This window comes from Mustela nivalis, assembly GCF_964662115.1.
Source record: "Mustela nivalis genome assembly, chromosome: 10".
NCBI lineage: Eukaryota > Metazoa > Chordata > Mammalia > Carnivora > Mustelidae > Mustela > Mustela nivalis.
The window spans coordinates 105,956,558-106,060,538 of record NC_139029.1 but is presented as its reverse complement, the minus strand read 5'-3'; the positions used below and the strand labels follow the sequence as shown (position 1 = coordinate 106,060,538).

Sequence of the window (103,981 nt, the reverse complement as noted above, 5' to 3'; positions counted from 1 at the left end):
CCTGGGATCATGACCTGAGCCGAAGGCAGAGGATTTAACCCACTGAGCCACCCAGGCGCCCCTAAAAATTTTTTAAATAAAATTTAAATCAGACACTTCTGTGGGGAGGAGCTAAGAATTTCTGCGCCCCACTCAGCTCTACTCTCCTTCCCCATACCCCCACCGAGAAGGATTCAGAGAATGTAGATACTTCAGTTCTCTTACTTTCTTTCACATGAGCCTCCAAGAATCTGTTCACCTCCATGGAGAAGACAGTATGGAGGCATGGGGAAAAGGATATATGTAATTGGATATTTATTAAAATAAGTATATAATTTCTAGTGCTTATTATCTAATGCACTGCAAAATGAATTCCATACCCCATGTATAGGAGGATCTTAAAGTTCTCTCCTTGAAGGTGGAATAATTTTATGAACTTTTTTTTAACCATAAAGTTGAGCTGGTCTATATCAAGAAATGCCTTTTTTTCCTAGTTTTTTTTTTTTTTTAAGATTTTATTTATTTATTTGACAGAGATCACAAGGAGGCAGACAGACAGGCAGAGGGAGAGGAAGGGAAGCAGGCTCACTGCCGAGCAGGGAGCCCGATGTGGGGCTCGATCCCAGGACCCTGGGATCATGACCTAAGCCAAAGGCAGAGGCCTTAACCCACTGAGCCACCCAGACGCCCCTTTTTTTCCTAGTTTTAAACTTAATACTAATGACCTACTGTTAATATCTAGAATGTATGAAATTAAGCATGATAAGTAAACTGAAGAGGAGACGGTGGCATAATTTTAGAATTCCCCTCTGCAAATGTAGGAAAACTGTGTATCTGCTGAATGTACACAACTAATTAGATTTCGTTTCTTTCTAAAGCACTCAGTTCAACATATTTTTTGTCTAACTTGCAATTTACATATTTTGCGGGGCTTTTATTAATCAACTTTCACAATATATCCAGGATGGAAAGTTCCCTAGATCTTGATTAAGAGAGACAGGAAACACATAAAAGTTAGGCAGTTGCCCAAGGGTTAAGAAGTAAGTTAGTAGAGGTGCCTAGGTAGCTTGGGTTAAGCCTCTGCCTTCAGCTCAGGTCATGATCTCAGGGTCCTGGTATCGAGCCCTGAATCAGGCTCTCTGCTCAGCAGGGAGCCTGCTCCCCCCCCCCCCCCCGCCATCTCTCTCTGTCTGCCTCTCTGCCTACTTGTGATCTCTGTCAAATAAAAAGAGAGAGAGAGAGAGAGGTCAGTAGAACTTTATTTTATTTAAGTAATCTCTACATCCAATGTGGGGCTTGAACCCACAACCCTGAGATCAAGAGTCACACACTCCACTAACTGAGCTAGCCAGGCATCCAGTAGAACTTTAGAAAGAAATTCAAGGGGCACCTGGGTGGCTCAGTGGGTTAAAGCCTCTGCCTTCAGCTCAGGTCATGATCTCAGGTCATGATCTCAGGGTCCTGGGATCAAGCCCTGTATTGGGCTCTCTGCTCAGCAGGGAACCTGCTTCCTCTTCTCTCTGCCTGCCTCTCTGACTCCTTGTGATTTCTCTGTCTCTGTCAAGTTAATAAATAAAATCTTTTAAAAAAAATTCAAGAAATCGATTGGGCGGGGGTTGGTGGGGATGCCTGTGTGGCTCACTTGGTTAAGCATCTGTTTTTGGTTCAGGTGATGATCTCAGGGTTCCAGGATCGTCTGCCACATTGGGTTCCTTGCTTGGCAGGACCTCTGCTTCTCCTTTGCCTGCTGCTTCCCCTGCTTGTTATCTCTCTCTCTGACAGATAAATAAAATCTTAAAAAAAAAAAAAAGGAATTGATTGTGGGGTTCACCCACTGGACCACACCACCTCCAAGTAAACTGGAGAAAATAACACTCTAAATTGAAAGTCACAGACACTAAGGAAAAGGATATTTTTAGGTGTCAAGAGGTCTTTATTGAAATAATAGCACGGTTACACTTCTAATATCCTTTCCACTTGTATACAATAGATTAAAAATGCTTGCTACATACAGTGCACAGACAGTTCAATAATTAGAACCAACTCAACAGCATTTGAAATAAATAAAATAGCCTATTTAATAATTTAAAGTAAAATTACTGTACAATATGAAAATAAAGATACATAAATGTTAGGATCTACAATGCCATAGGAATAAAATCATTATTCTGCATTACACAAAACAGTGCAAGAAACAAATCCAAATAAGCTTTTGGAGTGCAAAGTTTAAATTTTTCCATTTTAAATTATCATGCAGACATAGCATTTCAAACCATGCTATAGTCTATGGCAAAGTTTTTAATTTTTAAGAGGAAAAACACTAGCCAGTAAATTTACTGTACCATCAAGTGTTGCATCACATAACGCCGCTGCTCTGCTTCTACAGTACAGTTTAGAAGGGAGGTATCTTGTTGCATTCAAAAAATTGAAATTAACAAGTTTCTGAAGCAAACATATTTACCTTTAAATCCTGAAACAAAATAATGTGACAAGATAGTAATTATATCCCTGGGTTTAAGAAAAAAGAAAAGGCCAATACCACATCATGAACTAAGAAGCAGTTTTCCATCCATCTTTAAACTCTATAATGATCCTAAGCGAAAATAACCATGTAACTTCTGAGAGACATGTAAAATTCTGACCTCTAGCTGACAAGTGAGATAATATCATGGGAGTGTGAGAAAAGTAATTTCTGAACACCTATGTTTAATCTGTGTAGAACTTGGTTGCATTACATGTAATAATATGCTTAAAGTATAGTTCAATTTCAATGTGCATATAAAACTGTTATGTAGGCAAAGACCAAGGAATGCATTTAATACTAAACCGTAAACACATCTTCCACCTTGATGTGGAGCGCACACTGACAACGTAAGAGCTCTTCCGCAGGCTTTGGCAACAAGACTACATATAGCAGGTCACAGCAGCACGAGCTCACATGGAAGACTGAAAGCACTGCAGAATAACACCACCCGACGCTTCCTATCAAAGGGATACATGGTAATAAGGGGCCTCCTCGTGCTAAGCCACTTTCCGATCAGTCTACGTTCTTCAGTTTTATAATTTTCACAACTCAGTAGTCTGAAGTCTCTGTGCTTTCACTGCATAGATTGACACTGGGTGTACTCTATCCATTGTAAGTCCAGAGGGTTACAGTTCTGTCTGCAGAGGATGACAGGAAGGAAAGATCCTGGGTGTGCCATCGGCACTGAATCACTTTGTCTTTGTGCTCCCCCACCACCATGATAGGAAGCTGTTTAGTGAGATCCCCTAAATGGAAAAGAGAGAGACACTGATTTACAATCCAAAATAAGTATATGTCTGGATTTCACAGACTTCCCGCTACTTGAAGGCATTACAGTATACAAAGTCCTAAACTACATTAATACAGTTAAAGGTTTAAATAGGGATAAATTCTTTTAATACCTATGTTAAGCAGTATTTGGAAAAATATACACAGCAACATTTGACATAGCTGCCACTCTCTCCTTGATTTCTCTCTGACTTTGGTGCCACCATACCTTTGTTTCTTCTGCTGGTTTGCTGCTCCTGTCCCAGGAGGCAGCCTTTGGGTTTCCTGTTCCCTTTACACCCGCTTCCTATTGAGTTTCATCTAATACCTTGGTACCATGGCCATTTGTGTACTTATGACTCACACATTTCACTTCCATCCTTGACTTCTCATCTGAACTCCCGAATAGTATCCAAATAGCCATTCCATATCTCACTGGATTGCCTGATGGTCATCTTCATTTGTTTAAACCAAACTTGATTTTCTTGCCCAAACCTGTTCCTCCTCCTACCAGTTAATGGCACAATCTGGTTGCTCATGCCAAAAGCCTAGGAATCAGCATGCCTCTCACTCTCCTTTTTTAATCTAAACAAATTAAAATATGTCCCAAATTCAGTCACTACTTACCACCTCCACCTCTACCACCCTAGTCTAAGCTACCATCAGTCCTCACCTGAACTGTTCCAACAGCCTGATATTCACACGTATATTCCATTCTCCCTACCTAACTCAAAATTACCTTTTAAACAGATATCAATAGATACCAGATCACTCCATTTATTCTCCTACCTCTGATTTATTCTTGTCTCTCCCTCCCTTAGTTCTCTAAGTCCCAGACACATTGGGTTCTTGCAGTGTCATGAACATGCTGAACTCACTCATGCCTCAGCACATCCTGGCCTGGCTCGTGCCTTCTTATCATTCAAGTCTCTACACAAATGGCACTTCCCTAAAGAGACCTACTCGAGTCTACCTAAAATAGCCTTCTCGATCCACACAGTCACTCTCTCCCACCCTTGCTAATTTTTTTTAAAGATTTTATTTATTCGACAGAGATCACAAGTAGGCAGAGAGGCAGGCAGAGAAAGAGGAAGGGAAGCAGGCTCCCTGCTGAGCAGAGAGCCTGATGTGGGGCTCCATCCCCAGACCCTGAGATCCTGATCTGAGCCAAAGGCAGCGGCTGAACCCACTGAGCCACCCAGGCGCTCTCTCACAGCAGGAAAAACCTGCTTTGGCCACTGTCAAAGAAGTTACTGCCTGTGTTCTCTTCTAGTATTTTTATGGTTTGTGGTCTCCCATTTAGGTCTTTAGTCCATTTTGAATTTATTTTTGTGTGTGGTCTAAGAAACTGATTCAGTTTCTTGCTGTCCAATTTACAGAACACCATTTGTTGAGGAGACTCTCTTTTTCCCATTGGATAGTCTTTCCTGCTATGTCAAAGATTAACTAACCATATAGTTGTGGGTTCGTTTCTGGGTTTTCTTTTCTCTTGAACTATGTGCCTGTTTTTTTGTTTGTTTGTTTGTTTTAAAGATTTTACTTATTTACTTGACAGAGATCACAAGCATGCAGAGAGGCAGGCAGAGAGAGAGAAGCAGGCTCCCTGCTGAGCAGAGAACCCGATACAGGGCTCCATCCCGGGACCCTGGGATCGTGACCTGAGCCAAAGGCAGAGGCTTTAACCCACTGAGTCACCCAGGCGCCCCCCCTCGCTAATTTTTTAATAGCACTTAACCAATACCTGAAATTACATCATTTATTACTTATTTTTTATTTACCCCCAAAATGTAAGCTCCATCAAGGAGGAAGTTACCTTATTCATCTTTCTGTCCCTAGTCGATAGAAAATAAATATTTGCTTACTAAATAATTAAAAATAAAACTAGAGGCTGAAGACATAATTACACCAATTATACACTAAGTTTTTTTTTAATCTTTTATTTCTGAATAATGTGTTTATGGTGCCCTACTGATTTTTCAATTTTAGACATTGAATAATGTTGATAATCATCAAGCATTGAAATTGATAATCATTGAAAATTCTATTTTTCTTGAATTACTTCCATCCTCCCCTACTCTAAACTTCCTCTATCTAGCAAATATAGTTACATCATAATTTTTGTCTAGTTATTGTATATATACATTATTATGAAAATGTATATACACACTGTCCACAGCTGAACCACATAATGCATTATGGTTACATTTCCATTAAATTTTTTAATTGCAGTTAAAAAACACCTAACATAAAACTTGTCATCTTAATTCCCTCAAGTATATAGTTCAGCAGTGTTATGTATATTTACATTGTTGTGCGACCAACCTCCAGACCTTTTTCATACCTGAAATCTTCCCAATTTCCACTCTCCCCAGCCCCAAACAATCATCATGCTACTTTCTGTTTCTGTGTTTGACTATTATAGATACCTCATGTAAGTGAAATTGTATAGTATTTGTCTCAGCATACTGACCTCAGGGTTCATCTATGTTGTAGCATGTATGAGAATTTCCTTCCTTTTGTAAGGTTAAAAAATATTCCACTGTCTGCATATACCACATTTTGGTTATTCACCTGTCAATGTTTATTTGGGTTGCTTCCATCTTTTGGCTATTATAAATAATGCCACTATGAACAAGGATATACAAATATCTCTTTGAGACCTTGCTTTCAATTCTTTTGGATATATATCTAGAAATGGAATTGCTGGCTTGTATGGTATTTCTACTGTTAGTTTTTTGGAGGAACCACATACTGTTTTTCATAGTAGCTGCATCACTTTACATTCTCACCAACCACGCACACAGGACTTAATTTCTCCATATCCTTACTACACTTACTACTTTATATTGTTACTATTGTTTTTTATAGTAACCATTTCCCCAATGATTAATGATATTGATCATCTTTTTGTATGTTTTTTGTCCATTTTACACTAAGTTTTTTAAAGTAGAAACAAATAAGAGAACATAAAGCGTATTTTAACATCTGTCATCACTGAACTCAAAATGATTTAGTGTAGTAAATGTTTATTCTTTCAAATATTTTATTTTATTTAAAGATTATTTATTTATTTATTTGACAGAGATCACAAGTAGGCAGAGAGAGGAGGAAGCAGGCTCCCCCTGAGCAGAGAGTCCAATGCGGGGCTCCATCCCAGGCCCCGGGATCATGACCTGAGCCAAAGGCAGAGGTTTTAACCCACTGAGCCACCCAGGCACCCCTCAAATATTTTAAAATTACTTAATAAAATAAGACTATTTACTTGATTTAATAATTTGCTACAATTCACTATAAGTACTATAAAACTAAAATTTGAAAATGTTACAAAGTTGATTATACCAGATTAACAACAATAACAAAAAGATCTAAATATTCATAAAAATCCAAGAAGACAGCACAGGCAGTAATTTTTTCCTCACACTGGTAGTAGCAATATTTTTTTAGATATGTCTTCTAAGGCAAAGGAAACAAACTACTGGACTACGTCAAAATAAAAAGCTTTGCACAGGAAAGGAAACAATCAACAAAACAAAAAGACGACCTACAATGGGAGAAGATATTTACAAATGACATATCTGGTAAAGCATTACTATCCAAAATACATAAAAAATAAAAACAACTGAACACCAAAAAGCCAAATAAGCCAATTAAAAATGGGCAGATGACATGAACAGACATCCAGACAGTCAACAGACACATGAAAAGACGCTCAACATCACTAACCATCAGGGAAATGCAAATCAAAACCACAATGAGATATCACCTCACACCTGTCAGAATGGTAAATAAAAAACACAAGATAAAAAAGGTGTTGGTGAAGATCTGTAGAAAAAGGAAAGGAACCCTTGTGCACTGTTGCTGGAAATGCAAACTGGTATAGCCACTGTGGAAAACAGAATGGAGGTTCATCAAAAAATTAAAATTAGGATTACCATATGATCTAGTAATTCCATTACTGGGTATTTATCCAAAGAATTAAAAAACACTAATCAAAAAGAACCCTTATGTTTATTGTAGCATTATTTACAATAGCCATGATGTGAAAGCAATCCAAATATCCATCAGTAGATGAACAGATAGATAAGATGTGGTATACACACACATACACACAAATAATGAAATATTAACAAATATACATGATGAACTATTAGCCATAAAAAAATGAAATCTTGCCATTTGCATCTGTCCAAGATGGATGGAGGGTATAATGCTAAGTGAAATAAATCAGTCAGAGAAAGACATATACCATATGCTTTCACTCATAAGTGAAATTTAAGAAACTAAACAAAGAAAAAAAAGAGACAAACCAAAAAACCAGACTCTTAACTATAGAGAACAAACAGGTTACCAGAGGTGAAGTAGGTGGGGGGGATGGGTGAAACAGGTGAAGGGGATTAAGAATACAATTATACTTTTTTTATTTTTTTGAAGATCTTATTTATTTATTTGACAGACAGAGATCACAAGTAGGCAGAAAGGCAGGCAGAGAGAGAGAGAGGAAAGCAGGCTCCCTGCTGAGCAGAAAGCCTAATGCCGGACTCGATAGGGGCTCAATCCCAGGACCCTGGGATCATGACCTGAGCCGAAGGCAGAGGCTTTAACCACTGAGCCATCCAGGCGCCCCAAGAATACAATTATCTTGATGACCACTAGGTGATGTACAGAATTGTTGAATCACTATGTTGTATACCTGAAACCAATATAATATGTACACTAATTATACTGGAATTTAGTAAATAAATTTAAAAAGTTATATGTTGGGACGCCTGGGTGGCTCAGTTGGTTAAGCCGCTGTCTTCGGCTCAGATCATGATCCCAGGGTCCTGGGATTGAGTCCTGCATCGTGCTCCTTGCTGGGCAGGGAGCCTGCTTCTCTCTCTGCCTCTACCTGTTTGTGCTTGCTCTCTCTCTCTCTCTCTCTGACAAATAAATAAATAATAAAAAAGTATATGTGAATTAAATTAAAAAAAAAAGGCGAGATCCCAAATAGAATAAGAGAGACTACAAACAAGAAAAGAGGTCAATCTCCCTCACCTTGTAGGTCTGTCACCTTTATTTTCATATCATAGGATCCTGTTAGCAAGTAGTGAGCTCCAGGAGAGAATCGAACAGAGCGAACATCACTGGAATGAGGGTGATAACTTTGTACCATTCTTCCTCCTCTTATGTCATACAACATGCAGCTAGAATCTTCTTGTCCTGTGGCTAAGAGACGACCACTGGGATCTACAGCTACAGATGCCACTGCACTGCCTGTATAAAAGAAAGAATAAAAGTTTCATATGGAAAAGTCAATACAGCTCAACTACAACAGCTAATTATGTTCACTGAACCGTACACTAAAAATTTAATGTAGCTTATCAAAACTGAAAGAAAAATCCAAATTAACATTCAACCAATAAACACTTACATCCTTTTTAGAGACAAAGTATGAAGCAAGATCCTATGAGAATGAGAAAGTTTAATTTTTTGGTCACTTGGGAGAACCCCTTGGGATGCCGTTACTTATAGTGCAATAGTGCAATAGGTGAGCCACTTTTTAAGTGTCAGAAAACTCCCACAAGCTTACAGTCTAGTTAGGAGAACAAGAAATTAAACAACAAAATGTGTTTTTGGACACAGTGTAGGAAATGTGTCTAAGCAACACACCAGTGGAAACTAAATGACCATAAGTGCTGAGTCCACTTGCTGCAGCCCTAAATCTAGACGGTGCATTTTTAATGAGCGCAATAATGTCCGCCCAGGGGGTTGCAAAATGGTTCTCAGGGGATGAAAAAATCTTAAACATTAACAATAATTTGTAACCCTCCAAAGCTTAACCCCACCCAATAAAATCTTATTCCTATTATTTAATTTATCTGGTTAGGAAAAAATTTAATTTCATTTCTCTCCTTGCATGGAGAGGAACAATAATGAAGTTAAAATTGAAGAACACTGCTCTGGACATGGTAAAGAGTCTGCACTTTAAGCTAGGAGCAATCAAAAGGCACTGAAGTACTGTGAGCAAGGTATGGTGGGTTCTGGCTGTTGTGCAGACCGTGGACTGAAGGGGGAAAAGTAGGAATGCAGAGACAGTAAGGACGCTCTGCAGTGGTTTAACTGAGAGGTGGTGGTGGTTTATCCATTCTGGAGGCTAAAACAATACATTTTGCTTATTAATTGGTTATTGGAGGAAAGGAGAGAACGACAGAACCAGGGAGACTCTTTCCGGTACGAACAATGGGTGGTAGTAGCACTTAGGTAACGAGGTCTGAGGCAGTTTGTTTGAGAAGTCATGACTCAGTAGTTTAAGACATGTTAAGTTTGACATATCCTTTAAGATATCCAAAAGGACATGTCAAGTAGGTGGATCAGAAATATGCGCCTGGCATGTAGAATAGGTTTGGGCTAGAGATAAAGAGTTAAGGTCAGTATAGGAATTATACTTAAAGCTGGAGGAATAGAAATACTCACGGAGGGAAAGGGAGAAGACAGAAGTCCTGAGTCCTAGGGAATACCAAAATTTAAAGACTGAGCAGAGGACGAAGAACCAACAAAGCAGTTATATAGGAAGGTAAAAGGAGAGTGAAAAGCCCAAAAGAAAAGAGGAGGGAATCAACTTACATGTCCCTGAGAGCTGAAGTAAAATAAGGATTTAAAAGTTATTTTGACAGCAGGAAATTATTGGTGACTTTGGAAAAATGTAGCTTTTTAAAAAAGATTTTATTTATTTATTTGACAGAGAGACAGAGAACATAAGTAAGCAGAGCAGCAGGCAGAGGGACAGGGAGAAGCAGATTCCCTGCCGAGCAGGGAGCCTGATGTGGGGCTTGATCCCACGACCCTGAAACCATGACCCGAGCCAAAGGCAGACACCAGGTGCCCCCCAAAAGGTAGCTTTTGTTGGAGTAGATGTAGCAGGAGATAGATTGGAATAGGTTGAAGACTAAGGATGAGAAAATGGAAACAGCACATGTAATAGGACTTCTGAGACCTCTGGGTAAGAAAGAGCAAGAAATTAAGGTAAAAGATGTGAAGGGGATAAGGAGGTCAAAAGAGGAACTTTGGGGCATTTCCAATTCTAGGACATTTTTGTGTATCTATGGTAGAGAAGAAAAGAAGGGCAGATACAGTAGAGAGTGAGACAATGCTGCAAGAGAAAGGAGATGTCCAAAAAGTTTAAGTCTCTGAAAAGGAGAGAAAAGGGGCTGAAAATAATTTAGACAACTGGGGAGAGTTTGGAGGTAAGTCAGTGATAAGGGTATAGAAACTAAGCAAGCAAACAAACAAAAACCAACTCCAATTATTAACACCAAGAAAAACAAGAAGATATGAAAGAAAAGGGAAAAAAAGATATGAATAGCACTATAAGTGCTAAAACAATATAAGGAATGAATACTGATGTAACCAAAAATGGTACAACTATATTGAAAGAATGGGAGATAGAAGCATGTGAGGGGATGAGGAAAAGTGTGAATTGGAAAGGGATATAAAAAATCTTCATCTTTTACAGTGGTAAGAGAATAAATAACCCTAAAAAAAAAAACTATAATTGGAGACATGTTCTTTAGAAATATGAAAATAAGGGGCACCTGGCTGGCTCAGTTGGTGGAGCATGTTATTCTTAATCTCAGGGTCTCTACACCCCATATTGGGTGTAGAGATTACTTAACAAATAAAAGTTTTTTTAAAAAGGAGTATGAAGGGTGCCAGGTGGCTCAGTCATTAAGGATCTGCATTTGGCTCAGGTCATGATCTCAGGGTCCTGGAATTGAGCCCCACATCGGGCTCTCTGCTCAGCGGGGAGCCTGCTTCCTCCTCTCTCTCTCTGCCTACTTGTGATCTCTGTCTTTCAATAAATAAATAAAATCTTTTTAAAAAATGAAATATGAAAACACAACTCTTACAAAAGTTAAAAATGGATGTCTTGGAGAAATGGGAAATGAGGCAGTGGCTAGAGGACAGGGGACAATTCTCAGGGCAATGTTTTTTTTAATCAGCCTTACTGAACTATTTGGTTCTTTAAACCATGTTATGCATTAACTTTGGTGACAATGCAAACTAAGCTTTAACAAATCAGTGATAACATATTCATATATAAAAATATAATTGTACATGTGTGTATATTCCAGAATCAAGTTTGCTAGAACAAATTATATCTGGTTTGAATCAAAGTACAGAAAAAGGTCCATGTAGAAACTTACAAAACAATATAACAGATCAATGAAACTAGGAGCTGGTTCTTTGGGGGGGAAAAAAAAATAGATAACATCTAGCCAGACTTCTCAAGAAAAAAATCAAGTGGGATTTATTCCTGGGTTGCAAGGGTGGTTCAGTATTCTCACATCATTCAACATGATACAGCACATCAATAAGAAAAGGGATAAGAACCATATGATCATTTCAATGGATACAGAAAAAGCATTTGACTAAGTACAACATCCATTCATGATAAAAACCGTCAACAAAGTAGGTTTTGAAGGAACATACCTCAACATAACAAGGGCCATTTATGAAAAATCTAGAGCTAACATCATCCTTAATGATGAAAAACTGAGAGCATTTTCCCTAAAGTCAGGAACAAGACAAGGATGTCCACTCTTACCACTTTTATTCAACATAGTACTAGAAGTCCTAGCTACAGCAATCAGACAACAAAAAGAAATAAGCCATTCAAATTGTTAATGAAGATGTAAAACTTTCACTATCTGCATATACACACATAATATATATATATATATATATATAGAGAGAGAGAGAGAGAGAGAGAGAAGACTGAAAAACTGCTAGAATAAATAAAGTCATAGGATACAAAATATACAGAAATCTTTTGCATTTGTATACACCAATAATGAAGCAGCAGAAACAGAAATTAAGAAAACAATCCCACTTACAACTGCCCCCAAAATGGTTAAGATACCTAGGAATAAGCCTAACCAAAGAGGTGAAAGATATGTGCTCTGAAAACTATGAAAGACTGAAAATGATACAAAGAAATGGAAAGACTTTCCACGTCCATGTATTGAAAGAATCTTGTTAAAATGTCTCCACTACCCAGAGCAATCTACACATTTAATGCAATCACCATCAAAATACCCAAAGCATTTTTCACAGAACTAAAACAATTCTCTTTTTTTTAATATTTTATTTATTTATTTGACAGAGAGATCACAAGTAGGCTGTTGGGGGGTGGGGGGGAGGCTCCCCACGGAACTGAGAGCCAGATGTGGGGCTTGATCCCAGGACCCTGAGGTCATGACCTGAGCCAAAGGCAGAGGCTTAACCCACTGAGCCACCTCTTTTTTTTTAAGATTTAAAACAAACAATTCTAAAATTTCTATGGAACCACAAAAGACCTCAAATAACCAAAGCAATCTTGAAAAAGACAAGCAAAGCTGGAGCATCACGTTTCTGGGCTTTAAATTATATTACAAAGCTGGGGCCACTGGGTGGCTCAGGTCATGATCTCAGGGTCCTAGGATTGAGCCCCACATCAGGCTCTCTGCTCGGCGGGGAGCCTGCTTCCCCCTCTCTCTCTGTCTGCCTCTCTGCCTACTTGTGATCTCTCTGTCAAATAAATAAATAAAATCTTTTTTATTTTTTTAAGATTTTATTTATTTATTTGACAGAGAGAAATCACAAGTAGATGGAGAGGCAGGCAGAGAGAGAGAGAAAGGAAAGCAGGCTCCCTGCCGAGCAGAGAGCCCGATGCGGGACTCGATCCCAGGACCCTGAGATCATGACCTGAGCCGAAGGCAGCGGCTTAACCCACTGAGCCACCCAGGAGCCCCAATAAATAAAATCTTTAAAAAAAAAAAACAGATTATATTACAAAGCTGTCATCATCAAAACAATATGGTATTGGCATTTTAAAAAAAGGCACAGGGGCGCCTGGGTGGCTCAGTGGGTTAAAGCCTCTCTGCCTTTGGCTCAGGTGATGATCCCTGGGTCCTGGGATTGAGCCCCGCATTGGGATCTCTGCTCAGCAGGGAGCCTGCTTCCTCTCTCTCTGCTTGCCTCTCTGCGTGCTTGTGATCTCTGTCAAGTAAATAAATAAAATCTTTAAAAAAAAAATTAAAAAAACAGGCACATAGTTCAAGAGAAAAGAAAACCCAGAAACGAACCCACAACTATACGGTCAATTAATCTTTGACATAGCAGGAAAGACTATCCAATGGGAAAAAGAGAGTCTCCTCAACAAATGGTGTTGTGTAAATTGGACAGCAACATACAAAAGCAAGAAACTGAATCAGTTTCTTAGACCACACACAAAAGTAAATTCAAAATGGACTAAAGACCTAAATGGGAGACCACAAACCATAAAAATACTAGAAGAGAACACAGGCAGTAACTTGACAGTGGCCAAAGCAGGTTTTTCCAGTCTTCTGAAGCGAGGGAAACAAAGCAAAAATAAACTACTGGGACTACATCAAAATAAAAAAACATCTGCACAGCAAAGAAAACAATCAACAGAACTAAAAGGCAACCCACGGGATGGGAGAAGACATTTACAAATGATGTATCTGATAAAGGGTTAGTATCCAAAATCTATAAAGCACTTATACTACTCAACACCAAATAATCCAATTAAAAATAGGCAAAGACATGAACAGTTTCTCCAATTAAGTCATACACATGGCCAACAGACACACAAAAAGGTATCCATCATCAATTATCATCAGGGAAATGTAAATAATGAAATATCACCTTGTAGCTGTCAGAATGGCTAAAAGCAACAACATAAGAAACAACAGTATGAAGGTTCCTCAAAAAGTTAAAGATAGAACTACCCTACAACACAGCAATTGCACTACTAGGTATTTACCTAAAGAATACAAAAACAATCAAAGGAATACATTCATATAAAATGATATATTCATAGCAGCATTATTTACAGTAGACAAATTATAGAAGTAGTCCTTTGGACTTCCAGTTATGTAAGGTGTAATCAATCCATCGATTGATGAATGGATACACACACACACACACACAATGGAATATTACTCAGCCATAAAATGAATGAAATCTTACCATTTACAATGACATGGATGGAGCTAGAAGGTATAATGCTAAGTGAAAAAAGTAAAAAAGAAAAATACCACATGATTTCCATTCATATGTGGAATTTAAGAAACAAAATGAGCATAGGAGAACAAAAGAAAAAGAGACAAATCAAGAAGCAGACTCTTAATTACAGAGAACAGTGATGGTTACCAGAGGGGAGGTGGGTAGGGGCATGAGTGAGATGGGTGATGGGGACTGGGAGTGCACTTGTGATGAACACTGGGTGATGTATGTTAAGTGTTGAATCACTAAATTGTACACCTGAAACTGATATAACACTGCATGTTACCTAACTGGAATTACAATAAAAACTTAAAAAACCAAAAAGGAAACCCAGAGCACAGAATGAGCCTCAAGTGAAACACACTCAGCAATATTCACTGCATTGACACCAGACCCCAGTGAGTTGCATATTAACATGTGGCTGGTAATTTAACGGCACCTCTAGTCATAAATAAAGCATTCTTAAAATAGTAAGTAAAATATTCCTGATTTTAAAAAAAGGTCTATGGAGGTCAAGAGAATAGGCAAAGCATTAAAATAAAACAAAAACATCACCAAAAAAAGTAAGAATAAAAGGCAGGCAAAGCATTAAAATAAAACAAAAACATCACCAAAAAAAGTAAGAATAAAAGGCAGGCATTTTCACCTGGAATAGTGCCATAGAATTGCTATTAAAAACTACAATAAAAAAAAAAAAAACTACAACAAAAGAAAAAGGATTCTAAAATAAAGACAATGGCAGGATGCTGCATCACTCTTAGATACCAGTGTCTTAAAAAATGATAAAAGACAAAGAGCAGTACTATCACTTCACATGGAACAATCCAAAGTATATTGTTAAGTTTAAAATGTGAGGCATGTATTGTTATATGCTACCATTTCTGTGTGCATGTATACACATGTTCAAAGAAGACAGAAGATTATGATATATACAAACTTCTTGGTTATATACTTACGGATTATGTATAGAAAAATAAGTAAGAAACTGGTCTCTTAGGGAAAGACACCAAGGAACAGGACTGGAAGAAAACGATTTTGTTTAATTTCAATTTCTCCACTGTGTATGTATTAAAAAAATTTCCTTAAAGATCTGAATCCTAAAATAGCCCTTCTAAAATGCTGTGATGAGCACTAGGTGTTATATGCAACTAATGAATCATTGAACACTACATCAGAAACGAATGATGTACTATGTGTTGACTAACTGAACATAATAATAAAAAAAAGGGAAAAAAAGAATAAAATAAAATAGCCCTGCTAACATAATAAGTGGGGAATAATACTTAATCTCCTGGGCTTCAAGTTTCCTAAACTGAATTTTATTTTTACAAAGAAATAAGAGATGAATATATTTTGAAAGAATTTAAGGTAATCAATAAAATATCAAGTATCTCTTTGTTTCTGTTCTTTTTTAACATATGTTTAACAGGGGAGAGAAAGTAGGTAAGTGCAATTTACAAAGTTTCTTTCTCATATAAACTCATTTAAATTCCAGAAAAACCTACCAGTTCCATGGAATGTTGTGCCAACAACACGAACACAGCTTGGTACCCGAAGATCCCAAAACCTAACAGTCTTATCTTGGGAACCAGATGCAATCATCCAGCCACTCCAGGTATAAAGTGCTAAAATATGGCCTATAAAAGATCATATACTCAGTTATTACTGTGGAACAAACAGTACTTTTCCTTAATACATTCAAAGGTAGGTGCTCATTATTGGACATGGGATGATCTGGTTAATCAAATATACTGGCAGGTAGAGATTTTCCACATGTATCAAATATATTGGCAATTTTCTTTTCTTTTTTTTTATTTATTTGTGAGAAAGAGAGTGAGATAGAGAAGCAGATTCTCTGCTGTGCAGAGAGCCCAATGTGGGGCTAGATTTCAGGACCCTGAGATCATGACCTGAGCTGAAGGCAGACAGTTAATCGACTAGGCCACCTAGGTGACCCTATTTTGGCAATTTTCATAAAACCAAAATCCAATAAAATGTACAACATGAAAACCATACTAAGCAATCTGTTTTGTCTTTCACTATTTCAGGATATCATAATTAGTACTGAAAAAAATTATCATCTGAAATTACAGCAAATTATGGCAAAGCAAAGGATTGTGGGGTTAGAATACTGGCTTTGCAAGAGACAGACTTGAGGTCATATCTCAGTCCCGCTATGTTTAGTTGTAAGATACTGGTCAAGTCTTGTCTTTCCAAGTTTTATTTATTTCATATATAAGATTGAGATAAAACTTCGTGACTTATAAGGGTGTTGTGAGAATTAAGTTAAGAAATTATCTGTATAGCAAAGGATTTAGCACACCAGGGGAAATGTTATTTATCATTACTGTGTTGTTATCCAAAGTTCCCAATATAAATTTTTAAAATAAAAATTTCCTGTCTTGAAGAAGTCCCTTTTGATAAAATATACCCCATTAATGAAAATGCAGAGGGGGAAAAAGCACAGGTTGAACAAAAAGAAAAGTAGCATCGAAGATATCACATACCAGTATGTCCACTCAGAGCATGCAGGCCCTGTCCTCTTTGACAATCAGTTGTATAAATGTTACAATCCCCTGCTCCAGCACTTATCAAAATAGCTCCACCACTTTCTGGGCCTTCCATAAATGCCAAGTCTCTAATTGTCCCATCATGCATACTAAATTCCAGATCCGGTCCTGAAACAACAATAAGAATTAAAAAAAAAGATGCTGCTCAACTTACTATGATAATTTGAGATTGTTAAACTGTCTCAAAACTAAGCAAGAATAATTGTAGAGAGGTGTGGCTTATATTTTCATTTAGGGATTAATACTATAATCAATTTCACTTTACTGAGAAAAGAATTTGAAGTGTTTTTCTGATTGTTTTTTTTTTTAAGATTTTATTTATTTATTTATTTTGTCAGAGAGAGAGAGAGAAAGAGCGAGAGCAAGCAAGCATAAGCAGGCAGAGTGGCAGAGGCATAGAGAGAACCAGGCTCCCCGCTGATCAAGGAGTCCTATGTGGGACTCCATCCCAGGACCCTGGGATCATGACCCAAGCCGAAGGCAGTGGCCCAACCAACTGAGCCACCCAGGCATCCCTGGGTTTTTTTATTTTTTAAGATTTTTTAATTTATTCACTTGACAGAGAAAGCAAGCGAGAGCATGAGCTGGGGAAAGAAGCAGGCTCCCCAGCTGAGCAGGGAGTCCTACTCGGGGCTTGATCCCAGGACCCCAGGATCATGACCTAAGCCAAAGATAGACACTTCACCAGCTGAATTACCCATGAACCCCAGCAAAGAAATACTGGGGCACCTGGGTGGCTCAGTGGGTTAAAGCCTCTGCCTTTGGCTCAGGTCATGATCCCATGGTCCTGGGATGGAGCCCTGCATTAGGCTCTCTGCTCTACGGGGAGCCTGCTTCTCTCTCTCTCTCTCTCTCTCTCTCTCTCTCTCTCTCTCTCTCTCTCTGCCTGCCTCTCTGCCTACTTGTAGTCTGTCAAATAAATAAGTAAAATCTTTAAAAAAAAAAATCAAAATACTGATTCAGTTATCATCATTCCTTTTTTAAAAAAAGATTTTGTTTATTTGACGGACAGAAATCACAAGTAGAAATGAAAGAGAAGACAGGTACTCTAACATATTCATTAATGCACTGTTAGTAGTTATTTAAAAATTACCTTTCGGGGCACCTGAGTGGCTCAGTGGATTAAAGCCTCTGCCTTCAGCTCAGGTCATGATCTCAGGGTCCTGGGATCAAGCTCCACATCGGGCTCTCTGCTCAGCAGGGAGCCTGCTTTCCTTCCTCTCTCTCTGCCTGCCTCTCTGCCTACTTGTGATCTTTCTGTCAAATAAATAAATAAAATCTTAAAAAAATAAAGTTACCTTTCTAATAATAATTTTTAAAAGATTTTATTTTATTTGAAAGAGAGAGCATATGCAGGGGGAGTGGCAGAGGGAGAGAAGAAGTAGACTCTACAGTGAGCAGGGAACCTGATACAGGGCTGGATTCCAGGACCCCGAGATCATGACCTGAGCTGAAGGCAGATGCTTAACGGAGTGAAACACCCAGGCATCCCTGATAACAACAATTTTCTAATTATTAGACAACTGTAAGAACTTACCAAAAAAAATCAATCATGCCTTATGAAGGCAACTAAGCAACTATAATATAAAAAAACTCTCCTTAAGGCTATATTCTTAGATTATACTGAAAATAATACAAAGATACATAAAGCTACAACATTGGGAAAACATTAAGAATACACTGGTAAGCTACTGCTTACATACTTGGGACCTACCTGTTGCATTACAAGTCTCTGCATTGAAGGGCAGAACTTTGACATATTTGTCATTGGATCCTGTTGCTAATAACTGTCCACAAGGACTCCAGGCCACACAGTAAATGGATCCTTTATGATGTTTATTCCTTTTAAAACGTACCACTGGCTGCTTAGGGATGTCATGTGCACTAAAAAGAAAAATTATAGAAAGACTTCAATTTCTTGCTTGCTGAAAGAAATAAAGTTCTATATTATTGTTGTTCTTGAGGGAGGGAGCAAAAAAGTAGCAGACAACATGTCAATAACAATTTTCAAAATCTTGGAAGAAATAAATTTAAAGCAGATTTAAAATCCAAAAGTAAAATTATGAACTATTCTTAGACTAACCTCTTATTTCAGACCACACAGGAAACAAGATTATTTTTTTAAAAGTCTCCATTTCACATATTTTTCATGGATTTTAACTCAAACACAGAAGAATTGAAAAAAAAAATACTAATGCTTCCAAATTCAGAAAGTTCAAAAAACATTAAACATATATGGAGCATCTGATAGAGGCTGAGGGAAGGTAAGGGATGAATAAAAAATAAAGGAAGCAGAATTCTTTCTGGAGTTTCAAATCTGGCAAGGGTTGATGTCATGACTATCCACATACAGTAAGGTAGATTTAAGTGTTCTAGTCCAGTTAAAAGTACTAGGCCTTAAAGGACAGAAGAATAGCTCCAGTGAAGATAATATATAGTAAGGAAAGTGCCAGCCCAGTGTGCAGTATGGGAAACAGCCTATGGGGCTAGCAGAGAGAAGCCCAGGGCATTCTGAAGACTGAGTGGGATGGATACTGTAGCAGGTGAGGAGCTACAGGCATGGCTGTGGAAGGTCCTGAATAGCCAGGCTCCTCAAGAGTATGGCTTTTAATGGGAGTCAAACATTGGTTTAATGGAATAATAGCATCTTTTTTTTTTTAAACTAACATATAATGTATTATTAGCCCCAGGGGTACAGGTCTGTGAATTGTCAGGCTTACACACTTCCCAGCACTCACCATAGCACATACCCTCCCCAATGTCCACAACCCAACCAACCGGAGTAATAGCATCTTATCCACACTTTAAAACACAGCCTAATATTAGGATACTAAAGATTTTATTAGATATGATAACATCAAATCTATATAAGAAAATGTACATGTTTTTGGAGATTCATCATAAAGGATGAAATGACATCAAATTTACCTTAAAATACTTTAGCAAACAAACAGAACTGATGAAGCAAATGTGACAAAAATCTTGACAATTACTTTATTTCACTGTACTATTCTCTACTTTTGCATATGTTTGAAAAGTTCCATAATTAAAAACAGAAAAAGAAGACTGATAAATTGCCAATACCTAGAAGGTGCTTAATACTGATCTAGAAAATAGATCATATCAAGATTCTTTTTAGTTGCATATATAATTCATGGCCTAATCAAAATGGACAAAAATTTACAAAATTAGTCAATAATTCTTATGTATATTTCTTAAGCATTGAAAATAAAATTTAAAGACTTAATAAAAGAAAAAGAAATAAAAACTGAATGCTACCAAATGGCAATTCTGAAAAAGGAACCGATATATCTAAATTAAAAACTGAAGCAAGAATGATAGTACAAACCAACTATCCTTACCTTGGATCAATTACTTCTGGATAGGCACATACTCTCAGAGTTTTTGAATTTGAGCCTACAGCATATAAACCACCACCTGGATGAAAAGCCACTGCTCTAACAGCTTGTGTGTCTTCTAGAGTATTAATACAAACAAACTGCTTTTTTGATTTATCATCCTGTGGAAAGAATAAATATGAAAGTCATCTTAGGAAAAAATGAATTTGAAAGAATTCATCTTTAGCCTATTTTACATTCATTTTATTACTTCACATTAACTACCTATAATCACATATTCTTTTAAATGGCAAATTCAAATTAACCCAAATTTTTCTGCTTTTTGCTGCCCATTGCTGAACTAAGTTCAGAAAGCTCAGAAACATTCAAAGCTTTCTTTGCTTACTATGACAAAACATAAGACTATGCATTCTCATATAAAGTTATCTTTAATTATTAAGGAAAAAATAGCTCAGGGGTGCCTGGGTGGCTCAGTGGGTTAAGCCTCTGCCTTCTCCTCAGGTCATGATCCCAGGGTCCTGGGATCGAGCCCCACATCGGGCTCTCTGCTTGGCAGGAAGCCTGCTTCCCCCCTCTCTCTGTCTGCCTCTCTGCCTACTTGTGATCTGTCAAATAAATAAATAAAATCTTTAAAAAAAGAAAAAGAAAAAGAAAAAATAGCCCACACATATAACTTTTATAAAATTAACAGAATATCATTTTTGTTTCTAAAAGTAGGAAGTATAAGACTATTATTAATCAATCCACTTCCTCTTGGGTGGGGTAGGGGGGATAGTTTACCATTATCTCCAGCAATGAATAGTTCAATATTTCAAACTGAAATTGTAAAATACTCTTTTAAAATTATAAAAATGATTTTAATCAGAACACTAAATTTGAATCTCATTTTAATTTAAATTGTCAACCTATCTGGTCTCTGCTGAGGAAGGCAAGTTGAAGCAGTTCTATATAAGTTTTGATGGCTCTTGCTATTAGTATCATTTGTAACTAGCTTGCTACCCTGACCACAAGGGACTGAACCTGGAACAGGGACCTCTAGACTGGGTGTAGTCAATAGACCTAACCAAATCCTGCCTTCAGGAAGTATGAATGTCAAGTATACAAACAAAGGCAAGTCACTTCAGCTCTATATCAACAAAGAGTTTATTATGCCTCTCCCTACACAAAATTTTATCTATTCATGGAATAAATACATCCTCATGGAGTATAAGGGGAAAACCTGGTGGGTCATACTATGTCTCTCTTAGATAATTGAATTCTCTTATTACTCATTTGAATTTATTTGGTTAGAAATGCTATATCTTCCATTAATCCACATGTAAGAAATTTGCCAAATGAACACCAGTGATAGATAAGAGAAAAAGAGAGGTAAATAACTGATTAAATGGCCACTAGCACACTAATAATCATAAAGGGTTGCTTTAGAACAGATGTGGCAGACCCATCAGTTAACTTTATTTGCTCTTCTTCCGTGTGTTTAAATATTTTAAGAAACTTGTAGATATTTTTAAAATAGATTTCACATAAAAAATCTACATTCTTATAATTTCTTGAAAATCAAAAGAACTGGAAACACTAGATAAGCATATTTCTTTGCACAAGGGACAAATACTCTTATGTGCTTATCACAATAGTCAACTTTATTCATTTATGTTACCTGTCTGGTTCCATCAGCATCTGAAATAGTGTCTTTGTGTATGGGATTAAAGTTTGAACTAAAGAAAATAAGGTAGCTGTATAGTAGTTTAGGGAAGAATGTCTTGTTCCAAAGCAAAAAACAGCTGCACTGATGAGAAGCCCAAAAGAAATACCAATAATATCTAAACAAATTAACCATAGGGTTTTCAGAGAGTAGTGCACAGCCCCAACTCATGAGTCAAGATTGCAATTATAAGTATTATAAGCTTTCATTTATCCTTGCAACAAATAACATTAATAATAATGATTATTTCTAAAAATGGTTTTCTATGAATTGAGAATTCCTTAGCAATATCTGCAGGTATATATAAAAATAATAATGAAACCTCCTTCCCCAAAGCATTAAAAGCATTACCTCTTCCCCTCTTGACCTTGATAGATTCCCTGAAGAATCTCCAAGAGGTGGCTTAATGACTGAATGTTCTGATGAGCTGTGTGAATAGAAATTCAAAGTTTACTCTGAATAAAACAAAAATATTTATCTTTCAACCTCAGATATATATATAGATAGATAGATAGATAGATAGATAGATAGATAGATTTTTTTGGGGGGAGGGGGCAAATGACCCGCACTAACCCCAGTCAAAGTAATTCTCTGAAGCCATTTATTAAGAGACTCTGGGATTGGGGCGCCTGGGTGGCTCAGTGGATTAAGCCGCTGCCTTCGGCTCAGGTCATGTTCCCAGGGTCCTGGGATCGAGTCCCGCATCGGGCTCTCTGCTCAGCAGGGAGCCTGCTTCCTCCTCTCTCTCTCTGCCTGTCTCTCTGCCTACTTGTAATCTCTTTCTGTCAAATAATTAAAATCTTTAAAAAAAAAAAAAAGAGAGACTCTGGGATTCAGTGACACCATACACAGTTGTAAGGAGCAAGTGAGAAGCCATTCTGGAAAGGAGATTAAGTTAAAGTCTACAAAGTCTATAAATTTACGAAGCTTTCCCCTGCTGAGTTCTAGAATCCTGGATGCTATATTTAAATGTCACCCCAGGCAGGAACTTGGATTGTTCTTTAGGAAAATTATCTGGTCTAAGATAAAAGATTAACAGGAAGTGACATCTGAAAGTCTTCAATAAAACAATGTTTCCCCTATCACTTTTTGTCATGGAGACCGATCCATCTATATACATAGCCTTCCTTCCAATCAGCTTTTTTTTTATGCCTCACTCTTTACAGATAGTCAAAGATTTCCAGATACTTGAAGAAAGCCTCCTAGATAAAAGCCAGAGACTAAAACAGAAAAAGTGGAGTGCCTGGGTGGCTCAGTTGGTTAAGTGTCTGACTTTGGATCAGGTCATGATCTCAAGGTCCTGGGATCAAGCTTCAAGTCAGGCTCTGTGCTTAGTGAGGAGTCTGTTTCTTCCTCTGTTCCTCTCCCTGCTTATACACCTGCGTGAGCACGCTCTCTCAAATAAATAAAAAATATTTTTTAAAGCTTTTATCTATTTATTTGAGAGAGAGACAGAGAGAGTACAAACAGGGGGCGGAGGAGGGAGCAGGCATCCCACTGAGCAGTGAGCCAGATGCAGGGCTCCATCCCAGGACCCAGAGATCATGACCTGAGCCAAAGGCAGATGCCCAATGATCTGAACCATCCAGGTGCCCCTCAAATGAATAAAATCTTAAAAAGAATGTATATATGGAAAAAGGCATTTGGTTTGTATTTCCCTGATGATAAGTGATGTCAAGCATTTCTTCCTGTCTGTTGGCCATCTGTATGTCCTTGGGAAAATGTGTATGTCTTAAGCTCATTTTTATTTATTTGTTTTTGGGTGTTGAATTTTATAAGTCCTTTACCTATTTTGGATACTAACCCCTTATCAGATATATCATTTGCAAATATCTTCTCCAATTCCAAAGGTAACTTTTTAGTTTCATTGTTTCCTTCCCTGTACAAAAGCTTTTCATTTTGATGAAATCCCAATGGTTTATTTTTGCTTTTGTTTCCCTTGCCTCAGGAGACTTATCTAGTAAGAGGTTGCTATAGCAGATATCAAAGAAGTTGCTGCCTGTGTTCTCCTATAAGATTTTAGTGGTTTCTTATCTCACATTTAGGTCTTTAATCCACTCTGAATTTATTTTTGTGTATAGTACAAGAAACAGGTCCAGTTCTATTCTTTTGCATGTTGCTGTCCAATGTTCCCAACACCATTTGTTAAGAGACTAACCTTTTCCCCTTGGTTATTCTCTTTTGCTTTGTCAAAGATTGACTATACACTAGATTTATTTCTCAGTTTTCTATTCTGTTCTATTGATCTATGTATCTATTTTTATATCAGTACCATCTTGTTATAATTGCTATGGCTTTGTGATATAACAAAACTACAATGAGATATCACCTCACATTTGTCAATGGCTAAAAGCAACAACACAAGAAATAGCAGGTGTTTCCAAGGATGTGGAGAAAGGGGCACCTTCTTGCACTATTGGTGGGAATGTAAACTGGCACAGACACTCTGGAAAACAGTATGAAGATCCCTCAAGAAGTTAAAAATAGAACTACCGTACAATGCAGCAATTGCACTACTAGATATTTAACCAAAGGTGGCAAAAACACTAATTCAAAGGGATACATGCATATAAAATAATATGTTTACAGAAGCATTACTTACAATAGCCAAATTACAGAAGTAGCCCAGGCGTCCACTGATTGGTGAATGGATAAAGAAAATGTGGTATATATACACAATGGAGTATTATTTAGCCATTTAAAAAATAATGAAATCTTGCCATTTTACAACAACTGGATGGAGCCAGAGATTATTACGCTATGTGAAATAAATCAGTCAGAGAAAGACAAATACCATATGATTTCATTCATATGTGGAATTTAAGAAACGAAACAAATGAGCAAAGGGGAAGAAAAGAGAGAGGCAAATCAAGAAACAAACTCTAATTACAGAGAACAGACTGATGGTTACCAGATGGGAAGTAGGTAGGGGAAGGGTTAAATAGGCGAAGGGGACTGAGAAATGCACTCACTATGATGAGCCCTGGATGCTGCATGTAAGTGTTGAATCACTAAATTGTACAACTGAAACCTGAGTGGCTCAGTTGGCTAAGCGTCTGCCGTCAGCTCAAGTCAATCCCAGGATCCTGGGATCAGAGTCCCAAATCGGGCTCCTTGCTAAGCGGCGAGCCTGTATCTCCCTCTGCCTGAGACTCCCCTGCATGTGCTCTCTCTGATAAATGAATAAATAAAATCTTTTTTAAAAGAAAAGAATAGATGAAGCAACTTATATGTGGAATTTAAGAAACAAAACAAATGAGCAAAGGGGGGAAAAAAGAGACAAACCAAGAAACAGACTCTTACCTATAGGGAACAAACTGATGGTTACCAGAGAGGAGGTGGGTAGGACGGGGAAGGTTGAAATAGGTGAGGTGGATTAAAGAGTGCACTTGTAAGGATTTTTAATTAAAAATTTAAAAAAAAAAAAAGAAGAAGAATAGAAGAAGAAAATACTCCTTAACTATTCCTATTGCATAAATTAACACTGTTTACAAATGATAGCCAGATAAAAAATCTTCCCCAATTAGTGAAAACACAAATATGCATGATGTCTTCAGTTGCTGTAACTGTCAGAGCTCCCAAGAGGGTCTTGCTGCAATCATCCCAACATGCTATAAAACACCATGTGCCCTCAAAGTCCATGAATTAAAGTATTATTTGTTGAAAGGTACCAATGGCAAGAAAAAGGAAAATCAGGGAGAAGATAAAACTAAGATCTCTGAGTAAAATGACTTATAAAAAAGAGAATCATCTTAGAGGTAGTGAGAAAGCAAAAATAAAAATAGGAGAACAAAAGCTACTAAGAAATTCAGAAGTCAATAGAAGAGAATACAGATAAATAGACAGATCAGAAAAATATTTGATATGTAAGGGTCTCCAAAAACTTTTATTTGTAAGACTCCAAAGAGAAGTTCAACTTCCTAGGTTTCCAAACATTAATAGGATGTTAATATTTCCAGGTGTTACAAAATAAAGTACTTACATTTGGTTTCCACAAGGTGATTCCTCAAGAAAAGGTATGTGATTCGTTGATCCAGGATTACGTGGGGTGCTTGTGTGAATATTTGAAGCATCATGTGTTAATCTCTGACTGGAGTCTTGGGGTGGTGTGGCAAAACTAGTTACAGAGGAATTATTAGATCCATTGCTTTTGCTCCCATTACATTGCTGGTTGAGCACTGACATCTCACTACCAAGGCTATCCATTCCAATATTTAATTCACCAAGCTTTTGAATGGACCTAAAAAATAAAACAATGTAATTACATTAAAATGAAAAACTTAATCACATTATTAACATGTAGAAGGGAGAAACCTAGGTGGCTTGGTCAGTTGAGTGTCTGTCTTGGGTTCAGGTCATGATCTCGGGGTCCTGGAATCAAGCCCCCACTTTACGCTCCCTGCTCAGGGGGGAGTCTGCTTCCTCCTCTCCCTCTGCACCCCCCCCACTTGCACTCTCTCACACATGCTCTTTCTCTCACAAATAAATAAATAAAATCTTTAAATATATATATATATATATATATATATATATGTAAGATTATAATTTTGAGAAGGTAAATACAGGAACATATAATAAATAAATGGTAAGTTCAGTAATAAAGTTACCATCATTGCCTTAAGACATAACTAAGATACTGAAAGATCCAAATTTTCCTACAGTATCCCCAGTGCAGGATACAGGTATTTTACCATAAAAATTTTTAAAAAAATTTTCTTCTCCAATATAGCTTTGGTTTAATTTTCAATTTGAAACTTAAGTTCCCAAAAAGTCAATAAAAATATCACCACTATCAAAATTTCTCACCAACAAAACAAAACAAGCCATTTTCATCTCGCTAGTAATATCATACCAACTAGGAAATGTATGATTAGAGCCTAGCATGGGACAAATTCTAGTGGCAATCTATTAGTCACACATTTATTCATTCTACACAGACAATGTGCCAGGCTCTGATTTAGGAACTAGGGAGCTAGAGCAGGAAGCAAAACAGCCTCAAGGTCTTTCCCTCATCACAAGTCTTCCTATATCTTCCTAAGACTTCTTTTTTTTGGACTCAGGACTCCAAACAGCACAAAGAGGAAGCTAGCAGGCTCTGTTAACATTTAGACCCAGAACTGGCCCAGCAACACTTTCTACAACCTAGATTCAATATGAGAGAGGAGTACACAAGGGATACGATTACCAAGAGGTGTTGGGGCTTATTGCATTTTCTCGTTTTCCTACATTAAACATGAGAGAGAGAGAGAGAGAGAGAGAGAATGTATTTAGGGCTTGGAAAGACTTTAAAAGAGCAGTTCAATATTATTAAAGGAATTGGCAGCCATTACTAAATATATAAGTTAATTTTAACTAGGTTACATTTCCCAAATGTTATCCTATAAAACACTAATCCTGTGACGTGCTCCCCATAAAGGAGTCAGAGGTCAAGTCAACTTCGGAAATGCTAAGTATAAAGTCTAAAATGTTAATATCATTTTGACTCTGTAATAGTGGGGAGGATGAGGCAGAATATGCTTTAAGTGCCAAATCAGGGTGCTATTTATTAGTATTAATAGAAACAAAGTATCAAGAAGTATAAAGTAGTAAGAGAGTACTGTTAATAAAAATTCTATTGTGCTTTAGTTGATTTTTTTCCAATAAGATCTATTATGTAACATGACTTTTACTACTTTTCCTTTTTCATGACTCTTGGAAAAAAGATGCAAAATTTAAATCTGGAAACTAGCCACTGCTAGAATGATTCGAAAAAATAAAACATTATGGGGAAAGTGTATTTCATTTTATAGATTCTAACTCTATTCCAATAATCCATAGTATTGGGTACTTTCAAGTCCTGGTACTGGCTCAGATATATAAAACTAAGGGCCTAGAAAAAAAGGTCAAATAAAAGTATTATATTAAAGGTTTAGAAAATAATAGATAAGAGAGTTATGAGAACAACAGAGAATTTATATGAAACTAATGTACAAAAGCCAAATACCAACTAGTAACTTGAATTCCGTTTACAATTGTCTTTAAAGGAAAGATAAACCATCTTGAACAGTTTAACTTTCTTTTCTGAGGAAGTACATCCCTTACAACTATTAGGATCACAGAACCTTGCCACTTTATCTTCCGATTTAATGCTAGCCATCTGCTTCCACTAAAAAATAAACGGTCAGGAAATCCAACTGCAGCCATGGTCTTTATGGATATAAAGAAGACATCTAAGAACCAGAAATGGCAGTTCATCAAAATAGGTTAATTCTGATAAGACACTGACTTATCAGAGGTGATAAGAAAATGATCCTCAAATGCAATGTTCAAAAGTCTATTTAGATTCTTTAGGTTACCTCTATAAACATTCCTTGCATGAAAGTTTGAAGACAGAATCGATTTCAAGCTCACTGACTTGCACAACCCTCAGAGTAACAAGAAGATTACTCCCAATATTATTGAATCAAGTAAAGAACTGACAGTCACCACTGCATTGCCTAATCATAATCACAACAATATCCTACATTTATGGTAGGTTATTTCCCAAATTCCAGGAATTATTCTAAGTAATTATATATATATATATTTTTTTTAAAGATTTTATTTATTTATTTGACAGAGATCACAAGTAGGCAGAGTCAGGCAGAGAGAGAGGAGAAAGCAGGCTCCCCGCTGAGCTGAGAGCCCGATGTGGGACTCGATCCCAGGATCCCGGGATCATGACCTGAGCCGAAGGCAGAGGCCTTAACCCACTGAGCCACCCAGGTGCCCCCAGTAATTTTTTATATATTAACACATTTAATCTTCTAACAACCTTTGCTCATTTAAATATATGTATTCTAGATTATTGATTTTTTTTAAAGATTTATTTATTTGACAGAGAGAAATCACAAGTAGACAGAGAGGCAGCCAGAGAGAGAGAGAGAGAGAAGCAAGCTCCCTGCCGAGCAGAGAGCTCGATGCAGGACCCGATCCCAGGACCCTGAGATCATGACCTGAGCCGAAGGCAGCGGCTTAATCCACTGAGCCACCCAGGCGCCCCTAGATTATTGATTTTTAAAAAGACACATTATCATCTTTCTAGATACATACACACACATCTCCTATAATTAAAAACAATGTAAGTGCATATCATCTTGGCAAAAATTGTAAGAAAGAATAATTTTAATATATTGAATTCTAAAGAAACTGAAAGTTAAGGACCCAAAATAACAAAAAAACAGTGAACACTTAGTATAGTGCTTACTATATGCCAGGTACTATTCTTAGCACTTTGTGTAGATTAACTCATTTAATCTTCAGGTCTATTCTGTGGAGTAGATGAGGAGACAAGCAAAAAGAAGCCAAGTGACTAGGAACCCTAGGATCTCAGCAACCCTGGGACAGCTGGATCCACCTGGCTATTTGCTTCTGGCTGAGTTCACCACCACACTTCTGCTCTCGTTGTTTAGAAGTGAAAGAAGGTTTAACGGGAAGAAGACCAAAATTAGATGAACACTCAGAATGCTGTGAAAGGAAGATATTCCATAACTCCCCATTATTTGAAACACGTAAAATGCTTTAAAATTTCAAACTATATGTGGAAAGTAGCAGTTGCCGCGTGCTTTCAATAGCTTTGAAACAATTCCTTATGTTTTAAAAAGTGACTGAAAGACATACCTATTAAGGAATTGTTCGGTAAGATTCTGCTGCTGATCAGGTCCATCCTCCTGATTTACACCTCCCTCGAGCAGCATTTGTTGGTATATTTGTCGCTGTTGCTCCTTCTGTTCTAAATGCTGTTGATAGCGTAATCTTTGCCTATAATATTCTTGAAATTGTTCTGTTGAATCTCGAAGCTTAAAAATATTAGAAAAAATAATGTATTTGAGCAGACTATGATTAAATATATGTCCCTACCCAACAGGAACTTCTATAAACACTGGATGAAATATACAAGTAACTATTTAACAATTGGAAAACTTAATACATTGCTCTTTGAAAAATAATACAGTATCCATGAGTTTATATGGTCTTGCTTTTATTCTAAAGCAAGAGACTGACCAAAATGAAAGGTCATCCTGGATCTTTGACTAACCCAAAATAAAAATGCAAATTATAGTAGTCACAAAGGGTCATGGAATTAGAGCTGTATTGCTTGGAAAAAAATACTGAAAGACCACTTTAGTATTTAATAAACACAATATTAACTTTTTCCAACACTGTTTAAAAAATTATTTATTTGACAGACAGAGAGCACCAGCATGGGGAGTGGTAGGTAGAGGGAGAAGCAGGATCCCCTCTAAGCTGGGAACCCAATGAGAAACTTGATCTCAGGACCCTGGCATCATAACCTGAGCTGAAGGCAAATGCTCAATCAACTGAGTCACCCAGTGTCCCACACTAACTTTGTCCCACACTTAATTTAAGCATGTAAATGGTTTAATAGGTTACTCTACAGAGAAACTTTTAAAATTTCTCTCAAAAACAATACTTTGTTTCAAGTGGCCTTTCACAAGAAAGTGGAATAAATGGGTAGTAAACTTAATCAACATTTCTACATCTTTATTCTAAAAGAACTATATAGCACCCAAACCTACCAGACTTACATATTTAGTAAATTCCAATACTGACAAAGAAAGATGGAGTCTGGTCATATTGCATCAATCATGTGACCTGGGGTCACTCTGGAACAAGTCAATCATCTCTAAAATTGGCCCACACTAACAATAAGCTTAACAAATAGTCTTATACAGCTAACTAAAGCTAAAACTCTCTCCCCTTTTCCAAGAAGTATTTAAGAATCCTCCTCTACTTCATAACTTACAGCAATAACTGAGACAAAATTATCTAGGTGTCCTTTTAAATTTTTTATTGTTGGTAAAATAGAAACTTTGTCATTTTAACCACTTTTATGTGTCAGTTCAGTGGCATTAATTATACTCAACATTGTGCAATAATTACCACTATTTTCAAAATTCTTCATCAATTACAGAGAAAGTCTATAACCATTAAGCAATAACCTCCCATTTCTTCCTCCACCAAGCTCCTGATAACCTCTATTCTACTTTCCTTATGATTTTGCCAATTTTAGATATTTGATATAAGTGGAATACATGATATTTCGTCCTTTACTGTCTGGCTTATTTCACTCAGCATGATGTTTTCAAAGGTCACCCATGTTGTAGAATATGTCAGAATTTCATTCCTTTTTGTAGTTGAATAATATTCCATTGAATGGATATATCATTTTTGTTCATTCATTAATCTGTGGATGGACACTTGGGTTTTATCTACTTTTTGACTACTGTGAATAATGCTGCTATAAACATGGATGTAGAGATATCTGTTTGAGTCCTTGCTTTCAATGCTTTAGAGTGGAATTGCTGGGTTATATGGTAATTCAATATTTAGCTATACTTAAGCTATGTTTTAGCTATATTTAATTCTATATCAAAAATACCACCAATCCATAGTGCACCATTTTACATTCAAATCAACAACGAATGAGGGTTCAAATTTCTCCATTTCCCCACCAACACTTATTTCTTGTCCACGGCTTTGAGTTTAACTATCCTAGCCGTTGTGAAGCTATATTTCATTGTGGTTTTGGTTTAAATTTCCCTAATGACTAGTGGCACTAAGCATCTTTTCACATGCTTATTAGCCATTTGAATATATTCCTTGGAGAAATGTCTATTCAGCTCCTTTCTTCTAAGTTGAATTGTCTTTTTTGTTGTTGAATTGTAGTTCTTTACATATTCTAGATATTAAACCCTTATCAGATATATAATTTATAAATGTTTTTCCCCATTCTACTGGCCATCTCTTTACTGTCTTGATTAAGTCCTTTGAGGCACAAAAGTTTTTAATTTTGATGAAGTTCAATTTATCAGTTTTTATGTTTGTTGCTCAAGCTTTAGGAATCATATAACACAATAAAATCCAAGATTATGAATATTTGCTCTTGTGTTTTCTTCTAAGAATTTTATACTTTCAGCTCTGATATCTGATAATTAAGTTGTTCATCTGTTTTTAGTTAATTTTTGTACATTATATGAGGTAAGAGGTCTGACTTCATTCTTTTTCATGTGGACATCTAGTTGATCCATCATCATCTTTCCCCATTGAATAGACCTGACACCTGTACCAAAAGTCAATAAGCCACAGATATATGGAATTACTTCTGGTCTCTCAATGTTGAGAGACCATACTGCTCTATACTTCTATCCTTATACAAGTACCAAACAGTTTTGATTACTGTAGCTTTTGTAGCTATTGTAGCTTTGAAATCATGAACTGTGCGTGAGTTCTCCAACTTTGTTCTTTTTCAAGATTGTTTTGGCTATTCAGGACAAATTACAATTTCAAGTGAATTTGAGTATTGGCTTTCCACTGCTGCAAAAAAGGCTGCGAAATTTTTTATAGGAATTACATGGAATCTGTAGATCAAATAAGTACTGACATTTTAACAATATTAAGTTTATCTGTGAACACATGGTATCTTTCCATTTATTTAAATCTTTTTTTTTTTTAAAGATTTTATTTATTTATTTGAAAGACGGAGATCACAAGTAGGCAGAGAGGCAGGCAGAGAGAGAGAGAGAGGGAAGCAGGCTTCCCGCGGAGCAGGGAGCCCGATGCGGGGCTCGATCCCAGGACCCTGAGATCATGACCCGAGCCAAAGGCAGCAGCCCAAACCACTGAGCCACCCAGGCGCCCCTATTTAAATCTTTTAAAATTTCTTTCAGCAATATTTTATAGATTTCAGAGTCTAAGTTTTTCACCTTGTTGGTTTAATTTATTCCTGGGTATTTTCTAGTCTGGATGGTTTTTCTTTCTTTTTCTTGTCTAATCATTCTAGCTAAAACTTCCAGTAAATGTTGAAGAGCAGAGGTAAAAATAGGCATCCTTGTCTTTGTTCCTCATTTGAGGTGGAAAGCTTTTAGTTTTTCACCTTGAGTAGGACATTAGCTTGGGGTTTTCATAAATAAAGTTTACTGTGCTGAGGAAATTCCATTTTTTTCTTAGTTTTCTGAGAGCTTTAATCATGAAAGAGTGTTTGATTTTGTCAAATGCCTTTTCTGCATCAACTAAGATGACCAAATGTTTTTCTGTTCTTCATTCTATTAATGTGATATATTACATTGATGGATTTTTTTTAAGGTTTTATTTATTCATCTGACAGAGATCACAGAGCAGCAGGCAGAGAGAGGAGGAAGCAGGCTCCCCGCTGAGCAGAGAGCCCAACGCAGGGCTCGATCCCAGGCCCCTAAGATTATCACCTGAGCCGAAGGCAGAGGCTTTAACCCACTGAGCCACCCAGGCACCGCGGTTTTTTGTTTTTGTTTTTTTTTTTTTATTTATTTTGAGAGAGAGTGAGAGTGCACATGGAGGGGAATGAGCAGAAAAGGAGAGAGAATCTCAAGCAGACTCCATGCAGAGTGCAGAGCCCAACATGGGGCTTAATCCCACAATCCTAAGATCATGACCTGAGCTGAAATCAAGAGGTGGAGGCTCAACTGGATGACCCACCCAGGTGCCCTGGTCTGTAGTTTTCTTTTCATGTAAGGTTTTCATCTGAACTGGGTATTAGAGTAATGCTGGCCTCATAGGATGAGTTAGGAAGCATTATTCCTTCCACTTACATACTTTTGGAAGATTTTTGAGAAGGACTGATGTTAACCCTTCTTCAAATGTTTGGTAGAACTCACCCCCAAAGCTATCTGATCCTAGATTTTTCTTTGTTGAAAGCCTTTTTTCTTAAATTTTATTTATTTATTTGACAGAGAGAGAGAAATCACAAGTAGGCAAAGAGGCAGGGGGAGAGAGGGGGGGGAAGCAGGCTCCCTGCTGTACAGAATGCCCGATGTGGGGCTCGATCCCAGGACCCTGAGATCATGACCTGAGCCGAAGGCAGAGGCTTAACACACTGAGCCACCCAGCGCCGTTGGAAGCTTTTTGATTATTGATTCAATCTCTTTACTCATTATAGGTCTGTTGAAATTTTCTATTTCTTCTTGAATCATTTAGGTAATTTGGGTTTCATTTCAACTTGGTTATCTAATTTGTTGGCTTATAATTGGTCATAGTATTCTCTTATAATTCATTTTATTATTATAAATATGTATTATACATATTACAATACAATACCAAAAAAAGTATTAGCCATTTCTGATTTTACTTACTCATGTGTCCCCCCCCCCCCACTTTGGTCTAAGTGCTTGTCAATTTTGTTGATCTTTTCAAAGAACCAACTTTTGGTTTTACTGATTTCCTCTACTGTTTTCCTATTCTCTATTTTATTTTTCTTCCCTCTAATCTTTATTACTTTCTTCCTTCTGATAAAATTTATTCTTCTTTTTCTAGTTCCTTAAGGCATAAGGTTAGGTTATTGATTTGAGATCTTTCTTCCTTTTTATTTTTTATCTTTTTAAAGATTTATTTATCTGACAGGTCACAAGCAGTCAGAGAGGCAGGCAAAGAGAGAGAGGAGGAAGCAGGCAGGCTCCCTGTGGAGCAGAGAACCGGATGTGGGGGTCAGTCCCAGGACCCTGGAATCATGTCCTGAGCCAAAGGCAGAGGCTTAACCCACTGAGCCACCCAGGCGCCCCATCTTTCTTTCTTTTTTTTTTTTTAAAGATTATTTATTTATTGGGCGCCTGGGTGGCTCAGTGGGTTAAGCCACTGCCTTCAGCTCAGGTCATGATCTCAGGGTCCTGGGATCGAGTCCCGCATCGGGCTCTCTGCTCAGCAGGGGGCCTGCTTCCCTTCCTCTCTATCTGCCTGCCTCTGTCTACTTGTGTTCTCTGTCTGCCAAATAAATAAATAAAATCTTAAAAAAAAAAAAAAAGATTATTTATTTATTTGTCAGAGAGAGAGAGAGAGGTGCGAGAGTGAGCACAGGCAGACAGAGTGGCAGGCAGAGGCAGAGCGAGAAGCAGGCCAAGCAAGGAGCCCGATGTGGGACTCGATCCCAGGACGCTGGGATCATAACCTGAGCTGAAGGCAGCTGCCCAACCAACTGAGCCACCCAGGCGTCCCTCTTTCTTCTTTTTTAATGTATTCATTTTTAGCTATAAATTTCCAGAGCACTGTTTTTGCTGTATCTCATAAGTTTGGAATGTTGTATGCTTTGGGAAGTTGTATTCATTTTTGTTAGTCTCTAGGTATTTTCTAATTTCCCTTGCAATTTCTTTGACCCATCAGAGTGCGTTAATTTTTAGAAACTTGTGAATTTTCTGTTATTAATTTCTGGCTTCATTCCATTGTAGTCAGAGAAGATATTTCATATGATTTCAATCTTTGCTTTTTTTTTTTTTTTTAAGATTTTATTTATCTATTTGACAAAGAGAGAGAGAGAGACCAGGGGGAGCAGCAAGCAGAGGGAAAAAGAAAAGCAGCTGAGCAGGGAACCCTGTGCAGAGCTCAATCTCAGGATCTTGGAATCATGACCTGAGCTGAAGGCAGATGCTTAACTGACTGAGCCACCCAAGCGTCCCTGATTTCAATCTTTTAAAATTTACTGAGATTTGTTTGGGGTCCTAACATATGCTCTATCCTGAAGAATGTTACATGTGCACTTCAAAAGAATGTGTGTTCTGGGGGCACCTGAGTGGCTCAGTGTGTTAAAGCCTCTGCCTTCGGCTCAGGTCATGATCCCGGAGTCCTAGGCCTAGTTCCACATTGGGCTCTCTGCTCAGCAGGGAGCCTGCTTCCTCCTCTATCTCTGCCTGCCTCTCTACCTACTTGTGCTGTCAAATAAAAAAATAAAATCTTAAAAAAAAAAAAAAAAGAATGTGTGTTCTGCTAGTGTTGGAGTGTTCTTTTTTTGTTAGTATCACTTTATGTATTTGCATTCATGTATTGTTAATATTCACATATTCATAAACTTACCAATACTTAGAATACAAGCACTGATCTGAGGAGTGTAAAAAAACAACTTCCTCTAAAAAGACTGATATAGACACCTCTGGGTGAAAAAAAGGTGCATCCTCCAAAGCAACAATATAGTTGTTTTATAGATGTCTGTTAGGTCTAGTTGGTTTAAGTATTGTTCCAGTACCCTCTATCCTTATTGATCTTCTGTTTAGATGTTCTACCCATTATTTTAAGTGGGGTATTGAAGTCTTCAACTATTATTTCCCCCTTCAACTCTGCCACTGTTTGCTTCACAGATTTTGCGGTTCTGTTTTTTGGTGCATATTCATATATGTATTTTTAATAGTAATTTTTCTACTTTATTCATAATATTTAGTTGAAGACAAAAAAATTTATTGAACTTATTAAAACTACCTCTTCACCTCTTCTAAGTGGCATACCATATAAGATAAAATTTATAGGGGCGCCTGGGTGGCTCAGTCGGTTAAAGCCTCTGCCTTCGGCTCAGGTCATGATCCCAGGGTCCTGGGATCGAGCCCCGCATCGGGCTCTCTGCTCAGCCGGGAGCCTGCTTCCTCCTCTCTCTTTGTCTGCCTCTCTGCCTACTTGTGATCTCTCTCTGTCAAATAAATAAATAAAATCTTAAAAAAAAAAAAAAGATAAAATTTATACTTTATTATACAATTTCTTTTCCAAATCACCACAGAAAAATAATTTGGAACTCGAAAGACTTGGATAAAAGTACTTGATATTATAAATGTCATAATTTTTGTTCACTAAATCTAATTAGTAAAATATAGAGGATAGTCTTACAAATACAAGCTATCCACATTCAATGTGAGTTCAATTACTTGAGTTCTGAAATATGTAAGATTAATATAAACTATGGCATTTTAGATTGTTAATAAATTCATCTGTTAAAAATGCTCCAAAATACATGACAACTAAAAATACCATGCATCCTTAAGGGAAAAGGGATAAAATTACTTAATTAATAAGAAAGTCTAGATAGTCTACTATCTAGACCTACTTCCAAATATTGGAAAATTCCTTTTACATTCTATCTAGGCAAATACTATTACTTTAGAGAATAATTCTAAAAGTCACTAGGTCTATTAAATATTACCTCATTTTTTTCTTGCTTAGCTGGTCCTGGGTTCTGTGCTCCATTTGCAGGCTCTTTTTCTGAAACTGAACTCTGGCCTGGGATTTCACTGCTTATAGGCCGCTGTGCCTCAATGGGTGTATCACTTCTTTCAGAAAGATGCAAAAAACAAACAAAAAAACAAACAGGAAGAGGTAGGGGTGAAGGAAAATATATTTTAATTAACATAATGAAAACAATCTAAATGTCATCAAATGTGCAAAAAATCGATTTTTAAATATTCCTTTCTTCTACTAAGGGTATTATCTAAGAGTTTCTAAAAAAAATAGAATGTGCTTATAACAGAATGTGCACTGGATTATTAAGCAAGGAGGGTAGTGGCTCCAGTCTGGTGAAATCACTTACATTCTCTGTGGCTCAGCTTCATTTATAAATTGAATTGAATAATAAGCTGGATGACCTAATGCCTAAATTCTCTTCATATCTTAATCTGTGATTTTCTTAACCAAACATTAATTTTTTCCCTCCAATATGTTTCAACAAAATTTTTTAAATTTATTTTTTCAGTGTTCCAAGATGCATTGTTTATGCATCACACCCAGTGTTCCATGTAATACATGCCCTCCTTAATAGCCTGGTGGTGGGTATTAAAGAGGGTACATTTCAACAAAATTTTAAGAACTGTTTAGATTTTATTAAAAGACTGTCTTTGGTTCATTTGCACTTAACATAAAAGCTGAATATACATCTTTTCAATATTTTAATGCATACTAATTAGTAAGCTTAATATCTTACATCAGGTTGTTTCTAATATTCTTCTAAACAATAGCAATTTCTACTTTTCATAGTTAACTGTGTTCAAAATTTTTAATAACTAACATCATCCAAAGATGATGAATACCACAGACATTTATACAGACTATCCATTGGCACAAGGTACCATGTACATGTACAAAAGTAAAATGACCTTTCCCTTAAAAGAATCTGATTATGGGATGGCTTCATAATGGCCTCTCCAGGCAGATGTATGTAAGACATAACAAATTACAGGTCTAGGGTTCAGGAAGCAGAGCTAGTCATCCTCAGAAAGGCACCATTAGTTAGAAGCTTTTGGATAAGTATCTCAACATACGGAATCACACATGTAACCCAGAGGAGGAAGTAGAAAGACAGGAAAAGTATTCAGCTACCAGTCAGTGCTCTAACCTGCTAATGACCACAAGAGGTCCCCCTTTATGTCCAAAAGACAGATTTTCTAAGAATTATTAACTGTATAGAGATAGAATAAAATGACCTTCATAAGGTAACATTTAATTTTACAATTTATATAGCATTTCCACATGCACTATCTCATTTAACTTGGACAGTAACTGATGAAATAAATTGTAACTCCCGTTTCACAGATAAGGAACAAAGTGATTTTCCTAAAATTGCAGAGTGGGTAAATAAAACTAGGATTTGAATCCAGATCTTCAGGATCCAAATACAATGCTGACCCATTCCTGAGAATTTGTATATTTTTGCTGTTTAATTTTGAGACCATTACACTGAGTAGCCAAAGCTTATGTTTCAACTGCTTTTTCTTCCTTTGAGTTTATGAGTAAAAAGCTGTCTTTACAAAACACTACATACTCTCTTATAAAGCTTTCTTTCATGTTTTATCTTCTTGTTCACTGTAATAACTCAATCACTATACCCAGGATGCAGCACGGTGCTAGCACAGAGCAGACATGCAAATATTTTTAAACAAATACTGCTTAAACACGAATTTACCACAAATAAGAGGTCTCCTCATGTGGCATCTTCAACATAATTGATCAAATTAAGCCTCCCAATATTTTCAAATTGCACCTCAAATATTTTTAAAAACAAGGTTCACTTTCTCCAAAGTAAATTTTTATACTTTATCCACAGAACAGTAGTCCTCCGCAGACCTTTTGATATACTGTCCTTACCTGGAGTATGACACTCAGATGGGGAGCACCATTCACATACTTGCCTCTCCACTAGGAGCTTTATCTCACTTTGCAAGTCAACACCCTATTTTATAGAGGAGGTCTTTGAGGCTCAGAGAGATTAAGGAACTATCTCAAGGTCACACAACTACTAAATGGCAAAGATATTGTTCAAACCCAAGCCTGACTCCAAAGATCATGCTCTATTCATTATTCCACAGTGCTTTGGCTTGTAAGTCTTCCAATTTCACAAGCATGACAGATGTTTTCTGGGTTACTGCTACTGCTCAGCTAATAACACATGTATTACTCACTTCTGATATATCATTTTTTACCTCTCTGTTTATTCTGTAATCTAGTAACTTATACTCCACTTCTTTATGTCTTTATCCAGTCATTCCTCAATTTTTACTACTCTCTTTACATAAGCAACAGCACGTGTAGAGTCAGGTGTGGCTGGATTTTTATGTCTTCTTTCCATACAATCCCACTGGTGTACATGTCCAAACATGCCATTCATTATACCGACCAGGAAGTTCTTCTTATGCACTCAGAAGAGCATCAGCAGCTCCCCAGAACTGAAGTTCAACATCCCAAACAATGAAAATTTTCTTTAAAGATACCGAAAGTCCAGGATAAGTTTAAGATAATCTCTACCAATGCTCAAGACTCTATTCCTTTGGGATTTAGATAACAGGAAGCTCCTATAATAAGTTATACTCATCCATTTTCATGACTAGGTATCATCTCTATCTTTCAAGTAGAGCAATAAGATGCCTTGGGCTTTAGCAAGTCACTTAACATCCTAAAATCCCCCCTTCCCTTTAAAAAACATTAAACAAGATATCACAACTCCCTACTTTGCAACCTCATAGCAACTTAATAGAAAATAATCTCGGGATTGTGAGATCAAACCCCACATCAGCCTCTGCACTCCTCAACCTTCCCTCTCTAAAAAAAATAATAATTTAAAAAAAGCGACTTGAACATTAAACATACACACAAAAAATCTCACACTTGCGAATATTTTCTAATTTTTACAAGCAAATACTTACCGTTCAGGAGATTCCTCATAAATACTGTGACATTCTGTATTCTCAAGCATGAGACTCCTACTGAGGTTTTGTACACCTGGATAATGGAAGTTAGCAAAGGAGTGTGACATTGGAGAAGTTTTGTTTCCAAGGTCTGAGATTCTCTTATCATGACTGGTTAGTCCACAAGTGAGGCCATCTAAAGCAGGATTCAGAGAGCGGGTCATATAGGCATCAGCTGATTGAGGCCTTCTCATTGGAGATGATGGATAGGGAGAAAGTTTGCTGATAAGAGGAGTCAAAAGATCAGCATATGCAGCTTTTGTAGGTTTCAGAAGTTTGTCAACATGAATATTAAGCATTTTCTGTTCAAAAGCACAAGAGAAGACAGAAGATGGGAGATTCTGAAGCCATGACAATAAACTCAGATCCAAGTCATCACAACCATTACCACACAAAAGATCAATGCCAAGAAGTACTTCACTTTCTGTAATTTCTTCTCCAGTTGCTTTACTTTGACAAAATTCTACACAGCATTCATAAAGTAGACCCTTCATTACAAGCTGAAATAAACGATTGTTACTTGCTTTAAAACCAGCCTCACTTAGCTTCCTATCAGCAGGGATGAATTCTGCAACCATGACACAAGCCTCTTCAAAACAGTGAACTCGTGCAGTGCTGGGATTCCAGTCCTTAAATTCAGCATGATTGGTCAGACGAGGCAAAGTCAAAAGCAAACAGAGCTTGCTATAATCATCTTTAGAGGGACAGTATTCTTCTAGGGCATGCAAACATTGCACAGCTTCTTGCATGGTAAATTCCAGCTGTAAGAAAAATTTAAGTGATAACTATTAAGAGAGATGTTAAGAGATATGAAACCAAGAGTATTTTATTCAGATACAAAGATACCTTATAAATTCTCATAAACTATTCAACTGCAAAAGGATAAACTCTACTGTCCCAGAATACTCATATTGCAAGATATTTAACAACTTTCAAGTCAGGAATCCAGGAATCAAAATGCTTTTCACTACTAAAATAAAAATTAAATAATTTGGCTAATTAGTAAATTAAACTCTTACTATAAACATATTGTTCTAGTTCAGGCTTCACTCTCAAATGTACAATTTTTAAAGGTCAAGAATAATTGAGTTCTCTAGAAATGAAAACTGAAGCATTCAATTGTTTATATAGCTTGCTGTCACTCCAGCTTACCCCAAAAGTAAAAGAGCCATTCTCAAACTTGCCATAAGAGAAATTTGTGTGGAGAAAGAAAGCAAATTAAAAAGAAAGAAAAAAGAACATTTACAGTTCATTTAGTACAAAAACAGAATGAAAGAGAATAAAGGAAGCTTAGCTGAGAGACAGATTATAATAATTTGGGTACTGAATATTACCTTAGACTCATAAATTTTTTATGATGTAAAGGAATCTTAGAGCTTATATATCCACCTTTCCTCATCTTATATATGAAAAAAGTTGGGGAGCAGGATTTAACGGAAGTAATACAGTTGGTTAGTGACAAAGACAAAATAAAAATTAGGTCCTTTGATTTATATTCCAGAGTTCTTTCCACATTTAAACATCATTATCTCTTTTTAAAAAAAAAAGGCGCCTGGGTGGCTCAGTTAGTTGGGCCACTGCCTTTGGCTCAGGTCATGATCCTGGAGCCCAGGATGTAGTCCCACATGGGGCTCCCTGTTGGATAGGGAGTCTGCTTCTCCCTCTGACCCTCCACCTCTCATGTTCTCTCTCATTCTCTCTCAAGTAAATAAATAAAATCTTTTTTAAAAAATCATTATCTGACAAACATTTCTCTATTACACATGAAAGTCCTCATTGTAATATTTTTTTATTTTATTTCAGTGAACACCTCCTGGCACATAGTAAGTTTCCTTGGTTTGGAAACAATGTAACAATACTATTACTAAAACTTTAAAAGTAAAACCATTCCTGGGGCATCTGGGTGGCTTAGTCAGTTAAGCGTCTGAGCTTAGGGTCATGGAATTGAGCTGTGCACAGCAGGCTTCCCGCTCAGCTGGGAGTCTGCTTCTCCCTCTCACTCTCCCCCTACCCCTCCCTGGGCTCGGGCTCACTTTCTAACAAATAAATAAATAAAATCTCAAGAGAAAAATAAATGTTTAATAAATCCTTTGAATCATTAAATTTAAATGGTCATAAAGGCATAAAGATTTTATCAAAAACCACCTCTGTTGTTGTGCTAAGCACTGGGTATTTTATGTAAGTGACCAATCACTCGATTCTCTACCTGAAACTAATACTACACTGTATGTTAACTAACTGGAATTTATTTTTTTTTTTAATTTATTTTTAAAGATTTTATTTTTATTTATTTATTTGACAGAGAGAAATCACAAGTAGGCAGAGAGGCAGGCAGAGAGAGAGAGGAGGAAGCAGGCTCCCTGCTGAACAGAGAGCCCGATGCGGGACTCGATCCCAGGACCCTGAGATCATGACCTGAGCCGAAGGCAGCGGCTTAACCACTGAGCCACCCAGGCGCCCACTAACTGGAATTTAAATAAAAAGTTGGAGGAAAAAAAACCACCTCTGCTACAATGTAAATACTGAAAAAACAAAAAGAAGTTAATCATAATTCACTTCTAGGATAAATAAAAAAGCAAAAATGTAGCATTTTTAAGTCAAACATCTATTGTAATCTAAATCACCTTAAACATGAGAAGAGCACACATTACTCACCTACCTACCAGCCAGCCACTCGTTCATCATCTTTGTCTAAATCTTGCAACAAGTTTAGAAGCATTACAGAGTGAAAGCACTACAGCTACAAAAGAGTAAAATCTTACCCCATCCTACTTCATAAAAATTTTGAAAATGCAGGATACTAATCTTTTGTTTTAGTGAATAAAATACTTATGACTGAAACAAGACTATGGCGCAAACCTTCAGGAATAAAAATCTTACATGCTGGGGCTCATCTTCTGCTGACATTGCATTGTTAACACATAAAGCTTCTAAAAACTTCTGTTTCAGAATAATATAACGAAACCTGTAAAAATATGAAATATTAAAATTAAAAAGCTGAGTTACAGAAAAAATAAATAAATAAATAAATAAAATAAAAAGCTGAATTACAGAAATGTCAAAGATTGGAAATGAAACCCAAGTCCCCAGAGCAACAGAGGCCATATTTGTTCCAAAGGACTAATTAATCCTTTAATAGTTTTTGAAAAATTAATTTTCTAATGTCTCATAAATCAAATACACTTAAAAGTTACTATACCTGCCTTTGCTTACAAAAAAATTCTCAAAATTCTTAAAAGCTTATCACATTGAGGCTACAATAATTTCAGAATTAAGTAAATACAATTGAACACTCAGAGGAAGGATTTCCAATATTAATTCTGAACAAAAATCAAGTTTTATTGAAGATGTTAAATATTATCTAATATGAAATCAAAGTCCTTTACATTTAAAATGCTTTATGTTTTATTGTATTTTGTTTTATTATTTTGTATTTTATTCAAAATATCTTTTTTTCTCTTCAACATGACAACTGTCTAATAAAAACAGGCTGAACTATCGTAAAAAAAATGAACATTTCTGGGGCACCTGGTGGCTCAGTGGGTTAAAGCCTCTGCCTTCGGCTCAGGTCATGATTGCGGGGACCTGGGATAGAGCCCCACACTGGACTCTCTGCTGAGCGGAGAGTCCACGTCCCTCTCTCTCTCTCTGCCTGCCTCTCTGCCTACTTGTGATGTCTGCCTGTCAAATAAGTAAATAAATAAATAATATTTAAAGTCATAAAATAGCCATAAACTTTAAAACTTTTTTTTTTGTAAGGAGGCTCCAGCATGAAGCCCAACACAAGGCTTGAACTCAATAACTCTGAGATGAAGAGCTGAGCTGATATCAAGAGTTGGATGCTTAACTGACTGAGCCACGCAGGTGTCCCTAAACCTTAAAACTTTTTAACAGAGGGGCACCTGGGTGGCTCAGTGGGTTAAGCCTCTGCCTTCGGCTTGGGTCATGATCTCAGGGTCCTGGGATGGAGCCCCCCATCGGGCTCTCTGCTCAGCGGGGAGCCTGCTTCTCCTCTCTCTCTGCCTGCCTCTCTGCCTACCTGCAATCTCTGTCTGTAAAATAAATAAATAAAATCTTTGGAACAACAAAAAAAAACTTTTTAACAGAGATGTTTCAGGGAGAGAGGTCTGCTTGACTTGCCTAAGAATTTAAAAATGTTGGATGCCTTAAGCACCTTAAAGAAAAAGTATTTCTATGGACTATAAATAATAATGAAACTTCAGTCATTCTTTCAACATTGTTATGGTAGCAAATATGTGTAAAATAAAACAAAATCCTTGCCTTCAAAAAGAGGGTCATCTAAAAAATTGTATGAAATATGTATACTGTACAGCAAGGTCTCAAAGGAATGTGAAACCAATTCTATCAGAAGGGGTGGGAAGTATAAGGAAAGTCTTATAAGAGCTGACTCTTGGAAGATGATCAGGTGTGTGCTATGTAAAGGCAGGAGACGGTCAAAATACTATTCCAGATGAATGAAGAATGGACAAAAGAGGGAAGTCAATCCTTGAAAAAAGGAACTTTTGGGTAAGAGTCAAGGGTACAGGGCACCTGGGTGGTTCAGTACACTGAGGTAAAAAGGCAGAGGCAGGGGTAAAAGCCTCTGCCTTCGGCTCAAATCACAACCCGAGGGTCCTGAGATCAGGTCCCATATTGGGCTCTCTGCTCAGTGGGGAGCCTGCCCCCCACCCTGCCTGCCTCTCTGCCTACTTGTGATCTCTGCTAAAAAATAAACAAATAAAATCTTTAGGGGGGGAAAAAAGATTCAAAGGTATAAGGTCTTCCGGTGGGGACCACTCTCTGGTCAACACAGTGTAACCTAAAACTCAAGCAGAAAGCTGAATTTCCACATTATTGAAAAGTCAGCAAAAATGGTTGGTACTGCAAGAATGGCTGAAAAGCAGGGAGACATCAAAAAAAAAGAAAGAAGCTATAACGAAAAATACACCAACATCTATTATATTAACTCAGCCCAAATCTTTGGCTATCTCTGAAACTGTGAAGATGCAAAGGGGACTCCAAGGAGCCCAGAGAAAGCAAGAGATGAAAGCCTAATTAACTGAACCAAGATCTCAGCTGGCATCCATTAAGTGAGAGTGGACCAAGTTAACTATCTGCAGGAATAAAAGTCAACACTTTTTTTTTTTTTTTAAGATTTTATTTATTTAGGGCTAAATAAAAAAAATCTAAAAAAAAAAAAAAAAAGATTTTATTTATTTACTTGACAGAGAGAGATCACAAGCAGGCAGAGAGGCAGGCAGAGAGAGGAAGGAAAGCAGGCTCCCCGCCAAGCAGAGAGCCTGATGCGGGGCTCGATCCCAGGACCCTGAGATCATGACCTGAGCTGAAGGCAGAGGCTTTAGCCCACTGAGCCACCAAGGTGCCGCAAAAATCAACACTTTTCAAAGGAAGATAAAAGAATCGAGTCTCAGCAATGAACCCACAATATGCAGAAGACATTTTAAAAATGACTAGATTTATTAAAATAAATAAAAGTCACTCGTAGTTAAGAAAAAGGCAATCAACAGAAGTTGAGCCTAAAATGATCTAAAAGTTGGGATTAGCAAACAAAGACTATTAGCAAGCAATAGCGACTATAAATATGTTCAAGGACTTAAAGGGAAATATAGTCACAATGAGTAAACAGATGGAAATATCTCAGCAGAAAAATGATAAAGGAAATTCTGAAATGGAAAGGTACAATTATCTGAAATGAAAAATGCATTATTTATGAGCAGACTGCTAATAGCAGAAAAAGGCATCGGTGGGCGCCTGGGTGGCTCAGTGGGTTAAGCCTCGGCCTTCAGCTCAGGTCATGATCTCAGGGTCCTGGGATTGAGTCCCACATCAGGCTCTATGCTTGGCAGGGAGCCTGCTTCCCTTCCTCTCTCTGCCTGCCTCTCTGCCTGCTTGTGATCTCTCTCTGTCAAATAAATAAATAAAATCTTAAAAAAAAAAAAAAAAAGAAAAGGCATCGGTGAACTCTAAAAGTAAATCAGTAGAAATAATCCAGACTGAAGAAAAAACACAGGAGGGACACCTGGGTGGCTCAGTTGGTTAAGCGGCTGCCTTTGGCTCGGGTCATGATCCCAGCTTCCTGGGATCGAGTCCCATATCGGGCTCCTTGCTTGGCAGGGAGCCTGCTTCTCCCTCTGCCTGCCTCTCAGCCTACTTGTGATCTGACAAATAAATAAATAAAATCTTTAAAAAAAAAAAAACACACAGGAAAAAAAATGTTTTAAAAAAAGGAACAGAACCTCAGTCCTGTGGGACAATATCTGTCATCTGATACCGCATAGAGTCCCAGGAGGAAAAGAGAAAAGGGCAGAAAAAAGTATTTACAAGTAATGGCCAAAAGGTTGCCAAATTTGATGAAAATATATATATACTTAAAAATTCAAAAAACTTAGCGAACCCTAAGCAGGAAAAATACAAAGAAACCACACTTGAGCACATCATAATCAAACTGCTGAAGGCCAATGATAAAATATTGTTGCCAGAGTCAGGAGTTAGAAGGATGGGCAGAACAGGTGAAGTGGATCCAAAGATACAAACTTCCAGTTATAAAATCATAGGGATATAATGTAGAGGATGATGACAATGGTTTAAAATGCTGTACTATACATTTTAAAGTCACTAAGAGGGGCGCCTGGGTGGCTCAGTGGGTTAAGCCGCTGCCTTCGGCTCAGGTCATGATCTCAGGGTCCTGGGATCGAGTCCCGCATCGGGCTCTCTGCTCAGAGGGAGCCTGCTTCCCTCTCTCTCTCTCTGCCTGCCTCTCTGTCTACTTGTGATTTCTCTCTGTCAAATGGATAAATAAAATCTTTTAAAAAATTTAAAAAAAAATAAAAATAAAGTCACTAAGAGAGACATTAAAAATCTTCCTCACAGTTGAAAATAGAACTGCCCTATGACCCAGCAATTGCACTATTGGGTATTTACCCTAAAAATACTAACGTAGTGATCCAAAGGGGCACGTGCACCCGAATGTTTATAGCAGCAATGTCCACAATAGCCAAACTATGGAAAGAACCTAGATGTCCATCAACAGATGAATGGATCAAGAAGATGTGGTATATATACACAATGGAATACTATGCAGCCATCAAAAGAAATGAAATCTTGCCATTTGCGACAACATGGATGGAACTAGAGCATATCATGCTTAGCGAAATAAGTCAAGCAGAGAAAGACAACTATCATATGATCTCCCTGATATGAGGAAGTGGTGATGCAACATGGGGGCTTAAGTGGGTAGGAGAAGAATAAATGAAACAAGATGGGATTGGGAGGGAGACAAACCATAAGTGACTCTTAATCTCACAAAACAAACTGAGGGTTGCTGGGGGGAGGGTGTTTGGGAGAAGGGGGTGGGATTATGGACATTGGCGAGGTATGTGCTTTGGTGAGTGCTGTGAAGTGTGTAAACCTGGTGATTCACAGATCTGTACCCCTGGGGATAAAAATATATGTTTATAAAAAATAAAAAATTTAAAAAAAAAAAAATCTTCCTCACAACAAAGAAAAGTTTTTGTAACTATGTACAGGGATGAATGTTAATCAGACTTACCGTGATGATTTCCCAATATATACAAATATCCAATCACTGTATTGTAGACCTGAAACTAATATGTTATTTATATGTTACCGCAAAAAAAAAAAAAAAAAAAAAAAAAAAAAAAAAAATCTTGAAGGCAGCCAAAAAAAAAAGACAAAAAGAAAAGAAAAAGAAAAAAGAAAAAAAGAGAATCAGGATACAAACACAGCTAAGTGTTCATCAGAAATAATGGAGGCCAGGAGACAACTGAATGACAACTTTAAAATCTTCATATTATTATGAAGAAACAACTGTTTCAAATATGGCCCTTGTGACTTTTTGTACAGACACTGTCAAAAAAGGTAAGTTTATATATAAGATTTTCAATCAATTGCAACTTGTCCTCGATACAACTCAACTGGATTGAGCATACTATTTTCTAGGAAAGCTAACAGTTTTGTTTTTAAATTTTTGTTTATTGTTTTGTTTTGCTAAGCCTCTACCAGTGATAAGACATTAAAAGCTTCAGAAGAAATCTTACCTTTTTTTATCAAATTTTTCCATACATTCTAGAGGCTGAATGAACTGAAGAACTTCATCCCATTGACCATCAAGGATTAGCTGCCTATATAAAGGAAAAAAACCCAGCATTTTATCCAATTTGCCTCATACTAATTAAAAGCAGAATAAATATGACAACATTAAAACCAGTCTGAAGTCTGTAATGAGGTTAACATTTTACATGGTTCTTTAACTCCTCTAAGTAAATTTTTCACAACTTACTTGTAACAACATAACCTATATGAGAAGAATTTTTGATCTGCAACCATTTCTCATTCTAACATATGTGTTTTTCTCATGTATATAAAAACATTGGGCTAAGTCTAAAAGTTCCTTTATTTTCCTATTCATCTTTCAGTATTAAAGCTCTTCTGTCTTACTTAGGGGCCAGTGTGCAGGTATGCTCCAGACTTACTAAATCAGTGGTTCTTCACTGGGGCAATTTTGTCCCCAAGATATCTGGTAATGTTTGGCGACATTGTGGATTGTTGCAATTGGTGGGGGGGTGCTACTGGCAATCAACTGGGTATAGTCAGAGATGCTACTAAACATCCTACAATTCACATGACAACCTGCACCCCCCCCCCGGGACCAAGAATTATCCGGCCCAAAATGTTACTAGTGCTGAGGTTGAGAGATCCTGCTCTAAACTGTGATTTCTATATCTCTGAGGCATTTGACACTAAAATTTATACTCTACAAATAAAAACAGCAAGGAATACGAACATATTTCATCCTACTTTAGTGGTCTATGGGAACTTCCAAAAGTTTTAAGGCATTCTTATGGCTGCTCTTTTATAATAGCAATTTCCCTATTTTTGGCTTTTAGAACAGTAAAATTTTAAAAGGGATAGGCAGGAGGATCTATATCGGATTGCCAACTTTGAGTCTGCAAATAAGGAACATTAATAAAAAGCAATCATAATGCATATCATAATCATTTTATAAATAGGCATTTTAATATTTAAAAAGTAGGAAGGAGGGCGCCTGGGTGGCTCAGTCGTTATGCGTCTGCCTTTGGCTTAGGTCATGATCCCAGGGTCCTGGGATCATGGCCCACATTGGGCTCCATGCTCAGCAGGAAGCCCGCTTCTCCCTCTCCCACTCCCCCTGCTTGTGTTCCCTCTCTCTGTCTTTCTGTGTCAAATAAATAAATTAAATCTTAAAAAAAAAAAAAAAAGGTAGGAAGGACCATAATTTCAAAGGTGAGTCCTTTATGATGAATACATTTAATTTAAAAATTTACCCTTCTACAATTCTTTGCATTTCACCTCAGACCAGCAAAACTTCATCCCAATACCCAGCAGGTTCTTCGAGGGGCCATATTTGAGAGCCACTGCTAAATTACCAGGAGTACCAATGCTTGAAAGAGAGCCAAAAGAATATGGCCTCCATACTGGTTCCTGGTGATTACCATTGACTAAGCTCCTCGGGGTTAAATGACATTCATAATACAGAATACAGAAAAGTTCAAGCAATTTAAATAAATTCTCTTAATATAGTAAAGATTTTTTTCTTAAGTTCCTTTTTCAAGACTTAGGGATACTTCATCTTTTAAGGCTTTCCAACTCACAAAATGCTATCTCCAAGAATCTGTACTCTTTGTCAAAGGATATTCAGCATCACATAAGCAAAGAATACATTTCTGTATGGAAATTTGGGTTTTCCTTTTTCCATCCAATTCAAGTTAGGATATATTTAGCTTTTTGCATTTTGGCAAATATGTTAATTCCCTTTTGCTCTGCAATTCCAAGAATCTTGTTCTAAGGAAATAATCCAATATATAGAAAAAGCCCTATGTATAAAAGATGCTCAACAGAACACTTATTTAAGATAAACTGGAAATAATTTGTCTAAAAATAGGGGAACCATAGGAAATTAAATTGAGAATTTTTATAGTATAAATTTGTAATGACACAGGGAATGCTTATGATGTTAATGGATAAAGGATACTAAATTATAAATGCAACAGAATTGCATTTTTTTAAAAATATGTATAGAAAATTATTAGTATGAAGTCTGTCTGGGTGGTGGGTGATTTTTCTTCTTTATTTTTTTATATTTTCTATAATGAATAGGTTTATATTCACTTCTATGGCAAAAAAAAAAAAAAAATGGCACTGCAGAAATATTTTATCTGCCTGGAGTCCCCGATTTCTTACTCAAGTATTTTCTGTGATGACACCACAACCATAAGGGAGTTGTGACTCTAGTTTTTTTAATGGACCTCTGGATCTTACTACTGAAAACATTCTTTAGAGAACATTGTTTTGTAAATGTTCCATTACAAAAACAAGCATTATATTTAAAAATTATACTTATAGGGATGCCTGGGTGGCTAAGTTGGTTGGGCCCCTGCCTTCAGTTCAGGTTGTGATCGCTGGGTCCAGGGATCGAGCCCCACATTGGGCTCCCTCATTAGCAGGGAGCCACTTTTCCCTCTCTTCCCCACTTGTGCTCTCTCGCTATCTCTGTCACTATCTCTTAAGTAAATAAATAAAATCTTTTAAAAAAACAAATTTTAAAAATTATACTTATATAGCCTTCTCATGATTATATCTACCCATGATACACATATTACCTTATTAATACTTAACACTTCTTTGAAAGAGCTACAAAACTCATAATATTAATGAAATCATACCTCAGAAAAAGCATATCATCTGAAAACAGGCCATTTATGACTCCACTTTCCTTCTCAAGGGCCAACATACTAATGTGAAGCTTCTTTGAATTCAGGAAGTCTAAAATTAGCTTAATGATTTCAACCTCTTTTACATTCACTGTTTCTTCAGCCGTCATGTTGATAGCCTAAATATTAAACAGAACAAAAATAAAAATTATTCCTACTGTTTTATTTCTAAGTGCTATTAACTGTCTGGAAACTACACATTAGAGATTCCTTGGAAATATTTAGTACAGGTATTTTAAGTGAAATTAATTTATTATTTATAAAAATCAGTAATTCTTTAAGGTGTAATAAAGGTTATGGCTGTAATTTTTTTAAGTCCTTGTCTTTGAGAGATACACAATGGGATAATACAGATTAAATGATATAAAGTCTGTGATTTGCTTCCAAACAATACAAGAGGGGACTGGGAGGAGATAAAGAGGAAATAAGAATAATCATGACTACTGAAGTGGGATAATGGATAAATGAAAGTTCATTTATATTTGCTATGGTTTGGACATTGTGTCCTCCCAAATTAATCTGGTGAAATCCAAATCTCCAAATTGATGGTATTAGGATATGAAATCTTCGGGAAGTGATTAGTGGGATTAGGTGTCCTTCAAGAGGCCCCAGAAACCTAGCTCAACCCTTCCACCTTGAAAATATGCAATAAGACAGTTGTCTGCAACCAGAAAGAGAGACCACATCAGAACTGACCATGCTAACACTCTGGTCTTAGATTTCTACCTTCCAAAGCTGTGAGCAATAAATTTCTGCTATTTATACACCACCCAGTCTATGGTATTCTGTTACAGCAACCCAAATGGACTGAGATAGTATTATTGTCTATTCTTACACATTTCTAAAATTTGCCAAAGTAAAGAATATTGTAAAAAGTCACTAATAACCATGTTTAGCTATGTTCTAAATAACTTGCTCTAGGTATATACTCATTCCATAAGCAGTTATTGCTTTTTCTCTGTGATAGGCACTGTTCTATACTTGGGAGACACTGGCCTTGTCCTTAAGAAGCTTATAGTCTAGCAGCAATATGTAAAATGTTATACCTTGTCCTTTGAAGCCAAACAAAGTAAGGCTGGTTAAAAAAGTGCTACTTTAAGTCAAGTTGATACTATGAACCTAAACATGAAACAAAGATATTTCAACTCTCTACAATCTCGTATGTTACCTATTAGTGTTCAGTGCAATAACTAAGCACATAGGTTATGAATTCATAAAGATTTAGAACTAGGAGGAATTCTGAAGATCATTTCATAGATGAGGCCATACAAGTTAAACGGCCTAACTTGTTGCAATTTTCAAAGGTCAAAGCTCAGAGCAGTACAAAAGACTACGATGCTAACAGTAAGATTAGCTGCAAAGACACATCATCAGATCAAAAAGACTGTAAGCACATCTTTCTCACAGGATGAACTAACTTTAACAGAGCTCACAGAAACAAACATACATGTACGCAAACATGTTAATTTTCTTCCAACTTATCAACTTCTTCATAATGAGAAGTATAAATGTCTAGCATACAAGAATGAGTACGTTTTCTCTCTTAGAGAACAAGGTAGGGTAAACAAAGGACAGAACATGGGTAGATAATTGTATGATTCAAATAGTTAATGACATCAGACTAGTCTACGGCCAAACCACTCTGAACGCGCCCGATCTCGTCTGATCTCGGAAGCTAAGCAGCGTCGGGCCTGGTTAGTACTTGGATGGGAGACATCAGACTAAGTTAATCTCCTACATCCATCTCCAACAATAAGGACATGCTTGCCTCAAGAAACAAACAAATAACCAAAAAAAAAAAAATCTCAACAGGGCAGCCACCCCAGTTCCACATGCTTTGGGTTTCCCTTTGCTTTCTTCTGAGCTGCCCGTCCTCCTGTTAAGAGACTTTATTCAAAAGAGGATACACTAAAATTAATGATATTTCTACTCACTAAATTCTAATTACATTTCAGAACTGCCTCCCTGAGATTACTCCTAAAGCACCATGATTAGTGATTTTAGCATTTCCCAAATCTTCATGTAATTCTTACTAGCAAAAGAATGGCTTGGGGCGCCTGGGTGGCTCAGGGGGTTAAAGCCTCTGCTTTTTTTTTTTTTTTTTTTTTTAATTTATTTGACAGACAGAGATCACAAGTAGGCAGAGAGGCAGGCAGAGAGAGAGAGGAGGAAGCAGGCTCCCCGCCAAGCAGAGAGCCCGATGCGGGGCTCGATCCCAGGACCGCGGGATCATGACCCGAGCTGAAGGCAGAGGCTCTAACCCACTGAGCCACCCAGGCGCCCCAAGCCTCTGCTTTTGACTCAGGTCATGATCTCAGGGTCCTGGGTTGAGCCCTGCATCAGGCTCTCTGCTCAACAGGGAGCCTGCTTCTCCCTCTCCCTGCTTCTCTGCCTACTTGTGATCTCTCTCTGTCAAATAAATAAATGAAATCTTTAAAAACAAACAAACAAACAAAAAAGAATGGCTTTAAGTGGGGCACCTGGGTGGCTCAGTTGGTTAAGCAACTGCCTTCAGCTCAGGTCATGATCCTGGAGTCCTGGGATTGAGTCTTTCATCTGGCTCCCTGCTCAACGGGGAGTCTGCTTCTCCCTCTGACCCTCTCATGCTCCCTCTCTCTCTCACTCGCATTCTCTCTCAAATAAATAAGTAAAATCTTAAAAAAAAAAAAAAATAGGTGGCCTTAACTAATTTAGTCATCAGAAAAATAATTGCCCCCTCTATCTATCTCTAAGATCTTAGAGGGGACTTCACTTATATCACTATGTACCAACCATACAACTCAGTGCAGAACTGAGATGTAATTTTCTAAAGTTGTTCAATATACCCAATGATGCTGAACATTTTGTAGGCCTCCATTTATTAAATATTCAGTCTAAATATGGAGTAACTCTGGAGTTACTATAAATCTATGGCAATAGTCCCACTTTAAATCATAACTACAAGTTTAATGTTGCCATCATTTCTGATTATTAAATAATTCTTACAAATACGTATTTTACATTGACTTTACATTTAAATTTCGGATAGAGAAAATGTTTCCTAATTAACATAGAATTGGTCAGGATTTTTTAAAACACAAGCTTTAGTTCTAGACTGTGAAATTCTTAGTAGAATAGTATAGTATTTTAACCACCTAACCCAGAATTTTAATTCTTATAAAATTCACTGTTGTTGGATATAATATAAAACACAGGTAAAGGGGCGCCTGGGTGGCTCAGTGGATTAAAGCCTCTGCCTTCAGCTCGGGTCACAATCTCAGGGTCCTGGGATCAAGCCCCAGATTAGGCTCTCTGCTCAGCACGCAGCCTGTTTCCTCCTCTCTCTCTGCCCGCCTCTCTGCCTACTTGTGATCTCTGTCTGTCAAATAAATAAATAAAATCTTTAAAAAAAAAAAAAGTTATTTGTTAAAAATAAATAATAAATAATTTTTAAAAAATAAAACATAGGTAAAGAAGGATCAGGGTGGCTAATTCAGGGAAGCCGCTGCCTTCAGCTCAGGTCTGATCTCAGAGTCCTGGGATCCTGGGATACATACCCATGTCAGCATCTCCCCGCTTGTCTACCTCTCCCTGTCCCTCTGCCCTTCCCAGGCTTGTGCTCTCTCTCAAATAAAATCTTTAACTAAAACAAACATAGATATATGCTTGATGATTATATCTTATTCTGTTACTGAAACATTTGTAGAGGCTCCCCAAATCCTAGCTATGTAATTTAGAAATTAAGTACATTATAAGTTTTAAAGATGATATAAAAACAGAATTCAAATATATTTTTAATTTCAAACTATTAATCCCCATAAAGCTAGAATTCTTCTCTAATTCAGAAGAGTAGAATTCCATAATAAATGCTTCTTGGGATGCCTGGGTGGCTCAGTTGGTTAAGAATCTGCCTTCAGCTCAGGTCATGATCCCAGAATCCCGGGATTAAGTACCACATTGGGCTCCCTGTTCAGCAGGGAGCCTGCTTCTCCCTCTGCCTGCAGCTTCCCCTGCTCATGCTCCCTCTCTCCCTTTCTGACAAGTAAATAAAAATCTAAAAAATAATAATAAGTGTTTCATCCCCCATCCTCAGGGGAGATATAAAACAGAGTTAACTGGCTAAGAAACAACTAAAATTATCTTTTAAAATGAGATGCACAGGGGCACCTGGCCTAGTGGGTTAAGCCTCTGCCTTTGGCTCAGGTCATGATCTCAGGGTACTGGGATAGAGCCCTGCATCGGGCTCTCTGCTCAGCAGGGAGCCTGTTTCCCCCTCTCTCTCTGCCTGCCTCTCTGCCTACTTGTAATCTCTGTCAAATAAATAAATAAAATCTTGGAAAAAAATTAAATGCACAGTATGTTAAGTGTTCAACAAATGTTAGTTGAATAACTTAAGATGCAATTAATGAAGAAATGTCTCTAAAAAGGTATAGAGTAAATTATTTTCTTTACTACTATTCTAAAAGCCATTCAAAAGGATGGAGGGGTGCCTGGGTGGCTCAGTGGATTGAGGGTCCAATTCTTGGTTTTGGCTCAGGTCCCTGCTCAGTGAGGCGTCTGCTTCTCCCTCTTCCTCTGCCCCTCTCCTCTGATTGTGCTTGTGAGCCCTCTCTCTCAAATAAATCCATAAAATCTTAAAAAACAACAACAAAGAAAAAATAAAAGGATAAAGCTCTGGCCCTTTATTTAACTAAAGTCAGCTCTGACAGTATCTTATGTAGACACATCAGCCCATGGTACATGTGAACAATTACTCACCAGGCAGAATTTATGCAGGGCCAACAATAAAGGGTGTTCTACTGAAAACAGAAAACAAAACAAAACAAAATCAGAATGTTTCAGTATTTCTATAATAAATGATAAATTTACATATAAAGAAATCACAAAAAAATCTTTATGGATTTTCCTTTAAGAAATTAGTTTTTGCTTATATCCACCTCTGGACTAAGTGAATAAGGAAATAAGTTTTCTTTAATAATGAGTACATATGGATACCAGTTGGTAGGTCGTTAGTATTTCAGTACTTAAATATAATTAATATCTATAGAAACTAAATTCCAAATAAGGTCTTTATACTCATACTGATTCCTATCTTACTCAAATGACATTGAAGAATATATTAAGGGGCAAGAAATAAAATTATTTTTAGAAATCAAAGATTAAAGATAAAATGTTAAGAAAAAAAGAAATAATGTTAACATAAATTCACTTCTATATATATTTCTGTATATGGATATGGAAATAGTTTCATGAAAAAATATCAGTGGTAGCTTTCTAATCAAATATAAATAGATATGATTTAAATGTTCCTTCACAAAGAGGAACATTTGAAGTGTTCCTTCACTAACTTATAATATAGATTAGGAAGGAAGAAAAATGCACAAAGCTAAGAATGATTTACAAGTATGAGATTAAAGGAATCAAGGTACAGCCATTATAAATTTTATGGTCAAGAAAAGAGTACTTAAGAAAGGCTCCATTAATCTCCAACTCCATCCCACCCAATAAAAACCATTCTCTTTAATCTTCTGAGTATTACAGAGTGCCTAACAATGAATAACACTGCCTTACCATTGCAGATAAGGAAATGAAGTACTAGGAAGACTTTTAATATAATACCAAACTAGGACATAATAAAAACTAAGACTGTACCTTTTCCTTTAAAAAATGGAGAAAAGGGGGCACCTGCATGGCTCAGTGGGTTGAGCATCTGCCTTCCGCTCAGGTCATGATCTCAAGGTCCTGGGACTGAGCCCAGGGAGGTTGGGCTCCACTTCTCTGAACTCTGCTCCTCCCCCCTACTAGTGCTCTCTTTCTCTCAAATAAATTTTAAAAAATCTTTTAAAAAATGGAGAAACAAATTTGTAACCTATCTTTTTAATAAAATAGCATTCTAAAAATTTGAAACTGTAAATGTCTGGCCTTTGTGATGTTGCAAGTCAATCTCTACGGGCTTCAATTTCTTCATACATGAAACAATAGGGTTAGTTTGGGTAATTTCTATGATTTTCTTTCAAGTTTTATAATTTGCTTTAAGTCACATTTCAATAAAAAGAAAGTATACATAAATTCTTAGTGGGAAAAAGTCTGGAATAATTAGAAGTCTCTAATCTATAAGGTCAGTTTAATAAGAGGAAAGAAAATAGATTTGTTTTAAATCATTTAAGCAAACAAAAGTCCTTCTAATTGCAAAACTCTGTCATGTCTGCTAATCAGCTAACGTTTGTGACATGGATGTATAATGTGTTGTTGACAGCTTATTGTTGACAGCTGTGCTCTATTCATCAATTATTCTAATTTACCTTCTGGAACTGTGAATAATTTTGGCCTACAGACCAAATTATCTTTAAAGCAGGTGCAGCTTAACATAGCTATAAAAAGAAAAAAACTCAATTAACATAAACTAAATGTTGTGCATATGCATAAAATATCTTTGGGGAAAAGAAAAAATAGATAAAAATGACTGTCTTAAAAGAAAACTGGATAATTAAAGAATAGGAATGGAAAGAAGACTTCCCACTATATACTCTTTTGTACCTTTTGAATTTTGTATCATGTACAAATATTACTTATTCAAAATATGTAAAAATAATAATTAGTATGAAACATAAGTAATGAATTTCCCATTGCAAATTACTTGAAAATTCTAATTGCAAGTAACTGGAAGGAATTAGTAATATAATGAATATAATGTGTTCATTTCATATTTAAAGAAGTAACATTTGAGAATGATTTGTAACTTTTTAAATATCTCAGATCTGATTCAAATATTATTTCAATCTTTATGAGATAAAAATAGTTGTGTTCTTTCCATATTCAAACCCACAAAAATTAAAAAGCATATTTAATTGCTGAAGAACTAAAAATTTACAAAATAAGCAAAACTATTTTGACTTGGGGTGGCAGGGTGGCTCAGTCAGTTAAGCATCTGCCTTCACCTCTGGTCATAATACCAGGGTCCTGGGATGGAGCCCTGCATCAGGCTCTCTGCTCCGTGAAGAGCCTGCTTCTCCCTCTCCCTCTGCCTGCTGCTCTGCCTGCTTGTATTCTCTCGCTTTCTAATAAATAAATAAATAATAAATAAATAAAATCTTAAATAATAAATAAAATCTTAAAAATCAAAAAACAAAACTATTTTTGACTCAGACTATGTAATTAAGTCCCACAACCCAGGGGTGCCTAGGTGGCTCAGTCAGTTAAGTGTATGACTTTGGCTCAGGTCATGAATGATCTCAGGATCCTGGAACTAAGCCCCACATTAGGGGCGCCTGGGTGGCTCAGTGGGTTAAAGCCTCTGCCTTCGGCTCAGGTCATGATCTCAGGGTCCTGGGATCGAGCCCCGCATCGGGCTCTCTGCTCCGCAGGAAGCCTGCTTCCTCCTCTCTCTGCCTGCCTCTCTGCTTACCTGTGATTTCTCTCTGTCAAATGAATAAATAAAATCTTTAAAAAAAAAAAAAAAAGCCCCACATTAGGCTCTGTGCTCAGCAGGGAGTCGGCTTCTCCCTCTTCCTCTGCTCTTCCCCTTGTTCATGCTCTTTCATATGAATAAATAAAATCTTAAAAAAAAAAAAAAGTCCCATAACCCTGAAAATGTAAAGAAAATAAACTGTCAAATTTGGCACTAAAAATGTATTCCACTTGTAACAGAAGTTGCCATAAACAAGTTAAAAGACAAAGGACTGGGGCACCTTGGTAAGTTAAGGGTCGGTTAAGGGTCTGACTCTTAGTTTCAGCTTTAAAAAAAAAAAAAGACAAAGGACAAACTAGGGGGGCACCTGGGTGGCTCAGTGGGTTAAAGCTTCTGACTTCAGCTCAGGTCATGGTCCCAGGGTCCTGGGATCAAGCCCCGCATCGGGCTCTCTGCTCAGCAGGGAGCCTGCTTCCTCCTCTCTCTCTCTGCCTGCCTCTCTGCCTACTTGTGATCTCTCTCTGTCAAATAAATAAATAAAATCTTTAAAAAAAAAAAAAGGACAATGTAGGAATAAACTTAATACACATAAACAGTTAAATGATTACCACTAAGAACATATAAATAGCATATTCAAATCAATACCTCTCAAAATTCCAATTGAATGAGCAAAGACTACAGACAATACACAGAACTATAAAAGACCAATAAATTTATGAAAAGAAGTTCAACGTCACAAGTGATATTAAAATAAGATACCATTTATGGCCTACTGGTTTTGCAAAAAAGACCTGATACCTAGTGTTGGCAAGAGCATGAGTAAATGTCCTTTCACATATTGTGTTAAGAACATAAATTGGCGGGGGTGGGGGGGTATGGAGAGGGTGGTTGGTTATGGACACTGAGAAGGGTATGTGTTATGGTGAGTGCTGTGAAGTGTGTAAGCCTGACAATTCACAGACCCCTGGGGCAAATAATACATTATATGTTAATAAAAGCAATTAATTAAAAAAAAAAAGAATGTAAATTGGGGGCACCTGGGTGGCTCAGTTGCAGCTGGTGGTCATGAGGTCATGATTCTGGAGTCTTGAGATCAAGCCCCATGTTAGGCACCCAAGTTGAGCACCCTGCTCAGCGAGGAGTCTGCTTCTTCCTCTGCCCCTCACCCCACTCATGTTCATTCTCCCTCTCTCATATAAATAAATAAAATCTTTTTAAAAAAGGATTTAAATTGGGACAAACTTTTTGAAAGAGAGTATGACAGCATGAAATTTCTACCTATGAAAATTTTACTGTTTTTCTACCTATGAAAATTTTAAATGTTTATACTGACTTACCAATTCCAATTCTACTTCTAGACACCTATCCTAAAAAAGTACTTGCAAATATACACAAAGGTACATAGACAATGATGCTCCTTGAATATCTGCTTGTAATAGAGAAAATTTAGAAATAAACTGAGCTCTCATCAATAGAATTGTTAAATTATGGTAAATTCATTAATATAGAATACAAATGCATCCTCACAATGCAAAAGCACATCACAGAACAATATAACTATCAATAAATATTTGCTAAATGGATCAATATAAATATGTTCACTTAATTTTTTAAAGGGAAGATATGATATCCATGTCTAAATAAGTAACAAAGAAAGGTCTAGTGGAACACATATGACTGTTAAGAAAGGTTACCTCTGAGGACAGGAATGGTACTGGATGCAAGGCATAAAATTGGGAAGAGAAAGGGGCTGAAGGGAGACTGTTTTACTCTTTATCATTTGTATTACCAGAATGCTTCACAAACATTCATGTATCACTTGTATGTTTACACACATATTTCTTGTATGAATACAATTTAATTTTAAAAAGAGAAAACTGAAAAATTACAAAATTAGATCTGAAAGGTTCTCTTCCACATCAACCTGCCAACTGGAATACAATACAACTGCTATGTTTACAGTGCAAAAACTACTGGGTACTATTCTAAGATCTTTACTCATATTGTTTAAGTGATCCTTATAACAATCTTATGAAATAGGCAGTTTCATTCCCACTTGACAGACAAAGACCCCTGGCTTTGTAAGTTTAAGAAATTAACCCAGTGGGGCGCCTGGGTGGCTCAGTGGGTTAAGCCTCTGCCTTCAGCTCGGGTCATAATCCCAGGATCCTGGGATTGAGCCCCACATCGGGCTCTCTGCTCAGCAGGGAGCCTGCTTCGCCCTCTCTCTGCCTCTCTGCCTACTTGTGATCTCTGTCAAATAAATAAATAAAATCTTTAAAAAAAAAAAAAAAGAAATTAACCCAGTATCTAGGCGACCTGGCTGGCTGAGTCAGAAAAAGCATGCAACCCTTGATCTCAGGGTTGTGAGTTCAAGCCCTACATCTATATTGAGTGCAGAGATTAAATAAACTAAAAAAAAAACCTAACCCAGTATTTACATTAAGACTCAACATGTATTTCACAAGTTACTAAGTACTTCTTTCAAAAGTGCATCAGGACATATATCCTGGTATCCATGTTGACACCGTAAAAAGTACCAGAAGATGGGATGCATGGGAGGTTCTGCCTGCCTCTCCCTCTGGCTTGTGCGGTCTCTGACAAATAAATAAATGAAATCTGTAATAAATAAATAAAAAATACCAGAGGGCACCTATTTAACCTATTTAACAGGATAGCAAAACAAGAGGAGGCAGTATTTATTTAATAATCTATACATGGTTAATCTAGCATGCATATATATATATATATATATATATATGTAACTATGTATATAGATAGATATATAATCTTGGTAGCCAGACAAGAAATTGTCTCCCTCTCCCCAATCATATCCTAAGCTTTGTAGCAATGAAAATTAGAATTTCTGACAGAAATACAGATACAAAGAGGACAAGCAAAGAGAGAGAAAGAGGAAGAAAAGGAAAAAGAGTAGGAAAAGGAAACGAAGGAAATACAGTAGCCAAAGGCTATACCTTTGGGCAAGATTGGAAACAGTCTGTGAGATTCTGCAGCTCTTTCTGCTATATCACACTAATTCCCAAGAAAGTGAAGGGCAAAGATAAGGAAAGTTATGAAATGAAAAGTCATCTAAATATGCCAAAATGAAAAAGCTTCATAGTACTGAAATAATCTTTAAAAATTATTCCAACAAGTATGCCTGGGTGACTCAGTTGGTTAAGCATCTGCCTTCGGCTCAGGTCATGATCCCAGGCTTCTTACTCAGGAGGGAGCCTGCTTCTCCCTCTGCCTGCTTGTGCTCTCTTTCTCTCCCTGACAAATAAATAAATAAAATCTTTAATAAAAATTATTCCAACAGAGGACCCTAGTTTTATTATCTTTCACATTATTTTCCTATTAAACAATGTTAATAGAGTAAATAAATAGAAGTCTGCATTAATAACAATCTAATCAGACTTTTAAACAGGGACTTTTAGTAAGAGAGACAAAAAGTATTAGCTCAACTGTGTAAGAAACTAAAATAAAAGTAGAGGGTGCCTGGGTGGCTTAGTTGGTTGGATGACTGGCTTTGGCTCAGGTCATGATCCTGGAATCCTGGTATCAAGTCCTGCATCCGAGTACCTGCTCAGCGGGGACCCTGCTTCTCCCTCTGACTTTTCCCCTCTCATTCTCTTTCTCAAATAAATAAATAACAATAAAAAATAAAAGTAAGTACTACTTTTCATTTTTAAAAAAACTCTCCATGTCTAATATACTTGGGTGGGGGGAGGGGGAAGCAGGCTCCCTGCTGAGCAGAGAGCCCGATGTGGGGCTTGATCCCAGGACCCTGAGATCATGACCTGAGCCGAAGGCAGAGGCTTAACCCACTGAGCCACCCAGGCGCCCAGGTCTAATATACTTAACCCTTATTTAATAAGCCCCACTTAAGTTTAAAATCATCTAAATGAATACCACCATCAAAAAATAAGCAGTATTGAAACTGATAAGAAGGGAACCAAAAGGAAAGAAGGAAAGAGGGAAGGAAAGAAAAAAGAAAAGAAAAAGTAAAAGAAAAATTAGATCTAAGAACTTTGGAGTTTAACTTTCAAGTTTAAAATGGACTTCAAGGGGCGCCTGGGTGGCCCAGTGGTTTGGGCTGCTGCCTTCGGCTCGGGTCATGATCTCAAGGTCCTGGGATCGAGCCCCGCATCGGGCTCCCTGCTCCGCAGGAAGCCTGCTTCCCTCTCTCTGCCTGCCTCTCTGCCTACTTGTGATCTCTGTCTGTCAAATAAATAAATAAAATCTTTAAAAAAAAAAAAATTAAAAATAAAATGGACTTCAATTTTTAAAGTATCCATGAAGGGACACTGGGTGTCTCAGTAGGTTAAACGTCTGCCTTTGGCTCAAGTCATGATCCCAGGGTCCTGGGATAGAGTCTGGCACTAGGCTCCCTGCTCAGCAGGAACCCTGCTTCTCCCTCTGCTTGCACTCGTACCCTCTGAGAAATAAAATCTTTTTTTTTTTTTTTTAAGATTTATTTATTTGAGGGAGAGACAGTGAGAGAGAGCATGAGTGAGGAGAAGGTCAGAGGGAGAAGCAGACTCCCCATGGAGCTGGGAGCCTGATGCGGGACTCGATCCCGTGACTCCGGGATCATGCATGACCTGAGTCGAAGGCAGTCATCCAACCAACTGAGCCACCCAGGCGTCCCGAGAAATAAAATCTTTAAAAAATAAAAAAAAAAATAGGGGCGCCTGAGTCATTCAGTTGTTAAGCATCTGCCTTCAGCTCAGGTCATGATCCCAGGGTTCTGGGATAGAACCCCACATCTGGCTCCCTACTCAGCACGAAGCCTGCTTCTCCCTCTCCCACTTCCTCTACTTGTATTTCCCTCTCTTGCTATGTCTCTCTCTGTCAAATAAATAAAATCCAATAAATAAATAAAAATATAAATAAAGAGTCCATGAAAACCACACCAAATATGAGGAAATCTAGATAAATCTAAATAAATTTAAGTGTCTCAACAAATGCTTTACTACTAATCATAATTCAGTTTTTAGACCACAACTAAAAGCAAAATTAGCATTGATTTAAGGAATAAGAATTTGATTTATTTATTTATTTATTTATTTATTTAGTAGAAAGATAGTATCTGCAAGAGAGAGGGTGGCAAGAGGCGGGTTGGGGCAGATGGAGAGGGGAAGGAGGAGGAGAATCTTAAGCAGGCTCCATGCCCAGCATGGCTTGATCTTACAACCAACCCTGAGATCAGGACTTGCCAAAATCAAGAGCTGAGTGCTTAACCAACTAAGCCACCCAGGCGCCCCCAAGGCAGTAAGAATTTTAGACTGAAAAACAAAATGTTTAGAGAATTATTTTTATTCTTAAATAATAAACTTATAGCTCACTTGCTTAAAATATGGTTCAGCAGATCTCTTTAAGACCTGTCAGATCTTTGCTGTGTTCTCTGGTCTCAGACTGAACAGCTTCCAGTCAGAAAACTCATAGACTGTGTCACTGATCTCAAAAGAAACCTGGAAGCTAAATTATGGACAGACCAAAACAAGTCCATTCCTTAAAACAATTCAAAATGGGAATCCCACTTACTACTGAGCAACAGTGCCATCACTTGATTATATGATTATTATTTGACGTTAGACAGAGCTAAACTCCAAGTCTCCTGACTTCCAGCCAAAAGCTTTAGGTGTTAATCATAAAAAGAATTCAGGATTTTAAAACATTTTTATTCCTTAAATCATCACAGCAGCTCATAGTGAAAATTCAAATGTATATTAAGCAGAGTTTCAACCCATAAAGATGTAAGAAATGTAGAAAGTTTACAATCTTAATATTTGTAATAAAAATTAATTCTAAACTTTAAGCACAAATTAATGCTAACGTCAAAGTAAAATACTCATAATTTCATACAGTATTATTTTTGTGTGTTTTATTTTACGATAAAAAGGACGTTTTATCTAAGAACACAATTTCACCTTTTATTATATAATGAGGCCTCCAGCATAGTTTTCTATCACACCTAAAACCAAGGTAAAAAGTGTGCTTTGTAAAATAGATTAAAAGTGTCCATGTTTTATTCCCACACATACTCTATTATTTTCAAAGGGAAAAAGCAGAACTTGAGGTATTTGTGTATACTTCAAAAATCGAACTATCTTAGAAAATGGCTTTAAGTCAGTAGGCCAACATTCAGAAACATATAAGGAAATCTACTAAACCAAGAGCCACAAAAACTTAAAAATGTACCAAAAATGCCAAAATTATACAAGCATTAACTACTAAATTAAGTACAACAAAAAACATCCTATATAATTACCTATTAAAGTTTTCTATCCTTAACTTTTCTACTTTCTTAGTTTTATATATTTATCACAGAACTGAAGAGGAAGGTACATTAGTCCACGCTATTTAATACAGAATATTCAAATACTTACCTCTAACAGATGGTCTGCCAACCTATACATAAATGCCTCCAATGACAGAAAATTTTTATATACCCCCTACAAGGCACCTGTGGCAGGTAACCTCTAAGATGGTCACCAGTGACCCTAATAGTGTTTATAACCTTTTGTACTCACTGGCCCTTACATATGGGTTGGATTTAGCGACTCACTTCTGCACAGAAGCACAGCGGAAGTGTTGAGATGTCACTTTCAAGCTCTGTAAAGAGATGACAGTGTGAGTCCTGAGTGTTGGCGTGTATTCTCTCAGACTCTCACGCTGGGGGAAGCCAGCTGCCATGTCATGAAGCAACCTTATGGAAAGATCCAAGTGGCAAAAAACCACTCAACTGCCAGGAGGAATGGAAGCCCTCAGTCCAACAGCCCACAGGAACAAAGGCCCAAGTCACTGAATTTGGATGGAGATCATCCCTGATTTGTATCTTCAGACAAGATCACAGCCCCTTACTGCAGCTTGACTGCAATCTTAAGAAAGACCTTAAATCAGAGGTACTCAGTAGGGCTGTGCCCCAGGTTCCAGACCCTCAGAAACAGTGAGATAAACTATTTGTTGTTTTAAGCCAATGTTTTGGAAAAGGTAATTTATTACACAGTAATAGACAGTACAGGACTCCAATAATTTTCTTGCAAGTAGAAAAATTTTGCTTTTCTTTTTGTTTTTTTAAGGGGGGAGGGGCAGAGGGAGAGAGAGTATCTTAAGAAGGCTCCATTCTAGGGACACCTGTGTGGCTCAGTGGGTTAAAGCCTCTGCCTTCCGCTGGGGTCATGATTCCAGGGTCCTGGGATTGTACGCCCCGCAAATCAGGCTCCCTGCTCAGCAGCGAACTTGCTTCCCTGCCCCCTCTCTCTGCCTGCCTCTCTGCATGCTTGTGATCTCTGTCAAATGAATAAATAAAAAATCTTTAAAAAAATAAATAAGGTTCTGGACCTCAAAATACTAAGTGGATCATGCCAATACTCTACTCTATTAAAAGGTAATCAACAGGGGCACCTGGGTAGCTCAGTTGGTTAAGCAGCTGACTTTGGCTTAGGTCATGGGATAGAGCCCAGAGCTGGGCTCCCTGCTCAGCCAGGAGCCTGCTTCTCCCTCTCCCTGCCATTCTGCCTATTTGAGCTTTCTCTGTCAAATGAATAAATAAGAATCTTAAAAAAAAAAAAAAAAAGGTAATAAACAGATCCCTTAATTTTTTTCCAAAACACTTTCAAATAGATTCTTCTGTTCAACTGAAGAGCCCATTCCAGACTAAAATAATAGTAGGTATTATTACCATTTTACAGATTAAATATTGACTCTACAGTAGGATGAGTAGTAATGTAATCAAGAGCAAAGTATATTGTAATCAATAGCAAAATGAAACTTAAATCCGGGCAATCTGATTTCCAGTTTACTGATCCACTAAAAAAAACTGCATTTCTTCATACTTATTTTGAAGTGTTTCTCAAACTGCTGTGTGTGTGTGTGTGTGTGTGTGTGTGTGTGTGTGTTAACCTTATCACATGCTGTCCATTCAGTAACTGATAAATTCACAAACAGAAAAAGAGACTGAGGACAATTATGTAACTAAGAACTTAGGATAACACCCCTGTTCTCTTATGATATATTCCTCATACTGGCTTTAAAAAAAAAAAAAAAAGAAAGAAAGAAAGAAAAAAAGAATTGGGAAGTAGGAAGGAGAGATAAACATGTTAAAATCCCTTCTCAAAAAATTACATATTTCTAATGACATCGAAGTTCGAGTGTTTTGTCTTTATTTTACCTGACAATATACTGTTAGTGGTTTAATTACTTGTCCTTTCCCTCACTGTATAATAATTTTTTTTTCCCGTGTGGAAGCAATCTACCCCCTAAAACCTAACGTAAAATTGTTCATTACATCCTCCTCCTAAATGAGACCTCCAGGATATGACATATAAAGGAAAATGGGTTCTTAGGCATTTCTCCTCTCTACAATACAACTCATGCCAATACTGGAGACAAAAAAAATTTTTTTTTACTTGGATTTACTGTGGGAAAAAAAAGATTTGTAGCATATTTAAAGCCTACATGTTAATTTCTGTGCCATTTACTTCTTGATGCATCTTGATGCATTCTATGAAGTCTACAACAAAGGGAGGGAAATAAGTGTTAGATCACAACCTATGAATCTGGGTGGAACAAAGACTTCTCCTTTCATTATGCAGAGAACCAAGTTGCCAAAAACGCTCCGCTCAGATACCATGCCTGGTTACAGACCGCACGTCTGGGTTTAGAGAAGAAAACAATCAAACGCTGGTCAATGCTGTCCTTGCCTCCTCCTGCTCTCGCCCCTTATGCCCAATGACTCGCCCCAGAGCTTGAGCCCCAATCTCTTTCTCCCCAATACACGCGACCCGCTGAACCCTACGACTTCTACAGCCTCCCGCGTCTTCTACGCAGGCGCTTCCCCCGCCCCAGCAAAGCCGGGTTCCAAACCCAGTCGCTACCCCTCTCCCCGCCCCCTGCCCAGACCCCTCAAAGGCTGCTCCCACAGACCACTGACGTAAGATAAGGCCAAAGCCGGCCCCGCGGAGCTGCCCCACGCCGAGGCTCGGCTCCCAGTCCCGAGCTTCCTCCCCTCCTCCCGGCCAAGGCGTGCCCAGACAGGGACGCGAGCGCTCCCCTCAGTTCTCGACCTGGCCCCGCAGCGGGCCGAGGAAGGAAGAATCCGCGCGGCCAGCTCCCCTCCCGCCTCTCAGCAGCAGCGAGGTGGACACCCACCCTGCGCTCGCTCCTCGCTCGGGGGCCGACAAGCACCAGGGCGAGGGGCGTCGCTCTGCCCCAGAGCCCGGCTGGCAGACAGGGGAAGGTGTGGTTCAGGAGCGGCGGCCTCCAAACTGCGGACGGCAGTTCCCTGGCCCTCACCCACGACCCCGGACCCCTGCGCCACCGAACCCTACCCGAGACCCTTCTCCCCGGCCGCAAACGCCACCCTAGAGGCCAAGGGCTGCCTGGGTCGGAACCCCGTCAGGTGGTGACAGGTGGCGACCGGTGACCATGGCAACTGGAGGTGCTGCGCGGCCGACCCCGCCTCCGCCATCCGGAGTCACTCACCTAAGGGTTCCCGGACCAGTCCAGAGAAGGGGCTGGGGAGAAAGCGACTAAGAGGCCGGCGGACGCGGCCCCGACGCGGCCGGCTCTGGGCTGGGACTGAAGCGCGAGGGCGGAGGTCTGTGTCTCTGCTTGGCGCCGGTCCTCCCTTCTGCCGCCCTCACGTCAATCCATCAGACCGACACTCCGTTCTTCCCCGAGTCTGCCCCAGCCGAAGTAGCTCTCAGACTCAGCCTCGCAGATTGCGGTTGTCAAGCGGCGTCGGAGGCGAGCTCCAGCCCCGAGCCGCAGCCAATCACCGCGCTTCTTCGAGGCGCCTCAGGACCCCGCCGAGGGGCGGCCAGGCAGGTGCCTGAGCCAAAGGGAAAGTCAGCTGGGCGGGCCCAGGCTTGGAGCGGTGGGGCCACGCCTGGATGGACCGGCTCTCGGCCGGCCCTCCAAGGACCGACTGGACTCTGAGGAAAAGCTTGCCTGGCGTTCGGGTAAGGAACCAGCGGCTGGGACGCAACCCGTCGCTGGCGGGTGACCCTGCGTCCCGAAATAGCGCAGAGGGGACTTCGGAATCGAGAAGTCATCTGCACATTAGAATCGACTCAACATTCCTCCCCGACAATTTATTAATAAAGACTAATGAAGTGAATCTGGCCTCCTCCCCGTGTCTCTCCGCTACTGCAGGCCCCACTTCCTCCCGAAAACTCCAGCAGCTCATCCGCCCCTTTCTAGATTTCTCCTTTTGTGATATTGATACGTCTCCGAGCATTTTCCAGTTACTTAACACTTAACAGGTTCCTAGGGGTTTTTTTTACTACCCTTTTTAGTTGTAAGCTCCTTGACAACAGGATCTCACTTTCCCGCCCCACCCGTGCAGTAGTAGTCCACAAATAAACGTGATGCTTCACCGAGCTGAATTGAGAATTCAGTGGGTATAACCATGTAGAAAAGCTAGGAATAAACTGACACAAACCTGTATCAGCCTCGTCCTCATAAAGGCCAAATGCCAAGAGCGTTCTGGGCCTCCCAACTGGGGGAAAGGACGTAAAAGAGAGTGGTAATAATAAACATCAAAAACATTTCTGGGGCGCCTGGGTGGCTCAGTGGGTTAAAGCCTCTGCCTTCGGCTCAGGTCAAGATCTCAGGGTCCTGAGATCGAGCCCCACATCGGGCTCTCTGCTCAGCAGGGAACCTGCTTCCCCCCTCTTTCTGCCTGCTGCTCTGCCTGCTTGTGATCTCTCCCTCTGTCTGTAAAATAAATAAACAAAATCTTTAAAAAAAAAAAAAAATTCTGAACAGGAAGAATTTAATCCAATTCAAGATACAAGGAGCGGTAGTATGAGGCAAAGTTTCCAAGAAAAATATTTACAAATTCAGGGAAAACAGTTGATGCAAAATTTATCTTGCCTAGTCCTGATGAACTCCTGGAAGAGTCTTCATTAAGAACTCTCTGTGATAAAGTGACAGGCAAATAAATAGAAGCACAAGTTAATGTTACTCAGGGTCCGGATATTTGAAAAAAAAGAAGAAAAAATGGTAAAGAATATTTAAATAGAAAAAGTGGGCAGATATATACAGGAAATGCAGGTATAGTCTTTGCCAGTACAGTTCATCTGAGAATCTGCTTCTTGATCTTGAGTCTCAAACAATACCAATTGCAAGAAGCAAGAGTTATTTATTTAAATTTTCAACTAGATCTACAAAGGGTTATAAATCAGGGACAATCTGACAAACATTTGACCACCTACTGAGGGCAGAGCACTACACAATAGGAAAAACCTGATCTGGTACTAGATTGTTTGGATAGTCATTAAGCATAAAATGAAGTGCTTTCCCTATGTTCTCACTTAAGCCTCACAATCTCCCTTAAAATGCCTGTTAACTATTCCCATTTTAGAGATTAAGGAAAATAATTTGCCCAAGGTCAAACAGCTGTTCTGTAGGAGAGCCAAGATTTTAACTATTATGATTTTTAAACCCTCCTTTTTGCACTCTACCTCAGTGTATTAATTGGAAATTTTAGCTTGAAAAAAGTGGACCTTATTCTGACAAGGTAGAGGGAATAAGAGGTCTTACTCATCTTTATCCCCCCCCCATCGTGTGCCAAAGTGTTATGTGCCTCTAAATTTTCAAAAAGTAGTCATCAGAATTGTTAGAAGCAAATGAATAATCATTATATTTTCAGAAAAGGGGGGTGTGGGATAAAGGGAAACTAGGCACTGAAATGCAAGACATCTGGTACATCTTATCACTCGTTCAGTGATAAATGCATTGACTGTATATTCACTTCCTAATGTAACATCAAGTTTTACACCACAACTTTAATAGCTGTTAGCCTAGGGTATATCACCTTTCCTTCTATACTCAGCCACACTGGTTAAGATTAGATCGTCTTGTCTTTCACTCTAGTTGCTGCAAAGCAGCGAATTGTTCAGAAAGGACAAGGCTTTCTTAGTTGAAAGACTGTCCTTAGATTCTGAGGTACTGCCTCAATCATTCACCAAATATTTACCCAGTGCCTACTCTGGATTAGGAACTAGGTTAGGCATCATGTGAAAATGCAGGTTCTAACTTGTGGGAATGATTCATAGTGCCTTGTGACTTAAATGCCTATAGGCTAAGGTGGACCCCTTTTAATAAGATTCTCAAATCTCATTTCTAAAAAGGGAAATAGAAGTTTTTGGGTTTTCCCCAAATAGTGGAAAGGAATCTGAGCACAAGCCTAAATTAGGAAATCTTGCCTCAAGCCGTTCAGGGTAAGTTCAGCAGGGATATGCGCTCTTGTTTTAAAAGCTCCACTCTCCTTATTAGAGCACATACACATAAATACAGCAAAGAGCTGTGTGCTTTAGAGCTGGGGCACTGCTGGCTCTGGGAGAACAAACAAAATACCACCACTGCAGGCTCTCTTTCAAATAGGCTCAAGAATTATGTAGGTAGAATACCTGAGTCTCCCAGCACTCCTATCACCCCTAAACAAAAGCTTAAAATTATAGGTCAATGGCTAAACTCAGGAAAGAAAAATTCTTGTTTGGACATAGAAGAGATTTTTTTTATATATTAAGTAAATATCCTGGATGTTAATATTGAAAACAAAAATAAAATCTTAAAAATATTTTGTTTTGGAAGAAAAATAAATACCCCATTTTAATGAAGTCATTGACATACTTCAAAATCCAAAAAAGGAAACTATAGGTTAAGAAATGTTAATAACACATAAATCACATTAAGCATCATAATTTTGGATGGGTTTTTTAAGATAAGGTCAATAACTTTCTTTTTTTTTTTTTTAAGATTTTATTTATTTACTTGAGAGAGAGACAGTGAGAGAGAACGTGAATGAGGAGAAGGTCAGAGAGAGAAGCAGACTCCCCATGGAGCCCCGACTCGATCACGGGACTCCAGGATCATGACCTGAGCCGAAGGCAGTCGTCCAACCAACTGAACCACCCAGGCGTCCCGGTCAATAACTTTCTGGTAATAATCTTTCTTGAAACTCTTCAGTAGAACTTGCTAGAAAGATCAAAGAAAAACATGAGATTCACCAAAATGAGTCTAGGTAGGTGTCTTACTTACAAGTCAGGTGCTCCCAAAATACTTATAAAAGTCCTCTTTCAGGGGCGCCTGGGTGGCTCAGTGGGTTAAGCCTCTGCCTTTGGCTCAGGTCGTGCTTTCAGCCCCGAGGGTTCTGTGCTCAGCAGGGAGCCTGCTTCCCCCTCTCTCTGCCTACTTGTGATCTCTGTCTATCAAATAAATAAATACTATGGAGTATTATGCCTCCATCAGAAAGGATGAATACCCAACTTTTGTAGCAACATGGACGGGACTGGAAGAGATTATGCTGAGTGAAATAAGTCAAGCAGAGAGAGTCAATTATCATATGGTTTCACTTATTTGTGGAGCATAACAAATAACATGGAGGACATGGGGAGATGGAGAGAAGGGAGTTGAGGGAAATTGGAAGGGGAGGTGAACCATGAGAGATTATGGACTCTGAAAAAAAACCTGAGGGTCTTGAAGGGGCGGGGGGAGGGAGGCTGGGGGAGCCAGGTGGTGGGTATTACAGAGGGCACGTATTGCATGGAGCACTGGGTGTGGTGCAAAAACAATGAATACTGTTACACTGAGAAGAAATTTAAAACAAAACTGAAAAAAAAATTAAAAGCAAAAAAAAAGTCCTATTACAGAAAAAATTAAGTACAGTATTAGCTTTTTTTTTTTTTTTAAGAGTTTGGTCAGTAACTAGGCTCTTTCTTACTAAATTTTCAGTTATTTATCTAAAATTGCCACACAGGGGGCGCCTGGGTGGCTCAGTGGGTTAAGCCGCTGCCTTCGGCTCAGGTCATGATCTCAGGGTCCTGGGATCGAGTCCCACATCTGGCTCTCTGCTCAGCAGGGAGCCTGCTTCCTCCTCTCTCTCTGCCTGCCTCTCTGCCTACTTGTGATCTGTCTGTCAAATAAATAAATAAAATCTTTAAAAAAATAAAAAAAAATAAAAATAAATAAATAAAATTGCCACACAGGGGCACCTGGTAGACTCAATCAATTGAGCATCCAACTCTTGATTTCATTTCAGGTTGTGATCTCAGGGTTGTGGAATTGAGCCCCTAGTTAGGCTCCGTGATCAGAGCTCAGCAAAGGGGTCTACCTGATGATTCTCTCCCTCTTCTTTTGACCCCCCACTCCTGTGTGCCCCCTCACACACTCTCTCTCAAATAAATAAATAATATCTTTATTTATTTTATTTATTTATTTGAGAGAGACAGAGACAGAGTGAGAGAGCATGAGAGCGGAGGTCAGAGGGAGAAGCAGACTCCCCATGGAGCTGGGATCCTGATGTGGAACTCGATCCCAGGACTCCGGGATCATGACCCAAGCCGAAGGCAGTCGCTTAACCAACTGAGCCACCTAAGCGCCCTCTCTCTCTCAAATAAATAAATAAATCTTTAAAAAAAATAAAATAGGGGCGCCTGGGTGGCTCAGTGGGTTAAAGCCTCTGCCTTCGGCTCAGGTCATGATCTCAGGGTCCTAGGATCGAGCCCCGCAGCAGGATCTCTGCTCAGCAGGGAGTCTGCTTCCTCCTCTCTCTCTGCCTGCCTCTCTGCCTGCTTGTGATCTGTCAAATAAATAATAAATCTTTAAAATAAATAAATAAATAAATAAAAATAGCTTTACGAAGGCAAATGACAAATGATTTACATTTCAGCATTTATTTTTCCTATTCTAAAAGAATATACCCAGGGCCCCTGGGTGGCTCAGTGGGTTAGGCCTCTGCTTTTGGCTCCGGTCATGGTCTCAGGGTCCTGGGATTGAGCCCCGCATTGGGCTCCTTGCTCAGCCGGGAGCCTGCTTCTCCCTCTCCAGCCATCTGCCTCTCTGCTTACTTATAATCTCCATCTTTCTGCCAAATAAATAAATAAAATCTTAAAATTAAAAAAAAGGAATAGAAAAAAGAATACACCCAATTTCAGAGCAGCTTACCAGGCTTCTGTGTGAGGATGTGCATAGAAGACTGAATGCTACAAATTATACATGAATTGGGATTTTGTACAAAAGCTCAGATTGAGACTCTTACCAATCTACTGGTAATAGATAAGAAATTTCCTCCTTACTTTACCTCTGTAACTTTAGAATTCTACTCATCCAGATACCAGATAGCCCTGTAGTATCTGTGCTATGCCTCAAACAAAACAGGTGCTTACTAAATACTTGCTGATATACCAAAATGTTTTCTGTGATCCTATCCCATGAAATAACAGTCTAGCTCATGGAGTCTTTCACCAGGACCCAGGAAAAGCAGTAGCCTGTAACAACACATTTAACACCTTGCTCACTGGTTATCTATCTACTTCCCAGTCTCTGTGTTAAGAAGATAAATATAGGGACGCTAAGAAAATCAGGCCTAGAGGCACCTGGGTGGTTCAGTCATTAAGAAAATCAGGCCTAGAGAATTGGGAATGTTCTGGGATACAGTCAGAGTGCTTAAAAAGTTCTTGATTTTTGGGCACAATGCTCTGCTCCGTGTGCTTGGATGGGTATTGTCACTGGAAGTGAAAACTCAAGTCAAGTCTCCAGTATTAGCAGCAAAAGAATCTTGAAGATTGCTTCAAAGGAAACACATCCCAGCCCACGGCTTCAGGGCCTAGGGAGCCATTCTTCCTGTTTCTGTATAAATCTTATCCTTCTCCTACCCAATGCTCTAGGCAATGCGTTCATCTAACTCTCCTCATTCTATCTTCATATTTATGTTTTCATTTCCCACATTCCCAGGATAGGGAAGAATTTGCTGGTCAAATCCATGAAAGTTTTACCACATCTATAAATTGGTATCCATCTTCATATGCTGGCCTTACAAACTTGGTTTTGAAGTCTACCCTGAAAGATGGACGTGCTCTCCATCTGCTGATGAAATCAGTTTCCAAGCCTGCAGTGTGCAAATCAAACTCTAGACTACACGTTCACCCAAGTAATGCAGCCCCCTGAGGTCTCTTGGGAAGTGATCAGCTGACTCTCCAGGCACTACCTCTTTCCACCAATGAGAAGCCAAGGGAGCTACTGATACATCAAAGGAGCCCATTTAAAAATTTCCACACTTAGATTATTACAGCTTTTACTTAAGAAAATCAGTTTAAATGCAGTAAAACCAATTTCAAGCGAATCATAAGTTATATCAGATGTTCTGTTTCAGCATGAAGCAAATAAACATACTAGCTAAAAAAAAAAAAGGTATAATTCTTTAAAGAGAAAGTCTCACTTAAACAAGTAGGGAAGGAAGAGCTACTAGAGATTAATAGAAATTAGACCCACTCAATCCAATGGGTAACCAAATACAGTGGGTGAAACCTTGTTTAGATTTTATTGCAAATAGCCTGTGGGAGGCAGAATAACAGCCCTTCCCAAAGACCTTAACATCTTAATCCTCAGAATCTGTGAATATGTTACTTTACATGGTAAGAGACTTTGCTGGTGTGATTAGTTAAGGGTTTTAAAATGGTCAGGTTATTCTGGGTTATTCAATATATTGGACCCATCTGGATAACCCAGAATTCTAAGGATCACCTGGGTCCTTAGAAGCAGAGAAACTTTCCCAGCGGGAGTCAGAGTGAGATAGGATTATGGCAGAAAGATCAGAAAGATGCAACATTGCTAACTTGGAAGACAGAAGGGGACTAAGAGCCAAAGAATGTACGCCCTAGATGCTGGAAAATGCAAGTAAACAGGTTCTCTCCTAGAATATCCAGAAAGGAATGTAGTACCTTGATTTTAGCACCAGTGAGGCCTCTAGCAGACTTCTGACCTAAAGAACTGGTAAGATAATGACTTTGTTGTTTTAAGTCACTAAATTTAATCTGTTACAGAAACAATAGAAAACAGATACACAAACTCTAAATTTTGAGACAAATTAGGAGATTTAAACAAGGATTGGGTATTAAATGGAGTATTAAGAAATTAATGTTAGTGTTAGGGTATAATAGCAGTATTTGGACTACCTTTTAAAACTTTTTGTTAGAGAGGACATAGTGAAGTATTCATAGTTGAAATGATACAATGAAAGCTGTGATTTGCCTTAAAATGCTGCCCCTTCCCCCCCAAAGGTGGGGGAATATATAAGACATTAAAATTGGCAAAGGTTAGTTAATTGTTGAAGATGGGGGCTCATGATACTATTCTATTACTGTGTATACTTGAGGTTTTTCATAGTGAGTCTTTTAAAGCAAATCGAATTAAGAAAAAGCACCTGAACAGCACTGTTCCAAATAGTTTTCTGTGGTGATGAAAAAAAGGTTCTATGTCTGCACTGTTCAATGCAGCAGCCCCCAGCCATGGGGCTGATGAACACCTGAAATACAGCCAGTACAACTGAGGAATTGAAGGTTTTGTTTCATTTAATTTGAATGAAGTGAATTTAAATGGTCCCATGTGGCTAGTGGCTACCATATTACACAGTGTAGCTCTGGACATTAGAAGGGAGCCATGTTACCTCACTGTTAGAATTCAAATAAGCTCATGGATCAAGACAGTGCCACATCTGTTATTTTTGTCTGCCCAGTCTCTCTTTCCCTTTCTCACTTATAGTACCCAGCTCTTACCTCCTCCCTCACTCCTGGGGATCTTCTGTATTGGTAAGTCAAGTAGCTCCCTCGATCAGTTATATGGATGGGAACCCTAGAACTGCTATCATGTTGCCTTGGCACACTGAGGTTCCTGAGAGAATAAAACCAAAATTAGGATAAAGATGAACAGTCCTGATTCTCAAGTTCTTACATCCAGTCAACCATAGGGAATCAACTCCATTCCTACTTTCCCTTGTTTCAGTCGGATAATCCAATAAATTCCTCTCTTCTGCTTAGGTTGTTTTTGAGTCAAGTTCTATGGCTTGCAACCTACAAGGTCCCATTAAAAAACTTAGTGTCAGGGTCACTAGCAAAATAGTAAGATTAATGACACTGCTTCAGACTGAATTGTAATCCCCTGAAATTTGTCATGTTGCAGCCCTAACCCAACCCTCGTTCCCATCTGACTATATTGGAGACAGGGCTTTTAAGGAGGCTATATTAAGGTTAAATGAAGTCGTTAGAGTGGAACTCTGGTGCCCCTATAAAAAGAGGAAGAAAGAACAGAGCTCCCTCAGACAAGCAGACACAGGGAAGGCAGCTATCTGCAGCCCAGAAGAGTCCTCCTTCATCAGACCCCAACCATGCTGGCAGCCTGATCTCAGACTTCCAGCCTCCAGAGCCTGAGGAAGTGAATTCTGTTGTTTCAGCTGCCCGTCTGATATTTTGTTACAGCAGCCCTAGCTAAGAGGGGTACCAGGATAGCTCCCCTAGAACCAATTATTACCAGTTCTTTCTTCAGGGTGAAGTACAGCCTCGTTAGCAAAAATAGCAATATTGAGATGTTACTATTCCACTTGCATTCTTGATTTCAGCTTAGACTGGAGCAGAGTAGCTTTTCAATTGGTTTTGCCTCTTTTTTTTTTTTTTTTTTTTTTTTAAGTAGGCTCTATGTCCAATACAGGGCTTTGAACTCATGACCCTCAGACTGAGAGTCAGAGGCTCTACCAACTGAGCCAGCCAGGTGCCCTGGTTTTTATTAAGTAACAAAAAAACAGCCCAGCTATCTTGAATCTCAGTATCAATTCAGGGGGATTATAAGAATATAGGGAAAAAAAAGTCTTCAGTGAGATTAAGCAGCCAGAACCATATTACTAGTGATGGGGAGAAAAAGCTGATAAATCACATAGTCAAATTCAATTATTAATCTAATTTTCCACTTTATTCCTTTTATCAACAGATTAAGAAAGGGAAATTCTCCTACATGCTGACTTACAGATGTTTATAAGCACCGCACAAACACTGTTCCACAAAGAGTAATATTCAGTAATCCATTTAAATGCAGTTTTAATCTTTATTTTAAACTACGTGTAATAATTTAATACAATAAGCTAAACACACACAAAACCTGTATATCCTGAAATACAAAAGTGGTTTCCATAGCCATATATGGTTTAGTCGAGTACACGTTTCCACAAACAAGTACTAACAAATAGGTTAATAAAACACTATCCCAAGTGCTTATCCTGCCATCAGCTTTTTAAGCAATACCATTCCTACTACTGAAAGCATTTATTTTTAGAAGCTTTAATGTGACCTGGGAAAATGAGTTCCCTTAAAATTTGACAACTAGTACATTATAAGCCCAAAAGGTTTTAAATCAAAAGCCTTCCAATACGGAAGAATTCACATGAAACTTTTAGTTTAAAAATTTTAAAAAAAACCTTCTTGTAATGTAAAGAATACTAAAAAACAAATATGTTAGATAAACATTCCTACAAAAGACTGTTATTTTCCTGTATCATCTTCTCCTTAAAAAAAAAAAGCAAACCAGTTCACTATCTTTTAATAATTAGATCACTGTAGTCTAAAAACTTTAGAATACATGAAACATGTCTTAGCAATCATAGTCAAAGGGGCCCTATAGATTTCATATATTAAACAGCTATGGTTTAGCCTACAATGGCACAAAATACACCCAATACATAAATACTACTTCATCATTTAAATAGTCAGTCAGAAGGAACCACCTGGTTTGCAAGGTACTTCAACTTACATGTGGCCATTAAAAACCCAGTAAGTAATTCAAGTACAGTCATATAAGGGCAGGAAATTCAAGGCTCAAATATCACTCTAAAAACGAAGACCTGAAAATAAAAGCTGAAAAATCGGTTTCTCCATCTTGCATATATACATGGCTAGAAACTGGAACCTCACTGTGGAAAATATACAGTTATTATATATATAGTTTCCTCAAAAGATAATGAAGCTTCAGAAAGTACAGGTGTCAAGATCCATAGTTTGCTTCATCAAATGCTTTTCTAGCTCGTTTCAATTCTTCATTCATAGTAAGCAAGTCTTTAACCCTAGCAAACTTCCTTGGGTCCTTTCGAATCAAGAAGACGATATCTTCAACTTGTACCCGACCTTGTCTTCCAATTGACATTGCCTTGTGAGTCTATTACAAAGAAATAAATTAAATTAAATTAAACAAATCTAATATTTTACTCTTTTAATTTGCATTTATTTAATACCGGTGAGTTTGAAGATTTTCTCTTCGAATTATTATAGTTATTCATTTGTGAATTGTCTTTCTATTCGGGTCCTTTGTCCACTTGCTACTGTGTTATAGGAATGTTTCTCTTAATGGTTCATAGACATTTTTGAATACTAAAGACATTAAAACTAAATCTACTGAGGTTTCTTTTTTGATCTACGTAGCTTTTGTCTTCATTTTTATAAAATAATTCTATAATTTCTTTGTAACCGCACACTTCATTGTCTCAATAGTTGAGAAATAGTGGTAGGTTTTCTTCAAGAAAGTCTCATCTCCTATCATATATTCATCCTGTACAGAAACAAAAGTCTGGGGTGCCTGGGTGGCTCAGTCAGTTAAGCATCTGCCTTTGGCTCAGGTCATGATCCTGGAGTCCCAGGATCGAGCCCCAGGTCCGGCTCCCTACTCAGCAGAGAAATCTGCTTCTCCCTCTGACCCTCCCCCTATTCATTCTCTCTCCTGTTCTCTCTCTCTCAAATAAATACTTTAAAATACAAAGGTTCATTATAGCATTTTTTCTAATGACTAAAAAAGAGGAATCTAAGTATTTAGTAAGGCATTAAATAAATTTGGGCACATCCAATCAATTAATATTATGAAGCCATTAAAATTAAAGAGTGTTAGGGAAAGACATGGGGGACAGAGTTCTACTTAAGTGAAAAAGCAGGCTCTATGACAAAATATACTGTATGATTTCAATTTAATGATGTTTAAAAATATGTGCAGGGGCGCCTGGGTGGCTCAGTGGGTTAAAGCCTCTGCCTTCAGCAAGGTCATGATCCTAGGGACCTGGGATCAAGCCCACATCAGGCTCTCTGCTCAGCATGGAGCCTGCTTCCCCCCTCTCTCTGCCTGCCTCTCTGCCTACTTATGATCTATGTCAAATAAATAAATAAATAATGTGCAAAAAAAACAGGAAAATACTCACCAAAATCTCAGCATTAGTTGTCAATAAGTGGAAGGATTACAGATTTCTATTTTCTTTCCTACATGTTTTTTTTAAAGATTTTATTTATTTATTTATTTGAGAGAGAGGGAGAGAGAGAGCAGAGAGGGAGAGTGAGAGGGAGTAGCAGGCTCCCCGATGAACTGAGAGCCTGATGTGGGGTTCAATCCCAGGACCCTGAGATCACGACCTGGGCAGAAGGCAGATGCCCAACCAATTGACCCACCCAGGTGCCCCTTTCCTGAACTTTTTTATTCTTCCTAAATTTAATAAGTATTATTTTTATAAATGGAAAATAATGTTTAAAAATGCATACTCCGACACAGGAATTTTACTTCTATTATTCTGTACAAAGGAAATAATCCATAATACAGTAAAAATTCACAGGAACACAACCAAACTCAGTATTTCCATCCCTGTGAATATATCTAAGGAGACAGGAGGCAATTTCATGAATATGGTCATTCAAAAGTATCTATTCACTTAATAATCCATAAGTAACTTCATTTAACTACTAAAATAACTGTGATTAGAATATAGAAAGTATGTACTGTAAAATTTTAAGTAAAAAATGTTTACCATGATTATCACTATGTAATCATTGCATACTTTTTTCTAAAGACTTTATTTACTTATTTGAGAGAGAGCATGAGAGGAGAGACAGAGAAGCAGACTCCCTGCTAAGCAGGGACCCCAATGTAGAACTTCCAGGATCCTGAGATCATGACCTGAGCTGAAGGCAGAGACTTTTAAAAAAATTTTCTATTAACATATAATGTATTGTTTGCTTCAGGGGTCCAGGTCTGTGAATCATCAGTCTTACACAATTTACAGCACTCGCCATAGCATATACCCTCTCCAATGTCCATAACCCAGCCACCCTATCCCTCCCTCAATCCTCCAGCAACTCTCGGTTTCTTTCCTGAGATTAAGAGTCTCTTCTGGTTTGTTGAAGGCAGAGGCTTAACTGACTGAGCCACCCAGGCACCCCAGCACTATATACATTTAAATAAATAGTGGAAGGAGAAAACTTACATTAGATGATTGCATTACGGTTATTACTTTTAAATTTTATTCAAGGATCTTATAATTATTTTCTTACAAATAAAATTCAGGAGAGGGTAGCATATTTTATGTGTACATATGTACATGTGAATATCTTTATATATCTATGTATCTTTTTTTTTTTTAAAGATTTTATTTATTTATTTGACAGAGATCACAAGTAGGCAGAAAGGCAGGCAGAGAGGAAGGGAAGCAGGCTTCCTGCTGAGCAGAGAGCCCGATGCAGGGCTCAGTCCCAGGACCCTGGGATCATGGCCTGAGCCGAAGGCAGAGGCTTTAACCCACTGAGCCACCCAGGCGCCCCTTCTATATATCTTTAATGATAAATAGTAATTGGTAACTTCCACAAAAAGGCCCTCAAATGGGTAAGATTATTTCAAAAGGATGGCATAGTTCTAGTCTTAACTCAAAGTTAGAATTTCAGATCTATTACTCAGTTAACTAAGACCAATTACAAAAAAATCTTACCATTTCAGTGATGAACTCTATGACAAGGTCTTCAAGTATATCCACTGACTCAGTATAAGGATTCTGGTCATCCCCAAACCCATACATCATACATCGCACTGTAAAAGAACAATCATTTTTGTTCACTTGAACAAATTTAACAATTTAACAATACTTTTCTCAAATTATAAATGGACCAAGATAGAGAAAACACCTGTATGAACATATTTATATTGTGTCTGCAAGTATGGACTTAGATGTAAGGGATTTTAACCAAGATCTCCTAACCAACTATTCCTACCTGTCCTTCCCTAGTAGGAACTCCTGTTCCCTCCCAACTACAAAACCCTGACATCAATATTCTTTCCCTAACCTCTATTACCTATTCGCCAACAACCCTGGAATAACTTGAATTGGGAAACTCCATGGCAGTGAAAGGATGAGTACCAACGGCTGAGTCCTCACTGGGAGTGTTCTGTGCATATATGGTGTAGGGTGAGGGGAGGGCAGTGGGGGCACTGGAAAAGAGAAGGCAAGATCTTTCTGATACCAACATAGGGAAAAGGACATGAGAGAAAGTGCTCCAATTTCTTCTTATATGAAGAAAAGGGGAATCAGATGGAAAAAGCAAACTATGTAGAATCTTGATATTTCATATTTCATTCTCCAGATCAATGCACAGCTAACATCTGAAAGAACCACAGAAAATGCAAAAGAGAAAAAAATTCAATACAGAGTAATAAAAAAAAAAAAACCCACCTCATTTAATCCTCACCACAAACCTTTCCAGTAAATACTATTATTACCCCTATTCCCATTTAGGTGAGAAAACTGAGGCACTGAGCTAAGTGATTTACCCAAGGTCACACAGATAGTAAGAGATAAAGTCCATGTTTGAACACAGCTGATCTGGCTCCAGAGTCTATAGTGCTACCCTCAAAAGTATTATACTTCTTGGGCTTAAGCCAGATGGGATCCAGATGGATTATTATCCTATAGTCTATTAATCCCCAGTTAGTCTATGGATAGGCTTTAGGAAATCTTTGAACCCTGCTGAAATTATATGCAAAAATTTTATATATTGTTTGTGTGTGTGGATTGTTCTGCAAAGAATAAACCACTCTTACCAGATTCTGAAAGGGGTATATAAATGTTAAAACAACAACAATAACAATAACAACAACAAAAAACCGATCATAGGTTGGAAATGTTTTATATCTTGATCTGAGTGGTGGTTATAAGTATAGGTAAATACATAAAATTCATCAAGCTGTTCATTTACGACTACTACAATTTAAGTACAGTAAAACAACAACAACAACAAAACCCTAGAATACTTCTAAAGGAAGAAATGAGTACATTAAGAGTAATTCTTATTTAGGAGAAGCAAAAGCTGGTCAAACTGAAAGGAGTATTAGGTACACCAGCCTAGGGAGGAAAAGAAAGGAGTGATTTGGAAGTCAGGCTGGGACAGAGATATCCCTATGATTTAAACTGACAAGAGCCTATAGGTCCAGATACAGGGGTACTAAGCAAACAAACACAAGAGCCAACATTTTTTCTCCCTCTTGGGTTCTGACAACTTTTTTGCCTTTTCTTTTTTGAGGTAATTTCAGACTTTACAAGAGTTACAAAAATAGTACAGAGCTCCCAAATACCCTATATCCACCATACCCTGATGTTAACATCTTACAGAGCCACAGATATTTATCAAAACTAAGAAATTAACACTGATACAAGTACAGAAGTTACTCAGATTGTACCAATTTCTCAACTAATGTCCTTTTTCTTTGTCAGGATCCCACACTATTTAGCTATCATGCCTCCTTACTTTCTACTAAGCAGTGACAGTTCCTCAGACTTTTCTCATCTTTCATGACCTTGACACGCTGGAAGGATACTGGTTAGTGATCTGGTAGAATGTTCTCCAATATGGATTTGTCTGGTGTTTTCTCATGATTTGACTGTGGTTACACATTACCAGAGAGGGTACCATAGAGGTGATGAGCCCTCTTAATGCATCAGATCAGAGGTACATGATATTAATACATATTACTCGTGATACTGACTTTAATCATTTGGGTAATACTTTAGACATCACTTGTCTGCCAGGATTCTTCATTGTAAGCTTGCTATTCTGCCTTAAATATTTACGGAAGATACTTTACCATTACCATTTTGGTGGGTGTAATTCACTAGTATTTATATAAACTGCATTTGGTTAAAGGCTTTGTAAAGACGCCAAAAAATGCCAATGAATGCTTTGAAACTTTATGTTATAGTAGCAAGAAATTTTTTTAAAAAGAAGGTTTAGGAGAACAGATTTTGCCAGTAAGGTCTATCAAGATTTAGGTAAGACAAGGAGAAGATTGTGAAAATCCCGAATTCTTATCATCACAAAAATAAAGCAATCCAAGTAGAACAAAGGTTTCCACTAAGAACTGACAATGCAAACATCACTCTGGGATGGGCTGGTGTGGAAATCTCCTTCTTAGGCTGATGTAAGAAGTAAAAACACATACAAATGTAGTAAACAGTGTCAAAGATGGATCAAAGAGTGGTCGGCTTAGGATGAGAAATTGACATATGGAGAATCTGAGTCGTTAAAAAAATAAAAATATAACCTACTAACTGCAGATTCAAGAGCATTTGGGAACCACTTGTCTGACCCAGCATGAATAAACCATATATTCACGTGTTGTCTCATCTGTCAATACTCAGCCACTACTATGTGTAAAGGACACAGGATGGAGATCACGTTGTCACAGTGCCTTTCAGGGGGTGACTTTAACCATCACTAGGAACAGCAGCGCTCCCTCTTGCTGCTGCCAAAAAGAGTCAAACATGTCTACTGAGGGAATGCACTACAGAACAAATACATTATAATCTCTATTTCACTGTCATGTATTACACTGTTCATCACCTTTCTGTCTTGTCCAATGTGTTAGTCCAAAGCCCCAACTTAATTCCTTACCCTTGGCACCTGTCCCAGGATCCATTAAAACCTTTGACTTATAGTTAAAGGAGTTCTGCTGCAATAGTAACAGACAAAAAAAGTAATGGAGGTAATATTCTAAGGTCCTGAATTGAAACACTGATCACATTTCCTCACTTAAAAAAAAAAAGGAAAAAAGAAAGTGTATACACCCACCCACCCACATATAATTTGAGGTTAGGATCACTAGTATCTATGATTCAGAAGTTAAAGAGAATTTTATAAGCAAATTGGAGAATACTGTCCCCACAGAGAAACACATCCAGAACATTAATCTACTTTGGACAGACGTGTCTGAAAGTTTTTATTGTCTGTAATTAAATCGTTGTCAAATATTACTTACATTCTTTAGAAAAAAGTCTCTTCCTTTTACCCTGTCCGCCTTCTGCACCTCCTCCAATTTCTTCATTTTCTTCCTCAAACTATAAGTTAGAACGTATATACAGAAATGTCAAGCACCGCATTTGATTTTTAAATAATTAACATGAAGTTTTTTCCATTTTTCAACACTGATATCATGCCAGAAAGCCTTAAAAAAAATAAAATATGAGCATTTGGGGAGCTTTAAAGACTGTCCAGTCCGACTTCCCACTCATGCAGGAATGGCTTCTACAATGTTCCTAACAAATAATCCAACTGCCTCTCCTGGAAGAGTTCCAATGACCAAACTTTATTTATTTTTTAACCAACTAGATAGCCTATTACTACAGTTTTACTAATAAGAGTTGGTATTTAAAACAAAGGGGTTGGTATTGAGTCAAAGAAAGCAAAAGTAGTATTTACTAAGCACTGCTTATACAGAGCTAGAAACTTTCCTCAAATAAGCCTTAACCCCATTTTATGACAAAAACCAGGCTTAAAGTCAAGGAACTTGCTCACAGAAACAGAAGTTTTGGAATCCAGATTCCCTAACTGTCGGTCCATTATTTTCCTCCAACTTTACAGTGAGCATGTAGTTTTGTTACCAGCGGCAGTGTTCGTTGCTAATGAGAGCTAACAAATACTAGCTTTGTCCTCTGATGACTGTCCAGGCGATTCACGGAGTGTCTAGCAAATACAGACCCTAAAGCAAAGAACAACGAGCCACCTCTCCACTCTTCTTAACGTCCTGCCCCACGTACTAAGAGATGAATCCGAAGGGAAAGGCTAGCACGGCGTGAAGTCCCCGAACTCTCTCGAGTGAATTCGCTAAGGAAAATCCCGAGTGATTCTGAACTCAGGCTCCGCTTCTGTCCCCCCAGGGAGTGAAGAAAAGAGTGGGTTGGAACGGTGGTGGTCACTCACAGTAGGGTCTTCCTCTTCGTCTGCCATGCCCCCGGCCAGCCCTACAAGACTCCGCCGCCTCCCTCCCAGCGGGTTTTACTATTTCCTCTGCCTCACTTCCGGTGACGCGCCGGGCGGGGCGGGGCCTAGTCGGCCCGCGGGGCGGGGAGGGGCGGGGCCTAGTCGGCCCGCGGGGCGGGGCGGGGCCTAGTCGGCCCGCGGGGCGGGGCGGGGCGGGGGAATGCAAGCCGACTAATAGCAGACTCCTGGGGAGTTTAGGGAGAGCGTCGTGAGCTCTAGGCTTTGTGATCAAGATCACGATTTAATAAACATTAGCAAAGAAAATGAAATCATGGGCTGAGGGGTGTGTATCTTGTTGTGGCCCTGAATTGGACTCTACATCTCGAATCACCAGTTCCTGTTTTGGGGCTGTGAAGCTCTGTGTCATTGGGGGTGCCGGTGGTCCTTGTGCTGCCCCAAGAATGTATTTACACAATTTTAACAATTTATAGTTACACTGTTCTTAATTGACAAGTACTATATGGGTTATTGGGTATGTATTTCTTCGCTACTAGTTTTTAAAAGGAAAACACCACCCCTTAGGCTGAGGATTAAATATTGGTGGGGAGCTTTGTGTTCAGAACAATGAGGAAAACCACTGGCATTAGAAGGCTGAAGCTAGGGGCGCCTGGGTGGCTCAGTGGTTTGGGCTGATGCCTTTGGCTCGGGTCATGATCTCAGGGTCCTGGGATCGAGCCCCGCATCGGGCTCCCTGCTCCGCAGGAAGCCTGCTTCCCTCTCTCTCTCTCTCTGCCTGCCTCTCTGCCTACTTGTGATCTCCGTCTTTCAAATAAATAAATAAAATTAAAAAAAAAAAAAAAAAAGAAGGCTGAAGCTAGGGATATCAGATGTTCTGCATGCAAGACATGATGCCACACAAGGAAAAGTCCCACAATGAATGTCCTGTTAAACATTCATGCGAATGAAAAATTTTTCATTATCTGAGCCTAGAACTTAACTTTGTTAACATATAGACACAAAGCATGTCTACGCTCTTAATTTACATTTAATTTTCTAGGAATGCAACTGTGAGATAATATAAAATAACATACAGTGGTCTCTGGTGCCGGTTCCTGGCAAAGAACTCCTAAAACCCTTGAAATTTCCTAAGTGATAAGAGCAGAGGAGCATCTTTTGTTCTCATGAGGCAATGCAGGGTGAGCTCCTGGTTGGTGCTGGTCACCAGAAAGACCAAGCCATGATCAGGAGGTTGGAGTTTTCAGCCCCAGCTCCCATTCTCTAGAGAGTGGAGGGAGGCTGAAAATGTAGTTAATAATTGATCATGGCTATACAATGCATTAAAAAAAATCCCAGTAGTAGGGGGGTTGGAGAGCTAACAGGTTGGGGGACACATCCACCTATGGAGAAAATGACACACCCCCAGCTCCACAGGGACAGAAGCTCTTCACTTAGCTCTCTCCCAGACCTCACTCTCATCATCTGGCTGTTCATCTAAGTAATATTTCCCTGAGTTCTGTGACCTGTTCTAGCAAATAAATCCAAGGGGGAGGATGTCATGGGAACCTCTGGTTTGTAGCCAAGTTGGACAGACATATGGGTAACCTGGGACCTACTACTTGTGATTGGCATCGAAAGTGGGAGGCACTCTTGTGGGACTGAGCCCTTAGCCCATGGGATCTAACACTATCTCCAGGTAGGTAGTGTCAGAATTGAGTTAGATTGTAGGACACCAGCTGGCGTCACAGAACGTTTGGTGTGGGAAAAGAAACCCGCATTTGGTGTATGAGCTGTGTGAAAGTGGAATGTTCTTTGTGAAAGTAAAGAAGAAAGACACAGGGAGGAATGAACTGACAGTTTTCCCCAAAATAGTAAGTACCCTAAAACTGAAGGGATACTGTATTTCTTTTGTTTGGAACATACCAAGAACTATGAACTATTTCAGGAAATAATGTCACCATCACTTGTAATAATTTGAGTAGACCAAGGACTGGAGTCCTTCTGCATTTGTAGTTCCTGCATTCATAGTCATTCTACAGATAGGTGCAAGCATCTGGAACCATTATACCCTCTTGTGTAGTCATGCCTGAGCATTCATATCTTGAAACACATATTATAATTCATTATCTATATTTTATTTTTATATTACAATAGGGCATTATATATTATTTTTAAATTATTGGATAGTTAGGTATATTTGTTATTTGTTGTTCTGTAATAAATTATCCCTAAATGTAGTGGCTTAAAACAAACATTTATCACACATTTTCTGTGGGTCAGAAATTTGGGTGCAGGTTAGCTGGGTGCAGTTCAGCTAGCTCAAGGTCGCTTATGTTGCTGGCAGGGTGTTTGGCTGGTGCTGCAGTCTTACCTGAGGTATTAATGGGGAAAGATCCACCTCCCAAATCACTTACATGGTTGTCCACAGGATTCAGTGCCTTCAGGTTGTTAGACTAAGGGCCTCAGTTCTTCACTGGCTATTGCCAGAGGCCTCCCTCAGTTTCTTGCTATATGGTCCTCTCCAAATGGCAGCTTATAACATGGCAGTTGCTTCTCTCAGCACAGAGGAGGGAGAGAATTAGGAACGCCCAAGCCAGAAGCACAGGGGTATTTTGTTGTTGTTGTTGTTTTGGTTTGGTTTGGTTTTTGGTAAGCTAACCCTATAGGTGGCATCCCATCACTTCTGTCCAATTCTATTTAAGAGAATTCAATTAAATGCAGCCTACAGTCAAGGAGAGGGGATTACACAAGGATGAGTATACCAGGAGGCAGATATCATTGGAGTTCTCTGAGAGGCTGCCTACCACAGTAGGTCATACGATCTGTGAATGTCATTTCAGAATAATAAAGGAGACATAATACTTTTGTTATTTAAGGAATATTGTTGAGTCTGATAGGGTTGAGAATTGCTGTGTTAGATAGTGATGAAACTCTGGCCTTGTCTGGGAGTTGAGGTAAAAAACATTCAGAGTGGGGCACCTGGGTGGCTCAGTGGGTTAAGCCTCTGGCTTCAGCTCAGGTCATGATCCCAGGGTCCTGGGATCAGGCCCCGAATCGGGCTCTCTGCTCAGCAGGGAGCCTGCTTCACCCCCTCCCCTCTCTCTCTGCCTGCCTGTCTGCCTACTTATGATCTCTGTCTGTCAAATAAATCAATAAAATATTTTTAAAAAATTCAGAGTGTCCGTTATCAATGCACAGATAAAATGTGCTGGGTGTACACCAAGAAATATTATGCATCAATCAGAAGTAATAGATTGACAATGTGGACGGAGCTTAGAAACATAGCGCTAAATTTAAAAAGAAACACAATGAGATCTATAATGTAAATTAAATATAGAGACACACAAAAAAGTAGATATTTTACAGGAACGAATTAAAAAACCATAGACATAAAATACATCGAAAGGTCGTGGGGCAATGCACAGATAAGTAACAGGTGAAGGACTTTGGAAGGCCAATTACATTAGTATGTCATGAACTGCAGAGCATCAATAATTGAGCCTTCTGAACCTGAGATCCAAAATATAAAAGATAAAAAAATGCAGTTATGAGCAGAGCAAAAATAAAGCACAGAGAGTGAAAAGTAATTGTATGCTTCAATGAACTGTTTCAGGTGAATTACCAGAGCTACCAGAGCCCAGTTTGTTAGGTGGGGATGCAGGAAATGAGGCTGGAATGAAGCTGGAGTTAGAGTGTGAAAGGCCTGGCATTTTCTCTTCAGAGACTGAATTTCACTCTGCAGAGCTCCTGGGAGGTCTTTCAGCAGAAGAGACACACGACCCTATCTTTAAAAAGAAAAAAAAAAATCACTACAGCAGGGAGACCGAGGATGAGAGATGATTAGAACCTGAATTAAAAAGAAGGAAATTTAGGAGGTAGAATTTACAGGACTTTGTGTCTGAATCAAACTGAGAGCTACGGAGAGAGAGGTTTACATCCAGATGGATAGAATGTTATTAATATAAATTGGAAAGTAAAATGGGAAAGCTATTGGGGTGGGGGAAGAAAATGAGCTCAGTCTTAAGAGTTTAGAGATGTCCTATAGACAGACGGACATGTAGACCTGGAAATCCACAGAGAAATTAGGACCAAAGAAAACAGTGTGGAAGACATCAACACAAAGGTGACAGTTTAAAGACTGTGTAGCAACTAAGGCAAGAGAGAAGGGGGTCACAGAGCAGATCCTTAGAAATGGTACATCAAGAAACAGAAAAGACATGGGCACCTGGGTGGCTCAGTGGGTTAAGCCTCTGCCTTCGGCTCAGGTCATGATCTCAGGGTCCTGGGATCGAGCCCTGCTTCAGGCTCTCTGCTCAGTGGGGAGCCTGCTTCCCCGCACCCTCCCTCCCATGCCTGCCACTCTGCCTACTTGTGATCACTCTCTCTGTGTCAAATAAATCTTTAGAAAGAAAGAAACAGAAAAGACTGACAGAATGGTCTAAGAGGTAGTGTTGAAAGAAATTTCTAGACTCACAATGGAAACTTTCCTGTCCCAGATGCCATATCAGCAAATGGAAACTCAGTTGCTCTGTTTGACCAGAAATGCAGCATATTCCTTAGCCAATTCCCAAATGCCAGGCCAATTCTGTGCTTTCTTACTCCCAACAAGGTTGACTATCAGCCAGCCAATCCGATATATTCATCTTTCTCTTTCTTTTTCTTTATTTTATATCCTATAAAAGCATTCTGCCTTACACCCCATTTTACAGTTCTCCAAGACTGTCTGCTTCATGAAGTGTTCAAATCCAAGGCCTTTTCCTAAATCTCTTTAATCATTTTTAATAGTAGGAAAAGATAAAAAAGAAAGATGAGGAGGAAAAGAACATATTTTGAGAGCTAAAAGAGAAAATTCTCCAAAAAGAAGCAAGTGGTCAGGAATGCTCTATGCCACAGAGATTAAGAGTTTAAGAGATTTAAGATGAGACCTTGGGTCTGACAATTAGGAAGTGGTAAAATAATCTGGACAAAATAGTTCCAGGACACTAGTGAAGACACTAGTGAAGCCAGATTATAAGAGGTTAAGGAATGAGCATATAGTTGGACAGTGAAGGGTAGAAAAGCAAACAGGTGAAAATAGCCTTAAAGGGCAATAGGATCAAGGAAAGTGGTCTTTGAATAAATGATTACCGAATGAGTAAAGCTGTGAATTTGTGCTGGATGCTTAGCTAACTGCTAGAAAAAGTCGGGTTTTCATTATGGGGGGAAAAAAAGGTGGAATGAGCTTCTAAAGGAAAGGTTAATGACAAAAGAGATTTGTTCCCAAAAGAATGGAGTCAGCACAGAGGCAGACAGCAGTAGCTGATAGGAGGGAGCAGTAGAGCTGAGTTGTGGGAGAAAAATTTGGACAGAAAGGCAGTGGGAGGGACTATCAGAAAAGAGGAAAACAGGAGGCTGGGTGGTGTATTAGGATGGGATAGGAGAAGGCAGGCAGGTAGTCCCAAATACCCCAAATCCAGGAGAAGTTAAGCAATCTCACCCTCACTCTGCTCCCACCCTCCACCCCACACCCACTTCTTCCCCTCCATCCTAGTATACAGACTTCTACAGTGCCACTCCCTGTTTGGGGCTGAGTGAGATAGTGTCATTTTTTTTTTTTTTAAGTGGCTTTCAGAATTTCCACAATAATCTTGTGCAGTCTTAACCATCAACTTCTTTACCAAAGAATGCCTGTATCCTTTGGTTAAACTTGCAGGCTCTGGGGTCAGATGAGTCGGTTTTAAAATCCTAGTTGTACTTGGGGCACCTGGGCAGCTCAGTCAGTTGAGCGTCCCACTCTTGCTTTCTGCTCAGGTCATGATCACAAGGTCGTGGGATGGAGCCCCGAGTTGGACTCAGTACTCAGCACAAAATCTGCTCAAGAGTCTCTCTCTCCCCCTCTGCCCCTCCCAGTACCTTGTGCAAGAGTGCATGTGCTGGCACACACAAAGACTCTCTCTCTCTTTCAAAAAAAAAAAAAAAAAATCCTAGCAGTATTAATTACCAACTGTGCTATTTTTGAGACAACTTACTTGACCTCTTAATACATCCCTTCCTTACCTGTGAGATGGAGATAATTTACTAACCTTCTAAGGTTATTAGGACACTTGGATGCGTCAACACCTAGAAGGTGCTTTGAACTGTACCTGGCATGTAGTCAATATTCTGTCTCAGCTGTTTTTATTCCAGAACCTATCTTTCAGCAGCATTTTCTGCTGTTCTCCTTCATGAACTCTACATTCCAGTTTCCCAAGACCACATTCAATTATTCACACAACAAATATTTCACAAGCACCTGTAAAATGTGCAGCACTGGAAATGGACTGTGGATAATGGCAAACATTGAAAATACACAGTCCCAAGCTCATGAACCTTACAGTGTAGCAGGGGGACATGAACTGAATAGATATTGTATACTCTGATAGTTTATGATGGGGAAGGCAACCCAAGAAGGTCAGAGATGCCTTCCTTGAGCAGGCAGGGTTTGAGCTGAGACCTGAGGGATAAATGGAGTTAGCCAGTTAAAGGAGAAAGTCAAGAGCATGCTGTACCCCCAAATTTATCCTGTGCCTTCCCATTTCCATGCCTTTGATCACTCTACTCCTTTCCCACTAGAATACCTTCTCACTGGAATGCTACACGTGCCTTTCCAGCCCAGCTAAAATCTCTGCACCTCCACTAAGGAGGAGCTCTCCAGCTGAAAGCACTTTTTCCTTTACTCTCCCATAGCACTTAATTTTCATTTTCTTTCAACACTTCTCACTTTCTACTGTATTTTCTGGTGATTTATACACACAGCCTATCTTGTCTACTAAATCTTATTAAAAACGGAGTCTGTTTCTCATTCATCTTTGAGCTCCCAAAGGCGAGAACATTCCTTAGGCTCTGAAGTCCTGGAATAAATATTTATAGCATAAATTAACGCCTGTTTAACATCCTTTTTCAAATATGTTGTAATTCAAATGAAGCTATTGTTGCAAGCTGGCCCTTTGGGACTGAACTTACTCTTTGGTTAAACCAGAATGCCATTGTCATGGTCCCCATGCCTGATTAATGTTCACCACAGTGACCACAACAACCCGAACAAATAGGCCACTGTTCTTGACTGACAGGTGTTTGGCAACAACTGCCTGTCTTCCAGTGGAGGCTGAAATGAACTGAGAAGGGACTGTCTGAACTGAGTCCCCAGTCAGTGGGGCTCTATTTATTCCTTGCAGTTTGGCTGCAAAAGCCCGAGGCCCAGGCTTTGGCCTGATGGAAGGCTATATGGTGCTTTCCAGGATGACAGAGACACTAATGCTTGGAATAAAACCATCAAAGATTAGTATCAGTGGAAAGCATCCCAATTTGAAGCAGTATGAAAACAAGGGGAAGGAGCTCTGAAGTCAGACAGACCTGGGTTTGGATCCTAACTAGCCATGTGATGTGACCCATGCGCCTTCTTTGAGTTTCAGATTTCTCATTTGAAAAATATTCTGCAAAACAGTTATGAGGATCAAAGCTAATGTCATTATATACATAATGCCTGTGCTCTATTAAATGTGTTCATTCATCTCTCTTCTCCAATACAGTTTGTTCTCGAGGGCAGGGACTCATTTTTGCCTTTATTCCTGCAAAATCTAGCAAAGTGCTCAGCACATAGTAGACACTGGTTAATATTTTTTTAAACAAATGATTAAGAGCAACAGTAATAACTAGCCTTTATGGAATGCTTACTTCATGCCAGGTATTGTTGTAAACAGTTCATTTAATCCTTCAATGACCCTAGAAAGGAGCAACCAGTACAACCCAATTTTACAGAAAGAAAACTTGAATTTAATTTTTTAAATATAAAATTCTTGGTATAACAGATTTTGGAACAAAAGTCTGGTGAGATTCGTGTTATTCGATCAAAAGATAAACTACTTTATAAAACCTGGAAAAGAAAAAATGTGGTAGAGAGAGAAAGAAGGACATAAATATAAGAATGGGAAGAAGGAGCAGGAAGAAGAAAGACACGTAGAAAAAAGAAACAGAAATGGGCAAATTTTGAGCAAAGTATAAAATAACTACTTAATCAAAATAAGATACTGTCTATCACTGTGCTTTGAAATAGTAACTAGCCAACTAATCAATCACTCTTCTCAGCTCTTCAACTGTCATGTCTTTGTCCTTAAACTTTATTTGTAAAAAAAGCAAAACAAAACAAAACAAAAACCTTTATTCGTAAATTCTGAGAATGACGGGGGAAAAGACCTATCTTTCAGAGAGTGACAAAAATTGGAATGGTTTTGAGGTGCCTGGGTGGCTGAGTCAGTGAAGTGGCCAACTCTTGATTTCAGCTCAGGTCATGGTCTCAGGGTGGTGGGATGGAGCCCTGAATCAGGCTCCGTGCTCAGTGGGGAGTCAGAGTCAGCTTGAGAGTCTTCCTCTCCTTCTGTCCCTCCCCCTGTTTGTGTCTTCTCTCGCTCTCTAAAATAAATAAATAAATATTAAAAAAAAAAAAAGGGAGTGGTTTCCTTCTAGTACAAAATGAGGAGATAAAGTTATCACTAAAACAGCAAATGGCATGAGCAAAAACTATGAAAGCAAACAGTACATTTGAAGAACACCGAAGTCTTTTCAAAGCTGAAGCTTAACGTCTACCACTGGGAGAACAGTGGAAAGTGCTACTGGAAGGCCATGAATAGCAGGGTAAAGAGTTAAACAATATTTAGCACCCAGTTCTTGCTGTTACGGAAAACAACAGTTGTGATTTTGAGCAAAATTTTCTAGTCCTCAGTTTAGAAGACCAGAACTATAATAAGGCACTTGTGAGGATTAAATAGGATCATAGAACAAGGTGTGGTAGCTTTGGAAATGTCAAAACATTATATGAATGTAAGTTTTCACTACTGGAGGATAAAACTGATGTTTAAAGAAGACTGACATAGTAAAATCACTAACATGATAGCTGTGAGATTAAAAAGGGAAAAATCTGGGGGCTCCTAGGCGGTTCAGTGGTTTAAGCCTCTGCCTTTGGCTCAGGCCATGATCTCAGGGTCCTGGGATTGAATCTGCATTGGGCTGGGGCGCCTGGGTGGCTCAGTGGGTTAAGCTGCTGCCTTCGGCTCAGGTCATGATCTCAGAGTCCTGGGATCGAGTCCCGCATCGGGCTCTCTGCTCAGCGGAGAGCCTGCTTCCCTCTCTCTCTCTGCCTGCCTCTCCATTTACTTGTGATTTCTCTCTGTCAAATAAATAAATAAAATCTTAAAAAAAAAAAAAAATAGGCACCACACTGGGAAAGAAAGCCTGGGACATATGAATCTGCATTGGGCTCTCTGCTCAGCAGGGAGCTTGCTTCTCCCTCCCTCTCTCTCTCTCTCTCTCTGTCTGCCTCTCTGCCTACTTGTGATCTCTCTGTCAAATAAATAAGTAAAATATTTTTTTTAAAAAAAGGGAAAAATCTGAATGACATCTTGAAAAAAGTTAATTGACTCAAAGATAACTGACAAATTTAAACTTTAGTGATTGGGGGGAAAATATTAATCATAGAAACTGGGAAATTGGAGGGGAATTGCATTTGGCTTTTAACATTTCAGATTTCAGCAGAACATCTATTAGAAATTAAGATTGGAGCTTGGCTAGGACATCAACTTAAGAACTCTGCAAAGAGCTAGTAGTTGAAACCATGAACAGAATAGGTCACCAAGTGAGAGTAAATAATGAGAAAAAGAGGGTGTAAGTTTCTTAGGAACATCTGTATTTCGGTGGAAAAACCTGAGTAAAGACAGCAATTAGGTGCAGATCAGTGAGGCTAGCACCTTTCAACAATAACCAAAAAAGAGGAGAAATTTTTTAGTTGAAGGTGAGCTACATGATCAATGCAAATTAGTAAACATGAATTTATTTAGGACTTGGTTTGGGCTCTGTGGGTGCAGGGAATCAACAGTCAGTTGCTAGTGATATTATTAGTGTTGATGCTGATTTAGATGAAAAATTCAAAGGACAAGACAATTACGGATTTTTATGTTGTTTTTGAAGGGCTGTGAGCAGTTCATTTGGGCAGGGGGATTTGTATGTGTATATGCATATATTTATCTGGCCTTGTCTTACATTTTGTCCTTTGTGTCTTCCTCCCCCCATACCGCCCCCCGCCCCCCCCCCCGCCCCCGCATTTCTGTGTATTTTTGCAAGGAGTCTGTGTTGCATCAGACTTCTTGTGGCTTGCCTCTCCACTTCGGCTCTTAGAAGGAGACATTTTGGGAGCTTTTTTCCCTGTAACTAAGCGGGCTACAGTGAGCAGATGGCATTGTAACAAGAGGGGCATTTAGTTCTTTTAGGACCTTGTCAAATCACTGGGTACCTTACTTAAAATTTCCGCCTCAGAAGATTGAGTTGCACTCTCGCCCTGTTTTATTTTTTTATTTGAGAGACCGCGCAAGCAAGCATGGAGGAGTGGGCAGAAGGAAAGGGAGACAAGCAGACTCCCCAGTGAGCAGAAGCCCCACCCAGGCTCCATCCCAGGACCCCAGACAGTAACCTGAGCCCAAACCAAGAAGCAGAGGCTTCAGCGACTGAGCCACCCAGGCGCCCCTTGCATTTTAATAAAGCAGGTCGAGTTGTGCCCAATTAAAAATTTGAATTACAAAATGCAACTTGCGGCTTTGTCTCCTCTACTCTACCCCCATCACTAGGCTGTAGATATCTTTCCTCAGCTTGTGAAAGTTTTGTGAAAAGCGCTGTCTTGATATCCCCGATTCTGGTTAAACAGTCCAAGGTGACCCCAGCATTTAACTAAATACAACAGAGTATTGGGCCTCTCCTGAAAGTTTAAAGGAAGATCCACAGAAACAGGCACTTATCTGTATGTTTTCCGATAGAGTGGAGCTTTAGGGACTGAAATATGTGGCTTGTTTCTGTTATGTTTCTTACTTCATTCTGAGAGTTCAGAGCCTAACTATCCTGATTTCCATAAGGAGTAAGAAAGAAGTGATAAAGTGATGTAGGTCAATTATTTCTCAGTAAAACTGGAGAAAAAATTCTGGCGTACCCAGTAGCAAAAGGAAAGAAAGAAAGAGAAAAAAAAAGAAGGAAAATAAAAGAAGTAAAGGTAAGAAAGGGCAGCGCACCAAAAGAAAGTCTGGAGACCCCATGAGCCCTCCTGTCAAGAGTTGTCTTTTTTTTTTTTTAATTTTTTAAGATTTTGTTATATTTGACAGACAGATCACAAATAGGCAGAGAGGAAGGCAGACAGAGAGAGAGGAGAAAGCAGGCTCCCCGCGGAGCAGAAAGCCCAATGTGGGACTCGATCGCAGGACTCTGGGATCATAACCTGAGCCCAAGGAAGGGGCTTTACCCCACTGAGCCACCCAGGCGCCCTGTCAAGGGTTCTCTTAGTTGGAATCCCAGAACCGAGACCTTTCCGTCGCAGGAAGGTTGCGGCTTACACACACACAAGCTGTCACAGCGCAGAAAAAAAGTGCAAAGCTGCAAGTCTTTACCTATCCAAATTCACCGACATGAACAGGTCAGGTTAGGCCTCCGCGCTACTGCCGCAAAGACACCCGGAAAAATGTGGTTACCATGGCCACTTCAGAAGCCTCCCGGAAAGCCCGCTTTTACGCGTGTGTACACAGCAAGCACCGCCCAAACGAGTCCCCTAGCTCCGCAATCTGCTAGCCATTCCTGAGTGCATTCGGCGCTCGCCTCTCTGCCCTTGCGCCTGCGTACAACGCCTTCTACCCGTCGCTGCGGCCCCGATCGGGAAGTGTCAACACGGAGCTGGGTTCTCCAGTCTTCACCGATACCACTCACAGCTGATCCCGGAACCCCTAGCCAGGCCCGGGTCCAGCCGCCATGACGAACGGTGAGAGCCAATACCCAGAGTGGAGAATGGGAGTAAAGGACGAGGAGAAACGTGGCGGGCGGGGCCGGGACTGACGTGGCCATTCTCCCCGCCCCCTCCCAGCCCAGCCCCACCTTGGCCTTTCAGTGCCCCAACCCTTGTTCCCCAAACCCTTGTTCCCCAAGCCCTTCCGCGGTTCCCCGGTCCAGTGCCCATCTAGAAATACCAGTGCCTTTCGTCTCCACACTCCACACGAGCCATCAGTCCTTAGGAAGAGAAAGTCTGTGCTTTCTCTTCCCCCTTCCTAAAAGTTCATCCTAGCCCTTGCAAGACTTCTGGGCAGGGTAGTCCCAGTTGAACTATTGCTTTTGCACCAGGGAAGAGAGAGGATCCTCGTCTCAGCCCCTACGTTTTCATACTTTTCGGACTGTAGCTTCGTTGGGAGGACCAAAAAAATCCCAGAGAGTGCCAAGCCTCACACTTTTTGGAGGCGAATGTAGACCTTTAAACAAAGTTCTTGTTTTGAAAAAAATGCCAGAAAGCTTTTTCTTGTTTGATTCTCAAGTCCTGCCTGAGAGTGATCTCATCTGGAGATCCTGGCTAGTGTTGCAGGGGTTGAGTTTAGACACTGCCTCTTCTAAACGATGTGGCAGTTGCAACCCTGTTTATCCGACCTAATTTTCCAGACGCCTTCAAACACTTTATAGACATGATTGCCGAATTCCAGGGAGGTGCAGGAAGCAGGACTTTTATGGTTTTTAGAGTCAGCTTTACAGGAAAGAAGAGAAGGCCTCCTAGTATGATTTGAGGGGCATAGGAAGGTATTTCTTAGAAGTACCTTTTCCATAAGCCTGGCAGTAAATTTTGGCATTGTCTGCAAGAACTTATGAAAGTTAAAGAATATATTAAACTGTCATTCATCATAAGAATTGCATGTATGTGTTAATTTACTGGACCCTTTCTTATGTGACAGCTGGCTATGAGATAGTTTTACTGGAGAGAGGGAGATAGAGTGATGCGGAACTGGCAGCTACTGATTATGTAAAATAGCCTTTTGAAGCTTCCTGGGCAAGTCACAGGTCTGAAGTTACTAAGCACAGTACCAGAAGGAACATCACTGGAGGAAGAAATCATCTGAGCCAGGAAATAAGAAAGCAGTCTGATACATAATAATCACTGAGTAAATTTTAGTTACCTTCCCTCCTTTTATGGTCTGAATTTTTTTTTAATTTAATTAATTAATTATTTATTTACTTATTTGCAGTTAGGTGCTTCACTGTGCTTACATGTACAAGAAATGGCTTGTTTTACATATGCAAGAAAAAGAGCTAATTGTTCAACACTTTTTTCCACAATTGTTCTATATTGATACCTCAGATACTTTTTTTTTTAACAAGAACCTGTTATTCTAGCTGAAATTTGGTTTGTAAGTAGAATATTGTGTATGAGGTATAAGATAAGCATAGGAAAATTGTAGTTTTATGAACTCTAACTCTTGCTATTTCCAATAAAGCTTTAGTTTTTGCCTTAACATATTCTTCAACAAAGGCAGATTTGAGAGACTTGGCTAAACATCTGGCTCTCCTTTATCACATGAGTGACTGATAATAGCAACATGGGTACTTTCTTCAGCTCAGGCTCCAAGGATTCTTAAGCCTCTCAAACTTTTACCAACACTGACCATTTCTGGGAGACTGATTTGTGATGCACTCTTCTCAGGACTTATAGCTCTTGAAAGGGGAGGAGAGGGTGCAGTGAAATCTAAGGGGGTTGTCTCCAAGCAATTTGGGGAACAATAAAGTAACTTTGTTAGTCCCAGGATTTTGGCTCAATCTTGTCAAGTGTTGGCATTGCTAGTTGATTTTAGAATCTGGATATTATATCATTCTGTTCTCTTTGGAGTTTTCAAATGGGATCACCTGTCGCAAGCTAGACTTGTACCAAAGGTGTATATGTGTTTTTTTTTCTTTCTGTAACAGTGTACTCCTTGGATGGGATTCTGGTGTTTGGTTTGCTCTTTGTTTGCACCTGTGCTTACTTCAAGAAGGTACCTCGTCTCAAAACCTGGCTGCTATCAGAGAAGAAGGGAGTTTGGGGTGTGTTTTACAAAGGTATAATCATCCCTGGACAGTGGGGTGCTTCTAAGTGTAGGGGGGAGGGGGATTGGCCTGCAGTGTGTTTGGTTCCACTTTTACATCAGTTTATTTTAGCATCAAGGTAATTTTAATATTCTCCGTGGGGTAAAAGCATCTAAATAAAAGCAGTTTACACTGGCCTAGAACTGTTGGAATTTCTTCCCAATGAAAAGTCTTCCTGCTTTCAGAAAAGAATATATTGGAGTCTCTTTTAAGACTGAGTTCATTGGGGCGCCTGGGTGGCTCAGTTGTTGGGCATCTGCCTCCAGCTCAGGCCATGATCCCAGCCTCCTGGGATTGAGGCTCCCTGCTTGACGGGAACCCTGCTTCTCCCTCTCCCACTCCCCCGCTTCTGTTCTCTCTCTCTCTCTCTCTCTCTCTCTCTCTCGTGTCTCTATCAAATAAATAAATAAAATCTTAAAAAAAAATAAAAAGACTGAGTTCATTAACTCAGATGCTTTTTTTACTTTTTACTTTTTATTAAGGGTATATCCTACCTACCTACATCTTTTTTCAAAATAGAACAAAATAAAAACTACAAAAAATACAAAATAAAAACAGGGTATTCACCTAGAATCTGCGGCTTATGGCTAGTATTTAAATGCATCCTTGGGTGGGTTCTTGAGAACCTTGATGGGTGTCTTCATCGTGACTAGAGATTTCAAAATACCACCTTGAAAATGAGGACTTAGATGAAAGGCAGGGTGTGATTTCTTTTCTCTTTTTACTTTTGTCTGCCAGCCGCTGTGATTGGAACCAGGCTGCATGCTGCTGTGGCAATCGCCTGTGTTGTAATGGCCTTTTACGTCCTGTTTGTAAAATGAATTCCAAAGCATCCGTCTCTTCAGCTGCCAACCAAGAGGATGAGAGTGAAGAAACTGTCCGGGGCCTGGGCCCAGCGTAAGAGAGCTCAGCTAAAATCATCAAAGTCCCCAAGATGACACCACAGCATTTGCCCCTCCCATATAGGGGGGAAATTCCTCATGGTTACAAACATTATTTATACTTCAGGGGACTCCAGAAGGCCAACTTCTTTGGATCTGTGTGAATCAGTCCTCAACAGAGAGCATATGATGTCCAGATAAATTACACCCCACAGTGATAAGATTACATACCTCCTGCATAAAAACCTGTCATCTATTCTGTTCTCCAGCTTATCATCAGGATCTTTTCAAACTGAGGCTCAGTATTCACACCTCTTGAGAAGAGAGAGAATTTTCAAGACTTTACTTTTTTTTTTTTCCACTGTTTGATTTGGATTTGGCAAATTGGTGAGGGCGGGGAGGGGTGGTGAGCTGGTGGGGTTGTCGGGGGTGGGGAACAGGAGTTACACAATGCCAAGAAAATTTTTTGGCTTTGGAAATTTCTCTTTCATATACCCATCTGGGAACATAAGAGAGAGAGGCATGGTCCTCACTGCAAAAAGAGGACAGATGAATTAAATGTACTGTGTGCTGGTAGCTCAAGAGTTTGCCAAGAAAATCCGGGCCTACATAAGATTTGGGAATTAACTGTCCATAATGAGACCAAAAAGCGGTAACTTGATAAGGAAAAATGTTCTATTTACCGATATCCCCCAAAGGAGACTTTATCCCATCAAATGGTACATGGAAAATGAATCCACTGTTGCAATTTTCATAAAGCCTTTTTATATGCTCTGAATTACTGAGTGCTAAATAGTGTTACTCAGTCTTAAATGCCACCACTAGGGGAAAGAGAAAGTATTGAAGAAATAATTTTTAATATATTTGCAGTTAGGGTAAAAGAAATCTAGTATATAATTAATACACTAGTAAGGTCATCTAGTTTAAGAATCTATTGTGATGTTAGATGGATGTTTTGTCATGTTATCCAAGACACAACCTTACTTTGTTTGAGTCTGGATTATTATGGCAATTTTTAATCGATCACTTGTTTTTCTTGGGCAACTCTTAGTTTTCCTCATATTGGAGTACTCTCTACCTAGCTCTTGGAAATTCTTTGTATTACAAGAACATGATAAAGTAAAATGAGTGAGAGAAGTTGCTGCTATTCATGGGCATGTTTGGAAAGTTCACAGAATCCACAAATAAAATGAGGGTATTTTCTAAAGTTAAGTAAAACAGATGTTTGCAATGGGGATTAATGGGCTTTTCCATGGATATGGCAATTCTTACACAAATCATTTTAGATGACTCAACATTTGAAGGGAAGACTTCTCCATTTAAAAAAAGAGAGTGTTAGTCTAATTCTTGTAAAAATCAGGCATCAACATAGGAACCAATAGAATTGTCCATTCCAGTAAAACTTGACTGTGGACAAATCAGTTGTGGTTGACCCCTGTGTGGCAGGAAATTGTCTTTTGTCTTTTCTCCGAAGAAAAGCTGCTAGAAAGTTTGGTTCTGAAATAAGCCAGTTTAGTGGTTTGAGAGTTTCTAGAGGTGTAAAAAGTCCTCAAGTAAACACTACATGTCTAATCATCTCAGAATTGTGGCTTTTTTGTCTCCAAGAATTGGCCGACAGGGTAAATCAATTTCAATGATTAATATGTTTTCCATTGTCTCTTCTGAGGATCTTTGACGAGGGAAAGGACATCTATTGGGACAGAAAAAAAGAGTTACACCTTGTAGGTGTGTTTGGGACCTGTTGGCCAGCAGGAAGGTTACTCCCTGGAAATACAGGTTCAGCATGTTTTGCACTTGTTATTTTGTAGCTTTAATGACTTGTTTTCCAATAGGGCTAATGTCTCTAAGCTCAGTGAGGAGAGCTGCTTCGGATTTTAAACCCATTTCATTTCACAGTTCTAGGCCTTGAAACCAATTTTTACAGCCTGCCGGGTGGGTCATCTTGACATAAATTGTTATATTTTGAGATGTTTTCCTAACAGAATGTACCAAAAAGTGCACAGAATGAAGGCAACTTGCAGCAAGAAACAAATACACAGCTTATTTCATTTCTTGCCTTTATGTAAGCAGAGAAGTAGAAGGCTGTTTAACTCATTGCTTTGGTTGATGTGTCATATGTTTTTTGAGTGAAAATTGTAGAAGTTGTTCCTCTGAGGGAATGTTTTGGGGTGGAAGAAGGGGGAAAGTGATATTGCATCAGATTCAAACTGGCATTACCGTTTAGCTCTGAATGCCAGGGTGGAATGAAGTCAGCCTTTTATAGTTAAAATACAAATTTTTATTCACCATTATCTGCACAAATCCTTGAAAATAAAATTTCTTTCCCTACCATTTTTGTCCATTTTATTTGTCTGTCACATGATGAATTCATTGAACGTTGTTCAATACTCCCCTTGGTTCTACCCAAGTATACCCTTTTAGTTTACATTAGTGAATATCATTATTCCAGTTGACCCCTTGTGATGGTCACCAAATATATGATGTAGTTTAGAATTTGTGAAGGTGCAGTTTTTTTCCTTTGAGGGAGCTAATACATGTATCAGCTTATATATATAAATATATACATTACATATATATACATATATATATGGATAAGTTTTGAAGCATGTTAAATAAGACAATACATTTTATCTACCCCTGCTATTAAAAGACAAATATTATGTTATTACCAGCCATAAACATTCAAATGAGGTAATCAGGTTAACCAGCCATGGCACATAAATGGATAGTATCCCCCTATTTGTTTATTCTAAATGTATGGTGGAACTGGCAGTTACAAATTATAAATTCACAAAATTCTGATTTATCCTACCCACACACATACCTTTTTCATTGAAGAAGGAGAAAGAAGGAACTGAGACATTAAAAGCGTGTTCCCCAGTATGAATGGAGCTAATTCGCATTATATAAACACTACTTTTTTTTCACTACTTATTCTGGAGTTTGAAAGTTAGACATGCTGTAATGGATGTGAAAGTTAAGTGAAGGTTCAGCAATATGAATGCCATAGATAGCGTCAAGTTCCCGGTAACAAGGGGGCTCTTGTAAATGCCAGGGATATGCCTTCTTACTTTTACTCATTCCACAGTATCCTGACTCCCAAGACATTGGATTTAAACAATCTATTCCCACCTTTCTCTTTGCTAAAGTGGTGTTTTCCTTCTCCCCGGGGGGGGGGGGGGGTAGCTCTTGGAGAAGCTGATACTGGTTAGTGACCAGGATTTGCCTTTCCACGGGAAAGCATTAGGTCACCTATAAACCCCCTACACTGAATCATCTTATATTCAGAACCTGAATCAAAGACTTGGGTCAAAGACCAAAGGAAAGCTACATATACGGATATAAGCATGTACCTGCACAAAGATCTTAAGACCATCACAATTTAGTATTGTGGGAACTTGTCCAGTTTTTCTCTGGGACCCGGGTTCCCCTCCGGGCCACGCGGGGGCAGCAAAGCGCACACCGAGGGAAAGGCTAAGCTCAGTGGTTCCTCCCATAATCCTCCGAGGCCGGAGGGGGGCGGAGAGATTTAAAAGAGGGTAAGAGTTCCGGTTCCTTCCCGGAGGGAGCACGGCTTGGGGACCGGGTGGGTTGTGTGTTTTTACGGTGCTGCGTGGATGGCGCGTGTGGGCTGAGTGAATGGACGCGCGAATGCGTGAGTGTGCGCATGAGGCGTGCAAGACGAGTGTGAGCGCCCTTCCCTGAGCCCCTCCCCCCGCCTACACCTTGATCTTATTTGATCGGGTTGAGACCGTAGCCCCGCCGGGCCAACCCGAGATGAAAAGCTCTCCTCCTGCGAAGCCCCGTCCTCGGGGCTGTGTGCAGCGAGGCCCCTTGGGCGGCGGCAACGCCGCGGTCCCGGAGCTGGTCTTAACGGGGCCCGGCGCTCAGAAGTGATGAATTGATCAGATAGACGAGGCCGGGCTTGTCTCGGGCCGCTGATTATCGAGGCGATTCTGATCTGAGCCCGGCCCCGGAGCGTGATCGCCCGTGGCTTTGGGGCTAAACGTTAAAAGGCGGTGGTGGGGCCCGGCGCTGGGGGCTGAGGCGGGGGTGAAGGAGCTATCGCCCGACCTTCCCGGGAGCGGGAAGGCCACGGACGCCTTGTTGGGTACTGCAGTGCTTTTCCCTAGACCTTTCCTTTTTTCCTTTAGGCCCGACGTGTGATAACTCTTTGTATGGTACTAACACTGGTGGCCCCCTGTACAGTGTATGCCGCTTAAGGTTATACATATAT

The 103,981-nt window shown here is 38.8% G+C and overlaps 3 protein-coding genes across 26 annotated transcripts; 1 reads left to right on the top strand and 2 right to left on the bottom strand.

Moving 5' to 3' along the window:
* Nucleotides 1-1,891: 1,891 nt before the first annotated feature.
* WDR47 (WD repeat domain 47) lies at nucleotides 1,892-68,293 on the bottom strand. Of its 24 annotated transcripts, none has more exons than XM_082687549.1 (19): nucleotides 67,611-67,853; nucleotides 64,693-64,739; nucleotides 57,016-57,084; nucleotides 55,472-55,512; nucleotides 50,687-50,853; nucleotides 48,023-48,106; nucleotides 42,825-42,909; nucleotides 40,469-40,705; nucleotides 39,903-40,246; nucleotides 36,914-37,037; nucleotides 29,587-29,765; nucleotides 25,931-26,188; nucleotides 22,300-22,375; nucleotides 20,250-20,407; nucleotides 18,602-18,771; nucleotides 16,825-16,995; nucleotides 15,823-15,954; nucleotides 8,306-8,524; nucleotides 1,892-3,249 (listed from the first exon to the last, which is right to left on the bottom strand). In XM_082687549.1, the coding sequence occupies exons 3-19, from the start codon at nucleotides 57,080-57,082 to the stop codon at nucleotides 3,107-3,109; spliced, it is 2,655 nt and encodes an 884-aa protein (XP_082543675.1). In that variant the 5' UTR covers nucleotides 57,083-57,084; nucleotides 64,693-64,739; nucleotides 67,611-67,853; the 3' UTR covers nucleotides 1,892-3,106. The 24 variants fall into 24 exon arrangements, with proteins under 24 accessions (XP_082543675.1, XP_082543674.1, XP_082543683.1 ...); XM_082687548.1 differs by having other exon boundaries at nucleotides 36,914-37,040; nucleotides 67,611-67,749; XM_082687557.1 differs by having other exon boundaries at nucleotides 39,903-40,705; nucleotides 67,611-67,889.
* An 8,554-nt stretch (nucleotides 68,294-76,847) lies between these two features.
* TAF13 (TATA-box binding protein associated factor 13) lies at nucleotides 76,848-85,046 on the bottom strand. The gene is made up of 4 exons (XM_082687577.1): nucleotides 84,947-85,046; nucleotides 84,006-84,084; nucleotides 80,689-80,786; nucleotides 76,848-78,110 (listed from the first exon to the last, which is right to left on the bottom strand). Exons 1-4 carry the CDS (start codon nucleotides 84,971-84,973, stop codon nucleotides 77,940-77,942), a joined length of 375 nt encoding a protein of 124 aa, XP_082543703.1. The 5' UTR covers nucleotides 84,974-85,046; the 3' UTR covers nucleotides 76,848-77,939.
* Nucleotides 85,047-96,580: 11,534 nt separating this feature from the next.
* TMEM167B (transmembrane protein 167B) lies at nucleotides 96,581-102,075 on the top strand. Its single transcript, XM_082687578.1, has 3 exons — nucleotides 96,581-96,746; nucleotides 98,705-98,836; nucleotides 99,602-102,075. Exons 1-3 carry the CDS (start codon nucleotides 96,737-96,739, stop codon nucleotides 99,682-99,684), a joined length of 225 nt encoding a protein of 74 aa, XP_082543704.1. The 5' UTR covers nucleotides 96,581-96,736; the 3' UTR covers nucleotides 99,685-102,075.
* The last annotated feature ends 1,906 nt before the right edge of the window (nucleotides 102,076-103,981 follow it).

Excerpts from the sequence above, each read along its gene's own strand:
- WDR47 (XM_082687550.1), bottom strand. The coding sequence starts at position 57,082 with ATGTTAAGCTGCACCTGCTTTAAAGATAATTTGGTCTGTAGGCCAAAA. Across the intron at positions 42,910-48,022 it reads GAAAAATTTGATAAAAAAAG|GTTTCGTTATATTATTCTGA; the intron begins GTAAGATTTCTT and ends ATATTTTTACAG. Across the intron at positions 3,250-8,305 it reads AAAGGTGACAGACCTACAAG|GGGATCTCACTAAACAGCTT; the intron begins GTGAGGGAGATT and ends TTTTCCATTTAG.
- TAF13 (XM_082687577.1), bottom strand. The coding sequence starts at position 84,973 with ATGGCAGACGAAGAGGAAGACCCTACT. Across the intron at positions 80,787-84,005 it reads GAGACTTTTTTCTAAAGAAT|TGCGATGTATGATGTATGGG; the intron begins GTAAGTAATATT and ends GTTCTTTTACAG. Across the intron at positions 78,111-80,688 it reads TAGAGTTCATCACTGAAATG|ACTCACAAGGCAATGTCAAT; the intron begins GTAAGATTTTTT and ends TCTTTGTAATAG.
- TMEM167B (XM_082687578.1), top strand. Across the intron at positions 98,837-99,601 it reads TTGGGGTGTGTTTTACAAAG|CCGCTGTGATTGGAACCAGG; the intron begins GTATAATCATCC and ends TTTGTCTGCCAG.